Genomic DNA, 117010 nt, shown 5'->3' with positions numbered 1-117010 from the left:
GGCTAACCTCCCTAGATGTGGACGGAAAAGAAAAATTGACAAGAGATTTCAACGCAAGATTGTGCGGATGTTGGATAAAGAACCTCGACTAACATCCAAACAAGTTCAAGCTGCCCTGCAGTCCGAGGGTACAACAGTGTCAACCCGTACTATCTGTCAGCATCTGAATGAAAAGGGACTGTATGGTAGGAGACCCAGGAAGACCCCACTTCTTACCCCGAGACATAAAAAAGCCAGGCTGGAGTTTGCCAAAACTTACCTGAAAAAGCCTAGAACGTTTTGGAAGAATGTTCTCTGGTCAGATGAGACAAAAGTAGAGCTTTTTGGGCAAAGGCATCAACATAGAGTTTACAGGAGAAAAAAAGAGGCATTCAAAGAAAAGAACACGGTCCCTACAGTCAAACATGGCGGAGGTTCCCTGATGTTTTGGGGTTGCTTTGCTGCCTCTGGCACTGAACTGCTTGACCATATGCATGGCATTATGAAGTCTGAAGACTACCAACAAATTTTGCAGCATAATGTAGGGCCCAGTGTGAGAAAGCTGGGTGTCCCTCAGAGGTCATGGGTCTTCCAGCAGGACAATGACCCAAAACACACTTCAAAAAGCACTAGAAAATGGTTTGAGAGAAAGCACTGGAGACTTCTAAGGTGGCCAGCAATGAGTCCAGACCTGAATCCCATAGAACACCTGTGGAGAGATCTAAAAATGGCAGTTTGGAGAAGGCACCCTTCAAATATCAGGGACCTGGAGCAGTTTGCCAAAGAATGGTCTAAAATTTCAGCAGAGCATCGTAAGAAACTCATTGATGGTTACCGGAAGCGGTTTGTCACAGTTATTTTGGCTAAAGGTTGTGCAACCAAGTATTAGGCTGAGGGTGCCAATACTTTTGTCTGGCCCATTTTTAGAGTTTTGTGTGAAATGATCAATGTTTTGCTTTTTGCTTCATTCTCTTTTGTGTTTTTCATTTAAGACAAATTAAGTGAAGATAATAATACCAAATAATGTTTGCAATCATTTTGAGGAAGAAACTGAGTATTATCGGACAGAATTGAAGGGGTGTCAATACTTTTGGCCATGACTGTATATATATCATAGGTCGTGTCCCTGCATTCCATGTGGGCTCCAGCATTGAGCTCACATGTTTTCCGGCACATGACAGCTGATTTCATGTTTCCCTACCAGCTACCGGTATAATCGCCATCCACCCACGGCTGTTAAACATGTCGAATACTGCTGTGAATCTCCAGACAGCGGCATTTAACATGGCCACTGCAGAAGTACGTCCCTAATCCCGACCAACAGCGCCCATGTCGCATGATTGCAGGGCACCGATGGATTGGCATGGGAACCTGTAGTCTGCAGGAGACCCCTGTGGTTTTCATTGCCGAACTGCTATGAGCTCTACCCCATGGCCGGCACTCATAGCAGATGATCAAGTCTGCTACACATAGCAGGGCTCAGTAGCACAGGCGATCGGAGTATTGCAGCTTCGTCTCCTATGGAAGCAAGTAAAAAGTAGAAAATTCTTAAATTTTTTTTTTTAAATATTCAAATAAAGTTTCAAATCACCCCCTTAAAATAAAATAAAATATGAAAAATACACATTTCATATGTAATCATTATCAGAAACGCCCGATCTAGCAAAATAGAACAACTAATCCAATCTGTAAACAGTGTAATGGCAAAAAAATCTAAACTCCAGAATTATGTTTTTTTGGTCACTGCAACACAGCAATAAAAGGTTGGCAGGGCTGGTGTCAGCACCTGGCATACCCGGGCAAGTGCCGGGGCCCTGGCGAGACAGGGGGGCCCATTCAGGGCCGGCATTAGGGGCAGGCAGCTGCCTAGGGCCCCCGCTCCCCCAGGGGCCCTCAGCTAGCGGCACAACACGCAGCCGCTATGGGGCCTCTGTGAGGCAAGGGGGCCCGCCTGTCCCCAGCGCCAACTCCCCCGCCGCCATATTGAACTATACCGGCGTCTGCCGGTAAAGTTCAAAGCAAATAATGGAGGAGAGAGCGTCACCTGATGCTCCCTCTCCCATCATTCCCCACTCTGCCTCTGACACTGCGGGTGCGGATGACTTCATCGCGCACATGCTGTGTATCAGGTAGTGCAGCGGCAGCCGCCGAGACCGGAGCAGCGAGCAGCTTGGGCACGTTGAGTACCTTAGTGGAGATCATTTTATTATTTTTTTTGGTCACACTGCTTGTGAGGGATAAATTGTTAGTTGGTACTTCACCCTCTGTGTGGGAGGGATGTGTATAGTACTTTGTGAGCAACCATTTGTGAATATATACTATATGGGCTGTGCTATATGCTACGTGGGCTGTTATATGCTACATGGCTGTGTTATGTTACGTGGGCTGTGTTCTATACTACGTGGGCTGTTATATACTACGTGCGCTGTGTTATATGCGATCATGAATCGTGGTATGTGTTAAAGGGGGGGCCCACTGAGACTCTTTTGCCCGGGGCCCTCAAAAACATGGAGCCGACCCTGAAGGTGGGGGTTGGGGCTGCAGTGGAATGGGGTCGCTGCCGCAGGAAGCTGGCGGCGGCCACAGCAGTTGAGTGACATTGCTGGCCCAGGGCTTTCAGAAAATGTCAGTGGAGTCCCTGCACTTCCCATTGTTTTCAGTGCGGTGGACCACGGGTAAATGGCTGCCAGAGGTGGTGCATGCGCAAATTGAGATTTCTGCTACCGATATCTCAGGCTGGGCATGTGCCACCTCTGAACACCCCCCTTCTCCCAGCGCTACCGATATCTCAGGCTGGGCATGCGCCACCTCTGAACACCCCCTTCTCTCAGCTCTTGGCCCGCAGCATCGCCCCACTCCTGCTTCCTTACCTAGTAAACTACTGTAAAGATGCACCGTCCACCATTTTTTATTTTATTTTTTTTTCCTCCCCAAAATTTGGAGTGTCTGATAGTCCGCAAAATACGGTAGATGAGATTTCTGAAGTCTTACTGCTTTTGTAATTGCTGTAAAACACAGCTTATTTTCATAAAGATGCTGCATGTGAACATAGCCCAAGTCTTCTGTTCACACAAAGTACCATTCCAGTTGGGAGCTGCTTGGCAGATAAATTTAAGTCTGCTATATGGAGACACATGCCTAAGGCTGGGTTCACATTGCATCGGTGCAGTCCGTTCAATGCATGCATTAAACGGACTGTGCAACGCTGGTGCCTTTTCCAAGATTGCGTTATGCGATCGCAATAGCGCAGATGCTCCACCTACGCTATTGGTGATGGACCCGGAAACGCTACAGACCGCGTCCGAGGGTCCGTCACAGAATGACGGCACATCGCTAACGCATGCCGCTTATGACATGCGTTAGCGTTATGGCAGTCAATGGGTGCGCTAACGCATCCGATACATTGTGTTAGTGCCGCTGTGTAACATGCCATCAGCGCATTGCCATTGACGCAATGTGAACCTAGCCTAACAACTACACAACTTCATTGGTTATTGGGGGTAACACTGATCTCTAGCCCAGCGAAATACCACTCCTAACTCTACTTTATGGACCTGAGGACTTGGTAGCCACTGCAAAGATTTATCGCTGCCTCCTCTTCAGTGTTTTTCTAGTGGAGCCTTGCTATGGTTGGAACTGCAGATTGTCCGCACTCAGGTGATAGAGGGGACGCTGCGCTCTGCTGGCACAGGAAGCTTTCAAGTGCTCACTGTGCTAAACCAGAGCTGTGGTCTGTGAATCAGTGACCGGCTGAAAGGATGGACCCCCACTGATCATAGTCATGGCCTGTCCGGGCGTTGGGAATAAAAAGATCATGGATGCGAGGTTGGACCCATTGATAGGGGGATGAACAGGCAAGCTTGTAGGACCAAAGCAATCATTTTACACACTGCATGAAATACGGTACATTTAGGCCATGTTCACACGATCCTTTTTTTCATGCGGAATTGCCGCGATTTTCCCGCTGCGGGTCCACAGCTGTTTTCCATGCAGGGTACATTACATTGTACCCTATGGAAAACAGGAACTGCTGTTGCCCACAATGCGGGAAAAAAAAAAAAAAAGCCGCGCTGAATAGCTGCGGGAAAAAAGAAGTACCATGTCACTTCTTTTTTCGGAGCCGCAGCGGTTCTGCACCCATTGACCTCCATTGTGAGGTCAAACCCGCAGTAAAACCCGCAGATGAAAAAAATATCTGCGGGTTTTACTGCGGTTTGTGGTGCAGAACCGCTGCAGCAGGAAGTGCGGGGAAGCGGGCGGAAGTGCGTGGGCGGAGTGTGGCTGCCCCCCCGTGCTCCGATCCCGCCCCCCCGTGCTCCAATCCCACCGCCCCGTGCTCCGATGCCCCCCCCCCCCAGTGCTCCGATGCCCCCCCCCCGTGCCCTAATCTCCCCCCCTTATACTTACCCGGCGTCCCGGTGTCCGTCCGGCCGTCTTCTCCCTGGGCGCCGCCATCTTGCAAAATGGCGGGCGCATGCGCAGTGCGCCCGCCGAATCTGCCGGCCGGCAGATTCGTTCCAAAGTGCATTTTGATCACTGAGATTATATCTCAGTGATCAAAATAAAAAAAAATAGTAAATGACACCCTCCCCCCTTTGTCACCCCCATAGGTAGGGACAATAAAAAAAAATTTAAGAATTTTTTTTTTTTTTTTTTTCCCACTAAGGTTAGAATAGGGGTAGGGTTAGGGGTAGGGGTAGGGTTAGGGTATTTTCAGCCATTTTAACCCTAAAAAACTTCCTAGAAAACACACAGACTCTGCATAGAAAACTGCATAAAAAAAAGGATCAAAAAAAGGATCAAAAAACGCATCAAAAAATGCATCAAAAAAAGGACCAAAAAAAGGACCTGCGTTTTCTGCCAAGAGCTGCAGTTTTTTAAAAAACAGTCCTGAAAAAAAAAGGATGGAAATCAGGAACGTGTGAACATACCCTTAGTGTTTTTCCTTTATGTGAAAATCCTGTTAATTGTGGGAGCAGCAAATTCCTATACATCATATGCAGAGATGCCGGGTTATTTGCATTGTAGTACATAGGAATGTCATCACTGCTTACATAACAGGTCCCCTTTAATTCCGCAGGTGCTCAGAGATTCTCGTATTCACCATCTCCGCTTGCTCAACCTCCTAGGCTGCCATGCGGTCTTTTTCATGATCCCCACATGGGTGTTGTTAGACCTGTCGTCCTTTCTAGTGGAGAGTGATCTGGTGAGTGGATCTGCTGCGGATTCTGCTGACTATTATAGAATGATTAGCTAATACATTAAATTGCCAAAAATGCCTCAGGTTTTTTTTTGTTATATATATATATATATATATATATATATATATATATATATATATATATATATATATATATATTTTTTACAGTTTACTGCTTTTTATCTGGCTAAAACATAAGCAATGTGAGCAAGTTAATATATCCATGAATAGGAACACAAACACTCCAAGGCTGCTCCATATTAAAAATGCCTTTATTTCTTCACACAGTGAGTAATAAGAAAGCAGCATAATATCCTTGGAGGCCAGAGATAAAATGGATAAAAAGGTTCACTTATCAAAATATATTTAGACTGAATAAATAATCTGAGTACCGTGTGATTATTAGGTTACATTGTAGATCTTCCAAATGAAGGCTCCTCGGCACACTTCAGTGCACTCCCATTTGCCAGTTACACATGGGATTGGTCAATGCGTTCACGTTCTCCCCCGTAGGCCGGTGTCACACTTGTGAGTGCAATGCGAGAAACTCATCTCTTGCATCAATACCAGGCACTGGGTATTGATGCAATCAATGCAAGTGTGACCCCTGCCATAGACCTATTCAAGCACGGGCAAATTGCTTGGATTAACTTTGAACAGACACGTTTATGCACTTTTGCTTCATTTAGCCTATGAGAATGGTGGAGGTAACCTATATAAAACCTACAAGAGAAAAAATGAGCAAAAACCCTGCTGTAAATAAAAAGCAAAAAGTCCGTTTAAATAAGAGTTTTTAGTAATACTGTTTTTGATCAAAAATAGCATAAAAGCCATCCCACCACGACAAGGTAACTATGATCGGGACGGCCCTACTCTGTCCAATATTACAAATCTTAAAATGTGTCAATGGTGACCTCAGTGTGAATAAGGGCAGACAACAGGACAGAGCCAAACCAGTGGACACCAACCTGGGGGAGCTTTATATACAATCTCCAGCTCAGAAACAGGGAGGCCACACCCCGGCTTGCACAAAATGCAATAATACAAAGAAAAACACAAAAATTGAGCTTCACTTGAGTTGGTACAGATGCAGCAAATAAACGCATGTTCACATTGGCCATAAAACATATAAACCCTACAAGAGAAAAAACCCAGCGCTGTACGGTCAACCCCCACTCCATTCATATGAGGGGTGCGGAACTTGTAATTGAATTTACTGGGACCTACTGCTATAGATTTTGTGTAGTGTCTGCACTAGTGTGGTTTAAAGAGGTTCTCCACTACTTTACCTCTGATAAGCTATTCTTGGGTATTAATGCCTTATCAGTCGGGGTCCGACACCTGGCACCTCCACCGAACAGCTGGACTGTGTCGGCCGCCGGCAGCAATTGTCGGCCTGCTCGATTGCAAAGCTGATCAGTTTTCTGATAATGGCTGGGTACAGCTCATTGGCCTCCTATTCAAATCAGTAGGAGGCGGATCTGCAGTACCCGACCACTATCAGAAAACATAGCAGCTCCGCTATTGAGCATTGGCGGCCGCCGCCACAGAAAAGCTGACAGGCGGGGTGCCAGGTGTCTGCCCCGACCAATCAGACATTGATGACCTATCCTCAGGGATAAAGTGGTGGAAACCTCTTTACAAGCTCTGTACATCAGCACATTCCTACATACACTACTACTACTCTTTTCTCTTTACAGCAAACCTTAAAATCCAGGGAGGAAAAATTGTTACTGGGAATAATTCTGCTGATGTATTTTGGCACTAATTTTCCGTTTCTCCTCTTCAGACCTCTGTTTCCCAATGGTCATGGACTCTCCTCCTCCTTGTGATCAGTGGGACATGTAACTTTGCACAGAACCTCATTGCGTTCAGCATTTTGAACCTCATCAGTCCGCTTAGTTATTCTGTTGCGAATGCCACCAAAAGGATCATGGTCATCACAGTATCTCTGTTTATGCTTCGCAACCCGGTGACCTTAACAAACGTTCTAGGAATGCTGACTGCAATTCTTGGGGTGTTTCTTTATAACAAGGTGAGCAGACTATATGAATGACTTTCACACACTGGCATCAATACTGGTTATACTGTTTTATGGTTGGGAGTAAATGTTCTTGAATTTCTAATTGCTCCATTTCAAAAACAAACTTTAACGTTAAAGGAGTTTTCCAGGAGCTATAAGATTCCTTGCCGACCCTGGTACCATAGCTCACTTAGTTAAAATGAATGAGTCTGAGCTGTAGGATGAAGCACTAGAGCTGGCACAGCACAGGCACTGTTATCAATCAAGGGAGCTGTTGCCCCTTCAGTACGATGATCAGAGGGGCATCTTCTATTGATGGCCTATCCTAAAGATAGGATGAAGCTTCACTCTTAAGACCATGTTTGTCTGACGTTTTCTGATCCTATGCATCATTTACAAATGACCGATCAGTAAAGGTGTACGTTTTTAAAGGGAATGTCGTTTTTTTTTTTTTTGTTATATAAGCAAAGCCGGATGATCTAGGGGGCTGTGATTCTGATTTCATTGTCACTGTTTCAATGCAATCAGAGTTTTATCAGATTGGCACTACAGGACTAGGGGTTTTGTGCCTCCAAGTCCACTGCTGTGTAACCCCTCCACCACCACTGAGTATCAGCTTTTTGTCGACATATAGTATACACAGAAAGTTGCCAATTGGTGGTGTGGGCTGGTTATACAGAGCTCAGCGTTCTGAGCACTGGATGATTTGCAGAAGATACTAGTGATTTTATAAAAATGACTGCATGTAAACTAGTAAGTGGCACATCACTGGAATGAGGACCCTACATCATGCCACTCTCAGATTACATAGCAAGAACCTGGTAACAGATTACCTTTAATAATAATAATAATAATAATAATTTTTATTTATATAGCGCCAACATATTCCGCAGCGCTTTACAAATTATAGAGGGGACTTGTACATACAATAGACATTACAGCATAACAGAAATACAGTTCAAAACAGATACCAAGAGGAGTGAGGGCCCTGCTCGTAAGCTTACAAACTATGAGGAAAAGGGGAGACACGAGAGGTGGATGGTAACAATTGCTATAGTTATTCGGACCAGCCATAGTGTAAGGCTTGGGTATTCATGTAAAGCTGCATGAACCAGTTAATTAATTTTTTTTTTTTTTTTTTTAATATAGGCCACACAGGGATCGTTAGGTTAATGCATTGAGGCGGTAGGCCAGTCTGAACAAATGAGTTTTTAGGGCACGCTTAAAACTGTGGGGATTGGGGATTAATCGTATTATCCTAGGTAGTGCATTCCAAAGAATCGGCGCAGCACGTGTAAAGTCTTGGAGACGGGAGTGGGAGGTTCTGATTATTGAGGATGCTAACCTGAGGTCATCAGCGGAGCGGAGGGCACGGGTAGGGTGGTAGACTGAGACCAGAGAGGAGATGTAGGGTGGTGCTGAGCCATGGAGTGCTTTGTGGATGAGGGTAGTAGTTTTGTACTGGATTCTGGAGTGGATGGGTAGCCAGTGTAATGACTGGCACAAGGTAGAGGCATCGGTGTAACGGTTGGTGAGGAATATGATCCTGGCAGCAGCATTCAGGACAGATTGGAGCGGGGAGAGTTTGGTAAGAGGGAGGCCGATTAGTAGAGAGTTACAATAGTCCAGACGAGAATGAATAAGTGAAACAGTAAGAGTTTTTGCAGAGTCGAAAGTAAGAAAAGGGCGAATTCTAGAAATGTTTTTGAGATGCAGGTAAGAAGAGCGAGCCAGTGATCGGATGTGGGGGGTGAATGAAAGGTCAGAATCAAGGATGACCCCAAGGCAGCGGGCATGTTGCTTTGGAGTAATGGTGGAACCGCAAACGGAGATGGCAATGTCAGGCAAAGGTAGGTTAGTAGAGGGAGAAAACACGAGGAGTTCAGTTTTTGACAGGTTTAGTTTCAGATAGAGGGAGGACATGATGCTAGAGACAGCGGTAAGACAATCACTGGTGTTTTCTAATAAGGCAGGCGTGAGATCAGGAGAAGAAGTGTATAGTTGGGTGTCGTCAGCATAGAGATGGTACTGGAAGCCAAATCTACTGATTGTTTGTCTTTAAGTAATTTGGATAAAATGCACCTATGTTTGGAAGCATTTTTGTCTTAACCTCTTGACGCCGCAGTCCATTTTCGTTTTTGCATTCTTTTTTTTTTTTTTTTTTTTTTTGCTCCCCTGCTTCCCAGAGCCATAACTTTTTTTTAATTTTTCCGTCAATATGGCCATGTGAGGGCTTGTTTTTTGCGGGACAAGTTGTACTTTTGAATGACCGCATTCGTTTTACCATATAGTGTAGTGGAAACCAGGAAAAAACTCCAAGTGCAGTGAAATTGCAAAAAAAAAGTGCAATTCCACAACTCTGGCGTTTTTTTTTAATTTTTTTAATTTAAACCGTGTTCATTCACCGAATGCTAAACAAACCTTCCATTATGATTATGTAGGTCATTACAAGTTCGTATATACTGAACCTGTCTAGGTTGTTTTTTTAAGTAGTGGAAAAAAATCCAGTTTTTTTTTTTTTTTTTTTTTTTTTAAATGAAATTAAAAGTAAATAAATAGTGCAGTATTCTGGGACCCATAGCTTCTCTCTTTTTCTTGATCTCGGGTTGGGTGAGGACTAGTGATGAGCGAGTATACTTGTTGCTCAGGTGGTCTCCGAGTATTTATGACTGCTCGGACATTTAGTTTTCATCGTGGCAGCTGAATGATTTACAGCTATTAGCCAACATATCAGCGACCCACGGTCATGTGATACATGTGCCAATGGGCGGGATTAGTGACAATGAGATTGACAGTGGCATTTAACGGGTTCACAGCTGCAGGTGGATCGCGATTCCATTCTGGCTGTTAGAGGCACATGTCAGTTTTTCAAAATGGCTGACGTGCCAGGAAAGATGGGGGTTCAGTACTGGAGCCCACATCAAAGGGAGAGACACGACATGCACAGTACATGTATGGCACATGTCATGAAGGGGTTAACTGTTGTATTTGTATTAGTTTTACACTTTGGAGTACTATGGTATTGATCGATGTATTCTTATTCCAGGCCAAGTATGATGCTAACCAAGAGGCAAAGAAGCAACTACTTCCTCTTGCAAGTTCAGACATTCAGGGCCTGGACCATCACCGTGAGGTTCCTGAGAAGCTCCAGAACGGAATGCCCTCCTTTACTCCAGGAAGGGACTATCAGTATGGTCGGACCAGTGTACTGACTGATCACTTTCAGTACAGTCGCCAGAGTCACCCCAACACACACAACAGATATGACGTCTGAAGCATCTTTCCAAATTAGCATTCCCCTTCCCCTTCCTGTCTCACACTGCTCATATTCCGAATGATCACTGGCAGGTGCTGGGTATGACGTGTGCTCATTGAAAGCAGAGAAACTCTTGTGTGAGAACCACGCCATGTTCCATAATAACTGTTGGACTGCAGATGTTCCAGGATATGCTGAGTAACTCACACCCCAATCGACTATTAAGTTCTTTCCATGTCTTCAGAAGTAATCTCAAAGCTGCTGCATGCAATCCTTTGACCCATTAAGGAGTGGGATAACAACCTGTTTTTTAGTCTGCATTTTTTTTTAACAGCAAATCAAATGTATAAAGGACTTGATGCCAATTAGTGGCTCACTTTTGGATTTTAGAATTGTACACATTGGAGTGTAAAGTAGTTGTGAGTATACATACCCATTTCTATTACAGCTTAGATCAGAATTCATAGTTTTAATTATTGCCCTACCAGCCCAAACGAGGGCCTTCTCCTCTGGTAATGATGAAGAGTAAAGAGGTCGCTCTAAACCCACAGATATATGTATGAAACATATCTTGTTCCTAGGAGCTTAATACACACATTGGCCCCACACATCAAAGTGTATAAGGGCCCTTGCACCCAACTGATTTTTCTTGTACAAGTGGTCTGTGAAAAAAAAAAATTGGAGACATGTCTTCTTTTGATCCAAAGGGTTGGATCAAAATTGGCAATGGAAGTTTATGGGTCCCTAAAAGAAATTGGAATGTGCTCTGACTTGATATTTTACTGACTGACGGGACAAGGCAGAGATTTTTTTTTCCCCATGTCTATTTTTCACATATGTGGAAAAATCTGTTGTGTGAGCCTACCCTAAGCCAGAAATCTGGCATAAAACACTTTGAAAAATATTTCAATTTTTGTTTTATGACCCTTTTGGCCAGCTCTGCCCGAATGGCTGGGGCATGGTGATGCCTGCAGGTCAGATTCGTACTAGACATGGTACACCTAAGGATGCTTGCACATTGCCTCCAGGTGCCCGTTTGTTGGCCTTGTTGGGGTTTGCGTCCGAATCCCCCCACTCATCAAGACTGGCGTAAACAACGTTGGTTTTGATGAATCGGGGCTATTATTACACCTACAAATTGTTGCACATAAGAATCCAAAAACCCCCATAGAAAAGCACAATGGTTGCTTTCGAATAAGTGATTAACGAATGTAAGTATAGAACGGGCACAACTGTGGTGTGACCTATAGTAATGAATGCAATCTTGGCTTGCAGCAGTAGGTAGCCCATGACGCCAAGTATCTGATTGCTCAGTGTTACTTGTTCAGATGAGCGCCTGCACCTAAGGTCTGTGTATGGGGGGAATCTTGCAGCATGCACCATTTTGACCCAACTTACGGGCCAAAATAGCGTTTGCTATATTAGCTCCTGGACACATTCACGATGCGGACATGGATCATTTTCGATTTGGGAACGTGACTGGCCCGGTTTTTCATACTGCTGTCTGCACCTGACTTTATGGTGGTCTTTGCACATTCTAAAAGCCTTGTCACCACTATCTATGCTAAATGATTGCAATAACTACTGTGTAGTGAAGCAATAGTACAGCAGTTGTGTGACAAGGATCCAACGTCTGGACTGATGGCAGGCCTCCTTCAGATATGACACTGGACCCGTCTTACCTATAATATCACATCTGATTATTCCTTTTGCCTAGCACAGGCCATAGGAATAAGAGGGAGCAGTCTGGTTAGTTACTGTGGTCAAATGCTGTGCTGTTGTAAATACATGAGGAAGATTTCCAATTTTTTTTTATGTTCCTTGTAAGAAATATTGTTTAACCTGTTATTTATTATAACTGGCTGTTACTCTAATGAGTAAAAGGAAACTGATGGTGTGGCTAGTCTGAGACAGCATTATCGTCCCCATACGACCGCGTATTCATGGAAATGTCCTCAATGTAAACTACAAACACTCCATAAATGTAAGATATAAAACCTACATATACTGTGCACCATGCGGTGTATATATAGTCTTTGTTTAACCTGGACCCGTCATCGACAACATCCGTCATTAAACAGCTACTGCAAATCAATCTTGGCTTAGGTCTCCATTGTTACTCTGAAAGCTTTATAATCCGGCATTTGGCTCAAAGCTGGACATGAGTGAAACTTGCTAATGTTCAGTTGTTACAGTGGTCCAGTTTAGGGCTCATGCTGGTCATCTTGATTTCCTGTAAGGCTATATTCACACTTTGCGGATTTTGCTGCGGATCCGCAGCGGATTTGACCGCTGCGGATCCGCAGCAGTTTCCCATGAGTTTACATTTCAATGTAAACCTATGGGAAACAAAAAACGCTGTGCACATGCTGCAGAAAAATCCGCACGGAAACGCTGCGGATTACATTCCGCAGCATGTCACTTCTTTTCTGCGGATTTTCAGCTGCTCCAATAGAAAACTGCAGTTGAAAATCCGCAGAAGAAAACGCAGTAAAAACCGCGATAAATCCGCAGTGAAAACGCGCTGCGGTTTTCACTGCGGATTTTGGAATTCTGCTGCGGAAAAATCCGCAGTGGAATCTGCAAAGTGTGAACATAGCCTAAGAGTAGGGGGTGCTTTTTTTTTTTCCTGTCCCCTCAGTGGTATTTAGGATTTGTTGATGAAAGGTCCATTTTAAACAGAATTGCACCCCTGGCTACGCAATAACATACAAAGTCCTTGGGGAACAAGAATTATTCTCTAGCTACCTTCTATAGCATGTTTTAGACTTTTCATGTTAGCTTTTGTTAGGTTTACATAAGGAGCGCATGCAAATATTATGCACCTTTTAAAGGGAAGCTATTAGAAAATGACTTGTTAAATCAGATATTTACTTTAAAAAAACAAAACCTTTTGGCAATGTTTGCCTGATAACATTGCCTACTGTGGATAGTGGAGCCTATGTCATGGCTGGCCTTGTTCCCTCTCCCTTTCACATACAAAAGATAGGATCTAATGGTTGTTGCTATGTACATGTGTTGTTTCCTGAAACAAAAGGAAATTGGTCTTTAAAAAAAAAAATGCTAGTGTAAAAATTGCAAGATTTATTATTTTGAATGCAGATTTTGGTATGTTAAAGTCAAACTTTTTTTTTTTTTTTTTTTATAGAAAAAATGCTACTAATCTGCATGTTAATAGCATTCTAAACTGACACCTAGAGCCCTTCTTCTGGTAGGAAATTCACTTTTCCACCTAAAAGCACTTGGGTTCCAGTGGTAGAGGTGGCTCAGTCACTGGTCTGTGTATATAGAGCAGTAGCTTTAACCTCTGCCCCAGCACTGATTGTCAGCTCGCCCAGGATTCGGGCCGGCTTTCACTCTGTGCTGGGGGCGCAGTTACAGCCACTGCTATCTATGCACTGAGAGGTAACCGGACCCACACCGGCACCACTGCTATGACTATTACGCCAACGCTGCAAGGAGAATTAAGTATAAAAATTTGATTCAAACATTAGGTAATTTTTTTGATAATGGCTTACCTTTTAAAGAGGTTGTCTGGTCCAAACCGTTAAGACTGCACTTTGTGTGACTGCAGACTTATGACACGAACTGTGTGCTGCAGGGATTTTCCTTTTTCAGACCTGTTACCAAAGAGTATTTATGTGTTATACATACTCCCGGCCAGTGGACCTGTTCAGTAAGTGTGCGTGGCCTTGCTCAATACAAGTGTGTCTAGAGCTAGGCTGCACCCACTGGTTGGGAGTATGGATAACGCATACATACCCTCTTGTCACAGGTCCGAAACCAGCGAATCTCCACAGTGTGCATGCTGGGGGGATTCATAAGTCTGCTGACACACAGAGTGACTGCAGACTTATGGGATCGGACCGGACAACCCCTTATTCCTCTATATTTGTAAGTGAAGATCTGACTAGGGTAATGTAAAGTGGCTTTGCTGCTAATTTACATGTTATAAAGGAAAAATTTAATATTGAGTTTTGTAACAAACATAGGATAGTATTTTAAATGGTATTGTGCCCCCAGCATAGACCTCTAAATTGCCTCTTCTGCATGGCTTATTTAACGACTATCTAAGTGATGTCTATCTGGTGATGTCACCATATTACGATGCCAATTGAGAAGGCTGCAAAAATGGGTAGACCATTTCTGATAGCTGGCTCCAAACCATGGAAGGAGCTTGTATTTTCAAGCAGTTCATGTTCCAGTTTCTTCCCAGTAGGACTCTAGTTATATTTATGGGAGTTATAATAGATTATTAATTGAAAGCTGCCCCAATATAAAGCATTCCACCTGATGACAATGGTTGCTTCTATCATTTGGCAAAATACCGAGCTACTGGATAGCTACTAAGTTAACTACCTCTAATAGAATGGTACAGTCAATCCACAAATGAATAGCTATGGTCTTATATCTTTGGCACATAATATCCTATACTACTGGTGGAAGGCCCTGCTCGTACTTCCAGTGTGAACAAGAATAGAACAGAACAATATGTAAATCATCAGAACCATTAAGGAAATTAGGTACATTTGTTGTCCATGAGGAACCTTCAGAAGCAAGGACATCATCAAAGTACCCATAGAAGCAATCCAGAGTCCCAGTGTCAAGATTGGTTGTGCTGTCCGATCCCAAGTTTTTCCCAAGTCACATAGGGAATAGTGATGAGCGAATATACTCGTTACTCGAGCATGCTCGGGGGTCCTCAGAGTATTATTTAGTGCTCGGAGATTGTTTTTCGTGCCGCAGCTGAATGAGTTACATCTGTTAGCCAGCATAAGTACATGTGGGGGTTGCCTGGTTGCTAGGGAATCCCCACATGTAATCAAGCTGGCTAAGAGATGTAAATCATTCAGCTGAGGTGAGGAAAACTAAATCTCCGAGCACTAAAAAAATACTCAGAGGACTCCCCCCACCCCCCCCAAAAAAAAAAAAAAATCCCCAATTAACAAGGTCTAATGTTCCCCTATAGAATCCAACCTATTAGCACAGGTGTGGTCCCAACGTCTGGGCTGTGAGATCCTCATGCAGAGTGGGATCCTTCAAGGCCCTTCCTGCTGTGAAGGAGCAGATATTACTGCTATGTACTGTACTGAGCGAAAGCATGCAGCAGCTCTGGGATAAAGCAAATGTGCGAGATCTCGCTCTGTGCACTTTCACACGGAGGAGGGCGTCGAAGGATTGTGGGAGTGGGATCCCGCTCTGAAGATCAGGATCTAACAACCCAGAAGTTAGTACCAGGCTTGTGCTAGAAAGTTGGGTCATTTAAGGGAACATTAGATCTTGTAGGATCTGCATGCTGGGATCTCACAACTTTATAGTAAAAACTGAGTCTCTACGTTCAAGTCTGGTCCTATAGTGGGGACATAATAGATAGTATTTAGAAAAATCACCAGTCTGGAGCTGCCCACTTTTTATTATTATTATTATTATTTTTTTTTTTTTATAAAGGGAAGCCCAATCCAGCCAATAGTGGTGGTTTCAGTCAACTTTAATGAATTGGCTCCTAAATTTCCATATGCATTAAACTAAAGAGGTTGTCCACTACTTTTACACTGATCCTTAGGATAGGTCATCCATGTCTGATAGGCGAAGTCCAACACCCAGCACCCCTGTCGACCAGCTATTATCTGTAATATTTGGAAGACACCGCACACTCTAATTGATGCTTATGCAAGATAGTGCAAATTTATTGAACACGGCTAAACATTAGTAACACATGGGAGCAATCTTCAATTTAAGGATAAGCGACCACTGTAGTAACATGACGTTTCGGCTATTATCTGTGGCGCCGGCCAGAAATAGTTACTCAAATCAATAGGAGGCGGATGTGTAGTACCCTGTGGCAGCCACTACAGGTAGACTGCCAGCTCCGCAAGTACCGTATTTTCTGGCGTATAAGACGACCCCCAACTTTTCCAGTTAAAATATAAAATCTTCTCAAAAGTCGGGGGTTGTCTTATATGCCGGGTGTCGTCTTATAGGGTGGGTGCGGAGCAATCTGCGGTCTACGTATATAGTGGGGGGGTGGTCCCGATGACGAGGTGAGAGAGCGCCTCACCAGGAAGGTGTAAGTGAAGCAAACTGTCAGCGTCTGGGATGCCAGGGGTATGCAAAAAAGAGAGAGAGAGCGGTGCTGTGCCTAGAAAAACACTCCTCTTTCACTCATCTGGCTCACCCTTGTATCCTATTATCTCCTTCTCTGCCTCTGCTTCACTTACACCTTCCCGGTGAGGCGCCCCCTCACCTCGTCAATGGGGTCGCTCCCCCCACAATATGCGGCGACCACAGATTACTCCGCACCTGCCCTATAAGATGACACCTGGCGTATAAGACGATACCCGACTTTTGAGTAGATCTTCAGGGGTTAAAAAGTAGTCTTATATGCCAGAAAATACAGTACTTCTGGCCGGCGGCTGCTCCCACCAATAACAGTTGAACGGTTTGGGTGCCGGGTGGTGGACCCTGGCCACTTGGACGTTCACACATTCAAGAACCATTCCCTTCAAAAAAAAATAAAATTATCCTCTTAATCTATTGCAGTTGTCATATTCTACAGCAATGTATACTTCCAGTGGTTTTTACTCAGCTAATTCTTTTCCATCAGGTCTATGACATCACGTGAATAAAAACGGACTAGCTGAATCCCTTCCAAGCTCTTTGCAGAAACAGGAGGGACAATTTTCATTCTGAGTCAAAAGTCACTGCAAAAATCCCTGGCAGGGGGAGGAGGGAGCTGCTAGGTCAGGAGTTAGGCTACGTTCACATTAGCGTTTTGCGCGGTTGCGTCGGGCGCAGCCGCGGCGACGCATGCGTCATGCGCCCCTATATATAACATGGGGGGCGCATGGACATGCGTTGTGCTGCGTTTTGCGACGCATGCATTTTTTTTGCCGCATGCGTGGGGCACAGAAAACGCAGCAAGTTGCATTTTTTTGCGTCCCAATTTCGGCAAAAAAGGACGCATGCGTCGCAAAACGCGTTTTAGCGTGTGTTTTGTTGCGTTTTTGTTTGCGTTGTGCGTTGCGTCTCCGACGCAACATCGCACAACACAAATGTGAACGTAGCCTTAGAGTGGAATGAAAAATATAGGGACTAGAGACTTCCTGTTTCTACATAGAGAAGAGAGAAGAATTATCTAAGTAGAAAGGCAAAATGAGCAATTGTAAGTATGCAGTGCTGTATAATATGATGCTTGCAACATATTAAGTGGATAAAAACTTTGGTGGGAGGAGGAGGAGTGTTTTTGGTCTGCCATGCGCTGTCTCCATCCACACGGGCCACCTAGCATTGCTTCTAGGGCATGTTATCTCTAGTATGGCACATGCCAAGGGGTTGGGTTGGTTTTGCAGATTATTATGAAGTATTACACTGACAGTGTTTTTTTTTTTTCTTCTATGAATTACATTTCTGTACAATCCTTGATATTTGTGTGTGCGTGTGGCCTTAGTATTTGCTCATATCTGCTTATCAATGGTTAATCATACAATATTATTTTTTTCTAAAATTTGCCACAGATGCAGAGATAATTTGGTAGAAGCATACGTGTGAATCTCCAAACGATTCTGTAAATTACTATGGGTTCAAAACCATATTTCAATCTTCACAAATATAGGCAATGAGGAGGAACTTAAAGGTACATTCCTACAAGGCACAAACGTAGACTATACAGTATGAGCATTGTCCATGAGTTGTAGAAATGGGCAATATCCGTATTGAAAATTGATTGTCTTGTATTATATGAGTATTTAAAGTGAGAAATGGACTTGTTTTAACTACTCTCTTTATCACTGACACACTGGTTAGGTGATAACTTTCTGAATGGTGGGTATCCCACAGATGGGACCTACACTGATCATCCAATCAAGGAACTTCTATCCCCATTACAAAATGGCACGGCAGGTTGGTTGGATGCCGGACTGCACTGTCGCTTTGTCCCAAGGGGGAGAAGAGTTCCTGTTCTGTCGAGTGGTCGGACATACATTGATTAACAAGTTATCAGCTATCCTGTGGCTGGGAGATATTTGGTTTTCACTAGACAACCCCTTTATCTACGCCATATAAATATTAACAGCGGAAATGCCCTATGAAAACATGCCCATATTGTCTAAACCAATACTAAAGGTACCTTCACACATAACGATTTAGTTAACGATATCGTTGCAACGTCACGCTTTTTTGTGACGTAGCAACGATCCCGCTATCTTTGTGTGACAGCGACCAACGATCAGGCCCCTGCTGGGAGATCGTTGGTCGTGGGGAATGATCAGGACCTTTTTTTGGTCGCTGATCACCCCGCTGTCATCGCTAGATCGGCATGTGTGACACTGATCTAGCGATGTGTTCACCGGTAAACATCGGGTTACTAAGTGCAGGGCCGTGCTTAGTAACCCCATATTTACCCTGGTTACCATTGTAAAAGTAAAAAAAAACCAAAAAACTACATACTCACATTCTGATGCCTGTCACGTCCCCCGTCGTCAGCTTCCCTGCACTGTGTCAGCGCCGGCCGTAAAGCAGAGCACAGTGGTGACATCACCGCTCTGCTTTACGGCCGGCGCTTACACAGTGCAGGGAAGCTGACGGCGGGGGACGTGACAGACATCAGAATGTGAGTATGTAGTTTTTTTTTTTTACTTTTACAATGGTAACCAGGGTAAACATCGGGCTACTAAGCGCGGCCCTGCACTTAGTAACCCGATGTTTATCCTGGTTACCCGGGGACTTCGGCATCGTTGAAGACAGTTTCAACGATGCCGAAGTCTTTCCCCGGATCGTTGGTCGCTGGAGAGAGCTGTCTGTGTGACAGCTCCCCAGCGACCACACAACGACTTACCAACGATCACGGCCAGGTCATATCGCTGGTTGTGATCGTTGGTAAATCGTTTAGTGTAACGGTACCTTAATAGTATGGACTTTTTCACCCCAGCAGGAGTCAATGCTAAGTGTTAACTAAACATGGGACTTATGCCCTGCAGAAGATATAAATCATTCACGTTTTGGCATAAATTGACAAAGTGGTGAGAAATCTGCAGCTTTTTTTTGCACTGTGGATGTATGTGATCTTGTAAATATGTCATCCACAATGCTTGTATAGTAATCTACTGTTTAAGGCTACGTTCACATTGGCGTTCCGCCAATGTGCGTCGCTGTTGCGCCGGCGACGCAGCGGCGACGCAGCGGCGACGCGCCCCTATGTTTAACATAGGGGACACGTGCGTCGTTTTGGTGGCGTTTTTCGCCACGTGCGTCGTTTCCGACGCTAGCGTCGGACGCAAGGAAACGCTACATGTAGCATTTTCTGTGCGTCCGATTTTCGTCGGAAAACGACGCACGCGTCGCAAAACGCGCGCGTTTTTGCGCGCGTTTGCGTGCGTCGCGCGTTGCGTCGCCGACGCACGGCGGCACAACGCTAATGTGAACGTAGCCTAACTTCTTGCTGTAAGATTTACTGCCTATATGCCCATGTGACCATACCCTAAAAGAAATGGTTCAAAGATAAGACATAAGTAACAGCAGCCAGTGTATGATTTTACAAAGCTTTGAAATCCTGATACATTTTTTATAGCTCTCCATAAATGTGAGAAAACAGTCCTGCTGACAAATAGTATGAGTAAAGCCCCAGAAGACGATTGCAGTCGCTTACTGTAAGCCTTAAAATGTGCATTTGTCTAGCCAATTCTCTAGTGTGAACCTGGCCTAAGGTGACAGACCTATTTCATTCATGTAGTCAGTCCCCCAGTGCAGGTCATTGCAATTGCAGTTCTGGTTGCAGAACTTTCCCCCCATTAGGCCACATGTATTTGTTTTGGACTAATTCAAACATCCAACTTTTATATTTTATATAAGCCAAGAGTTTGGAAAGGTACCAAATATGTAAAAATGATTATAAAAGCGTGCAACATTCTATGCATTCTTTAGGGGAATCTGTCCCAGAAGCCTCCCAAACCACGACCATTAAGCTTTGGATTGGGAAGCCTGAAGTCAGAGAGACTTCAGACTTAGTGTGTGGCGTGCACGCTGTCAGGATTCTCATATTACCGGTCACATGACTGTAAATATGACTTTCATACTTCAGGCCACAGTCAGACTAGACATGGCCGGCTTCTCCCAACACAAGTGAAATGAGTGAAGCTGAGCACATCTATTGAGAACATGTGACTTCCCGCATTCACCAGCGGTATCGGTGAATCTTGACAACTTGTGCACCGCAGGCTGTCGAGATCCAGAAGTCTACAGTCATATAGTGACTTTAGACTTATCAGAAGACTTGAGTACTCCTTTAAGTCACAAATCTTCATGTGTGGCAAAACTACTTATATAGCCAAGATTACTATGGCCTCAGATGCTGTGATCAGAATGCTGCTGTTTTGCACCTTTAAACAGCAGCATTATGCCTCCATGGCAAGCGCAGTACACTGATGAAGTTGGGGTCTGCACCCTCGAAGCCGCCGTGTATGAAATATCTAAACAGCTCTGCAGTTATCTGTATTTGGGATGACCCTGCTTGCCCTATCCACTTCGCTGAAGTATGGTTTCTGGATGTGCCATGTTTTCCATAGACAGTAAATCTATTTGTTTCCTTATAATCTTCATTCTGGTTAGTACATTTAATGGGGTGAGTGATGTAACCATCATTTGAGTACATCCTGAAGACCTGCATGCAATACTCGGAGCGGAGCCCTCACTACAGTACCTCTTCTGCTCCTCCACTCCCTTCCTGGATAAAGTAAAACACTGGCTCTGTATGTGGAATGATCCTATTTATTGGCAGAGTGTGTATATAGAAATGTTACAATTAATGTATATATGTGTGTCCTACAGAAAAGAATGAAGGCTTCTAGTAGAACTTTCATGTGTGGTGTAATGAGACTGAAAATCTCAAACTGTACAAAAAAATGTAGTTTGTCTTAGTGTATTTTGTGTCCTTAATTTTGGGATAAGTTGACATTTTTGTTGGGGTGGGGGAATTTTTATTACTGTTTCATTTGCATTCTGCAAAAGATAATAAAAAAAAACAAACTGATGCATTTAATTTTGGATGCAGGACTTTTTTTTTCCTCCTCTGTCATTGTTTCTGACTTCAGATTGCCTTTATAATGAACTTACTACAATTTAAAAAAAAAATATTTTAGTGTCTCAAAAGCTTCACAGCATGGGCACATCTAGGAGTAAAGCCCATTGCAAATTTTGCGTCATCTGGTGATCCAGCTGGTGAGGTCCCATCTACAGATACCTGCCTGCTCCTGTGTAAAACCTGCCACGCATGCTGGATGAAAAGCTGACACCCATCTATAACCGCCGCCATTAAGGCAAGTGTCAATTACAGCAGTCTAACCCCTTCCTGACCTTGGACGAACCCAGTACTTCATGGTTGGAGAGTACGTGGCTAAGTAGTCATGGCTATATGCAGCACTGCAGTCGCGGTGATCGCATTAAGGTGCCTGCTGAACCTGGGGGAGATGTCATGGGGGAGATTTTGACCCCCCCTCCGCAACTACAATAACAGCCCTTGAAACACTGATGTTAAGCCTATGATCGGTGATCAACAGCACCTATAATAGGCTGGAGCCTATCAATGGCAGTGTCGCAACGGCCAGCTCTGATTAGTGCGATCGGACGATGACTTTGATCTCGTCAATTAGAGTGCACAGAAGTGATCTGACCTCAGAGTGACCGCCCTGCACTTCTTCATTCTAGCTTCGGATGTGTGCAGGGTGGTCATACTGTCATTCTGTGCTGGGCCTTGTGGTGCCACAGACGACTTTTTCAAGCCTGTGCCATCGCTTTTGTTTGTGCTTTTGAAGAAAGAAAACATTCCTGATCTTTATTAATCCACCCCAATTCCCCACAACGGTGAAGTATTCAGTCAATGATGGTTTCGGGAGCCATGTCATCTGCTGGTGTAGGTCCACTGTGTTATCAAGACCAAAGTCAGCGCAGCCGTCTACCAGGAAATTTTAGAGCACTTTATGCCTCCCTCTGCTGACAAGATTTTTGGAGATGGAAATTTCATTCTTCAGCAAGACTTGGCACCTGTCCACACTGCCAAAAGTACCAATATCTGGCTTAAAAACCACATTATTACTGTGCTTGATTGGCCAGCAAACTCACCTGACCTTAAAGGGAACCTGTCACCCCGTATTTTAAAGATGAGATAAAAATGGCATTAACAAGGGCCAGAGCTGAGCTTTACAGTACTGTCTTCTGTGTGTTTATATTCCGCACCTATCTTGCCGAAATACCTTTTGAAAGTCGGCGTTTGGTGCTGTCACTCAGTCAGGTCTGGTCAGATGGGCGTTGATAAGTTGCGGTTCCTCCCCCCTGCTCCTCGGCGTGTATGACTTAAATGCGCTCTGTGAATCACACAGATCGCGCACTTTTTTCGCAGTTGCGCATTAAATGAGCCTCTTGCGCCTGCGCATTATGCTGTGCCCAACTGTGGGCATAGCGTACGTTACATCACTGCGCAGGCGCTTGTCGGCACTCTTACCTGTGTGCCCCGGAAGTGGTTATATGCGCATTTAATGTATAGCTGGATGCCGGTAAAACTTACGATCGCAGGTGGGGCTGAGAAACTGTTACCGGCATCCAGCTATACAGTATGCGCATATGACCACTTCCGGGGCACACAGGTAAAAGTGCCGACACGCGCATGCGCAGTAATGTCCATTATGATATGCCCACAGTTGGGAAAACCATAATACGCAGGCGCCAAATTATACGTTAGTGCGCAGGCGCTAAGCACAACGCTGACGGCGGGAATAACATTCGCAGGGAAACGCAAGAGGTGGGGGAGGAACCGCAACTTATCAACGCCCATCTGACCAGACCTGACTGAGTGACAGCACCAAACGCCGACTTTCAAAAGGTATTTCGGCAACATAGGTGCGGAATATAAACACACAGAAGACAGTACTGTAAAGCTCAGCTCTGGCCCTTGTTAATGCCATTTTTATCTCATCTTTAAAATACGGGGTGACAGGTTCCCTTTAACCCCAGAGAATCTATGGGGTATTGTCAAGAGGAAGATGAGACACCAGATCAACAAAGCAGATGAGCTGAAGGCTGCTATCAAAGAAACCTGGGCTTCCATAACACCTCAGCAGTGCGACAGGTTGATCGCCTCCATGCCACTCCGCATTGATGCAGTAATTGATGCAAAAGGAGCCCCGACCAAGTATGGAGTGCATTTACTGAAGATACATTTCAGTAGGCCAACATTTCAGATTTTAAAATCATGTTTCTCGCTGGTGTTATAAAGTATTCTAATTTACTGAGACAATGACTTTTGGGTTTTCATTGGCTGTTAGCCAAAATCATCAACATTAACAGAAATAAACACTTGAAATACATCATTCTGTAACGACTAATACATGAGTTTCACTCTTTGTTTTGAAGAACTGAAATATGAACTTTTTGTAAGATGCAAATGTATGTGCGTCCTGCACCACTGATCAGTGACAAATCACTGGTCGGCACTTGGGCTTGCTGTTATCCAGGACTTCTTTTTTTTTTTCCCGTCCGCTTCTCGCGAGGATTTTTTTTTTCTTAATCCCCTTTTTCCTAAAGCTGTCGAGCGTTGGTTGGTGACACAAATCACTGATCGGCCTCCGGTTGTGGTTTTTTTTTTATGTGAAAAAAAAACTATTGAATAAAAAAATTTAGATAGTAAAGCAGAAAAAAAGCAGAAACGAAGGCAAAAGAGCCGAAATGCGCGTTGAGGAGGACGCAATCCCAGGAGCCTGGGACCCATAGACTGATTGTGAGTGAACATTCTATACTGGTATCCAATCCTTCCTCCTTCACTATAATCTCTCATTGTCTTCACCACAGCATTATTATTTTGTCACTCTGCGATCAGGTATCACACCTAAATGTTTTTTGTGTTGATTAATGGCGGTTTTGTGATTTTGACGGACACTGGTTATCTCACATCGTATATATTTTTATTGCTGGTTGATTATTTTTTGGAGATTATATTCACTTTATTTATGCTGTTTTATAATTGATTTATCAGTGAGACATAATGGTCTGATATCTTATTGTTCACTCACATTACTGAATATGATCCCTCAATATTTTCCCACAATTTTTATTTAATTATACTTACCTCCTGGATATACGTCCCTGTTTTCTTATGAATACAGTATTTTCATACCATGTAGATTAAGGCACTGTGACCTACAAACTATATCTTCACTGGTTTTCTTTTCCCTAAAAATTGTTGTTCTTACTAAAAATTTTATATTAAATAAAAATTATTTTATACTGGACTTATGGTCGGTTTTGTGGTTCCTCTTCGTTTAAAAAAAATAAGTTAGTTGACAGGACTAGATTATGGACAGTAGAAACATACCATAGTAATCGGTGTCTACTACAGTATTTTTTACTGAATATAGTCAGGGTGTCAGGTGCGAGTGCTCAGTTTTGATTTTATTTTACGGATGTCCATTCAGTACTTTATTTTACCAAACTTTATATACGGTATATTTTTCCTCTTCTAAATAATAATAAAAAAAAGTTTACATCAAATCCACACCTGAATAAAATTTGATACATACACCGCAAAAATGTTGTCCCGCTCGTTCTAAACACAGTATTCGGGGAGTAGGCATACGCTTTCCGTGCCTCAGACACTGACAGTGAGGGATTGGATTCTACCATCCTTTATTTTTCATCCTTAAGTGATATCGACCCGCTACACAGATGCCCCAGGACAGAAAATGAACCAGTGTGCACTGTTACTAACCCCATAAGCACCTCATCCCCCAAACATTATAAGACAGATTTTGTGGCACAATCAGGAATCAAATTTGATACCACCGGCTTCACAGAAATGGACTTTTTCAAAGTCTTTTTCTCTTAAGGGTATGTGCACACATATAATGGTCCTCTGCCGATTTTTCCGCAGCGGATTTGATAAATCCGCAGGGCAAAAACACTGCGTTTTTCCTGCGGATTTACCCCAGTTTTTGTGCGGATTCCACTGCGGTTTTACACCTGCGGTTTTCTGCAATGGAGCAGGTGTAAAACCGCTGTGGATTCCGCACAAAAAAATTGACATGCTGCGGAATGTAAACCGCTGCGTTTCCGCACGTTTTTTCTCACAGCATGAGCACAGCGTTTTCGGTTTCCCATAGGTTTACATTGTACTGTAAGGCTACGTCCACATTAGCGTCATGCGACGCAGCGTCGCCGACGCAACGCACGACGGATCGGAAACGCACGCAAAAACGCACCTTTTTTGACGCATGCGTCGAACGGATGCGTCGTAAAACGCAGCGTTTTTTGTGCGTTTTTGTTGCGTTTTCCCAAAAAACGCAGCGTTTTACGACGAATGCGTTGTCAAACAATGATGTTATCTTTCCACACAATTTAGTGTCTAGACACTAGATAACACCACCAATGAATAGAAGAGGGTGGGTCTAGTGTCCAGACACTAGATAATGCCACCAATGGGTAGATGAGGGTGGGTATTAATGTAATAGTGGTATATATACCCCGGCATAGATTATTTCCAACCATACAGCATCAGGATGGAGCGTACCATGGAGAGTATCTACCTCAATATTGAGCTGGAATTAGCACTTGCTGTTGCTTATGCTATTGCCTGTCATGAACAGAGGAAAAGAGACAAACTACGGAGAAGGAGTCGTCGGCGTTTTTGGCTACACCCTATAGTGGAAGTCCGAGAGAGTCGTGGAGCCTACCATTGTCTGTTTGGCGAATTAAATGAGAACCAGGAGAAATACTTTGAATACACCAGGATGTCACAAAACAGCTTCCGATATCTGCTGCGTCTGGTGGAAGGAACCATTTCCAGGCAGGACACGCAGCTCCGTAAATCGATTTCCCCCGAAGAACGTCTGCTGGTGACTCTACGGTACGTAATGCAATGTGAAGGATTTATATGTTCTTGCCATTTTTTAAAGTAACGTGTTTTGGTTTTGTGGGGTGGGGGATTGTAATTAAGAATGAAAAATTATTTCATAACAATTTAATTAATTACATTTATTTCTTTTTCTTCTTGTCAGTTTCCTTGCTACCGGAGAGACATTGAGATCACTGCATTTCCAGTTTCGGATTGGAGTCTCCACACTGTCTGGTATTATTGCCGACACATGCCGCGCATTGTGGGACAACCTCCATGAGGAATTTTTACCCATCCCTACAACAGAAATATGGCAGGCCAACGCCCAAAAATTCGAACAAGTGTGTTCTTTCCCTAACTGTATTGGAGCCGTGGATGGGAAGCACATTAGGATTACCAAGCCTTCCAGAAGTGGATCTCTGTTTTTTAATTATAAAAAATACTTTTCCCACCGTGCTCATGGCAATTGCAGGTGCGGACTGCAGGTTTCTCACTGTGGACATTGGAGCGTTTGGCCGTGCAAATGATTCACGGACATTTAAGGAGTCTGATATGGGCCGAAGATTGTACGATAACAATTTTAATTTTCCCCAGCCACGACCTCTTCCCAACACCGAAGGCCCGGCCCTGCCATTTGTTGTGGTTGGGGATGAGGCTTTTCAAATGAGTGGCAACCTACTTAAACCGTACTCCAGTCGGGGGTTGGACCGCACCAAAAGTATATTTAATTATAGACTGTCCAGGGCCAGAAGAACTGTGGAGTGCGCCTTTGGAATCCTTGTCTCCAAATGGCGTATCTTAGGATCCGCTATAAATTTGAAAATTGAGACAGTGGATGAGGTGGTGAAGGCGTGTGTGGTTCTCCACAATTTTATTATTGATAAAGAGAGAGTCAACGTGGAACTCGATGAACCCATACCAAATCCATTGCCTGATTATCAAGATCATCCTCTGCGGACAACTGTGGAGATTGCTCATATGAGGGACCAATTTGCTGCATACTTTGTTTCAGATGTTGGCCGTGTTTCATGGCAAGATCAAATGGTTTAATTCATCTTGGTATTATGATGTCATGTAAACACTGTGGAGTCCATGTCATTTTACCATCCTATGTAAGGTTATTGTTATAATGTCCCCTGATTGTCTAATGCGTTGTGTTTTTAAATAAAGTTCTTGTGCCTTTCCGTTTTCACAAAACAAATCTCCCATATGTTTTTCCATAATAATCAAATTGTAAAATCCAATGTTATGTAAAGTAATGTGTGTCCCACAAAATTTATGTGAGCACCAGTACCCAAATGGACTGTGACAAAACAAAAAAATATTTCAGCCGTGTTTTCCATAGTTTTGACATAAACATGATCGGCTCCCACCTTGTCAACCATTTTTAATCCTGCTGACTATTTGCATAATGAACCTGGCTTGACAAGGAGGGAGACGATCATGTTTGCATAACTCTACAGAGTTAACACTATTGGACTCAGGATGCTAGAATTCGTCCAGAGTCAAATAGTGGCGACACTGTGAACATTGCTACCACCTCACCTGACCAATATTCTTAAGGTACCGTAATAAAACTATTATCCAACGATACCGACCAGTGATACGACCGGACCGTGATCGTTGTTTAGTCGTCGCGTGGTTGCTGGAGAGCTGTCACACAGACAGCTCTCCAGCGACCAAAAAAGAGCAAGTCCCCGTGTAATCTGGGTAATGTGAAGCGCATGGCCGCACTCATGATGTTTTCCCTGTTAATGTAATTTAAAAAAATAAAAAAAAACTTACATTCCGGTGTGTGACACGTCCATCGCCGTCATCTTTCCGTACTGTGCCAGCCCTAAAGAACAGCGTTTATTAAGTCAACGGTGTGCTCTGCTTTACGGGCGGGAATCACAGTGTCAGTCACTGTGGAAAGATGACGGCGAGGGACGTTGTTGACACCTTTTTTTTTTTTGGGGGGGGTATTGTTCACTTTTTGAGTGTTAAAAACACTGCGCTAGTAACCCAATATTCCCTTGTGTAAAACAAAGACATCGCTGGATCGGTGTCAAACACGCAGATCCAACAATGACAGCGTGTGATCAGTTACCCCAAAAAATTCCTAATCATTCGCTGACACCAATAATCTCACAGCCGGGGTCTAATCGTTGTACGATTTCAGAAAAGATAACGTTGGTTACACACAAAAACCAACTATATCGTTACTGAAATCGTGGTGTGATGGTACATTTTAAACTTGATATATTGAGCAATGCTGTTTGTGTTTGGAACATCTCATAGTACAATGAGCGACAGCCCTATAAAAAAATGAAAAAAAAAAATTATAAAATATTGTCAGACATTGCACATCAATATTTGTGTATACGGCGCACGGTGTGATTTGGTGCAAACTTTATTTGAGACAATAAAAACTCAGTATTTTTAAAAAAAATAACAATTTATTAGGGACACAAAATAAAAGAAAAGGGAAATGTTAAGGGGTATCTATGTCAGCAATTAAGGGGGATTGATATTCCCCACTTTTGGGGGGTGTTGAGGAGACCGAGGAGGAGGACGAGGGGGAGAAAGCAGCATAGTCTGACACTAGACGGGATGCCGACATCAATCCAGCCAGTTGACGGTGGCGAGACTGCGAAAGCAGGAGGTGAGGGAGGAGGAGGGACGACTAGTGTCCTTGGCTGGCTACTCCGGCTCCGGGTAGACCCAGGCTGTGTACTAGGTGTACTCCTTGTAGACCCAGGCTGGGTACTGGGTGTAATCCGTGTTGACCCAGGCTGGGTACTTGGTGTGCTCCGGGTCGACCCAGGCTGTGTACTGGTGGTTGTTTTGGGAGCAGCCATAGCCAAGGTTGTAGTGCTTGTCGTCGTCTTCTTCTTTTTTTTCCTCCTCTCTCCCTCTGGGTGTGGGTCGGCTTCCCGTCTGTGTGCCCTTGAAGGCCTGGCATGATCAGAACTTTGGGGCTGTGTTCTGTGGTGGCGGTGGCCCTCGGCACGCGGAGCTCTGTGGTGGTGCTCTGCAGCAGGAGTCATGGCAGCCAGCGATGGTACTGCGGGCACTGTAGTCGCTGACTGCATGACCCGAGCCTGCTGCAGAGCAGTGACATATGCGTTGTTGCAGCCCTGCATGACCGAAATCTGGAGTTCCGACGTAAGATGTTCAACCATGCCCTTGTGAATGGCACTAAAAAAATGTTTGGCCGGCCTCGAGAGCTCCGATTCGATGTTTTCAAGACGCCGGTCGATATTGGACATTTTATCGCACAGCGCCTTGAAACCATTCTGAAATACGGTGCTCAAATGTAAAAATTCGGGCATGACCGCCCTGTCCGAGGCCCGCTGACGCTGTCGGGAAGACCCGAAGGAAGGAGCGACAGAGGCCTCGGCCAGGGGAACATCTGATGGACCGGCTGCCGGTTCGCCAGATTGTGGTGGTGCAGACCTGCTCTCCCTGTGGGATGGCTGCGACGGTTCAGATGGCGCTTCACGAAGGACCGCTCCAGAGGGTCGGACAGTCTCGCGGGTGCTGCTGTGTGTTCTGTGAAAACATAAGGAAACCATTAGTATACTAAATATAACATTTCACATGCGTCATTAATTGACTTTACCGGCGGTATCCATTGCCGCCGTTAACCTATTTTTAATATTGACACTGCATATGCCGCATCAATCTTAAAATAAAAAATGCATTTATTGATTCCAAAATAGTCACCCATGGTTGCGGTTTGTAACGCCCGACAGTTACGCTTACCGTTGGAACTGCCATGACGTCACGGTCATGTGACCGAGACGTCATCACAGGTCCTGCGAGCTGAGCAACCATGGGAACATAACCTGCCTTGCAGTAGAAGGTATGCCGTGTCTATTATATTTTAAGTTTTTGTGTGTAAAAAAACTGGGATACACCTGGATGGGCACTATACTACTCCACTATGAAATATTGCCCGGGCATGGCCAATCTACTATCTTTCTGTGTTCTGTATACTTCTGATTTCAGGGAAAGAAATAGTAAGTCAAGCTCACCATTGTTGTAATCCCAGAAGGCTCAGAGCACGGAGCCGCTGTGTCAAGCGTGAGAAGACCAGAAATGAATAAAAAATACGAGGTCACCGAGACATGAAAAGTAAAAACTAAATACTTTATTCACTTCAATCAGAAACAGAGGATGAAACATCAGCACAATACAATAAAAACACTATCTACGCGTTTCAGGTCTGATGTTCCCTGTCACCTGAAACGCGTAGATAGTGTCTATTGTATTGTGCTGATGTTTCATCCTCTGCTTATGATTGAAGTGGATAAAAGTATGTATTTTTTACTTTTCACGCCTCTGCGAGCTTGCATTTTATTCTTCATTTCTATACTTCGTACTTGCCAAAATAAATGGCTGGGCAATAAGCTACGTGGCTGGAATATAGTACGTGAATATGCATGTTGTAAAAACTAGGTGTGTGCGTAGGTACTATACTTACTCTCTGCTTTCAAGGACCGGTCGCAAGAACTGCAATATACGGTTGTATTTGTACACAGAGGTCCTTGAAGCTGCAGCACCACTACGGATCTGTCCCTCCTTTTTCAGGCCCCTCCTGAAACGGTCCTTCATGGAGCGCCATCTGGTCTTCAATTGTTTAACTGTGTATAAAAAAATAAGTTTTAGAGAATATATTGAAAACGATTACGCAACCGTGTGTAATCCCAATAGAAGACATCACAGACGGTTGTGTAATCCTGGCCTGATGGGTCACAGCAGCATTTTGGAAATACTTACGAAATTTAGCTTTGGCCACGGGGGAAGCGCTGTCGAAGCCATCCCACAGCAATTGTGCCACCTCTATCCACAAACGGCGCAATATGCCCTGGTCCGCGTGCCGGGGGTCACGGCTGTCCCACAACGGGCCCCGTTCCTCTATAGCTGCTACCATCATGTCAATATCGAGTTGGTCATCATGGGCCCGTTGTGAAACCTAGAATAAATGTAAAATATTAATGTTTGCAAGATAAACAATGTTGTCCCTATCTCCTCCACCGCCACCTACCACCTCCACCACCACCCCCTCCCACCACCCTCCATACCCGCAAAAACAAAAAAATTTAAGAAAAAAAAAAGGAATAGGTTTGACATAAAAACTTACTCGCCGTGCTGCAACCACAGCTTGGCCCCGTGGTCTCTGCTCCTGCTCCCTCTGTTCCTCCTGGCTCTCCTCCTCACTTGAAGAAGCCTGCAAAATAGTTTACCAAAAAGTTGAGTGACCCATCTACAAATGACAGCGAATAGTAAGCAATAGTTGATCATGTACTCACCGGACTCCTCAGCGGTGGGGTGTTGCTGGAATCGCTGGCCATAATGCAATTCTGAAATAAAGAACAAAATAACATTTATCCTATGCTCCTTGGCACAATACAGCAATTTAAAAAAAAAAAAAAATGTACATTTCAACCACAAAGAACATTGCATACCAACTGAACTAACGCTGTGCAAACAACACTGCCACATTGATTAAAAGAAACAATGGCAGAGACAACCCAATGCCAGAGTAAACAAAAGCCTACAGATAACAAAACAAATATACAACAGACCCAAGTGGTAATCCCAAAAGAGAGTTGTTTTTTTTTAAAAAGGACAGTATGCACGGAGCAACCCAAAAAACACAATAGATTTTTGAAAGGAAAAAATTACCAACCCCCAAAAATTAAGGGCAGAAACGTTAATAACACACCATACTTTACAATAAAACCGACAGGGCCGGAGACAATAAAAGGCCACACAACGCCATACATCACAACCAGAAACATACAACAATGTCTTTACATAACCACAGTGCAGAACATAATACACAACTTGCAATAAAAATTATTACATTTAATAAAAGGGCGCAGAATCATTCTATACTACCATACTTTACAATAAAACCAACATGGACGGAGACAATAAAATTCATATAACGCAAGAATAAAACATCACAACTGAATCCAAAAAACACCACCAAACCAATAAATGGAAAAGAAAAATCTATCCTGGAAAGAACAATAATCAAGGCCGCAGACAATGAAACGCCATCCTATACAACGCCATAAATCGCAACCAGACTAAAAATACAACAATATCTTTAAACAACCACAGTGCAGAATATAATACACAACTTGCAAAAACAATTTTAAAAAACATGTAGAAAATGCACAGAATCATTCTATACTTACATCTCTGGACAGCGGATGAAAAGACAGTCTGTTCTGATGTGTAGCCTGATGTGTAGCCTGCAGCAGAAGTGACAAACAATCCAACATTTTCTTTATATATGGGGGATGTTTTTATCACTGTTTGCACTGTCTAGACACTGTCTAGACACTTTTTTGTTTAATTTTAACGACGCATGCGTCGCACAACGCACGCACGACGCACACACGCGACGCAAGTGCGTTGTCAATAGGTTTCAATGGGAAATTGTAACGCAATGACGATGCACGAGCGACGCAAGTGCGACGCGTGCGTTTTTTTGACGCTACAAAAATGCAACATGTAGCGTCTCCGATACCACCCAGGTGCGGTGAAACGACGCATGCGTCGTGCGTTTTTCCGAAAACGCACGACAACGCAACGCATGCGTCCCCAATGATAAAGATAGGGGCGCATGACGCATGCGTTGTCGTGCGTCGACGACGCTGCGTCGCATGACGCTAATGTGAGCGTAGCCTAAACTCATGGGAAACTGCTGCGAATCCGCATCGTGTGCACATAGCCTAAGGGTTTTGTAAACATCATGTTGGCCGAGACAAATTTGTATGCCCAGCTATTTTTGACCCAAAACACCACTACATTTTCTAACTGGACCCCTATATATGATGAAGAAATGAAGACGCTTTGTGGTCTTGTTCTTCACATGCAAATAGTGAAGAAGCTAGAATGTCTGCAATATTGGAGAGTTGATGTTTTATACAACACTCCAGTGTTCTGCATGGCCATGAACTGTAAACATTTTGAGGCCATCCACAAATTTTCTATTCAACAGGACCTTTTTCAGACAAAATCCTTAACCTCTTAACTAACTTTTCACATTCCACCTACCAACCTTAAAGTGGAACTTTACTTAAGACATAAAACAAAAAATACTGCTTTCTTCAGGAAAGTTCTGACTGGGAATGCCAGACACTAGGGGGTAACACTTCTCCCTAAAGGTACCGTCACACTTAGCGACGCTGCAGCGATACCGACAACGATCCGGATCGCTGCAGCGTCGCTGTTTGGTCGCTGGAGAGCTGTCACACAGACCGCTCTCCAGCGACCAACGATCCCGAGGTCCCCGGTAACCAGGGTAAACATCGGGTAACTAAGCGCAGGGCCGCGCTTAGTAACCCGATGTTTACCCTGGTTACCATCGTAAAAAAACAAACAGTACATACTTACATTCAGCTGTCTGTCCCTTGCCGTCTGTTTGCTGCACTGACTGCTGGCCGCAAAGTGAAAGCAGAGCACAGCCACAGCGGTGAGTCACCGCTGTGTGACTCACCGCTGTGCTGTGCTTTCACTTTCACTTTGCGGCCAGCAGTCAGTGCAGCAAACAGACGGCAAGGGACAGACAGCTGAATGTAAGTATGTACTGTTTGTTTTTTTACGATGGTAACCAGGGTAAACATCGGGTTACTAAGCGCGGCCCTGCGCTTAGTTACCCGATGTTTACCCTGGTTACCAGTGAAGACATCGCTGAATCGGTGTCACACACGCCGATTCAGCGATGTCTGCGGGGAGTCCAGCGACGAAATAAAGTTCTGGACTTTCTTCCCCGACCAGCGACAGCACAGCAGGGGCCTGATCGCTGCTGCCTGTCACACTGGACGATATCGCTAGCGAGGACGCTGCAACGTCACGGATCGCTAGCGATATCGTCTAGTGTGACGGTACCTTAAGGCTACTTTCACACTAGTCCGTCGGTACGGGCCGTCGCAAACTGTCGGCCCGACTGTGTGTTAATGTAGCACAACGTGGGCAGCGGATGCAGTTTTACAACGCATCCGCTGCCCGTTGGAGTTCTGGGGAGGAGGGGGTGGTTTCGGCCACGCATGCGCGATCGAAAATGGCAGACCCGACGCACAAAAAAAAGTTACATTGAACGTTTTTTTATGCGTCGCGGCCACCAAAAACACGACGCATCCGTCGCACGACGGATGCGACGTGTGGCCATACGTCGCTAATACAAGTCTATGGAGAAAAAACGCATCCTGCGGGCAACTTTGCAAGATGCGTTTTTTTCTCCAAAACGACGCATTGCAACGTATGTCACACGACGCTAGTGTGAAAGTAGCCTAACCTGCTGGCAACAAAGGTCCATCTGTAGCAGCCAAGTGGTGAGGAGCAGGAGGTGGAAGCAGGTCTTCTACTTGCATGTGCAATCCTGTCTGTGGAAGCGATGACCAAAATGAGTTGCACAGCTGCTTGGACAGAGCTTCTGCAGGGTGCTTCCATGGTCAGGAAATGCTGATCAGCTGAGAACGCTGCAGTGTAGGTGATCGCTGGAGGGTTATCTCCAGCGATCACCTACAAGCCCTGCTATGTCTGGATGTCAGGCATCCAGATGTAGCAGAGCTGGACTTGTCGTGGGACACTCATTATTAAAGGACTGCGTTGGACCAGGGAGTATACTGTTGGTATTATTTTCTTTTTTCAGAAGATCGATGGCTTTGCTTGGATTACCAGTGTAATAAAGATGGCAAAACTGTGTAGTGTTTTATTTCATTATAATACTTTATTCTGCATGTATTTTATTAACCCTTTACCAACTACAGGATTAGTAATGGATAGGTATCTTATAGACACCTCTCCGTTACTAATCCTGTTTAATGTCGCCTTACAAAGGTGACATTAACCCCTTATTACCCTATATTCCACCTCTACAGGGCAGTAGGTAGAGAGAGGCTAAGTGCCAGAATTGGCGCATCTTACAGATGCCATTTCTGAGGCGGCTGAGTGCTGGTGGTGGGCAATATCCATGGTCCCTTCCTAGGCTATGAATATAAGCCCGCAGCTATAGGGGGACCCCCAAGTCATTTTTTGGGGGGTCCCCCATTTTATTAGCCAGTAAAGGCTAAATATACAGCTGCGGGCTGATATTCATAGCCTGGGAAGATCCATGGGTATTAGCCCCTTCCCAGGCTATAAACATCGGCCATTAATTGCTGGCGCACAGATTGGAAGGAAGCCCACGCCATTTTTTTTTATTTAACAGATATTGCGTTTAAGGCCAGGGTCACACTTGCGAGAAACTTGCACGAGTCTCTCGCATCAATACCCGGCATTGCCACTGGCACTCGGGACCGGAGCGTTCAGCTACATAGAAATACATGCAGCCGCACACTCTGATCCCGAGTGCCAGGTATTGAGGTGCGAATATCATGCAAGTTTCTTGCAAGTGTGACCCCGGCCTAACCCAGATTTCATGTATGTGTCTTTATTTAAGGCCGGGATCACACATGTGAGAAACTCAGAGGAGCCTCGCATCTTAATACTGACTGTTGTGAATTCTGTTGTCGAACTCCCTCCTGTGGTCGTGAATGGTACTTCGGCGAGTTCTGTCTATGGGCTCCCTCTGGTGGCTATGAGTGAAGCTGCTGCTTCTGAGGTTCCTTACACAGGTGACGTGGTTTATCCTTTGGTTGGCTTCTCTATTTAACTCCACTCAGATCGTTACTCCATGCCAGCTGTCAATGTTTTAGCATTGGTTCAGTTCGCTCCTGGATCTGCCTGGTGACCTGTCTTCTCCTGCAGAAGCTAAGTTCCTTATTGTTATTTTTGCTCATTGTTTCTTTGTCCAGCTGGTTATCCTGATTTTGTCTTGCTAGCTGGAAGCTCTGGGATGCAGAGTGGCACCCCGCACCGTGAGTCGGTGCGGAGGACCCTTTTGCACACTCTGCGTGGTCTTTTGTAGGTTTTTGTGCTGACCGCAAAGATTCCTTTCCTATCCTCTGTCTATTTAGTGAGTCTGGCCTCCCTTTGCTGAAACCTATTTCATTTCTGTGTTTGTGACTTTCATCTTTACTCTCAGTCATTATATGTGGGGGGCTGCCTATTCCTTTGGGGAATTTCTCTGAGGCAAGGTAGGCTTTATTTTCTATCTCTAGGGCTAGCTAGCTCTGAGGCTGTGACGAGGCGCCTAGGGAGTGTCAGGAGCGCTCCACGGCTATTTTTAGTGTGTGCGATAGGATTAGGGCTTGCGGTCAGCAGAGCTCCCACATCCCAGAGCTCGTCCTGTATGAGTTTAACTATCAGGTCGGGTGCTCCTAACCACCAGGTCATAACACCCGACACTGCCGCTGTCACTTGGGGAGCAGAGCGTGCGGCTGCATAGAAATACATTTAGCCGCACGCTCTATAGATCTATCTATAGATAGATAATAGATATAGCTAGATCTATTACATCTATCTATAGATCTATCATCTAGCTGTGTGTAAACATTATTCTTCAATGGAGTATGTAAAAGAAGAGGTTGGACAAGGCAATTACATCACAATTCTTTTTTTTTTTGTATAACTTTATTTAGCTTACAAAAACACACAAATCCGCATGAAAAACGCAGTGTTTACTAACCGTGGGAACATATCTCAATATATCTGCAAATAGGAAATCACACTTTCTTCCTTCCCAGAAGCCAACTTTCAATTAGCTTTATTTAAAGTGACAAAAAAAACGCATGCAATGAAAAAAAACGCAGGTGACCTGCCAGTGACCTCAGGTGCAGATTTTACCTGCGTCAAATCCTGAACAAATACTGAGCCATTCCTGACCATGGAAACATACCCTAAGGGCGGGAGAGTTAGTTCCAGCATGTATGGTCCTGAGTTCACAGCCTAGGTACAGGCCCGCTACATCGGCGCTGTAGGAAGGGACCATGGCACTTGTGCCCAATCTACCTGTATTGTATCTACTTAGTGGGGGCCATGCTGGGCTCTAATGTGTTGTCCCACTGAAATGAATGTTAGCAAAGTCTCAAATGGGAGAATATGAAAGTCACCGATACAAACGTAATTATGATTATGAAGTGTGATTTTTTTTTTTTTTTTATTGAAACTTTTTCAAATGTTACAGGAAAAGAACAAATAATTAGGCATTTTAGATTTTTCACTATCATTTATAGGTTAACAACCAATCTTATATATACTATAGTAATAGTGAAACATTTTCAAGTAGATAAAGAGTAACATTTTACAAACACCTCAGACAAAAGGAAAGGGATGAAGTGTGATGTTGATGTCACTTGCTGTGACTGCTGAGATACAGTAAAGGTACCATCACACTCAGTGACGCAGCGATATAGACAACGAGCCGGTCGCTGGAGCGTCGCTGTTTAGGTCGCTGTAGAGACGTCAGACACCGGCAACTCCAGAACGATGCAGGAGCGATCCAGTGACGTAACGGCGACTCACTTATCGTTCTCGCTGGTTGTTAGCTCCATGTAAAACGTTGCTGGCGTCGTTGCTTTTGCTGTCGAACATGACGAATCACGCCGACCTGATGACCAAATAAAGTTCTGGACTTCTAGCTCCGACCAGTCATGTACCGTATGACGAGTCTCTGGCTGCATCATGTGTCACTGCTACATGGCCAAGTAAAGGGGTTCACATTGTTACCCCGGGGGGCTTCGCAGCCCTAACCTGTCTCTGTGGAAACTGCCAGGTTTGGAGTTTTTCCCATGGTCCCCAGCCATGGTACATGAAGGTGTACCTTATTAGTAATGTACCTTCATGAAACCTGTACTGTGCACACACGTGTCACCCTCAGCAAACAGCTGCCTTGACGAGAGGGAAGGTTTTGGCTGTAGAAGAAACGCCACGTGTGAACGCACCATTCCTGCTGCCAGCCACACGACTTTCTCAGCCTGCGCCATAGTAATAATGGATCTTCCTCTTCCCTCCGAGGTAGCTACGCTAGCTGGTGGTGCTGAGGGACGAGGCTGCAGTGTGCTTGCGCATGCGCGTCACCGTCATACTGGCTTTCCGGCGCCCTCGTCACGTCACTAGCCGTAATTCGAGTCGCAGTTGCTGCCATGGTGATGGGTCGTAGGGTGAGTACTAGTTTTACGACACTTCCGGCCGCTTGGAACGAGTGGCGGTGCTGTGTAGTGAGAGGAGTCGTGTCCGGTGCAGACCGCAGTCCTCGCCATGGAGGTCCCGCTGCCCCCTGAAGGTGAGAGGCAGGATTTCGTTCTCCTCTGGGGTTGAGGTGTTTCCCGCCATGTTGGGGAGGCGTGAGTGGAGTTAACCCCGTAGGTCCCAGTGACTGGCAGCTGTGTGCATCTGTGGCTTATTCTAGGGACTGTGTGTAATGGGGAGACCCCTCTTCCCCTGTACTGTGGTGGTCTCGCACACAGAGCAGTGCTGAGAGGGGTTTTCTCACCCCATTCCTGCTACTGCCAGTTTTTCATTGTCTTGCTCTTTTTTTTTTTTTTTTTCTTCTTTGAAGACATAAGTGTATTTTCCGCGATGACTTGGCCCTATGCTTGTTTTCTGCAGGGCGAGTCGCGGTCTTGAAAGTCACCGTTTATTTTTTTTCTGGTGAAAATGTAGGTGATTAGAATTGTATAGAGTGCTGTTCACAGGTTTTCGGTAGCTGTTGGGAAAATGTTGCATAGTTAAGGCCTCTTTCACACATCAGTTTTTTAGAATCAGTCACAATCCGTCAAAGTGTTGAAAAGGCGGATCCTGTGCAGATTGTAAAAAACGAATGAACTGGAGCCGTTTTTTTTACGGATCCGTCGAAGTGGCTGCTGCCGGAATTTAAAAGAACAAAATTCGAGATCGAGAGAAAGATTTTTTTTTTTTTTTTTCCCTGAATAGAAAATTAGAAGTTCTTCCAGGCATGCTCAGTTTCAAAAAACGGAATCCGTCTCTGGCTTCTGTCTTTTGATGGACAGCGACGGATCCTGCGTCCATAGGCTTCCATTATAGCCAATGACGGACAGCACAGGATCTGTCATTGTCTTGATTTTTCGACGTGCAGAAAAAACGTTACTATGTCAGTTGTCTCCGGGCGACGGACACAGAATTTACAATGGATCCGTCAAACGATGGATGAAACGGAAGGCCATCCGTCGCTAATACAAGTCTATGTGGAAAAAAACGGATCTAGCAGCACCATTTGCTGGATCCGTTAATAGAAGTGTTAAGTTTATTTTACCAAGTAGCAAAATGCAAAGTAAATGAACAAAAAACAAATCCAAATGGCATCATGTTTGGTTTGCCTTCACACCAACACCAATTTTTCTAGGTACTCTTCCACACAGTTATTGAAAGCACTCAGCAGGGAGGTTGTGCCAAATTCTGGAGGAACTACAAATAAATTGCTTCTGTTACAGCCAAATATTAATACATTTTGAATCCTCAGTCCAAACTACCTGCTGACATTTTTTGCCATCCCAGTTCCTATGTTCCAAGCATAGTTGTGTCAGCTTGTTTCAATATTGAAGGTATGGATTTTTGGCCTCAATTCTTCCATGAAAACATAGTAACATAGTAACATAGTAACATAGTTAGTAAGGCCGAAAAAAGACATTTGTCCATCCAGTTCAGCCTATATTCCATCATAATAAATCCCCAGATCTACGTCCTTCTACAGAACCTAATTGTATGATACAATATTGTTCTGCTCCAGGAAGACATCCAGGCCTCTCTTGAACCCCTCGACTGAGTTCGCCATCACCACCTCCTCAGGCAAGCAATTCCAGATTCTCACTGCCCTAACAGTAAAGAATCCTCTTCTATGTTGGTGGAAAAACCTTCTCTCCTCCAGACGCAAAGAATGCCCCCTTGTGCCCGTCACCTTCCTTGGTATAAACAGATCCTCAGCGAGATATTTGTATTGTCCCCTTATATACTTATACATGGTTATTAGATCGCCCCTCAGTCGTCTTTTTTCTAGACTAAATAATCCTAATTTCGCTAATCTATCTGGGTATTGTAGTTCTCCCATCCCCTTTATTAATTTTGTTGCCCTCCTTTGTACTCTCTCTAGTTCCATTATATCCTTCCTGAGCACCGGTGCCCAAAACTGGACACAGTACTCCATGTGCGGTCTAACTAGGGATTTGTACAGAGGCAGTATAATGCTCTCATCATGTGTATCCAGACCTCTTTTAATGCACCCCATGATCCTGTTTGCCTTGGCAGCTGCTGCCTGGCACTGGCTGCTCCAGGTAAGTTTATCATTAACTAGGATCCCCAAGTCCTTCTCCCTGTCAGATTTACCCAGTGGTTTCCCATTCAGTGTGTAATGGTGACATTGATTCCTTCTTCCCATGTGTATAACCTTACATTTATCATTGTTAAACCTCATCTGCCACCTTTCAGCCCAAGTTTCCAACTTATCCAGATCCATCTGTAGCAGAATACTATCTTCTCTTGTATTAACTGCTTTACATAGTTTTGTGTCATCTGCAAATATCGATATTTTACTGTGTAAACCTTCTACCAGATCATTAATGAATATGTTGAAGAGAACAGGTCCCAATACTGACCCCTGCGGTACCCCACTGGTCACAGCGACCCAGTTAGAGACTATACCATTTATAACCACCCTCTGGTGGTTATAAACGTCTGGTGAGACTTCTTTGAATAGTAGATGGGTGTATCTGGGTCCCATTGGCTGCTGCCAGTTCTGAGTTCATGTTACTGCTAGACAGTAACATTAACTCAGAAGAGAAGTAATCATGATGTGTCTTGAAAATTTCAAGAAGGAAAACCGTCTCCATATATTCATAGAGTTTCACATGTATGCTGGACCAAATGAGACCACCTGCACACAAAAGGAAAGAAGCCACTCAGACGAATGCACACCTCAAAACAAATAAATGACAATATGCAAAATATAACAACAGGAATTTTATTAACAAACAGCAACTTCAAAAAAACCATAAAACATACTTAAAAACAATAGTATATAAGAAACTTGGTCCACATACACATATTAAATGTAAAATACCAATATATAGGGCGATACGCGTTGGGCTGCGTGTCTCTTGGTCCACATTCACCTGCACCTAGGGGATGGTGAAGTCTTCTCCTCCTCTCACTCCGACCATGTGGGTAATGGTATTATCCTTGCTGCCCTACCAGGGGCTTGTATTTTAGTCGGGCTTTATACCCCGCTGTGTGTTATCTTCTGGCTTTTGGTTTAGAGTGCTTCCCTTCTTATTATATCTGGGTGGCTTGACTCTGTGTTTGCTCCATTAGGGGGTGCTCCCTTTGCTTTAGGGCTTGTTTCCTGATTCTCTAGGATTACATACATCGTAGTGGTTACACTTGGCCCCCTTTTTTGTGCATATGTGCCCATGAGCCAGACGGTGGGGTGTCCCGCTATATATCAGGGTGTGCAGGTTTATACTATATATTGGTATTTTACATTTAATATGTGTATGTGGACCAAGTTTCTTATATACCATGAACAAATGGTTGCTAGGAAGTGTTTTTTTTTCGCCCTCCCCCCCTCGTGATCAGTCCTCCCAGGACTTTAGGGGAAAAGGTAAAACTGGTCGATGGAGCTACCCGAAGGGGGGTAGAGACAGGAATATCCTTGTGCCTCAACGGCAACAGACCCCGGATAAACAGTGACTCTCCAGTGGGGGGCTGACTCTCACAGTTTCTCGCCCAATGGCAGTCCATATCCACGAACCAGTGGATCCTCCACACCATATAATTAGGACTGAAATTGGAATTCGGGAGCCCTAACCCCCCCCTCAAATGCCTAAGAATTACCCTGGAACAATCCCCAGACCTCCAGAACTCCCTTCTTCAAATTCAGGATCTCTTGTGAGACAGTGTTTTCTCATGCACTTCAGCAGGACTTAGGCAGAGGTCATTACTCTCGTCTATTCCTCATAAGGAAATCCTCCGGGAGATGCAGAGTGATCATAAATTTAAAACTCTTGAACCAGGTCATCAAATACCAAAGGTTCAAGATGGAGTCAATCAAGACGGCAATCCCACTTATTGGGCAAAACTGGGTAATGGCGACGATAGACCTGAGGGATGCCTATTATCATGTTCCGATCCATCCGGATCACAGGAGGTTCCTCAGGTTCGCGGTCTCCCACAACCGCAGGATCACTCACTTCCAGTTCAATGTGCTTCCCTTCGGAGTATCCTCAGCCCCGAGGGTATTCTCGAAAATCATGAGAGAAGTGGTCATCTTCATCCGTCTTCAAGGAATTTGCCTTGTCCCATACTTAGACGACCTTCTCATCATTGCTCCTTCAACATCTCAGTTGAACCAAGATGTGTCAAAGACTCTAGGTATTCTCGAGTCCCTAAGGCTGGATCCCGAATCTCCAGAAGTAGGACCTACAACCTTCCACAAGGAAAAAATTCCTGGGGATTCTCTTAGACTCGGAGGTAAGAATGTCCTTCCTTCCCGAAGATCGTCAGTGCGACCTTTGTCAGAGACTCTCCAGATTCAAACAGCAAAGGTCCCCAACCCTGAAAGAGTCCATGTCCATTATAGGGTCCCTAACTTCGTGTATTCAGGCAATATCCTGGGCCCAGGCACATACACGAATCCTCCAGACTCACGTACTCCTATATTCACGGAGGTATCGGAACACTGTCCATGTCCAGAAGAATTCCACTCCCCGGACACGTGAAGTCAGCCCTCTCGTGGTTGCTAAAGGGCCGGAACCTTCGGCAGGGGGTAAGCTGGGACCAGCTTCCCCTGAAAGTGCTTCACACAGATGTCAGCCGAAGAGGTTGGGGCACCGTGGTTGAACAAACATATTTTCAGGGACTATGGCCCTCAGACATAGGATCCAGATCTTCCAACCTGAGGGAATTAAAGGCAGAGGAAGCACTGGTAGCTGCTTCATCTCTAGTCCAAGGCCATCATATCCGTGTTTACTCCAACAATGTAACGACGATGGCTTATCTTCGGCATCAAGGGGGCACGAAGTATGCCAGTCTGAAGCTAGTGGCAGCACGGATATTTCTCTGGGCAGAGAAACACCTGCTTTCAATCTCCGCAATACATCTGAAGGGCTCAGACAACACCCATGTGGATTTCCTCAGCAGGAAGGACGTCCATCCCGGGGAATGGTGCCTGAACCAGGAGGTTTTCCTATCCTTAACCTCGAGATGGGGGATCCCGGAGGTTGACTTATTTGCAAATGCCCAAAACGCAAAATCAAAAACATATTTCTCCCTCAGCCCCCTGCATGGGCTCTGGGGATAGATGCTTTCATTCATCCATGGACCTTCAACCTGGCTTACGCCTTTCCACCAATTCCGATGCTGTCAAAGGCGCTGCAGAAGATCCGGTCAGACAAAGTCACGACAATCCCGATTCCCCCAATGTGGCCAGGTCGGAGCTGGTACAGCGCCTTGTGGGGAATGGCCGAAGAAGGTCCCATACTTCTTCCTCAAAGAACCAACCTCCTTGTTCAAGGTCCCCTACTTTACCCAGGACTCAAAAAGTTGATCAGTAAAAAGAGATATGAATGGCACTGAGAAAAACCGCTCCTAGTACTCACTGATAAAGGATGAATGAGCTCTGAATCACGGACACATTCCAGAAACCTTCACCTTGCTGGAGGTGCTTGCTATGAAGAAGGTGCATACAGGGTCCAATAAAACAAGAAAAAAGCAGCAACACTCCACTTCTTGGTGAAAAAAACAACCTTAGTCCTTTATTGCATAATAAAGATCATGGACAAGGTATTACGGGTAAAACAAGTGCAGGTTATGCAGGCAAATGAAGCAGGACGACGGCCGTTTCACGCAATATGCGCTTCTACGGGTCTGGACCCGTAGAAGCGCATATTGCGTGAAACGGCCGTCGTCCTGCTTCATTTGCCTGCATAACCTGCACTTGTTTTACCCGTAATACCTTGTCCATGATCTTTATTATGCAATAAAGGACTAAGGTTGTTTTTTCACCAAGAAGTGGAGTGTTGCTGCTTTTTTCTTGTTTTATTGGACTCAAAAAGTTGAACCTGGCTGCTTTGCTACTGAGACCGACATCTTAAAGGCCAGGGGCCTCTCAGACAGGGTTATACAAACTCAAAAAGAGTAGGAAACCTGTGACCAATGCCATCTATGGCAAAGTATGGAAGAAGTTCTCTTCCTGGTGTCTTCCCAGTGTCCCTGATCCCTTCCACCCCAACATTGCTCAAATCCTAGACTTTCTCCAGAAGGGTTTAGATCTTGGGCTCACCCCCAGTACGCTAAAGGTTCAGGTATTGGCCCTTAGTTCTTTTTTTTTGACCAGGATCTGGCTGGCCACTGCTGGATCAAAAGATTCATGACTTCAGCAAGCAGATTACATCCTAGTCTCCCTAGTCGGGTTCCCCCCCCCTGGGATCTAAATTTAGTACTCAATAGTCTAACTCAGCCACCCTCTGAGCCCTTGTCTTCTTTACCCCTTAAAATCCTAATGCTTAAAACGGTGTTCCTGGGGGCAATTACCACAGCTAGGCGCATAGAATTGCAGGCCCTGTCTGTTCAAGAGCCTTTCCTATCCATAAACTCTCATAGTATAGTCCTGCGTCTAGATCCCGCCTTTATGCCCAAAGTCGTTTCGGATTTTCATAGGGGTCAGGATGTTATTTTGTCCAAATCCTTCCAACACGAAGGAGGAAAACTTCCACAACCTGGATGTCTGCAGGGTAGTTTTCCACTACCCGGAGCAGTCCAAGGCTTGGAGTGTCGACCAGAATCTTTTTATCCAGTTCTCAGGACAGAATAAAGGAAGGAAAGCAGCTAAGAGCACAATTGCAAACTGGATTAAGCAAGCCATCTGCCTTGCATATTCGGCAAAAGATCTCCGCCGACCTCGCTGAAAGCCCATTCTACCCGGTCGGCCATCACATCATGGGCAGCAAGAGGGAACACCTCATCTGAGCAGATAAGCTGAGCCGCCACCTGGTCTTCTGTACATACTTTCATCAGACACTACAGTCTAAATTTTGACAGGGATCTGACATTTGGGAGACGTGTTCTACAGGCCGTAGTACCTCCCTAAAGAAATTAACGTTGGTATAACTCAAGGTGACTGTCATGGAAGGTGACCAGAGAAAATAGAATTAGACTTACCGATAATTTGATTTCTAGGAACCTTCCACAACATCACAAATTTTTGCTCCCTATCTGATATTCACTGGATGATTCCTGCACTTTGTTGGTATCTATTCACGCTAGTATGGCCAGAAAAAACACTGGAGATAGCAGGAAGGGGAGGGTTATTTAACCTTTGTGTTTCCTGTCCCCCATTAGGGCGGGGAGACATTCTCCAAGGTGACTGTCGTGGAAGGTTCCTAGAAACCAAATTACCAGTAAGTCTAATTCTATTTTGTTTCCATATCAGAGGTGTTGATAGTTTTTTTTTTTTATTATAACTTGATGCAAGTTGAAGACTGGTTAATTTAAAAAGTACGAAGCATGATTCAGATGTGTATGCTACTACGGTATTTATTATGAAGATGCTGTTTAGTACATGTCTTACAAAATATAAAGTCCGTGAATAGATTGTTTACACTTGTATTCTTTCTTTTTGTAATAGATCAGGAACTGCGTAATGTTATTGACAAGCTTGCACAATTTGTGGCTCGAAATGGGCCTGAATTTGAGAAGATGACCATGGAGAAGCAGAAAGAAAACCCCAAATTTTCATTCCTGTTTGGGGGAGAGTTCTACAGCTACTACAAGTGTAAACTTGCTATGGAACAACAACAGTGTATGTCTAAAACCTGCCAAATAGCCTTCATTATGTAAATGATTAGATTTTGTGTATTGCATTTATGTATCGCCTGTCATGTTCAGTGTTCATTGAATGAACTGTAATATTGATGACCTATCTATAAGATAGGTCATTGATATTATATTGGTAAGGGTGAACACCCACGCTGCAGCATACGGCTATATACAGTATGAGAGCTGGAACAGCACTGCTCTGTACTCTTATGTAGTGGTTATCTGTGGCATTGCGGCTAGTTCCTATTCACTCTCCTAGTAGCTTTGCTTCAATACAGTGTACGGAGTTGAAGTGGCTGCAGATAAGCCTGCTAGCAGATGATTGGGGGGGGGCTTATCAGACCTCCACCAATCTGATATTAATGACCTGTCATAAGCCTAGGTAATAGTGATGAGCCAACGTTCTGGGATAAGGTGTCATCAGAGCATGCTCGGGTGCTAACCGAGTATCTTTGGAGTGCTCGAAAAAATAAGTTTGTGTCCCCGCGGCTGCTGCTCATGCCCCGGAGCCTGGAAGAAATCATCGGCATAAAATATTAAAAGTGCATTTCTCAACATCTAGACCTCAGCTATGAGGCATATAGGTAAGACTAGTCTAACCATTATATTATCTATATGCACATAGTAGTGGCTTAAAAGCATCCATAAGGTGGAGGATTCCCTTTTAAATAAAAAAAAAAAAATCTTTATCCTTTCCTAATCTGTGAATGTTTATGCTCCAACCTCCTATTGCGCTCAATATGTCAGGAGTTGGAACTGGCTTTAGCGTGCCTACTGTAGTTTATGCAAATCGCTTCTCCTGACCCGGTCCATCAGCTACCACAGTAATTCTGGACAGCTGAGAGAACCTCCTCTTACCTGACGGCATCCACAGCTCGTCTTTTGATTAGACAGGCACTACGTCACGCACATGACAGGCCATCTAATAATAATAAAAAAAAAGTGTCATGGCTACAGTCCGGGCACTTCTCATGACACTCATCGGACACAGATTACTGTCATGCCTGATAAGCTGGGACATGCAAATCGATTCACACCAACTCTAGAACCTGCAGCACTTTAGTTTAGGAAATTACTCATGGGCTTCAATGTGATATTCTGATATACTGAACACATTTCAATTCAGATTTTTCTTGTTTTTATTTGATAGTGATTTGCAAGCAAGCACAGGACATGGAACCCAATCCTCCCATCACCACCATTCCCCCACCAGCTCTGCCTCTGCCCCCTACTTTAGCACCACCACCACCACCACAGGGTGCTCCTGCTATAGAGGATCTTATTCAACAAAGCCAGTGGAACTTTCAACAACAAGAACAGCAACTTGTCAATATGAGACAGGTATCAGTCAGTGTTATTTTCGATCAAAGGGGTTTGGATGCTCTGTGTTAATAAAACCTTCATGTACAAAAACTTTTATGCCTAAGGGCTCATGCAGACATCCATGGCTCTTGGTCCGGTCTCAGACCGCAAAGCATGGACTATCCCATTGGTTCCTTGACCGGAACATGATTGCTTCACATATTTTAATGAGGCTGTCACTCTTGGGTTGGGAGACCCATGGCATAGTCTGTATATTGCGGTCTGTGATCGGGCCGAGGTCCATGGATGTCTGAATGAACCCTTGGGCAGAGACGATTTTTGTACATTCATGTTCTGAACAAAGTCACAGCCCCTGTTGCGTGGAGTGGCTGAGGGTCTCCTGATCTGAACTCGGTAACCTCTTATACCGATCAAGCTGCTGAGCTTGGGCCAGGAGACCTTCAACCGCTGCGTGCATCACGGTTTGTGCTTGGACTGTGACAAACTGATTTGAGAATCTATACTTGTATGGATATCCCATCAATCTAAAAAAGGAACCATACAATACTTCATGTTCCTGTTGTGCTGTTGGGGAATTAAACAGCTACAACACTTTTTACCAGGTTCTACTGCATATTACAGCTGATAATAGGGAGTGAGGAAGTTCTCTGTGGAAATGCAATAAAAACTCATGTGTTTCTTATCTGTGGATTTTCCTCATTTCATTCAAGTCTTTATGTAAAATTCACAAATAAAATGCATATTTAGTGCAAGAGAAATTGACAGATTGGATTGTAGGTCATTTTCCGTATGTTTTTTTTTTTTAATGTGAATTCCATACATTTCTACAATTATATTACTCTGCATTTTTTTTGTTCTGTTGAGTGAGAATATGCTGCATCAAAAATGGACCCAATACTCCTCGTGTGATTGTAGACTTATGGCCTGTGCACACGTTGCAGATTTGTCACTTTTTTCAGTGCAGATTTGTCACAAAACATAACGCATTTCCTAGTCCCAGAAAATGAATGAGAATCCTGACGTGTCAAGCACACGTTGCTTATTTGTGACTTGCAGATTTAACTCTGTAACATGTCCATTCTTTCAGTGATTTTGCTGCAGATTTCGCCCATACATGAGTGGGGAAAAATCAGCACCAACGATGCGCTAAGGTATGTGAAAACATTGCAGATCTGCAGCGTTTTTTTTCGGGCAAAAACGCTGCACATCCGCAAGTGATTTACAGTACAATGTAAATCCATGGCAAAAAAAATTGCTGTGCTAATGGTGCGGAAAATCTGCACGGAAAACGCAACAGATTCAAAAAGGGACCATGTCAATTCTTTTTGCAGATCTGCTGCGTTTCAGCACCCATTCCATAATAGAAATCTGCAGGGGTAAAAAAGGAGGAAAATCCGCACAAAAATCTGCAACGTGTGCAGAGCGCACACAAAGGCACAGATTCTGACCTGCGTTTTCTGCCAAGAAATGGAGAATCTGCACAGAAAATTCCACAGTCAAATCCGCAACGTGTGCACATAGCTTTATACACTGCGTCTTTCCTGCCTTGAAATGCAGAAATGTCAGCACTAGTGCACATGCCCTAATAGTTTAGTTCTAAACATGACATTAGAAAATAAGAGACTTGCAAAATAGCTAAATTGTCTGTCTGAGGCTATGTGCACACGTTGCGGATTAGGCTTAGGAATTTCTGCTGCAAATTCTGCCTCTCCTGGCAGAAAACGCACCTGCGGATTTGTAGCGTTTTTTTTGTGCGTTATTGCTGCGGTTTTCTTGCGGATTTGCTGCGCTTTTTACCCCTGCGGTTTTCTATAATGGAATGGGTACAAAAACGCTGCAGATTCACAAAAAAGAAGTGACATGCTACTTCTTTTAAACCGCAGCGTTTCTGCAGTGGATTTTACGCAAAGTGCACAGCATTTTTTTTTCTCATTGATTTACATTGTACTGTAAATCCATTGCGGATCTGCAGCGGTTCTGCACCTCAAAATCCGCAGAGAATCCGCAACGTGTGCACATACCCTAAAGGTGCTATTTACTTGACTTTTTCGGCAATGTTCATAGAGTTAATACGATGAAACAAGAAAAGAAATGTATAAAACATCCATTAGGACATCAGGTCCGCGAGAGGGTGCGGAGGTGGAGTGTGGTCCACACTCCACCTCTGCACCCTCTCGCTGACCTGATGTCCTAATGGATGTTTTATACATTTTTCTCCAATAAAGAGCACGATTTCACAGCTTCATATAATAAGGGTGAGTGCCGCACTGTTTTCTTTTCTTGTTTCATCGTATTTACTCTGGATTGCCTATCAGTGCTGAGCACCATATACCCAGAACATTCGTGCCACCTGCGTATTTTTCGGATGTTCTTTAAGGAGTGTATGTCCATATTGATTTGTGCTTCTCTAGTGCCGTCCATTGCTCATTCTGTGTGTTAAATGTTCATAGAGTTGTTGTGTTGCTGAGAAATCATCTTTTATCACTTTATATATGTGCCCTCTTCCAGACTCCGGTGCGGATGATGCCAGGAGATAACTCTGCCTCCAGAGCTTATCTACATATATAATCGCCAGTTGTGACTTCCGGCAGCTGTCCCCGAATCCCATAAGGCACCGCAGCACTGTCACTTGCGCAGGCGCAGTTCGTGGCCGCATGGCAAGTGACATACACGTCTCCGCTATTCCCGCACATGCTCATTAACAGCCACAACTGCGCGCTCTACCCGTGCATGCGCAGTAAAGATGTGGCTGCCACTACGTCTGCGTGGGGAATAGCGGTGACGTCTATGTATACACAGATGTTAATATCAGTGCACTCCCGATGATGGCATCGGGCCTATTTCTAGTTTTACATAAAAGGGGGAGTTACCAGGGTGAGGTGTAATGGTTATCACTATTACAGTATGATGTTTAGTGGTTACCACTGTTACCAGTGTGATGTGTAATGGCTGCTCTCCTGATAACTGACACATCTGCAGGTTCCTCTCAGCTTCAGCAATATTGGTGCAATACAGCAGAGCTGAGAGAGAAGCAAAAGTGTATTTGTAAAAAGGCAAATGTCATTTCTCCTGTTCTGTGTTGGTTACTTGGCTCACACTGGTAACTCCACCTTCATGTAAAATAAGCTCTGGGGCAGAGTTATCTCCTGTCATCATCCGCTCCGGAGTCTGGAAGAGGCCACTTATATAAAGTGATAAAAGATAATTTCTCAGCAGCAACACCGCTGATATGAGACACACAGGGAGGACATTTTTCAGCAGTCTATAACCTGTATGCCCATATTAATAATTGAGATAGGTCAAATGTGGTGACAAATTGCCTTAAATGAAAAGGGCCGCATAGCATCTCTAATAACTTCTAAGGGAAAACAGTGCTAACAGAAGTGATCTATGGCACGAAAATCTTTGTGTAAACTCATCCTCAAGGTTTAACATTTATGATGATGGTATTTGCATGTTTGTTTTTTTCTTCAGGAACAAATAACTGCAGCAGTAGAGCATGCGGTTGAACAGCAAATGCAAAAGCTGAGGGAAGAAACTCAGTTGGATATGAATGAGTTTGACAACTTGCTCCAGCCTATTATTGACACTTGTACTAAAGATGCCATATCAGTGAGTTAATTTATTTCATGTGTACTGTATTGCTCAGGAACTGTTTTTTTTTTTTTTTTTTTAAATTTTCCTATGAGGACAATAATTGACTCTTACAATATGGTTGGCCCCCTGTTTGTCATGGTAAGCTGCAGTTACATTGTTTCCTGTTGTTGACGAGTAACCTCCTTCTTCTGTCTAATTGCTGAGTTCCAGTGATTGGTATTGTGACACTTTAGTGGTTTTTCTCCCAGGATCTAAGTTAACTTTGATCCTTCTGCAGTAGAGTAACAGCTGTAATTTACAGTTGACACACTCAGGCTCAGCTCCTTACCTGCAACTTCTACTGTGCATAGACAATAGACTTCAGAAAGGGGTTAAATTTAGAGTACTTGTTATAGGTTTTCCGTGGTGGGGGCTATTATTATTATTGTTATTATTATTAATTATAGCGCCATTTATTCAATGGCGCTTTACATGTGAGGAGGGGTATACATAATAAAAACAAGTACAGTAATCTTGAACAATACAAGTCACAATGGTACAGGAGGAGAGAGGACCCTGCCCGCGAAGGCTCACAATCTACAAGGGATAGATGAGGATGCAGTAGGCGAGGGTAGAGCTGGTCGTGCAGTGGCTTAGTCGACCGGTGGTTGCTGCAGGTTGTAGGCTTGTCGGAAGAGGTAGGTCTTCAGGTTCTTTTTGAAGGTTTCCATGGTAGGTGAGAGTCTGATATGTTGTGGTAGAGCGTTCCGGAGTAGGGGTGATGCGCAGGAGAAATCTTGTATGCTATTGTGGTAACAGGCGATAAGAGGGAAGTAGAAAAGATCTTGTGAGGATTGGAGGTTGCGTGCAGGTAAGTACCGGGAGATGAGGTCACAGATATACGGAGGACACAGCTTGTGGATGGCTTTGTATGCCATGGTTAGGGTTTTGAACTGGAGTCTTTGGGTAATGGGGAGCCAGTGCAGGGATTGACAGAGGGGAGAGGCAAGGGAATAGCAGAGTTTAGAATAGATTGGAGGGGTGCGAGAGTGTTAGAGGCGAGGTCATAGAACATGAGGTTACAGTAGTCAAGGCAGGAGCTGATGAGGGCATGGACTAGGGTTTTTGCAGATTCTTGGTTGAGGAATGTATGGATCCGTGAAATACTTTTGAGTTGAAGTCGGCAGGAAGTGGAAAGGACTTGGGTATGTGGTTTGAAGGAGAGATCAGTGTCAAGGATAACCCCGAGTCAGCGAGTTTGTGGGACTGGGGAGAGTGGGCAGCCATTTACTTTAATGGATAGGTCCGTTGGAGGGGTTGAGTGAGATGATGGAAAGATGATGAATTCTGTTTTGTCCATATTAAGTTTTAGAAATCTAGCAGAGAAGAAGGATGAAATAGACAGACATTGTGGGATTCTGGTTAGTAGGGAGGTGATATCTGGTCCAGAGATGTATATCTGTGTGTCATCAGCATAGAGGTGATACTGATAGCTGTGAGATTCTATGTGCTGTCCCAGGCTGAAGGTGTAAATGGAGAAGAGCAGGGGCCCTAGGACTGAACTTTGCAGGACTCTGTCAGATATGGGGCGAGGTGAGGAGGTGGTGTGTGAGTGGGAGGCGCTGAATGTCCTGTCTGTTAGGTATGACAAGATTCAAGATAGGGCCAAGTCAGTGATGCCAAGAGATGAGAGGGTCTGTAATAATATGGAATGGTCCACTGTGTCAAAGACAGAGGTCAGGTCCAGGAGGAGAAGGACAGAGTAGTGTCGCTTGACTTTGGTGGTTAATAGGTCATTGGTGACCTTAGTTAGGGCAGTTTCAGAGGAGTGGTGCGGCCGGAAGCCAGATTGTAAGCAGTTGAAGAGGGAGCAAGAAGAGAGGTGGGCGGACAGTTCAAGATGAACATGTTGTTCCAGTAGTTTTGAGCCAAAGGGGAGAAGTGATATAGGGCGATAGCTAGATACAGAGGATGGGTCAAGATAGCGTTTTGAGGATAGGTGTGATTGAGTCATGTTTAAAAATTGAGGGGAAAACGCCAGTTGTTAGTTATAGGCTGAAGAGATGGGTTAGGGTTGGGATGAAGACTGGTGAGGTTTGGGTTGAAGTGGGATGAGATCGAGTCAAGTGTACAGGTGGTGAGATGAGATCTTGAAAGTAGTGAAGAGTCACTCTTCTGTAATGTTGGAGAAGTTGGTTTTGTAGGAGGAAGGGTTCTGGGGGTTGTCGACCAAAACTGTCTCTGATGTTATCAAACTTCTGCTCGAAAAATGAGGCAAAGTCTTCAGCTGAGATGAGTGGGGAGGGGGAGGAGGTGCTGGGGGACGGAGGAGAGAATTGAAAGTGTTGAATAACTGTTTAGGGTTGTGAGATGGAGGATATGAGAGATAAGTAGGCTTGTTTTGCTGCAGCGAGTGTGGCCATGAAAGTAGTGAGGGACTGTTTGAATGCGATGAAGTACTCGTTGGAGTGGGATCTTTTCCATCTTCTCTCAGCAACCCTGGAAGCCCTTCTCAGTTCTTTGGTCAGTTAGGTGTGTCAGGGCTGTCTGTTGATTTTGCGAGCTTTGGTATGTGTGAGAGGGGAGACAGATTCCAGAGCTGCAGCTATTGTGGTGTTATATAAAGCAGCAGCGGCATCTGCATTGTGTAGGGAACTTATGTCTTTAACCCATTATCTACCAATGTCCTTTTTTGGGACGCCTAATCTTTAGCTTCTAGCAACTAAGATTTTATAATTTTTATAATTAGGTCCACTTTTTTGTGTTGTGTTTGTAAAATGAATGTTTTCAAAATAGGAAATCATGTCATTGTCATTTTTAATTGAATATTGGGATGCCCTTTTCTGAAAAATCCGTACTTGAAAAAATTTAGCAAATTGTTTCTGATTCATTAGGACCCAAATCATTAAAAATCTGTCATTAAAAAAAAAAAAAAAAAAAGAAAATTGCTAATTTGGCAAGTAATGGGTTAAGAGGGAGAAGGTATTCAGAGAGTTCGTGTAGATTGAGGTGTTAAAGATTTCTGCGAGAGTGTGCAAGTTTGTGGGGTGGGGATTGTGGACCTGGAGAGGAGAGGGAAGAGAATGTAAGCAGGTTGTGGTCAGAAAGAGGGAGAGGTGAGTTAGAGAGGTAAGATAGGGAGCAGAGGCGGGTGAAGATGAGGTCCAGTGTGTGGCTATCTTTGTGAGTGGCTACAGAAGACCATTAATTGAGGGCGAAGGAGGAAGTGAGAGAATCTTAGTGGCAGCTGAGAGGGAAGTGTCAATGGGGATGTTGAAGTCGCCCATGATGATAGTGGGGATGTCCGCAGAAAGGAAATGAAGTAGCCAGGTGGTGAAATGGTCAAAGACGGTGGTGGCTGGCCCTGGGTGGCGGTAAATGACAGCCAGTTGGAGGTTAAAGGGGGAGTAGATGCGCACAGAGTTCACCTCAAAGGAAGAGAAGGTAACAGAGGGTGGCAGTGGGATTGGAGTGAAGGAGCAGTTACCTGACAGGAGAAAACCAACTCCTCCATCATACTTGCTGATGGGCGGGGTGTGAGAGAAAGGTGGAAGCCACCATACGAAAATGCAGCAGGAGAGGCTGTGTCAGAAGGGTAAGCCAGGTTTCTGTGCTGGCGAAGAAGGAAAGTTTGAGTAATGAAAAGATCATGGATGTAGGAAAGTTTGTTGCAGACAGATCGAGCGTTCCATAGAGCTCCTGTTGGAGCTGGGACTGGGGAAGCGGGGGCTGGGTGAATGGGTATAAGGTTAGAGAGGTTGTGGAAATTTGTGATAGGACATGGATGGGAGGTAGAAATGACTGTGGGAATGTGGTGAGGAGGACCAGGATTTTGAGCAATATCATCGGCAGTGAGGAGGAGCAAAGAAATTGTTAGCAGGTGGGAGCAGGAGAGAGCATGAGGAGACTGTCTGTGTTTGGAGACAGAGGATTCTATTAACACCTATTCAGTTAATCATTCATATGCAACTTGTTGATGCCCCTGTTTTAAACTTGATATGTCTGAGAAATGATTATACTAATGGTTACAAAACAAAAATTAGTTTCAAACAGTCCTTAGTCTCCCTCCCACTCTTTAGCAGCTAGATGAAGGCAGATAAGTATCATGCTTTGGGGTATAATGTTAGAATAGCCTTATTCTTGTAAACAGGACAGTTACGACTGGAGAGGACAGCACTGACTCATGAGTCGGGTGTAAGTATAAGGGAGTCTTAAAACTTAGTTACGCAAACTTACAAAACCAGTAAGTCACTTAGCTAATTTCATAATGTGCAGATGCAAACAAAATCAACTTTAATTGCTGAATAAGGCTACGTTCACATTAGCGTTTTGCGGGGTTGCGTCGGGCGCAGCCGCGGCGACGCATGCGTCATGCGCCCCTATATTTAACATGGGGGGTGCATGGACATGCGTTGTGCTGCGTTTTGCGACGCATGCGTTTTTTTTTGCCGCAAGCGTAGGGCGCAGAGGACACAGCAAGTTGCATTTTTTTTGCGTCCAAAATTCGTTTTAGCGTGCGTTTTGTTGTTTTTGTTTGCGTTGTGCACAACGCAAATGTGAACGTACCCTAAGCTTTTTTAATTTTTCAAAACTGTCCACACAACCATGCCTTTAGATAGGGCCCAATTAATTCTTGTAGCTATGCTAACCCCTTAGCGACCAGGGGTATTTCAGTTTTTGAATTTCTATTTTTTTTCCTCCCCATTTTCCCAGAGCCATAACGTTGTTATTTTTCAGTCAATATGGCCATATGATGGCTTGTTTTTCGCTGGACAAGTTGTACTTTTGAACGACACCATTGCTTTTAACATATCGTGTGGTGAAGTTGCAAAAAAGTGTAATTCCAGTTTTGTTTTTTGTTTTTTACCATGCTAAAACTGACCTGCCATTTTGATTCCCCAGGTCATTACGAGTTCAGACACCAAACATGTATAGGGTCTTTTTTATCTGAGTGGTGAAAAAAATTCTAAAGTTTGTTAAAAATCAAACAAAAACAAATTCCAAGACTTGTAGCGTCTCCAGTTTTCGTGATTTGGGGCTAGGTGTGGGCTTATTATTTGCGTGCCGAGCAGCCATTTTTATTGATACCATTTTGGTGTAGATACGATCTTTTGAACGCTTGTTATTGTAAAGTGATTCTTTTGTTTTGAATTTTCTTCTCGTTATGTCGTTTAGAGATCAGATTATTGATAGATTGGGCGATTCTGAATGCAGTGATGCCAAATATGTGTATATTTGTTTTTTATTTTTTTTTCTCATTGTTTAATTTTAAATGGGGCCAAAGGGGAGTGATTTGAACTTTTAATATATATATATATATATATATATATATATATATATATATATATATATATATATATATATATATTTTTTTTTTTTTTAAACTTTTTTGTTTTTTACTTTTTGCATGCTTCAGTAGTCTCTATGGGAGACTAGAAGCTGCAATACTTTGATCGCCAGAAATGCTCATTTGCTATGAGCGCCAACCACAGGGCAGCTAACACAGCAATCTGGCAATGACCACCATAGAGGTCTGCTGCATACATCTGATTGCAAGTCACCGATGGTTCAGCATGACAATCATGTGACTGGGTCACCGATGGGCGGGATTAGCGATGCGCTTCCGATAAGCGCAAGTTAAATGCCGCTGTCAGAGATTGACAGCGGCATTTAACTAGTTAACAGCCGTAAGTGGATCACGATTCCACCTGCGCCTGTTGCGGGCACATGTCCGCTGTATAGATCATCTGTCATGTGCCTGGAAAGGTGCAAGATCAGCGCCAAGAGGAGTCCGACGTGGGCGTACTATTACGCCCAACGGCAGAAAGGGGTTAATTGCCTTAACCCCTTAGTGACCGGACCAAATTCTTCAAATCTGACCAGTGTCACTTTAAGTGCTAATAACTCTACAACGCTTATGCATGTAGAGGAGCTGCGGAGACAACATCACATGTTTTTCAACGCAGGCAGTGAATAGCCAGGCCTTTCCCCGGGAAGGAACAACCACGGGAAGGGCAGCATCCAATAAAGGAAAACATCCAATAAAGGAAAACCACCTATGCCAAGCATGGTATCCTGCACAGACAGCTGTTTCGGGGTTTTTGCCACTCATCAGTGTGGAGTAGGAAACTGGCTATCAGGAGCAGTGCCTAGTAGAAAGTCTATAAAGGCACGGATGATTGACCTCGTGGAGACCAAAACATCCAACACCGCGGAGACACCATCACGTGTTTCTCAACGCAGTGATCCAGAACACTGCCCCCAAATATGCAAATGCATGTAGAGGAGCTGCGGAGACACCATCACGTGTCTACAACGCTTTAACAGATCTAATTGTTTTTTCGTGACATATTGTACTGTGTTAACCCCTTAATCCCATATGACGTACTATCCCGTCAAGGTGAACTGGGGCTTAATTCCCAGTGATGGGATAGTACGTCATATGCGATCGGCCGCGCTCACGGGGGGAGCGCGGCCAATCGCGGCCGGGTGTCAGCTGACTATCGCAGCTGACATCCGGCACTATGTGCCAGGAGTGGTCACGGACCGCTCCCGGCACATTAACCCCCGGCACACCACGATCAAACATGATCGCAGTGTTCCGGGGGCATAGGGAAGCATCGCGCAGGGAGGGGGCTCCCTGCGTGCTTCCCTGAGACGATCGGTACAAGACGATGTGCCCACCTTGTACCGAGCGTTTCCTCCCTGTAGGCCCCGGATCCAAAATGGCTGTGGGGCTACTTCCGGGTCCAGAGCAGGCGCTGGTAAGCAAGGAGCAGGGCACGCCAGATCGCTGATCTGACACAGTGCTCTGCAAAGTGTCAGATCAGCGGTCTGTCACTATACAGTAATGTCAACCCCCCCAACCCCCACCCCCACCCAAAAATCGGAATAAAAAGTGATCAAAAAAATGCCACGTGCCCGAAAATGTTACCAATAAAAACGTCAACTCGTCCTACAAAAAACAAGACCTCACATGACTCTGTGGACCCAAATATGGAAAAATTATAGCTCTCAAAATGTGGTAACGCAAAAAATATTTTTTGCAATAAAAAGTGTCTTTCAGTGTGTAATGTCTGCCAATCATAAAGATCCGCTAAAAATAGTAAATCAAACCCCTAGGGCTAGGGTTAGGGCTAGGGTTAAGGCTACAGTTAGGGTTGGGGCTAAAGTTAGGGTTAGGGTTGGGGCTACATTTACGGTTGGGATTAGGGATAGGGGTGTGTCAGGGTTAGAGGTGTGGTTAGGGTTACCGTTGGAATTAGGGTTAGGGGTGTGTTTGGATTAGGGTTTCAGTTATAATTGGGGGGTTTCCACTGTTTAGGCACATCAGGGGCTCTCCAAACGCGACATGGCGTCCGATCTCAATTCCAGCCAATTCTGCGTTGAAAAAGTAAAACAGTGCTCCTTCCCTTCCGAGCTCTCCCGTGTTCCCAAACAGGGGTTTACCCCAACATATGGGGTATCAGCGTACTCGGGACAAATTGGACAACAACTTTTGGGGTCCAATTTCTCCTGTTACCCTTGGGAAAATACAAAACTGGGGGCTAAAAAATATTTTTTTTTAACCAATCAAATTTTTATTGTAGAAAGGATTTATAATAACAACATAGAGAAAATCGGGGAAGGGGGGAATTAGGGGGAGGATACCACCATTAACGGTTTACAAAAGCATGGTAACAACAATAATACCAGAGACATACATGAGTACATTATTATAAAGCAGTATTAAACATAGGAGTACACTCCTAACTAGAAGGCCTAGGAAGAAGAGCGCTATGCAGTGACACAAGGGAGAAGGTGATCCAAGGATCCCACCAGGTGAGAACCCTATTCTTTTTGGGAAGAGAGCCGGCTGTGATCAGTTCGTAGCTTAAGTGCAAATTGACTCTCGCAATTAGTTCATCTTTGGAGGGAACTGCAGGGGATTTCCAATATTTTGTGATACAGAGTCTCGCTGCAATAAGGATGTTAGAGATTATGGGTTGGAGGGGCTTAGGGAGGGTCAAAAGCGATATCCCCAGAACAGCTAATGGACCAGTTAAGTCAAAAGGGAGTTGGGTAATCTCTATCAAAATGGACTCGACCTGACGCCAGAACGATTGAAGACGCGGGCATTCCCACCAGACGTGAGCTAGAGAACCATTGGAACTACAACCCTTCCAGCATTGGGGGGAGGAAGAGAGATGAAATTTGGCCAGTTTGATAGGAGTGAGATACCATTGGAGGTGTATTTTTTTGATTTGTTCTAGGTGACCGATACAAGAAGAAAATTTGGATGGGTGTATCATAGCAAAATACCAGTCGTCTGGGGATGCCCTAAATGAAAGAGCAGTTTCCCAAGAGGACATAAAGGGGAGTTTGTCCGCTATATCGTGAGATAGAAGAGCTTTGTAAATAATTGAGATACCATGGGGAATCGGGGTATTTGGCCTGAAAAATCTTTGAATTGGAGTCTCCTCTCCCGGGATGGAGGTGAGGGTCCCGAATAGACTGCAGCTTTTCAGAAGGCTGCACAATTGAAAATATTGGAAAAGACACCTACCAGATAGAGAGTAGCGGGCAGCTAGATCCGGGAATGGGATCAAGCCATTAGAATCGTATAAATCACGTATCCAGAGAATCCCACACTCCCTCCAGGCAGAGAGAGAGACAAGCCATCAACAGCAGATTCAAGGGCATGGAGGGATAGATAATGGCCTAGAATTGAGAGGTGGATAGGACATAATTCCAACCAAATTTTAATAGCGGAATGCATTGATTTAAGGAAGGAGCTACGTGGAATAGAACGGAGCAAACCAAGCTCCAACAGTGTTTTAAGGGACCGACCCGGAGCAAAGTTTGATTCAATGCTGAACCACCTAAGCGAAGAGCCGCCTTCCCACAAAATTTTGAGGGGTTCTAGGAGTGCGGCTTTATGATATGATTGAATTTTAGGGGCTCCGAGACCCCCTTGCGAATATGGGAGTGACATTAGTGAACGTTTGATTCTATGGGGTTTACTATTCCAAATGAAACGATCAATCAGTGATTGGAATGCTGATATATATTTAGGTGGGACACTGAGGGGAAGACACCTAAAAAGATAAATAAGCTTAGGGAAAATCAGCATTTTACAGGTTTGAATTCTAGCCATCCAGGACAGGCGAGAGTTAGAGAGTTGGTCTATATCTTTTTTGACTTCGGAAAGGGTTGTGCCACAATTAACACGGACAATGTTGTTGGTGTGCGTTATTTGAATACCTAAATAGGTAAATCCGAGGGGAGTCCAAATAAAGGGGAATTTAGATTGGATATGCCGTTGGAGAGGGTGTGGGAGGAACAAAGGGAAGATTGTGGATTTGGATAAGTTTAGTTTATAATATGAGGCCTCAGCGAATTGGGTAAGAATATTGGAAATCGCGTTAAGGGAGCTAAGGGGAGCAGAGCAGGTCAGGACCACGTCATCTGCATATAGACCGATTTTATGTTCATGGTCTCCCACTCCTATTCCCCGTACCTCAGAACACTGTCTCACAACAGCGGCAAGAGGTTCCATGATGAGAGCGAAGACGATGGGGGAGAGAGGGCAGCCTTGACGAGTGCCATTGGAGATATGAAAGATTCTAGATTTAAAACCAGCCGAGCGGACCGAGGCACAAGGATTAGAATAAAGGGCCATAATGGCTCTAATAATTTGGCCAGATAGGCCGAATTTTTGAAGGGTAAGTTCAATATACCCCCAGTGCACTCTGTCGAACGCTTTCTCTGCGTTGAGGGATAGGAACACGCAGGGAAGGCTCCCCCTCTCCAAAACATCCAGCAGGTCAATCAAACGTCTCGTACCATCTCTAGTTTGTCTTCCTGGAACAAACCCAACCTGGTCTGGGTGGACCAGGGAGGGAAGGATCGACAACAGCCTATTTGCCCAGATCTTGGCGTAGATTTTAACATCGCAATTTAAAAGAGCTATAGGGCGGAAATTCCCTGGGGAGGTCATAGGCTTCTCTGGTTTAGGGAGGGCTGCAATAGAGGCTTCCAGGCCTTCACTCTTGATAACACCTGTAGAAAGCCAATGATTAAAAAGGCGTAGGAGGTAGGGGGACAGGGCAGGAAGGAATTGAGCGTAATAGGAAAAGGGAAAACCATCCGGACCCGGGGCCGAACGTTTTTTTGCTTCCCTAATAATTTGAGCTATTTCAGAAGACACAATCGGGGCATTAAGAAAGGATAACTGTTCTGAAGAGACTGAGGGAAGATCCGCTTTGTCCAGAAAGGCGGCTATGGAGGTCTGGGAAGATTGAGGGGTATTGGCATCTGAATTAAGATTATACAGGGAAGAGTAGTATGATGCGAATTCCTCTGCTATATGGATAGGGTTGTAAATACGGGAGCCATCTGGTCTCTGTATGTAGGGAATCTTAGACTGAACCTCTTTCTTTTTGACACGCTTGGCCAGCAATGCACCCGCTCGATCACCCATTGAATAGAATTTAGCTCTGGATTTCCTGAGTGCATGCTCAGTTTTACAGAGGAGCAACTGACGAAGGTGAAGACGGACCGCAGAAAGATCTGTGAGCAATTGCAGAGATGGAAGTAGTTTGTGTTGGGCCTCTAGGTGGGCTATCCTGTTCAAGGCCGCATGGAGATTCATGTTATATTTCCGTTTAGCAAGAGCAGCCATTTTGATAAAGTGGCCACGGATCACCGCTTTATGAGCAAACCAGAGAGAGTCATCGCATATTTCCGCAGAGTTATTTAAGGAGAAAAACTCCTTTAGGGAGGCCTCTATTAATTGTGAGTTCGATTGATCGTTTAGGAGAAGCTCATTAAGCCGCCATTGTGAGGGTGGTCTGATTGCCATGGAGTCACTCAGGGAGATCGAGACAGGTGTGTGGTTGGACCAAGTGATATTGCCTATTTCCGCAGAAATACAATGGGGGAGGGCTACGTCATCCACCAGTATGTAATCACTTCTGCTATAAGAACTATGCCTGGGAGACCAGAATGTATAGTCACGCTCGTTGCAGTGGAAGTATCTCCAGACATCATGTAGGTTGGAAGTGGTCCCTGGAAAGGGAGGAGGTCGAGCAGTCCAGATTTTTGGATACAGGAATGTTAGTCACCTGCAATCAGCTTATAACCGTGCTGGAAACTATTCAGTGTCCAAAAAAATGCAGTTAGAAATTTAATTTGACCAAAATTGGGGGCATAGACTGAAGCAATAGTATAGAGGGAATTGTTAATTAAACATAGTACTATAAGGAATCTGCCCGTTGGGTCAGCCACAGATTTAATCAATTGGAAAGAGTTCGCTTTGTTGAAAAAGATGGCAACTCCAGCTTTTTTTAGATTGACCGTTAGGAAAGAATAGGTGTGGGAATAGGCCTGAATGCATTCTAAAATTGTCACACTCTAGCAGGTAGGTTTCTTGAATGCATATGATGTCATAGTGAGTTTTAGATAATTGGCGCCAAACCAGTGACCTCTTCCCAGGAGAATTGAGGCCGTTGACATTAATAGAATGGAGTGAGATACTCATTATCAATATCAAAAGGGCTGCAAATTAGATCATGTACTCTGGCGAGATGCGAAATCTTATGACAACAAAGCGGACCGACAAGATTTACCAGAAAATAAAATGGTGGGGGGAGGGTGGGGAGAAAGGAGAAAAGGGAAGGGAGGGATAACAGGGTAAACATCAGAACATGGAAGTCCATTCAGGCGAAACCCGAATCCAAAGGTGAAAAACAGCAAACAATTCACCTGTGGGGCAATGCGCTGAGGAAGTCCCAGCAGAGGGCTACTCTCAGCAGTAAAAAAAAATCTTAAAAGGGAACGGGAAGCAAAAAAAAGAAAAACAAGAAAATGGGGAGAAAAAAGAAAAACAAAAGTTATGCGGGAAAAGGAAAAAAGAGAAAAAAGGAATTCCAGCCAGGAACCAATATGATTGTAGAATCAGGCGACATTCCAGTCCGGGATGATCCGGCGTCTTCCAAGTCTAGCGCCTCCGGGCCCAGGAGAAGCCGAGGAAGTAGGAGGAGGGTTGGGGAGATTCAGTCCCCATTGGGCTAGGGTTTTCGCAGCTTGCGCGGGGTTTGAACACGTGGTGACTGAGCCATCTTTGCGGATGCAGAGTTTGGTGGGAAAGCCCCAACGATATAAGATACCATTTTCTCTCAAAGCTGTGGTATAGGGCAAAAAGGCTTTACGCTGAGCCAGAGTTCCAGGGGACAGGTCTGGGAAGACAGAGATGCTGGCAAAGCGTTCCGGAAGTACTGGTTTGCCCCTTAGTGCCTGTAAAAATTCCTCCTTCATGGTAAAGAAATGTATACGGGCCAGCACGTCTCTGGGAACAGTGGGTCCTAGTCCTGAAGGCTTGGGGATCCGGTGGATACGATCAATGATAATGCCCTCTTTAGTTGCGTTAGGGAGGACTGCAAGTATAAAATCTTGTAAGAAGGATCTGAGATCTTCTGAGCTCACTGCTTCTTCAATGCCTCTGAGCTTAACATTGTTTCTTCTGGATCTGTCTTCCAAATCCAGAGTTTTAGAGTACAACTTAGTGGCGAGAGAGGATAATTCTTCATGAGCGTCCCATAGCTCATTGTGTGAGGTCACAAGCTCTGTCATTTTCTGCTCGAGATGCTCTGTGCGGCCTCCCAGCTCCTCCACCTCCCCTCTAAGGTCTGCCAGCATGGCGCGCATATCTTCCTGTAAGGAAGTGCGGAGGTCTCCCAGTATGTCCCTCATCAGGGACGCTGTGATCGGAGCGTCGGCGGGATCTGCTGCAGCCGCGCTCGAGGAGGATGACTGTGAGCCCCGCCGCGCTGAGCGGGAAGATCTAGGAGACAGCGGCGCCATCTTGGATTTCTGGCGCGGCTGGGGAGAGGCGGCAAAGAAATCCACAATGCGCCTGGAGGGGTCCCGGGAGTCAGCCTTCGTTTTCCCCATGTACTCCCCTCCGGGTGAGGGACCGGAGCGGGCAGCAGCAGGACCGGAAGGCCCGTGAGTCGCTATGTGCCGCTTAGTTCTCTCTGGCAGCGGAGCTCCCGCACTATGCGACCTGCTCCATTAGTGGTCAGGCCACGCCCCCGCTAAAAAATAATTTTCGTGGGGAAAAAAAAGGATTTTTTATTTTCACGGCTCTGCGTTATAAACTGTAGTGAAACACTTGGGGGTTCAAAGCTCTCACAACACATCTAGATGAGTTCTTTAGGGGGTCTACTTTCCAAAATGGTGTCACTTGTGGGGGGTTTCTACTGTTTAGGTACATTAGGGGCTCTGCAAACGCAATGTGACACCTGCAGACCATTCCATCTAAGTCTACATTCCAAATGGCGCCCCTTCCCTTCCGAGCTCTCCCATGCGCCCAAACGGTGGTTCACCCCCACATATGGGGTATCAGTGTACTCAGGACAAATTGGACAACAACTTTTGGGGTCCAATTTTTCCTTTTACTCTTGGGAAAATACAAAACTAGGGGCTAAAAAATTATTTTTGTGGGAAAAATTTTTATTTTTTAATTTTACGGCTCTGCATTATAAACGTCTGTGAAGCCCTAGGTGGGTCAAAGTGCTCACCACACATCTAGATGAGTTCCTTAGGGGTCTACTTTCCAAAATGGTATCACTTGTGGGGGGTTTCAATGTTTAGGCACATCAGTGGCTCTCCAAACGCAACATGGCGTCCCATCTCAATTCCTGTCAATTTTGCATTGAAAAGTCAAACGGCGCTCCTTCCCTTCCGAGCTCTCCCATGCGCCCAAACAGTGGTTTACCCCCACATATGGGGTATCACCGTACTCAGGAGAAATTGTACAACAACTTTTGGGGTTCATTTTCTCCTGTTACCCTTGGTAAAATAAAACAAAGTGGAGCTGAAGTAAATTTTTTGTGAAAAAAAGTTAAACGTTCATTTTTATTTAAACATTCCAAAAACTGCTGTGAAACACCTGAAGGGTTAATAAACTTCTTGAATGTGGTTTTGAGCACCTTGAGGGGTGCAGTTTTTAGAATGGTGTCACACTTGGGTATTTTCTATCATATAGACCCCTCAAAATGACTTCAAATGAGGTGTTACTTAAAAAAATTGTGTTGTAAAAATGAGAAATTGCTGGTCAACTTTTAACCCCTATAACTCCCTAATAAAAAAACTTTGGTTCCAAAATTGTGCTGATGTAAAGTAGACATGTGGGAAATGTTACTTAAGTATTTTGTGTGACATATCTCTGTGATTTAATTGCATAAAAATTCAAAGTTGGAAAATTGCGAAATTTTCAAACTTTTTGCCAAATTTCCATTTTTTTCACAAATAAACGCAGGTAATAGCAAAGAAATTTTACCACTAGCATGAAGTACAATATGTCACGAGAAAACAATGTCAGAATCACCAGGATCCGTTGAAGCATTCCAGAGTTATATCCTCATAAAGGGACAGTGATCAGAATTGTAAAAATTGGCCTGGTCATTAACATGCAAACCACCCTTGGGGGTAAAGGGGTTAAATCAGAGAGATATGTCCCTAAAAATAGTTAATAAATAACTTTTCCCACATGTCTACTTTACATCAGCACAATTTTGGAAACAAATTTTTTTTTGTTAGGGAGTTATAAGGGTTAAAAGTTGACCAGCAATTTCTCATTTTTACAACACCGTTTTTTTTTTTTAGGGACCACATCACATTTGAAGTCATTTATAGGGGTCTATATGATAGAAAATGACACCATTCTAAAAACTGCACCCCTCAAGGTGCTCAAAACCACATTCAAGAAGTTTATTAAAGGGAACCTGTCACTAATTTTTTCCTTCCACATTGTTTCAGTTCCTGTGAAGCACGTAAAGGGTTAAAGGGAACCTGTCACCCCCCCCAAATCGATAATGCGGTAAGCTCACCGTCATCAGGGGCTTGTCTACAGCAGAGCAAAGTACTGCAGTGCGCAGGCGCCGGAAAGGTCAGAGAGGCCCGGCGCCTGGGCAGTGCAGTACTTTGCTCTGCCCTCAACAGGGCAGACAAAGTACGCCGGAGTCGTGGCGTGAAGACCAGAAGAGGACGTCATGGAATGAAGATAGGAGGTGCCGGAGCGGACCGGAGACACCCATCGGAGCAGGACCGCCCCTGGGTGAGTATAATCTAACCTCTTTTTCTCCTCTTTCAGGTTACATCGGGGGCTTATTTACAGCATTACAGAATGCTGTAGACAAGCCCCTGATGACGGTGAGCTTACCTCACTATTGATTTTGGGGGGTGACAGGTTCCCTTTAACCCTTTACGTGCTTCACAGGAACTGAAACAATGTGGAAGGAAAAAATGAACATTTAACTTTTTTTGCAAACATTTTACTTCAGAACCAGTTTTTTTGTTTATTTTCACAAGTGTAAAAACAGAAATTTAACAATAAATTTTGTTGTGCAATTTGTCCTGAGCACATCGATACCCCATATGTTGGGGTAAACCAGTGTTTGGGCGCACGGCAGCGTTTGGAAGAGAAGGAGCGCCGTTTCTTTTTCAATGTAGAATTGGCTGGAATTGAGATTGGATGCTATGTCACGTTTAGAGAGCCCCTGATGTGCCTAAACAGTGGAAACCCCCCACAAGTGACAACATTTTGGAAATTAGACCCCTTAAGCAACTTATCTAGATGTGTGGTGAGCACTTTGAACCACCAGGCGCTTCACGGAAGTTTATAAAGTAGAGCCGTGAAAATAAAAAAATCACATTTTTTTTCTACAAAAATTACCTTTTTGCCTCAAAAATTTTTATTTTCACAAGGGTAACAGGAGAAATTAGACCACAAAAGTTGTTGTGCAATTTCTCCTGAGTACATCGATACCCCATATGTTGGGGGTAAACCACTATTTGGGCGCACCGCGGAGCTTGGAAGAGAAGGAGTGCCGTTTGTCTTTTTCAATGTAGAATTGGCTGGAATTGAGATCGGACGCCATGTCGCGTTTGGAGAGCCCCTGATGTGCCTATACAGTAGAAACCCCCCACAAGTGACCCCATTTTGGAAACTAGACCCCTTAAGGAACTTATCTAGATGTGTGATGAGCACTTTAAACCCCCAAGTGCTTCACAGAAATTTATAAAGTAGAGCCCTGAAAATAAAAAATCCTTTTTTGTTTCTTCAAAAATGATTTTTAGCCTGCAATTTTTTATTTTCTCAAGGGTAACAGGAGACATTGGACCCCCAAAATCTGTTGACCAGTTTGTCCTGAGTATGCTGATATCCCATATGTGGGGGGGGGGGGGGGGGCACTGTTTGGGCACCCATCGGGGCTCGGAAGGGAAGGAGCGCCGCTTGGAATACAGACTTTGATGGAATGGTCTGCGGACGTCATGTTGAATTTGCGGAGCTCCTGATGTACCTAAACAGTAGAAACCCCCCAACAAGTGACCCCATTTTGGAAACTAGACCCCCCAAGGAACTTATCTAGATGTGTGGTGAGCACTATGAATCCCCAACTGCTTCACAGAGGTTTATAATGTAGAGACATGAATATAAAAAAAAAAATCATATTTTTTCAAAAATGATCTTTGCACCCCCAAATTTTTACTTTCACAAGGGTAACAGGAGAAATTGGACCACTAAATTTATTGTGCAATTTATGCTGAGTAGGCTGATACCCCATATGTGGGGGGGACCACTGTTTGGGCATGGCAGAGCTCGGAAGGGAAGGAGCGCCGTTTTGGAATGCAGACTTTGATAGATTGGTCTGCGGGCGTTATGTTGCGTTTGCAGAGCCCCTGATGTGCCTAAACAGTAGAAACTCCCCACAAGTGACCCCATTTTGGAAACTAGACCCCCCATGGAACTTATCTAGATGCGTGGTGAGAGCTTTGAATGCCCAAGTGCTTCACAGAAGTTTATAATGCAGAGTCGTGAAAATAAAAAATATTTTTTTTTCCACAAAAAAGATTTTTAGCCCCCAAGTTTCTATTTTCACAAGGGTAACAGGAGAAATTGGACCCCAAAAGTTGTTTTCCAATTGATCCCAATAACGCTGATGCCACATATGTGGGGGTAAACCACTGTTTGGGCGCATGGCAGAGTTCAGAAGGGAGGGAAGCACCATTTGACTTTTTGAGCGCAAAATTGACTGTCGTGTTTGGAGACCCCCTGATGTTCCTAAACAGTGGAAACCCCCCAATTCTAACTCCAACCCTAACCCTAATCCCAACCCGATCCATAACCCTAATCACAACCCTAATGATAATAACAACCCTAACCCCAAAACAACCCTAATCTCAACCCTAACCATAACCCTAATCAAAACCCTAAATCCAGCACACCCCTAATCTTAATCTCAACCCCAACCTCAAACCTAACCCTAATCCCAATACACCTCTAACCCTAATCCTAATCCCAACCCTAGTCCCAAACCTAAACCTAATCCCAAACGTAACCCTAATGCCAACCCTAATACCAATCCTAATCCAAACTCTAACCCTAATCCCAACTCTAACTGTAACTTTAGCCGCAACCCTAGCCCTAACTTTAGACCAACCCTAGCCCAACCCTAACTTTAGCCCTAACCGTAACTTTAACCCTAGCCCTAAGGCTACTTTCACACTTGCGTCGTGTTGCATCCGTCGCAATCCGTCGTTTTGGACAAAAAACGGATCCTGCAAATGTGCCCGCATGATGCGTTTTTTGCCCATAGACTTGTATTGCCGACGGATCGCGATGGATGACCACACTTTGCGTCCATCGTGCACTGGATCCGTTGTGTTTTGGCGGACCGTTGTCACAAAAAAAGTTCAATGCAACGTTTTTTTGTACGTCGCGTCCGCCATTTCCGACCGCGCATGTGTGGCCATAACTCTGCCCCCTCCTCCCCAGGACATAGACTGGGCAGCGGATGCGTTGAAAAACTGCATCCGCTGCCCACGTTGTGCACAATTTTCACAACGTGCGTCGGTACGTCCGGCTGACGCATTGCGACGGCCCCGTACCGACGCAAGTGTGAAAGAAGCCTAACCCTAACCCTAAGTTTAGCCCCAACCCGAACCCTAAATTTGCCCCAGCTCATCTAGCTGCCGGCCGGCAGATCTTGGCGGGCGCACTGCGTATGCGCCCGCCATTTTCTTACCGGATGAAGAAGCCAGCGGGCAGGAGGGGACGCAGGAGGACCCAGGGACATCGGTAAGTATAACGGGGTCCCCGAATCCCCCTATTTCTCTGTCCTCTGATGTGCGATCATAGTTTTTTATTTTATTTTTCTTTTCGGCCGCCGGTAAACAGTTAATTACCGGCGATCGCAAAACAGGGGTCGGTAAAAACCGACCCCAATCATGTTCTTTGGGGTCTCTCCTACCCCTGCCAGCCGAGACCCCAAAGATCTTCCCGATGCCGGCAGGCGGGCGCATGCGCCATTTTTTGGCCGGAACAAGATGTCGGCGCCCATCGGGAGCCACGAGGAGCACCGGGGGGGACTTGAGTATCGGGGGGGGGGCTATCGGGGACCCCATTTCTCGTTCTTCTGATGTGCGATCACATCGGAGGACAGAGAAATTAAATGGAAAATTTGCGGTTTTTTTTTTTTTTTTTTTTTTTTTTTGCGACCTCCAGTAAATGGTTAATTACCGGCGATCGCAACCTGGGGGTCGGTAAAAAAAACCCCCGAATCATCATATTCTCTGGGGTCTCGGCTACCCCCAGCAACCGAGACCCTTGAGAAAATCCAACTCTGGGGGGCGCTATTCACTTTTTCCACAGCGCCGTTATTTAACGGCGCTGTGGTTTAAGTACCCTTAACTGCCGCGGTTAAAAGGCGTATCGGCGGTCGTTAAGGGGTTAAAATTGTAGCAGTAATTCTTCATTTTTTTTTTTTTTTCATGAAAATTTACAAAACTTACTTTTTTTTAAGGACCTATTCAGTTTTGAAGTGACTTTAGTGGACCTACAGTTGTGCTCAAAAGTTTACATTACCCGGCCGAATTTTTGCTTTCTCTGCCTATTTTCAGAGAATATGAAGGATATCAAAACTTTTTCTCCACTCATGGTTACTGGTTGGGTGAAGCCATTTTTTGTGAAACTGTGTTTTCTGTTTTTAAATCATAATGAAAACTCAAAACCTCCAAATGACCCTGATCAAAAGTTTACATACCCCATTTCTTAATACTGTGTATTTCCCCATCTAACATTAATAACAGCTTGAAATCTTTTCTGGTAGTTGTGGATGAGGTTCTTTGTTTTCTCAGATGGTAAAGCTGCCCACTCTTCTTAGCAAAAAGCCTCCAGTTCCTGTAAATTCCTGAGCTGTCTAGCATGAACTGCGCGCTTGAGATCTCCCCAGAGTAGCTTAATGATATTGAGGTCAGGAGACTGAGATAGCCACTACAGAACTTTCATTTTGTTCTGCTGTAGCCAATGACTGGTCGACTTAGCCTTGTGTTTTGGATCATTGTCATGTTGGAACGTCCAAGTACATCCCATGCGCAGCTTTCGGGCTGATGATTGCAAATTTGCCTCCAGTATTTGCTGATAACTTGACGCATTCATCTTTCCTTCAACTTCGACCAAGTTTCCTGTGACTTTGTAGCTAAACATCAGCGATCCACCTCCGTGCTTTACCATAGGAATGGTGTTCCTTTCATCATAGGCCTTGTTGACCTCTCTCCAAATGTAATGTTTATGGTTGTGGCCAAAAAGTCAATTTTGGTCTCATCACTCCAAATTACCTTTTTCCAGAAGTTTTGAGGCTTGTCTCTGTGCTGTTTTGCGTATTGTAGGCAAGATACTTTGAGGCATTTGCACAGTAATGGCTTTCTTCTGGCGACTCGACCATACAGCCCATTTTTCTTCAAGTGCCTCCTCATTGTGCATCTTGAAACAGCCACAACGCTAGTTTTCAGAGTGTCCTGTGATTGAGCTGATGTTTTCTAAGCTTTTATGCATACACTCTAATTACCGTATTTTTCGGACTACAAGACGCACTTTTTTCCCCAAAAATGTTAGGGGAAAATGGGGGTGCGTCTTGTAGTCGCAATATACTCACAAATCATGCGGCAGCGGCGGCGGTCCCGATGCAGCCTCCCTTCCCATGCTGGTGCGGCTGTGGCTGTGCTGCAGGCAGGGGCTGTGCTGTGGGGCTGTGGCAGCAGCTCTCTGGGCTCAGTGGGGGCTCCGACAGCATTTCGAAAAAGCCCGGTGGCCCCCCGCTCATCCGTTAATGGCATGGCCATGTTGCGGTGGCCTCCGAGAACATGGGCGCAGGGAAAATGGCCGCCGGGCCGGCGCACGCTCAGATTCAAATCTCGTCAACGAGATCTCGTCTCCCGAGATCTCGGGGCGAGATCTCGGCAGCAAGATCTGAATCTGAGCGTGCGCCAGCCGGCGGCCATTTTCCCGGCGCCCATGTTCTCGGAGGCCACCGCAACATGGCCATGCATTAACAGATGAACGGGGGGCCACCGGGCTTTTTCGAAATGCCGTCGGAGCCCCCACTGAGCCCAGAGAGCTGCTGCCACAGCCAAACAGCCCAGCCCCGGAGCCCAGCCCCTGCCCCGGAGCAGAGCACAGCCCCTGCTCCGGAGCCCAGCCCCTGCCCCGGAGCAGAGCCCAGCCCCTGCCCCGGAGCCCAGCCACTGCTCCGGAGCCCAGCCACTGCTCCGGAGCCCAGCCACTGCCCCGGAGCAGAGCACAGCCCCTGCCCCGGAGCCCAGCCACTGCCCCGGAGCGGAGCCCAGCCCCTGCCCCGGAGCGGAGCCCAGCCCCTGCCCCGGAGCCCAGCCCCTGCCCCGGAGCGGAGCCCAGCCCCTGCCCCGGAGCGGAGCACAGCCCCTGTTCTGGAGCAGAGCACAGCCCCTGCCCCGGAGCACAGCCACTACCCCGAAGCACAGAGCCTCCACCCCTGCCCAAGCACAGAGCACCAGCCTGGGATGGGATTTCCTGGAGGCCAACGCACCAGCCTGGACCACCAAAAGACCCCTGTGACCACTTCTCCACCTGTGCCGATCCCTTCACTGGTAAGCTGAATTCGGACTGTAAGACGTACCGCCATTTGAAACATTTTTTTTTTCCCCTTATTTTTATTCTGAAAATTTGGGGTGCGTCTTATGGTCCGGTGCGTCTTATAGTCCGAAAAATACGGTACAAGCAAACCGGTCACAGGTGAGGATGTTACCTATAGTAGAAATTCAAACCCATTTGTGTCAACTTCTGTGCATGTTATCAGGCCAAAATCACCAGGGTATGTGAACTTTTGATCATCGTCATTTGGATGTCTTGAGTTGTCATTATGAATGAAAAAAAAAAAGAAAAAAAGAAAAGAAAACACAGTAGTTTGACAATAATTGGCTTAACCAACCACTAACCATGAGTGGAGAAAAAGTTTTGATGTTATCATTCGTAGTCTTTGAAGAAAGGGCAAAAATTCTACCGGGGTATGTAAACTTTTGAGCCCAACTGTATATGTCGTAAAATCCCCATTTTTAAAAACTGCACCCCTCAACGCATTCAAAACCGCTGTCAGGTAGTGGCTTTACAGGAAGGAAAAATGTTGTTAACTTCTCAGCAAGCCACTATAGCTGGAAGACTCTGGGGCCCTTAATTGCCATGGCAAATGTCAGGACCACACAATCAAGATCTCGGGGTGCCAATGGGGTTAAAGAGCGAGCCCCCACACTGCTAACCATTTAGATGCCATAATCACTATTGACATTAGCATCTAAGGGTTTCAAAAAACCATGGTTGGTGTCAAAACCAATCAAGGCTGATACAGCAAGGTGTCAGCTATAGTGTAGAGTCGACAGCTGCTGCATTTTCACCAGTCGAAGGATGCTATTGTGTGATATGTCTGTAAAAAGATGTACTGATAGTCACTAAGGGGTTACATTTTACATTTTTCAAAATATATTATTTCTAGGTGTTATGCCAATAAATATTAGTCTCTACCTAGAGAATTTCTTCTCATAATAAAAGATAGAGTATAAAAAGGCTACCACTCTAACGGTCATGGCAAGAAACAGTAAAATATTTTAACCCCTTTCTGACATCGTGCGTAATAGTACATCAATGGCAGCCTCAAACAGCCGCAGGTGGATTGATCCACCCGCTGCTGTGTTAACTAGTTAAATGCTGCTGTGAAACTCCGACAGCGGCATTTAACACGCCCTTCCGGCACCTGATCGCGGGTCACTGATGGGTTAGCATGACAACCCAAGGTCTCCAGCAGACCTCTATGGTTGTTACTGCCAGATTGCTATGAGCACCGCCTGGTGGTTGACACTCATAGCAAGTCAGCAATTCTTCTACATACAGGCAATCTGATCATTGCCTGTATGTAGCAGAGCCGATCGGATTATAGCAGCTTCTAGTCTCCGATGGAGACTATTGAAACATGCCAAAAGTAAAAAAAAATGTTTTTTAAAAATGACAAAAATAAGTTCTAATCGCCCCCCCTTTTGCCCCATTCAAAATAAAACAATAAAAAAAAAATCAAACATACACATATTTGGTATCACCAAGTTCAGAATCGCCCGATTTATCAATAAAAAAGGATTAACCTGATAGCTAAACGGCGTAATGAGAAAAAGTCAGAACGCAAGAATTACCGTATTTTTCTGATTATAAGACGCACCCCAAATTTTCATGAGAAAAATAGGAAAAAAAACACTTTTTTTAAATAAAATGGTGGTACTTCTTATAATCCATGCGTCGCATTGCTTACCAGGGGGTGGTGGCTGCGGTGAAGCGGGGGTCCCAGGGTCGCTGTTGGAGGAGACAAGAGTGCAGCGTTGTTGCAGGCTGGGATGAGTGGGTGTTCCAAAGCGCAGCACGCCGCTGCGCTGTGTCCACTGTGCTGCGCTGTGTCCTCGGTGCTGCGTAGTGTCCCCGGTGCCGAGGAGGGCTCTGCCGACATTTTGTGAAAGGCCAGAGCCCGCTGCAAGTTATTCCATGGTTTCCTGTGCAGCGGTGGACTCTGGGAAAATGGCCGTCGGGAGATCGAGATCTCGGCGCCGCGCAGGAAACCATGGAAGAACTTACGGGGCGCTCTGGCCTTTCACAAAATGTCGGCAGAGCCCCCCGCAGCACTGCCAAAGGGACACCCGCAGGGCATGCCAATAAAGTATATCCGTAAAAAGTGTGTCTTATAATCCGAAAAATACAGCACTTTTTTTTTTGTCACCGCAACATTGCATTAAAATGCAATAACGGGCGATCAAAAGATCGTATCTACACCGAAATGGTATCATTAAAAACTCAGCTCAGCACGCAAAAAATAAGCCCTCACCCGACCCCAGATCCCGTAAAATGGAGCCATTAGGGGTAACAGAAAATGTTGCAATTTTATTCTACATTTTTTTTAAGCAAACTTTGGAATTTTTTTTAGCCACTTAAATAAAAAAGAACCTAGACATGTTTGGTGTCTATGACCTGGAGAAACAGTTTTAGCATTTAGTGAACATGGTAAAAAGAAAAACAAAAAACTGGACTGTACTTTTTTTTGCAATTTCACAGCACTTGGAATCGTGTCGTTCAAAAGTGCAACTTGTCCCCCAGGAAACAAGCACTCACATGGACATTTTGACCCAAAAATAAAAAAGTTATGGCTCTGGGAAGAAAGGGAGCAAAAAATGAAAATGCAAAACCAAAAATCTCTGGTTGTTAAGGGGTTAACAAGTACAATGCAAATAATGGATACATTTTGGGGTGTCATGAGTGAGCTGTAAGGCTACTTTCACACTAGCGTCGGAATCTCCCCATCGCAATGCGTCGGGGAGAGATTCCGACGCTAGCGTTTAACGCATTGCACAATGGAGGCAGCGGATGCATTTCTCCGGTGCATCCGCTGCCCCATTGTAAGGTGCGGGGAGGTGGGGGCGGAGTTCCGGCCGCGCATGCGCGGTCGGAAAAAGCTGTCCGTCAGGAGCAAAAAACGTTACATGTAGCGTTTTTTGCTCTCGACGGTCCGCAAAAGCACGACACATCCGTCGCTCGACGGATGCGACGTGTGGCAATCCGTCGCAAATGCGTCGTCAATACAAGTGTATGGGGAAAAAACGCATCCTGCAAGCACTTTTGCAGGATGCGTTTTTTTCTGCAAAACGACGCATTGTGACGGATTGCAGAAAACGCTAGTGTGAAAGTAGCCTAAGTCAGAAAGGAGACAGACTGCAGCGGTAAAGCTGGAAATGCAATGTCCACTCACTGCACTTGAGAATCATCCCATACAATTTCAACTATGTATTTCTCTAAAACTGAAAGACTGATTTTAACAAGAAAGGTAAGGATTTAATCAGTGTTAAAGCACCATTTTCATACATTTTATTAGTTTGGGATGTGAAATCCTGATGACAAGTTCTCTTTAACCCCTTAATTACTGAGCCAATTTTGACCTTAAAGGGACTCTGTCACCCCCTCCAGCCGTTAGAAACTAAAAGAGCCACCTTGTGCAGCAGTAATGCTGCATTCTGACAAGGTGGCTCTTTTAGTTATTGGTGGAGTCAAAGCAGAAATAAAGCGTTTTATAATTTCGCAAAAATACCTGTCTTTAGACAGGGAGGCAGGTCTTAACCCCCCTGCTGCAAACGCCACACTTCCGTCACTCAAAGCTTCTTCGGCGCCGGGTGCCATCCCCTCCACGCAGTGAGGCCCGTCTGACCTCAGATGGAGTCTCGCAGACTGCACCTGTGCGGACGCCCTGCCTGTGAATCCCAGCCCCGTAGTATGAATAAAGCATAACACACTGTGGGGCTGGGATTCACAAGGTGGGTGGCCGCACAGGCGCAGTCTGCAAGACTGCATCTGAGGTCAGACGGGCAGCGCTCATTTTGCCTGCCCCTGGCAGAACTAAACAGCGCAGGCGCCGGATTTGATTTTAAAACAGCGCGGAGGGGGTGGCACCCGGCGCCGAAGAAGCTTTGAGTGACGGAAGTGTGGCGTTTGCAGCAGGGGGGTTAAAGCTGGTGTTAGAAAGTATTCTGATTTACTGTGATAATGGCTTTTGGGTTTTAATTGGCTGTAAGCCATAATCATCAACATTAACAGAAATAAACACTTAAAATAGATCACTCTGTTTGTAATGACTGTCTAATAAATGAGTTTTACTTTTTGTATTGAAGAACTGAAATAAAAAAAACTTTTTGATCTAATTTTGTGAGATACACCTGTAGGTTTTGGGGGAAGAAATTAGAAAAAAAAATTGACGCAAAAATGTGGTCAATTCTGTACCAATATTCCCTATCCTGGTATGCATGGCTCCATCATCCCTATCCTGGTGTGCATGGCCCCCTCATCCCTACCCTGGTATGCATTGCCCCAATCAGAAAAACACTAATAAAAACTATAAACCACTATACTTACTTTCCTGTGCGCCCTTGCAGTGTCTTGTTCCGATGCCAGCAGCTGATTTATGCTTGTAAGCAGCGCATGGCGCTGCTTTGAAGCCGAGGACAGCTGACAGAATACTCACTGCTCTCCACGACGGGACTATGTGCGTGGAGAGGAGTGAATATTCTTTGTTCTTTAACCCCTTTACCCCCAAGGGTGGTTTGCACGTTAATGACCGGGCCAATTTTTAAAATTCTGACCACTGTCCTTTTATGAGGTTATAACTCTGGAACGCTTCAACGGATCCCGGTGATTCTGACATTGTTTTCTCGTGACATATTGTACTTCATGATAGTGGTAAAAATTCTTTGATAGTACCTGCGTTTATTTGTGAAAAAAACGGAAATTTGACAAATTATGAAAATTTCGCAATTTTCCAAATTTGAATTTCCCACATGTCTACTTTACATCAGCACAATTTTGGAACCAAAATTTTTTTTTGTTAGGGAGTTATAAAGGTTAAAAGTTGACCAGCAATTTCTCGTTTTTACAACACCATTTTTTTTTTTTAGTGACCACATCTCATTTGAAGTCATTTTGAGGGGTCTATATGATAGAAAATACCCAAGTGTGACACCATTCTAAAAACTGCACCCCTCAAGGTGCTCAAAACCATATTCAAGAAGTTTATTAACCCTTCTGGTGCTTCACAGGAATTTTTGGAATGTTTAAAAATGAACATTTAACTTTTTTCACAACAAATTTACTTCAGCTCCAATTTGTTTTATTTTCCCAAGGGTAAGAGTAGAAAAAGTTGTTGTACAATTGGTCCTGAGTACGCTGATACCCCATATGTGGGGGTAAACCACTGTTTGGGCGCGTGGGAGAGCTCGGAAGGGAAGGAGCGCCGTTTGACTTTCCAATGCAAAATTGACAGGAATTGAGATGGGACGCCATGCTGCGTTTGGAGAGCCACTGATGTGCCTAAACATTGAAACTCCCCACAAGTGACACCATTTTGGAAAGTAGACCCCCTAAGGAACTTATCTAGATGTTTTGAGCGCTTTGACCCACCAAGGGCTTCACAGAAGTTTATAATGCAGAGCCGTAAAAATAAAACAAAAATTTTTTCCCACAAAAATTATTTTTTTAGCCCCCAGTTTTGCATTTTCCCGAGGGTAACAGGAGAAATTGGACCCCAAAATTTGTTGGCCAATTTGTCCTGAGTGCGATGATACACCATATGTGGGGGTAAACCACTGTTTGGGCGCATGGGAGGGATCGGAAGGGAAGGAGCGCCATTTGAAATGCAGACTTAGATGGAATGGTCTGCAGGTGTCACATTGCGTTTGCAGAGCCCCTAATGTACCTAAACAGTAGAAACCCCCCACAAGTGACACCATTTTGGAAAGTAGACCCCCCTAAGGAACTTATCTGGATGTGTGGTGAGCGCTTTGACCCACCAAGGGCTTCACAGAAGTTTATAATGCAGAGCCGTAAAAATAAAACAAAAATTTTTTCCCACAAAAATTATTTTTTTTAGCCCCCAGTTTTGTATTTTCCCGGGGGTAAGAGGAGAAATTCGACCCCAAAAGTTGTTGTCCTATTTGTCCTGAGTACACTGATACTGCATATGTTGGGGTAAACCCCTGTTTGGGCGCACGGGAGAGCTCGGAAGGGAAGAAGCACTGTTTTACTTTTTCAACGCAGAATTGGCTGGAATTGAGATCGGACACCATGTCGCGTTTGGAGAGCCCCTGATGTGCCTAAACAGTGGAAACCCCCCAATTATAACTGAAACCCTAATCCAAACACACCCCTAACCCTAATCCCAACAGTAACCCTCACCACACCTCCAACCCAGACACACCCCTAACCCTAATCCCAACCCTATTCCCAACTGTAAATGTAATCTAAACCCTAACCGTAACTTTAGCCCCAACCCTAACCCTAACTTTAGCCCTAGCCCTAGCCCTAGCCCTAACCCTAGCCCTAATGGGAAAATGGAAATACATTTTTTTTAATTTTTCCCTTACTAAGGGGGTGATGAAGGGGGGGTTGATTTACTTTTATAGCGGGTTTTTTAGCGGATTTTTATGATTGGCAGCCGTCACACACTGAAAGACGCTTTTTATTGCAAAAAATATTTTTTGCGTTACCACATTTTGAGAGCTATAATTTTTCCACATTTTGGTCCACAGTCATGTGAGGTCTTGTTTTTTGCGGGACAAGTTGACGTTTTTATTGGTAACATTTTCGGGCACGTGACATTTTTTGATCGCTTTTTATTCCGATTTTTGTGAGGCAGAATGACCAAAAATCAGCTATTCATGAATTTCTTTTGGGGGAGGCGTTTATACCGTTCCGCGTTTGGTAAAATTGATAAAGCAGTTTTATTCTTCGGGTCAGTACGATTACAGCGATACCTCATTTATATCATTTTTTTTTATGTTTTGGCGCTTTTATACGATAAAAACTATTTTATAGAAAAAATAATAATTTTTGCATCGCTTTATTCTCAGGAATATAACTTTTTTATTTTTTTGCTGATGATGCTGCATCGCGGCTCGTTTTTTGCGGGAGAAGATGACGCTTTCAGCGGTACCATGGTTATTTATATCTGTCTTTTTGATCGCGTGTTATTCCACTTTTTGTTCGGTGGTATGATAATAAAGCGTTGTTTTTTGCCTCGTTTTTTTTTTTTTTTTCCTTACGGTGTTTACTGAAGGGGTTAACTAGTGGGCCAGTTTTATAGGTCGGGCCGTTACGGACGCGGCGATACTAAATATGTGTACTTTTATTGTCTTGTTTTTTTTATTTAGATAAAGAAATGTATTTATGGGAATAATAATTTTTTTTTTTTTTTACACATTTGGAATTTTTTTTTTTTACTTTGTCCCATGGGGGGACATCACAGATCGGTGATCTGACAGTTTGCACAGCACTCTTTCAAATCACCGATCTGACTTACAGCACTGCAGGCTTCACAGTGCCTGCTCTGAGCAGGCTCTGTGAAGCCACCTCCCTCGGTACGGAGACCCTCGCAGCAACGCGATCACATCGCGTTGCTGCGGGGGGCTCAGGGAAGCCCGCAGGGAGCAGCCTCCCTGCGCGATGCTTCCGTGTACCGCCGGCACATCGCGATCATGTTTGATCGCGGTGTGCCGGGGTTAATGTGCCGGGACCGGTCCGTGACCGCTCCTGGCACATAGTGCCGGATGTCAGCTGCGATAGGCAGCTGACACCCGGCCGCGATCGGCCGATCTCCTCCCGTGAGCGCGGCCAATCGCGTATGACGTATTATCCCGTCGGTGGTCATAGGGGCCCACCCCACCTCGACGGGATAGTACGTCTAATGTCAGAAAGGGGTTAATGGGAGTGGAGAACTGTGAATATTCATTTCCTTAAGTAGCAGGCAGACGCAAACGCCCGGAAGCTGCAGGAAGCCGGCTGCTGCGGCTAACAGCATGTCCGCTATTAAAGAGAAATGAATATTCACTGCTCTCCACCCATTGGCGTGGAATGCAGTGAATATTCATTTCTCTTTAGCAGCGGGCACAGGAGTTAGCCTACTGTGACCCGCTGCTCCGCCACTGCCACTTCACCACCACGGCCAGAGCAGGTACTTCCAGACTATAATATGCAACACCCATTTTCCTCCATGCTTTTGGAGGAAGAAAGGTGCGTCTTTTAGTCCGAAAAATACGATAATAGTAATGAAAACAACATTTTGTGTAGCAAGACGTCATAAAAACAGTTAAACTAAGATGAGTGGTCAAAAATGTTTGTGATTAATCAAGTCATGGAATATTCAGATGACATGACTTTTTTTGAAGAACATTTGTGCGGTCAACATTCTGGAGTATACAGACGTGGGCATGTGGATAAGAATTTGTCTGATTTAGTAGTTTGGTATGTGATTGATCAAGTCCTGGAATGAATTGTGAAATGGGGAAAAATGTGATTTAACCCCTTAATGACAGCCAATACGTCTTTTAACTGACCTGACATATAAGAGAATAGCCTCCCCATACAGGTAACAATCCAGCATCTGTCGGTTGTGCACTATTGCTGACAACTTGCTGCATCAGCCACTATCAGTGTTTGCACCATCCAAATCTGTTTAACCCCTTAGATGCTGCTGTAAATAGTGATTACTTCATTATAAATGGTTAACAGAGTGTGGGGGCTTCCTCTTTATCCAAACTGGTGCCCTCAGATCATGATTTTGTGGTCCTGATGTTTGCCATGGCAATTCATGACCAAATAGCGGCCTTAGAGTCTGACAGCTGTAGTAATCTGTTCAGAAGTTAGAGGCATTTAGGTGGTAATAATACACATTTTCATTTCTGTCATACCACTTTGCATTAATTCCTGTAAATCACCTGAAGGGTTAAAAAACTACCTGACAGCAGTTTTCGATATGTCAGGGGGTGCTGTTTTTAAAATGGTATCACGTTTGGGGGTTTCCCAATGAGACCCCTAATGTCACTTCAAACATAGATAAGTCCACAAAAAATAAATTTAGTAAATTTCCTTGAAAAAATGAAAAATTGCCGCTACATTTTTAAACCTCCTAAAATGCTAAGAAAATAAAATAACATGTTGCAAATGGTGCCGATGTAAAGCCGTCATGTGGGAAATGTTATTTATTAATGGTTTGCTGTGGTATGATCAACTGGATTAAAGGGATAATCATTCAAATTTTGAAAATTGCTAATTTTTTAACTTTTTTCTCACATTTTTTATATTTTTTTATAAATAAACACAACATATTGACTTAAATTTACCATTATCATAAAGTATAATGTGTCACGAAAAAACATTCTCAAAATCACTGGGATTTGTTGAAGCGTTGCAGAGTTATTACCGCATAAAGTGAGACTGGTCAGATTTCAAAAATTTGGCTCCGTCACTAAGGGGTTAATGATGAAAATTTATTCTCAAAATGGGGAGATACAAAAGCCTGGATGGGTTGGGCACATGGAGCAATAGTAGCGGGAATCGCTCCTTCTACTGTACTTTCTACAAACCTGGTGTCTTTTTGGGGATGCTTTTGGGTGGGAGTGGCAGGGATATGGCAAAGAAAATGACGCTATGCAAGTCTCTGGACATCCTCGGTCTCAAAGGCTTCGTCCTGTGCCATCGAGTTAAGTATGACACTCAACAATTTTCACCTGGAACTGGAGGTACGTGAGTGATCCTTGGGATTTTTTGTACAGGACAACACTGTTATAGGTAGCAATTTGGATTAGTTAGTAATTTGCTTCCTTTTTATACCAGGCCCTGAGCTTCACAGATATTGTTGAAGCACCTGGTAGAAATAGTCTGAAGCTTTTGCACTCCCAGTAAGTAGAGGTACAGTTGTGGCCAAAAGTATTGACACCCCTGCAATTCTGTCAGATAATACTCAGTTTCTTCCTGAAAATGATTGCAAACACAAATTCTTTATTATTATATTCATTTAATTTGTCTTAAATGAAAAAAACGCAAGAATTGTCCTAAAGCCAAATTGGATATAATACCACACCAAACATACAAAAGGGGGTGGACAAAAGTATTGGCACTGTTTGAAAAATCATGTGATTCTTCTCTAATTTGTGTGATTAACAGCACCTGTAACTTACCTGTGGCACCTAACAGGTGTTGGCAATAACTAAATCCCACTTGCAGCCAGTTGACATGGATTAAAGTTGACTCAACCTGTGTCCTTGTGTGTATCACATTGAGCATAGAGAAAAGAAAGAAGACCAAAGAACTGTCTGAGGACTTGAGAAACCAAATTGTGAGGAAGCATGAGCAATCTCAAGGCTAAAAGTCCATCTCCAAAGACCTGAATGTTCCGGTGTCTACCGTGCGCAGTATCATCAAGAAGTTTAAAGCCCATGGCACTGTGGCTAACCTCCCTAGATGTGGACGGAAAAGAAAAATTTACAAGAGATTTCAACGCAAGATTGTGCGGATGTTGGATAAAGAACCTCGACTAACATCCAAACAAGTTCAAGCTGCCCTGCAGTCCGAGGGTACATCAGTGTCAACCCGTACTATCCGTCGGCGTCTGAATGAAAAGGGACTGTATGGTAGACGACCCAGGAAGACCCCACTTCTTACCCCGAGACATAAAAAAGCCAGGCTGGAGTTTGCCAAAACTTACCTGAAAAAGCTTAAAACGTTTTGGAAGAATGTTCTCTGGTCAGATGAGACACAAGTGGAGCTTTTTGGGCAAAGGCATCAACATAGAGTTTACAGGAGAAAAAAAGAGGCATTCAAAGAAAAGAACATTGTCCCTACAGTCAAACATGGCGGAGCGTTCCCTGATGTTTTGGGGTTGCTTTGCTGCCTCTGGCATTGGACTGCTTGACCGTGTGCATGGCATTATGAAGTCTGAAGACTACCAACCAATTTTGCAGCATATTGTAGGGCCCAGTGTGAGAAAGCTGGGTCTCCCTCAGAGTTCATGGGTCTTCCAGCAGGACAATGACCCAAAACACACTTCAAAAAGCACTAGAAAATGATTTGAGAGAAAGCACTGGAGACTTCTACGGTGGCCAGCAATGAGTCCAGACCTGAATCCCATAGAACACCTGTGGAGAGATCTAAAAATGGCAGTTTGGAGAAGGCAGCCTTCAAATATCAGGGACCTGGAGTAGTTTGCCAAAGAAGAATGGTCTAAAATTCCAGCAGAGCATTGTAAGACACTCATTGATGGTTACCGGAAGCGGTTGGTCGCAGTTATTTTGGCTAAAGGTTGTGCAACCAAGTATTAGGCTGAGGGTGCCAATACTTTTGTCTGGCCCATTTTTAGAGTTTTGTGTGAAATGATCAATGTTTTGCTTTTTGCTTCATTCTCTTTTGTGTTTTTTCATTTAAGACAAATTAAATGAAGATAATAATACCAAATAATTTGTGATTGCAATCATTTTCAGGAAGAAACTGAGTATTATCGGACAGAATTGCAGGGGTGTCAATACTTTTGGCCACAACTGTAGGTGCTCAGAAGGAAAAGCAAGGTCTGACAGGTCAACGCCACCCATGAATTTATTGTAATATGTGATGCACATTGGTTTGTTTGTCCCTGGTGGAGCCCCTGTCTCTGACCGTCAGTCGTGTCTGCATGCAGTGTTGTCAGGATGTAGACGTCTTTCCTGTCATTCCACTTCAGTTCAAGAAGTTGAACTTGCAAGTGAGAGTGACACCCCCGTTCTCTAAACGTCTGGACACCAACTGTGACAGAACTCCCACTCAGTTTTCCTGACTGCCTACAGGCCCTTGTATTTGCAGCGTGGAGGGATTGGTATATGGTGATAATTGTATAATAACGGTCTGTGTATGCGTGGTACCCTTGATGAAGAAAGGTTGTTGTTAGCTCCCAGACAATTTTACCTGGGATGTCAATTGTCTGGAGGCAGTTTGGGACTAAGTTGGTGGTCCTTACCTTCATATATTAGGAAGGTGGATGTGTACCCTGATGTGGTCTTGCACATTTGGTATTTCTCCTTCGCCAGATTGGGGGACACAGAACCATGGGTGTTATGCTGCTGTCACTAGGAGGCTGACACTAAGTTGGGACAAAAAAAGTTAGCTCCTCCCCTGCAGTATACACCCTCGTGCTGGCTTCCAGAGACCCAGTTCAAGCTTAGTGTTCGTAGGAGGCACACTGGGTCTGCTATTCAGACCATAACTTTTACCTTTTGGATTTCTTACTAATTAACCTTTCTACCCGGACGAAGGGGCGACGGAACCTTTCAAGGCTCCGATCTCCCCGAACCAACAACAGGCGAGCACGGGAGTGTTACCTCTTCATATCCTCTCCTGCGACGTGGGATGCTGCTGCCTGAGCTGATTCTAGGGGCGACGGGCCCCTTCACCGATTCCCCCCCCCCCCCCCCTCCCTTAACAGACGAGCACTGGAGTGTCACCTCCACGTATCCTCTTTGGCAGCCAGGCCTATTGCCGGACATTTTGCCCTACCCACCGGGCCTTACCCTTGGATGTTCAGAGGCACTCTACATTGTGGCGTCCGTGCAGCCCCCACTGCATCACCACTGAAAAGAGCTGATGATGGAAGGAGGCGGACGGTTCCTCTCCACCCCACTTTCAAGGGGATGGTGGATGGAGGTTCCCCCAACCCTGCACCGTCCTATCCACCCTGGGCACAGCTCTCCTGCGGCATCTGCAAGCCCCTTCATATCGGGGTAAGTGCCAACCGGGAGGGGTCGTTTTCCGGCAGGCTTAGGAGGACTCCATGGTGGCAGGGTCCCCACAGGGCCCCGCGGCTCTTTCTGGGCGGTCCGCAGGTACGCGCCGGCCGCAGCCAGAAATTTAGTCCCCGGCTTTGGCCTTTGTATAGGCCGCATCCCGATAGTCCCCGCCCACCGCTTGCATCATTCCAGAGGCTCCGCCCACAGACCTGGCGCTTCTCGCTCTATGTGAGACTACCTCCAAATCTCAGCAGCCATCTTCCCTGCACAGCACCACTGTTCTGGCTGCCTTTATTCTGCACGTGTCATGCCCTGGAACCCTGGAAGACTGTTTCCCCCACCCCCACTCAGCGCGCCGCCTCATCTGATTGCGGGACACAGGACCTGGGTAAGGAGACTGCATGAGGTGCTTCTCTGCAGTTTTACCGCTCATAGATTCCTCTAGTAGCATTTTTACTTATATTGGGGTACATTATGTTGCAGTCAAGGGCTAAAAAGGCTACAAAGGTTCATACCACCTTTTTCACTGCGTGTACTACTTGCCAGGCTCCTCTCCCTCGGCCTCAAAGCTCCCCTCTCTGCTCAGCCTGTGATGCCCAATGTGCCCAGGAGCCCTCCGCCGCTACTGACACCAGTGTATCGGGCCGCTTCGCTGGCCAAAGCGATTGAATCCCTTCATAACCCCTCTGGGGTGCGGGGCACTCGTTTACCTGGGTTAAGAGACCCCTCCCTACAGGGGAATCATCGGCCAGCAGGGGCTGCTCTCACCTGAACGAGGTACGGTCATCCAAAAAACGGATCCGCACTACCTCTCCTGAGCATTCACCACGCCATTCAGCCTCTGGTAGCTCCACTTCTCGCTCACCCTCTCCAGGGGTTCGCAGCGATCATGACTCGGAGTATGAGTCTGAGGCGTCCTTCGACCCGGATTCTCCGGAGTTTCAATTGACTGTGGATTCCCTCATTGAAGCTGTCAATCATGCGCTAAAGGTGGATGATGACCCTAATTCGGCTCCGGATCATGCAGTATCTTTTACAAGAACCAAGTGATCCCATAGGGTGTTCGCCTCTCATCCGGATTTCTTAGATATAGTTTAGCGACACAGGGAGCGACCGGATAAGCGCTTTACGGGTAAAAAGGCCTTTGGATTGAAGTATCCCTTTTCCGCTGATCTTGTCAAAGATTGGACAGAACCTCCAACAGTAGATTCTCCGGTATCGCGTTTGGTTACCCAAACGCTTTTATCTGTACCTGATGGGGCGTCAATTAAAAATCCCACAGAACGGCAGATAGATTTCCTGGCTCGCTCTGTATATGAAGCCTCAGGTTCCTCTTTATCCCCTTCCTTTACGGCGGCATGGGTCGCAAAAGCAATCTTTTTCTAGGCAGGTGCCCTTGCAAAATCTATTCAGGACCAGGCTCTTCCGTCTAAGGCGGCGAATCTCGCCAAACAAATCGCTATGTCTGGAGACTATGTGATGTATGCGTCTTTAGACACAGCAGACTGTGCGGCAGTTGCTGCCTCAAACACAGTCACCATAAGGAGAGCATTATGGCTTAGAGAGTGGCGCGTGGATTCCTCCTCTAAAAAGTCTCTGATTTCTCTGCCTTTTCAGAGCGGACGTCTGTTTGGAGAAAAATTAGACCAGCTTATTTCTGATGCTACTGGAGGGAAAAGCAAATTCCTCCCACAGCACAGGCCTAAAACCGCTTTTCAGCGTCAGCAACATTTTTGCTTTTGGCCCTTTCGCAATAGCCCATTCTGGTCCTCCTCCATGGCTTCGTCCAGATCAGAATGATCTCCACGTACAGAGAGAGATCCTCGCCCCTCATACAGGCCGAATCAGTCCTGGCGAGGTAAGCCTAGGCAACCCAGAACCAGGGGGGATCCAGGTCCTCCAGATTTCCTTCACAATGACTCGGAGTTTTCCGGTCGACAACACCAAAGTAGGCGAACGCCTGCTTCTCTTTCAACATGTCTGGCTTTCCGTCATCCACGATGAATGGGTCAGAGACCTGGTGTCTTCTGGTTACAAAATATATTTCTCCGCCTCCCCTCCGGCACGGTTTTTTCCCTCTCCCAAGTTCAGGAGCTCAGTCTCGCGCACTTCACCGCGCCATCGAATCTCTCGAGTCATTTTTCCGGTTCCAGAAAACGAGAGATTCAGAGGTTTTTACTCAAACCTCTTCGTCGTTCCAAAAAAGGACGGGACGGTGCGCCCTATTTTGGATCTAAAGCTCCTAAACAAGTATGTAAAGGTCCGGCACTTCAGGATGGAATCCCTCCGGTCGGTCATCTCATTGGAGAGAGGAGAGTTTCCAGCATCAATAGACATCAAAGATGCTTATCTCCATATCCCAGTCTTCCCGCCACATCAAAGGTTCCTGCGTTTTGCCATCCTGGAGGACCATTTTCAATTCACGGCCTTACCCTTTGACCTTGCCACCGCACCCAGGGTATTCACAAAGTTCCGTCCTGTGACGCCTGCGAAGCAAGTGTCCACATTACCTTGGATACCCTTTCACGTCTCGGCTGGCTGATCAACTTGGACAAGTCCTACCCCGTTCCAGCCCAACGGATCTCCTTCCTAGGCATGATCCTGGACACGTCCAAGGGGCTGGTCCTGCTTCCTCGGTCCAAGTCCCAAGCGCTTCAGCAGGGAACCCAGACGCTTTGTCGTCCCTTTCCTCATTCCATTCGGTTTGCCATGAGGATCCTGGGAAAAATGGTGGCCGCAATGGAAGCGGTTCCCTTCGCTCAACTGCATCTCTGCCCCTTACAACAGGCTCTGCTGGACAACTGGGACAGGAGTCCCTTATTCATCGATCGGCCATGTCCTCTGCCCCCGCGGGTCAGGCAAGCGCTCAAATGGTGAACTTTAGAATCATCCCTCAGCCAGGGGAGGTCCTTTCTCCCAACCCACTGGCTGGTGGTGACTACCGACACCAGCCTCCTCGGTTTGGGAGCGGTATTTCACCACCACACTGCCCAAAGGCGTTGGACCATTCGGGAGTCGAGACTTCTGATAAACATCTTGGAGATTCGAGCGATCAGATATGCCCCGAGACGTTTCCACTTCCTCCTCGCGGGTCACCCAATTTGGATTCAATCAGACAGCATCACAGCTGTGGTGTACATAAACCATCGCAGGGACCCGCAGCAGAGCGGCGATGCGGGAGGTCTCCCACATTCTCCGTTGAGCCAAGAACAACCGCTCCACCATTTCCGCAGTGCATGCTCCGGGCGTCGAAAACTGGGCGGCGGACTTTCTCAGCCGTCAGGGTCTCGCTTCGGGAGAGTGGGAACTCCATCCGGAGGTCTTCCAGCAGATTTGCCTTCGCTGGGGGACTCCGGACGTGGATCTGATGGCGTCCAGACTGAGCGCAAAAGTTCCCAACTTCATAGCACATTCTCGGGATCCACAGGCCATTGGAGTGGACGCGCTGATATCCCCATGGCACCGGTTCCACTTCCCGTACGTGTTTCCTCCGCTTCCTTTACTACCGAAGGTAATCCGAAAAATCAAGATGGAAGGGGTTCCTTTGATTCTAGTCGCCCCGGAATGGCCTCGTTGCGCGTTGTACGCGGAGCTCGTTTATCTCGTAGTCGATGTTCCCTGGCGGTTACCAGACCTCCCAGATCTGCTTCGCCAAGGGCCGATCTACCACCAGAGCTCAGGGGCCCTACGTTTAACGGCTTGGCTGTTGAAACCTGGATCCTAACTCAAGCTGGTTTCTCCCAGCAAGTCATTGCCACCCTGATAAGCGCTCTCGCAAGATGTCTTCCGCTCGCATCTATCACTGCACCTGGAAAGCCTTCTCATGGTGCAGGCTCCGTGGACGTCCTCCTCTCATTTTTTCAATTCCCTCCATTCTGGAATTTCTCCAGTCCGGCTTGGATTCCGGTCTGGCGCTCAGTTCTCTCAAGGGTCAGATCTTGGCATTATCCGTGTTGTTCCAACACAAGATTGCTACTGACTTGCAAGTCAGGACTTTTGTTCAGGGGGTTTCCCACGTCATACCCCCCTATAGCATGCCCTTAGAGACTTGGGATCTCAATTTGGTCCTGGGTGTCCTCCAGGAGCCCCCTTTTGAACCTCTGCAGGATATCTCGCTGATTGTTCTCTCCTGGAAGGTCGCCTTCCTTCTGGCAATAACCTCTATCAGGCGAGTCTCAGAGTTGGCGGCACTGTCCTGCCGGGCGCCCTTCCTTTCCTTCCACCAGGACAAGGTAGTCCTACGTCCACCTCCGGCCTTTCTTCCCAAGGTGGTTTCATCTTTCCACCTTAATGAAGATATCATTCTTCCCTCCTGCCCGCAGTCAGGACATAGCGTTGAAAAGGCCCTTCACACCCTGGACGTGGTGAGGGCCCTCAGGAGGTACATTTCTAGGACTGCCCCCTTCCGCAAATCGGACGCCTCTTTGTGCTCCCAGAGGGTCATAGAAAGGGTTTAGCCGCTTCTAAAGCCACGATAGCCAGATGGATCCGATCAGCTATTCAAGAATCTTATCGGGTCAGGGGCAGACCTATCCCGGCGGGGATTAGCATACACTCAACTCGGTCAGTGGGTGCTTCCTGGGCCATTCGGCACCAGGCGTCGGCAGAGCAGATTTGCAAGGCCGCAACATGGTCCAGCCTGCATACTTTCACAAAGCACTACAACGTTCACACTCAATCTTCTGCGGAAGCGGCCCTTGGCAGATGTATTCTGCAGGCGGCTGTTGCGCATTTATAGTCAGTTGGTACACGGAGTTATTTGGTTGTATTGTTCCCCACCCAGGGACTGCTTTGGGACGTCCCATGGTTCTGTGTCCCCCAATGTGGCGAAGGAGAAATAGGGATTTTTGTGTACTCCCCTTTAAAATCCTTTTCTCCGAGCCACTCATTGGGTACACAGCACCCACCCTGTTAGCCTTATGGCTCGTTTTCTTTTTTGGTTCTTGACTTACTCTATGTTTGTACTCTAATATTACGTAAGATGTTAATGATCCACTGCTTTTACACTGAACTGGGTCTCTGGAAGCCAGCACGAGGGTGTATACTGCAGGGGAGGAGCTAACTTTTTTTTGTCTCAACTTCGTGTCAGCCTCCTAGTGACAGCAGCATAACACCCATGGTTCTGTGTCCCCCAATGAGTGGCTCGGAGAAAAGGATTTTATGGTGAGTACACAAAAATCCCTATTTTGTTGCCCTATTTGGCTCTCTGAGGGGAGGAATTAGCAAAATGACAGACAGCTCTTGCAACTCATCAAGGACTCGTTGACTGACACATTTTGCTCTTGGGTATATGAATTTAGAAATAAATGTTGTAGGAGGGAAATTATGGGTCTCAATTTGTTTAGGTGATCGGAAGGCCCCAACATTTTTATTTTTTTTAATTTCAGGGAGATTTGTGGGAATCCAGGAATGGGAATGAAAGGCAGTTGGTTCTTGGGAAATGTGTTGTCTGCATATAAATTGGTTTGGTGGGCAATCAATTGTGGGACTTCTGGGGTAATGTAAATTTGGAAAAAATCAAAGGCGGTAAAATAGGTGACATCTAATTTTATTCCAGTGGCTGCTAAAAAAGGGGGAATCTGAGGAGAAAATGAACTGACGTGATACCACAGCAATGTGGGGGGACTGTGGTACTTGGTCCTGCCTCTGAAGCTTCAGCAGTGATGGCCGACTCCACTATCATCGGGCTGTGGGATCACGTAGAGGAAGAGTCTTTGTCACTCACCGAAAATTACTCTGCTTCAGATGCCGATTCAGTTTCACTGCCAGAGCAAAGCAGACTGTATGCTTGTTCCGCACTGAATGTTCTGTGGGCCATTGCTTTACTTTATACGCCTCCCTAACAAAAAAAAAAGTAAACCTAATGTAACACTACTAGCCTTAAACCTAATCTAACACTAGTATTTTTATTTGTTGTTGTTTTTTTTTTTTTGCGTAAGCAAAACTGAAAAGAATTAAAAGAATTTAAAAAAAAAAGGTAATCTGACAAGAGGGGGATGACATAGAATGGGGGGGGGGTAAACAATTCTGTTTAGGGGATTTACAGACGACCCTGAGGTAGACATTTTTGTGACTTTTTCTTCACTGTCATGGCAGCACTGTAGTGTATCTCTCTTCTCTCCCAGAATAGCTACAATAAGAGGGGCACAGCCCAAGTGCTGCCATATTTACTAATATTGGGGGCTTTTGATCACTGTGATGGGGTCTCTCAGAGTAATCAAAAGCCATCAGCCAATAAGAAAAATCCCAGCGGTTGCTGGGTGCAGCGAGGCAGATCTTGGCTGGCGCACTCTGCATGCGCCTGCCATTTTCTTTCGGCAGAAGGAGGGTGATCACAAATCCGATACCTAATGTGCCGTGGTGGTCTTGGGGACTCAATTTCTCTCTTCTCTGATATGTTAGATCATATCAAAGAAGAGAAAAATTTAATTTTAAATCTGATTTGTATATAAAATTCAGTGAATATCTTTGATCATGTGACAAGGGACCATGAAAACTGGCCATGATCATGTTCTCCAGGGTCTCTGCTACACCCCGTAGAGGGGCATGACCAGCCTGATGAAGTCGCTGACCACCTTATCCCAAACCAATCGTCAGTTGGCTAACAGGTCTTTGACAGGCCTCTCACGTGGGAAAGACCTTCTAATGAACTGGAGAAAGTCGGGGAGAAGCTGCCCAGGGACTGCGGTAGACTAGTTAGGTCTCTTCCTAGCTGACCTTCTCTGACCAGCTTTTTCAAAATATGTTTACTCTGAAATGCTGCAACATTTCTGAATAAAACATACCTGGCTGCACTCATGCTGTGAGGCTCTGATTCATTCTGCTTCTGAGTCTAATGATGAGTTTCTTTGAATATGGATTGGCTGGTGCAGCTCACTCCTGTTGTATGCATGATCAACAGTTGTCGTACATGTGACTTTTTGTAATGAACTGGTGTATGATGCCTGCCAATTATGGTATGGTCCCAACAGGCATGCGCAGAGCAAATCTTAACAGCACTGCTTGTTTCCCAATGTGGAAGTGAGCAGTACTGGAGGACCCCTTTAAGTATGCTTAGGGTTTTTGTTATTTTTTTTAACTGCGTGAGCAAAATTTAAATGGACATAAATTTGCCTGATGTAATGAAAAGGAAATTGGATAATAAGTCACGGAAATTTCTATTCTTTAGGCTGGCAAAAATTGGATGTTCAGCAACGCAAAATCCCCTCAGCACTGTGAGCTCATGGCTGGTCACCTTCGCAATCGTATCACGGCTGAATGTGCACATTTTGAATTGCGCTTGCACCTCATATATCTGACTAATGACGTGCTACATCATTGGTAAGTAATGTTGATGACAGAAAAGCAGATCGCAGTTGTCAAAGTCTATGTATATGTATATACAGTTAAGTCCATATATATTTGGACAGAAACATTTTTCTAATTTTGGTTATAGACATTACCACAATGAATTTTAAGCAAAACAATTGCAGTTGAAGTTCAGACTTTCAGCTTTCATTTGAGGGTATCCACATTAAAATTGGATGAAGGGTTTAAGAGTTTCAGCTCCTTAACATGTGCCACCCTGTTTTTAAAGGGACCAAAAGTAATTGGACAGATTAAATAATTTCAAATAAAATGTTCATTTTTAGTACTTGCTTGAAAACCCATTGTTGGCAATGACTGCCTGAAGTCTTGAACTCATGGACATCACCAGACGCTGTGTTTCCTCCTTTTTGATGCTCTGCCAGGCCTTCACTGCAGTGGTTTTCAGTTGCTGTTTGTTTGTGGGCCTTTCTGTCTGAAGTTTAGTCTTTAACAAGTGAAATGCATGCACAATTGGGTTGAGATCAGGTGACTGACTTGGTCATTCAAGAATATTCCACTTCTTTGCTTTAATAAACTCCTGGGTTGCTTTGACTTTATGTTTTGGGTCATTGTCCATCTGTAGTATGAAACGACGACCGATCAGTTTTGCTGCATTTGGCTGGATCTGAGCACACAGTATGTCCTGAATACCTCAGAATTCATTCGGCTGCTTCTGTCCTGTGTCACATCATCAATAAATACTAGTGACCCAGTGCCACTGGCAGCCATGCATGCACAAGCCATCACACTGCCTCCGCCATGTTTTACAGATGATGTGGTATGCTTTGGATCATGAGCTGTACCACGCCTTCGCCATACTTTTCCCTTTCCATCATTCTGGTAGAGGTTGATCTTGGTTTCATCTGTCCAAAGAATGTTCTTCCAGAACTGTGCTGGATTTTTTAGATTTTTTTTTTTTAGCAAAGTCCAGTCTAGCCTTTTTATTCTTGATGCTTATGAGTGGCTTGCACCGTGCAGTGAACCCTCTGGATTTACTTTCATGCAGTCTTCTCTTTATGGTAGATTTGGATATTGATACACCTACCTCCTGGAGAGTGTTGCTCACTTGGTTGGCTGTTGTGAAGGGGTTTCTCTTCACTATGGAGATCATTCTGCGATCATCCACCACTGTTGTCTTCCGTGGGTGCCCAGGTCTTTTTGCATTGATGAGTTCACCAGTGCTTGCTTTCTTTCTCAGGATGTATAAAACTGTACATTTTGCCACTTCTAATATTGTAGCAATTTCTCGGATGAGTTTTTTCTGTTTTTGCAACTTAAGGATGGCTTGTTTCACCTGCATGGAGAGCTCCTTTGACCGCATGTTTACTTTACAGCAAAACCTTCCAAATGCAAGCACCAATCCTCCAATCAACTCCAGGCCTCTTATCTGCTTAATTGAGAATGAAATAATGAAGGGATTGCCCACACCTGTCCATGAAATAGCCTTGTAGTCAATTGTCCAATTACTTTTGGTCCCTTTAAAACCAGGGTGGCACATGTTAAGGAGCTGAAACTCCTAAACCCTTCATCCAGTTTTAATGTGGATACCCTCAAATGAAAGCTGAAAGTCTGAACTTCAACTGCATCTGAATTGTTTTCATTAAAATTCATTGTGGTAATGTCTATAACCAAAATTAGAAAAATGTTGTCTCTGTCCAAATATATATAGACCTAACTGTATGTAGAGACAAAAAATTGGAATCCTCACTCCAAAAATTATATAAAGAATAAAGTGGGCTTTATTAGGTCCACGCGGCATTGCGACGTTTCGGCTCTCAATGAATATGTATATATTTTTATTTCAATAATCAGTCCTTGATTGTTCTTGGGTTGTCTGGTTGTCCTGCTCGGCGGCACCAGTTACAGTAGATGTTGGCAACATATGCTAAAAGTTTACTTTAAGCAGTTCAATACAATTTACCAGTTTCTGACCACACACTTTTCTTTTTTTTTTTAAATTGATTTATTTTTTCATCACCATAAAGTCATATGAAGATATGAAATCATGTTGACCAATTTTTCTTTAGGTATATTTGGGAAAAGCATTCTAAATTTTGCATAAGCTTGTAACAGATGTGGATTTGTCCTAAGAATATTTTTTGTTTGTCCCTTAGTCAGAGGAAGCAAGCACGGGATCTTCTAGCTGCCCTTCAAAAAGTAGTTGTCCCAATTTACTGTACCAGTTTTTTGGCCGTGGAAGAGGACAAGCAGCAGAAGATTGCACGTGTAAGTACTGTAGGAAGCTTTTCTGAGATATGACAAACTTATTTCCATGATAGGCAGGCGTCACAGGGGTATTGGAGGAAATAAAAAGTCTAAGTGCAGGTGTATGATAATATCTGCTGTGAATGGTTTTGATTATTGCACTCACCCTTTGGATGTCTTGTATATTCACTCAAAAGAACCATGTGATGGATCCAATCTTGGTAATCCTCCGGTCTGCAGCACAATGACCAGCCTTGATGCAAGGTTTGCTGGTGAATGCAGTATTGGTCAGTCCAATAACGCACAGATATAGCACAGCACAGATATTTGAAAGATACAATGTGCCTGGTAATACCATACAAGTAATGCTATACAAATAAATCTGTACTATAAAAGAAATAGTGCACCTTCCATGGACCAGGATAGACTAATGAGAGTGAACACAAGTGGCCCAAATCAAGAAGGGCTAAAAAATCTCATACTACCTGGACCTGGAGAGAGTCCTGCCTAAGTACAGAATAGTACTATAGGTGAGAGGAACAAAAAGGAGGCAGAGGAGGCATGCGTGTCGCCAGAAAGACTGGCTTCTTCAGGGGCAAAAGGGACTCTGTCAGCACAGAATGACTATACAAACCAAGTACAAGTGCTCTGTGATCCTTGCTGGGCCAATCGTTTAAATACATGTTCCCACCTGCTCATTTTCCCTGCATCTCTGCCTTTTCTGGCTCTATGAAGCTAGAGCTGTCAATCTAATAAGGCAGGGGGTGGAGAATCTCATATATTGGTAATGTTAAATAGAAAATATGAACACTGTTTAAGAAATGCACAAAACATAAGATATATATATATATATATATATATATATATATATATATATATATATATATATATATATATATATATATATATATATATATATATATATTTTTTTTTGTCCTGCGTCCTGAACTACTAGAGGTGATCATGCAGATAAGACAGTTGTGCCTGTGCAAACACCAGACTCAAAGTTAACTATATCAGAACGCCGGCACCCAGGAATAACTGTTGCCATCAGTGAAACCTCTTAGGAGGTTTGCAACATATGGTGTTTGCCGATGGGTTGTCATGGCATCTGGCAGCCTACTGCCGTTGGTACACTTATGCAGCCCAACGGAGACTGGTAATTATGCCATAGACTACAATTCTGCAGTATTTTGCTTTTGAAGCAATCATATAATTGCGCGCGTGTGTGTGTTTTGCCATATATGCTCTCATTTTTGGGTTGATTAAACTTTTAAAGCTTTTTTTGTGAGACAAGCTATAGTTTTTTATTTATAATTTACGGTTCATACAATTTTCTGATCTTTTTCAATTTTTCCTGTTTTTTAGTAAGTTATATAGTAAGATGAATGGTGTAAGTCAAAACTACAACTCTGCCCATGAAAAAAAAAACCTCATACAGCTATGTTGATGAAAAAAATTGAAAAAGTTATGTCTCTTAGAAGGTGACAGTGAGAAAAAAATGTAAAAATCTTAAAAAATGCCTGCATCTCCAACTGTTAATAATTCTAAAAATTACTGGAAATACGGGAAAAAAAATATGCATTATTCAGGCGGTAAGCAATAGTGCATCAAGCAAAAATGGACTTAAAAATGTTCCTTTTCCTTCTGTAGTTACTTCAGTTGTGGGAGAAGAATGGCTACTTTGATGAGGCTACTATCCAGCAGCTGCAGAGTCCTGCCCTTGGATTGGGACAGCACCAGGTAATGTCTATCATCATAGTCTGTGGTTTGAGAAATCAGAAACTTATTGAATAAACCTGAATCGTGTTTTCCTTTAGGCTGCTTTACTGAGCGAATGCTCCAGTGCAGTGCAGCCAGTCCTTGTGGCGTTCCAGCAGCAAATTCAGAACTTAAAGACACAACATGAGGAATTTGTAGCTGGTTTAAAACAGCAACAGCAACAACAGCAACAACAACAACAACAGCAGCAGCAGCAGCAGCAGCAGCAAATTCAGATACCAGTATTGGAGCCTATTCCCGAACCACCAGCTCCTGCCCCAGCACCTGCTCCAGCTCAGGTACCCCCACCAGGTAATAGTTGTTACTTATCTGCCACTCAGCATGTATAAGTGCTTCTCACTAAATTAGAATATCATCAAAAAGTTAAATTATTTCAGTTCTTCAATACAAAAAGTGTAACTCGTATATTATATAGAGTCATTACCAACAGAGTGATCTATTTCAAGTGTTTTTCTGTTAATGTTTATGACTATGGCTTACAACCAATGAAATCCCAAAAGCCATTATCTCTATGTTCAGTAAATGCATTCAATACTTGGTCGGGGCTCTTTTGCATCAATTACTGCATCAATGCGACGTGGCATGGAAGCGAACAGCCTGTGGCACTGCTGAGGTGTTATGGAAGGTTGCTTTGATGGCAGCCTTCAACTCGTCTGCATTGTTGGGTATGGTGTCTCATCTTCCATAGATTCTCTACGGGGTTAAAGTCAGGTGAGTTTGCTGGCCAATCAAGCACAGCCATACTGTTGTTTTTAACCCTCCGTCAGGGGCAATATGTTTCATAACGAGGTTAGGGGCATTGCGCCTGTCCGGCACAGGCCAGAAAATTGGCTATATTTTTCCTTTTTTAAAAATTTCAATGCTCTAAAAGTGATCAGTTACCTTAATAGGAATGTAATAAATGAGAATACACATAATCAGGTGTAAAAAAAAAAAAAAAATCTTTAATAACCAGAAAAGTAATATGTTTCTATGTCTTGAGCATCCTCCTCACTCTCTCCATCTTGATCTGTATCAGACACATCTAGACATTCTTCCACATCATCTTCTGAATCAATGTCACTTTCTTCCCCTAAATCTTCTAGCTGTAAGGGGTCTGTCTCATCATCAAGCAGTATATTTTGCATTTGCTCAACATGCAACAGTCAAATATTCTCCTCGCCATTTCATAAGAAAAGCAGACGCAAGAGAGAGAATGTGTTAGGGCGCAATGTGCCTGAGAAGCACACTCTTATTTCTAACAAAACCTTCTATGACAAATCCACAAATTTAGCACTAGCTATTCATAAAACAAGCTAGAAAAACAATTGGGATGAATAAAAACAGCAAATTCTAATCGTCAAAGGTGTGACGCATTCAGGGGCAATGAGCCTGAGAAGCCAAAACACTGATATCTGATCTCCTGCAGCTCTGCAGCACAAGAGGCTTCTCAGGTTTCACACAGCCTTTAGGCTATGTGCACACGTTCAGGATTTCTCGCAGAAAATTCCTGAGAAAAACCTGAAATTTTCTGCAAGAAATCTGCATGCGTTTTTGCCGCGTTTTGGTGCGTTTTTGATGCGTTTTTTTCCAGACATTTCCCAATGCATTTTGTAGTGGGAAATCCGCAAAAAAACCGCAAAATTAATGAACATGCTGCGTTTTTACCGCATGTGCACAAAACATGCGGAATTCATTCTAAATGATGGGATGCTTATTGTATGCGTTTTTTGCGGTTTTATAGCGTTATCGCGAAAAAACGCAAAAAAAAACAGCAACGTGTGCACACAGCCTTAAAGTTATAAAGGTACTGGGAGGATGGTGTTTCCCAGACAAACCACTGAAAATAGAGAAATAAAACTAAGTGAGCTGCGCCTGTCAGATCAGTTGCCCCTGACGGAGGGTTAAACCAGATATTGGTACTTTTGGCAGTGTGGACAGGTGCCAAGTCCTGCTGAAAAATGAAATTTCCATCTCCAAAAAGCTTGTCGGCCGAGGGAAGCATGAAGTGCTCTAAAATTTCCCGGTATAGACGGCTGCGCTGACTTTGGTGTTGACAAAACATAGAGGACCTACACCAGCAGATGACATGGCTCCCCAAACCATCACTGATTGTGGAAACTTCACACTAGACCTCAAGCAGCTTGGATTGTGGCCTCTCCACTCTTCCTCCAGACTCTGGGACCTTGATTTCCAAATGAAATGCAAAATTTACTTTCATCTGAAAACAACACCTTGGACCACTGAGCAACAGTCCAGTTCTTTTTCTCCTTGGCCCATGTAAGACGCTTATGGCGTCGTCTATAGGTAATGAGTGGCTTGACACAAGGAATGAGACACTTGTAGCCCATGTCCTGGATACGTCTGTGTGTGGTGGCTCTTGAAGCAATGACTCCAGCAGCAGTCCACTCTTTGTGAATCTCCCCAAAATTTTTGAATGGCCTTTTCTTAAGAATCCTTTCAAGGCTGCGGTTATCCCAGTTGCTTGTGCAATCTGTCAAGTCAGCAGTCTTCCCCATGATTGTAGAGCCTACTGAAACAGACTAAGGGACCTTTTTTAAACACTTAGAAAGCCTTTGCACGTGTTTTTGTTAATTATTCTAATTTACTGTGATAATGACTATTTGGTTTTTATTGGCTATAAGCCATAATCATCAGCATTACCAGAAATAAACACTTGAAATGGATCACTCTGTGTGTAATTACTCTGTATAATATAGGAGTTTCACTTTTTGCATTGAAGAACTGAAATAAACTTTTTGATATTCTAATTTAGTGAGAAACACTTATATGTTCATTTAAACTTATATGTTGCCGTTATTTCAAACACTGTTTTATCGTGTTCATATTGTCTTTTACCTCATAGAGGATGTGAAACCTACACTTCCAATCCCACCGGCTGTGGAATTTGAGCCACCACCTCCTCCTCCTCCTCCTCCTCCTCCTCCTGGGAGCGTGCCAGATCCTGGAAATACAGGAAACAGAGGTCCAGCACCCCACGAAAGCATGCCGCCTAATAAACCTCCCTGGTTCGACCAGCCACAACCTATGGCACCATGGGGCCAGCAACAGGTATTAGATGTCTATAAAATAAGATTTGCAAAAAATTATGGAACTAATAGTGTTAAACATAAATTCCATCTTAACACATTGTAGGGCAACCTCCGCAGACTGCATATAAGTAGAATTATACTCCTTCTAATGCGCAATATAGGAAGTGATTTTTATTTATTTTAGAATTTTTTAATATTACATGTGATGACTATTTTAATGTAAGTTATTCGTATTGTGAGAGCCACAGAATGAATGAATGTGTTTTACTTTTTTATATTGGTTACCAACACATTTAAGGTGTGTATGTGTGGGATTTTGAGCACATTTCAGCTTTATGTAAAATGACTATCTTTAAATTCTTGTCATTTTAACTTTATCTATAGCCCTGTGATCAGCCCCCTTTTCCTCATCATCAGGGCCCCCCTCATTGCCCTCCATGGAATAATAGCCACGAAGGTATGTGGAGTGACAGAGACCCTAACTGGAACAATGAACCTGAACCAGCATGGAACAATCAGCGAGAACCTCCATGGAATAACCAATTTGATGCTCCTTGGAGTAACCAACATGAGCAACCACCGTGGGGTGGTGGGGCTCAAAGAGACCCACATTTTCGCATGCAGCATCCTCCACATTTTCGGGGGCCATTTCCGCCTCATCAACAGCACCCTCCACAGTTCAATCAGCCACCCCATCCTCATAATTTCAACAGATTTCCACCACGTTTTATGCAGGATGATTTTCCTCCACGCCATCCTTTTGAGAGACCACCCTTCCCTCATCGTTTTGATTATCCTCAAGGAGACTTTCCTGCAGGTAGTACTGTTTGTAGTTCATCCTATTAGTTTCCTCTTCTCTATTGAATATTAGACTTAACAAAATTAGATGCTTTGTAAATTGTTTCCTAATGATGGGAAAATAGGGACGTTAAACAGTTTTCACTGATTATCGTGCACGTATTTATGATATTGCCACTATTTTAAATCAACTTTGTAGTTTTGCAGAAAATATTGCAAAAATTCTACCTGGTTTAATTGAGAAATCTTTATTACAGGAGATCTATCACGAGAGTTGACAATACAAACTGTATCCATTATTAAATATATCATGGACCTGATGATGCTGATGTATTTTATTTACTATTAAATTCAAAGCAAGATTGGCTTTATAATCCTTTCTATAAAGTTTACCCAATCTTTGCCCACCTATCCTATTTTTTACTTCCTCAGCATCGTCAATATTTTATAGCCAGTCTGATATTTTCACAGTAAATACATGTCTTATCCAGTCTAAGAATTTAGTATATGAAGTTTGTATTTATATTGTAAAACTGGCTGACAGATCAGCTTTCTACTACTCCATAAAATAAATGGCACATTGCACACAATTCAAGATCCTGATTTGGAATCAACTTGCATGTTAGAATTGCTTATATATTGACAATATGCTATAATATTGTAAGTTTATATTTAACCCTTTCCGACCTGAGATGTATAAGTACGTCTAAGGTCGCCTCCCCGTTTGCTGCGGGCTCCGGTGATGAGTCTACAACTTTTTCTGGCACATGTCGGCTGATTTCATTAGCTGACATGTGCCTCTAACAGCTGCAAGTGGAATCATGATCCACCCACAGCTCTTAAGATGTTAAATGCCGCTGTCAATTTCTGATTGCGCCGGAAGCCCGCCACAAGCCCCCACCCATCGGCGCTCGTGTCATATGATCGGGAGTCGCTGATGGGTTGGCATGACAACCCGGGGTCTGCGAGACCCCTGTGGTTGTCATTGCCGGAGAGCTATGAGTGCTGCCCATCGGTCGGTGCTCATAACAAGTGATCATGTTAGCTACACACAGCAGGGCTGAAGCCTTGCTGTGTGTAGCACAGTCGATCGGACTATCGCAGCTTCTAGTCTCCCATGAAGACTATTAAAACAAGTGAAAAAAAAATGTTTTAAAAAAATATAAAAGTTTAAATCCCCCTATCCCCCAATCGCCCGATTCAAAATAAGTGTTATCGCCATGTTAAGAATCGCCCGATCTATCAATATATAAAAAGAATTAATACAATCTGTAAATGGCATAACGAGAAAAAAAATCAAAACACCAGAATTACCTTTTCTTGTGTTTTTTTTTTTTTTGGTTAGGGCTACATTGCATTAAAATGCAATAACGGGCAATCAAAAGATTGTATCTACACCAAAATATTCCAGATGGAAACATCTGCTCGGCATGCAAAAAATAAGTCCTTGCCCAGTCCCAGGTCCCGAAAAAAGGGGATGCTATGGGTCTCAGAAAATGGAGACCCTTTTTTTGGGAAACTTTGGATTTTTTTTTTCACCACTTAACTAAAACCAAACCTAGACATGTTTGTCGTCTATGAACTCGAAATGACCTGGAGAATCATAGTGGCAGGTCAGTTTTAGCATTTAGTGAACATGGTATATATAAAAAAAACAATTGTGGGATTACAGTTTATTTCTGCAATTTTACCGCACTTTGAATTTTTTTTCCCATTTTTCAGTCCCCTATATGGCAAAATCAATGGTGTCGTTCAAAAGTACAACTCGTTCCGCAAAAAACAAGCCCTCATGGCAATATTGACAGAAAAATAAAAAAAACTTATGTCTCTTATTACTATTGCTTTAAATTCTTCTAAGTTTTCCATAATTAGTAAAAAAAAAAAAAAAAGTCTTACAATAAAATAACTTGTATTTACATGACAAGATTTATTAAGAGTTAAATGTTGAGGCAATGAAGAGGTTCTTTACTTGTATCTTTCCCCACGACTATGCATGGAAATGAATGACAGTTTTCATTTTATTTCAATATAATCAATCACTTAACTTGATCTCAACTACTTTAGAAATGGGACCTCCACACCATCACCAAGGCCACAGGATGCCACACCCAGGCATGAACGAACATCCTCCATGGGGAGGTCCCCAACACCAAGATTTTGGCCCTCCTCCACATGGGTTTAATGGGCAGCCACCTCACATACGTAGACAAGGACCTCCACATGTTAATCATGATGACCCAAGTCTTGTTCCAAATGTTCCTTATTTTGATCTGCCTGCAGGCCTTATGGCTCCATTGGTTAAGGTAATTAACTCCTGTCTGTACAGCAGATTGTTAATCTGACATCATACAATATATATATACATCGTATATATGAAGCATTTTTTTTTTAGTAAAATCTTCTTGATCTTTCTACCCTTTTTTATATTGCTTCTTTGCAGTTGGAAGATCATGAGTACAAACCTCTTGACCCCAAGGATATCCGTCTCCCTCCTCCAATGCCTCCAAGTGAAAGACTTTTGGCTGCTGTTGAGGCTTTTTACAGCCCTCCATCACATGATAGACCTCGGAACAGGTTAGTTTTACTTCTATGGTATACCTAATACCTTGGTGATGTTTTAGTCATAAGGAGGTCTCACATATTCAACGTACCCAGGATGTTTGGGGTTTTTTTTGCACTCAAGGTAATCAATAATGCAAATGAATGTATGGGTGCATGTCTGTTGGTCACAGATAAGCATGTTTAACATAAAATATAATTAGTCAAATGTCGTATTTCCACAATATATGCAGAAGGGGGTAATTTTCTCCACAGCCTTTCAAGCATTTATAAGTAGCTCCTACAAAGATGCATGGCCGTGTGTAGGAATGAGCCAATCCATAACATAAGTGGTCTGGTGCTGAAAATGCAGGCAAAACCATTAAGGCACAATAATTGGTTGCAATAGTCACAAGCAAATTGAATGCATATCATGACTGCGGGGAAGTACACACAGACCAGCAGAGACCACTGGACCATCCAAGAAAAGAAGCAGCGGGTTTAAAATTTATTGTATTTTTATTTGAAGCTGTTAGAGAACTTTTCAAAAATCTTGGACATCCCCTTTTAATCCATGAAGCCAGGAATTGACCTGTTTCTTTGGTCAAAGGTAGCTTTATAGAACCTTTTCTCCCGTTGCTAATATGCGGGATGCAACTAATGGCTATGGTATGCAGCACATTGTATGCATTCCTGTCTACTGCAGCTGTCCAGTGTGAGACCCTGTCCCAGAATCCGGATTCCAATCGAAAATTAGAGGGTGGGAATCATTAATGTAAACGCCTATGGTAGGCATCTGCAGTATACGCCAAGTTCCTAAACCTCTCCCCAACCGATTTCTCATCTTATCGTTCTCCAGTGAAGGATGGGAGCAGAATGGGCTTTATGAGTTCTTCAGAGCAAAAATGAGAGCTCGTCGAAGGAAAGGCCAAGATAAAAGGAGCAGGTATGTACAAACTTTTTTGGTTATTTATATTTTCAAAAAATTAATACAGATACCCAGAATGTGTAGGAACCTAGCCAGTTCACACTAACAGTGATGCTTATAAAAACACTAATATCATAAGTCCATAAGTAGAATCACAACTTCTAATAGTGCGTGGAGACAGCTGTCACACAGCATGACATTGAAGTGCATGTCCTGTGGACAGAGCTGCCTGGAAAAGGAAGCGCTACTCTGTTCACTTTCATCAGCTGAATCGATGGCAGGAGCAGTTAACCGCTTAACGTCCAATGATGGACACTGTCAGCCATTGGACACGTCCCCCATTTAGTGCTTACTCCGGCGAGGAGTCTGCACCTTTTCCGGCACGTAACAGCTGATCTGACCAGCTGACAATGTGCCCGGTACAGCCGTGGGCGGAATTGCGATTCACCCATTGCTGTTAACATGTTACATGCTGCTGTCAAACGCTGACAGTGGCATTTAACATGCACGCGCAGGAAGCGCGTCATTACCTCCTCCCATCGGCGGCGTGTCACATGACTACGGGTCGCCGATGGGTTGGCATGACAACACAGGTCAGCAGGAGACCCCTATGGTTGTCATTGCTGGATCGCTATGAGCGCTGCCTGGTGGTCGGCACTCATAGGAAGTGAGCATATCTGCTACCTAGAGCAGGACTGCAGCCTTGCGCTATGTAGCAGAGGTGATGGAGACTGTTGTGGCAAGTATAAAAAAATTTTTTAAAAAATATTCAAAAATATATATATATATTTACAAATCCCCCCCATTTCCCCACATTCAAAATAAAACAATAAAAAAAAAAAACCCTCAAAATACACATATTTGGTATTGCCGTGTTCAGAATCGCCCAATCTATCAACATAAAAAAAGAATTAATCCAATCAGTAAACGGTGTAGCAAGAAAAAAAAAAATCTAAACTCCAGAATTACTTTTTTCGTAAACACCAAAATGGTATCAATAAAAACATCAGCTCGGCACGCAAAAAATAAGCCCCCACCCGACCCCAGATCTCGAAAAATAGAAATGCTACAGGTCTCGAAAAGTGGAATTTTTTTTTTATTTATTTTTTTTTACAAAATTTGGATTTTTTTTCACCACTTACATAAAAAATAATCTAGACATGTTTGGTGTCTACGAACTTATAATGACCGGGAGAATCATAATGGCAGGTCAGTTTTAGTATATAGTGAACCTAGTGAAAAAACAAGTGTGGGATTGCACTTTTTGCAATTTCACCGCACTTGGAATTTTTTCCAGTTTTTTATTACACAACATGGTAAAACCAATGGTTTCTTTCAAAAGTACAACTCGTCCTGCAAAAAACAAGCCCTCACATGGCCATTTTTACCAAAATATAAAAAGTTATGGCTCTGGGAAGAAGGGGAGCAAAAAATTAAAATGCAAAACCAAAAGTACCCCTTGTCGTTAAGGGGTTAATGACTCGGGGTTTTTTTTTTTTTAAAAACATACTGAATTTTTCTGTATTGACCAGAAAATATTGAAAAAAAATGTCAGTAATTAACTTCTTTTATGCTTTTGGTATAAGAAATTGAAGGGGTAACTGTAACTAATTGGTCAAGTCAGTTAGTAGTAGTAGTAGTAATAATAATAATAATAAAAAATACGATTATATAATCTGCAGTGGCAAATCCAGCAGCATCCTTGTTTAATAAAGCAGATGTCTAGGCGAGAGGATAGAATGACATTTATCAAACATTATTATGGTACTATGGATACTACTGGTATTTCAATGGAGATTCATAATTGTAACAGGGATTACATAAGTTAGCGGCTATATACTATTCCTATATTGTAACCCAGAATGCATCAGAAGTGATGAGGAGCAACAGGTAAGTAAGGTAATACTGTTGGTTCTCAGGAGAATGGCTACCAGGAGAATCGCATGCTGTGGGCATCTGATCTCCACTTCTTTTTCTCCTTCTCCATTCCCCTCAGAGATTGGTGACCGCAGTTCTGCTGTTTTTGATTAACTCTGGAGGGTAGAAGGGGCATTGTTTCAAAGTATAGAGAAGGTCACCGTAGCCACCACTTGGAGGTTACACTGCTCCTTAATCTCCAGCTAGTAGTGAGGATGGTAAACACCTGTAAGATGCTGGCAGCGGTAGTGTGTTCAATTTGCTGTCCAGTATGAAGGCTAAAGGCACTGACTCTTTGCAAGTACCTGTTATTAGAGAAGTAAGAGACTTCAAGGCTCTGCAGGCTCTGAGAGGACGAGTCGTGCTGTCTGCGCAGCAGGGTCCACACTATCAAGCTTTAGTGATAAGAGCCCAAATGCCAAGCTGTCAAAGTAGTCATTAGTGGCTTTAGCAGGAGGCGGGAAACTCGGTGCCTTCTAGCTTACAATACATTCAATCATTCTTTCCATGCTATCATCTAAGTGGGACCATGCCCCCATGTTAAATCTACAGGGGAGCCATTCTGTACATTGCAGACTCTTGTAAATCTGAGTGTTTAAAGTGGTTGTTCACCTTTCCAATTGAAAGCTTCACATGAGAACTGCTTTCTATTGATTTTTTTGCCCAATTTGCATGCATTCATGTAAGAAAAAGAATTGTTCATAAAGGTGGCCAACCCCTTTAATGCCGACTTACTCCCTAAGATAATGGCACTGCACCCCTGCATACTCCGTGTCTCTGCTGATTCCACTGTACTACTACTACTAAGGATACTCTAAGCACTAACGATAATCATACATCTGTTATTAGTACATTGGAATAAAAACTGACATGGAGCAGGCAAAGGGAAAAGAGAAGAGAGAAAAGCAGCAGGAGGAGGCCACTATGAAGAGCGCGAATGTAGTGATCTGGCTAGCACTTCTTGAACGTTTTTTGCCTAATCCATAAACATACGGTGAAGATGATCTGAGACAACTATACCCATATGTCTGCAGACTATAAGATGTGGGCACTTTGTTTTAGAAAAAAATATTTTTTTTATAGTCAAAAATGTTATGTATAAACATGGATTTGACCCTACAGAACTAACTTTTAAATAGGTCCAGTCATTGCACTGGTTACCCATCCACTCCAGAGTTCAATATAACCGTATCACTCTCACCCACAAAGCGCTCCACGGTTCAGCAGCACCCTGTATCTCCTTCCTTATCTGTCTACCACCCTTCCCGTGCCCTGCGTTCTGCTAATGACCTAAGATTAACCTCAATAATCTGAACCTCCCACTCCTGTCTCCAAGACTTCTCCCATGCTGCACCAATTCTTTGGCATGCACTACACAGGACAACTTGATTAATTCCCAACACCCACAGTTTTAAGCATGCCCTAAAAACGCATTTCTTCAGACTGGCCTACCGCCTCATCGAAGTATCCCTGTTTTGCCCATATAACATTCTCTTCATAACCAGTACCCTTGTATCATATGCTATCACACCCTTCATACATATAATAGTTTTCTGTGTCTGTACTTTTACACATACTGGTTGGTTACCAGTTCATGTCTCCTTACATGAACATCCCATTTATTACATTGATGGCTGGACCGTACAATGAAAGCAATTTGTTACCATCCGCCTTTCGTGTCTCCCCTGTTTCCTCGTAGATCGTAAGCTTTAGAGCAGGGCCCTTATTCCTCTTGGTATCTGTTGATTTATGTGATCGTTATTCTGTAATATCTTTTAATGTCTATACAAGCCCCTCTAAAATGTAAAGTGCTGCGGAATATGTTAGCGCTATAGAAATAAAATTATTACTTATGGCTCTCCATAAAATAGTTACTCTTCTTCTGTTTAGGCCATCAAGATCCAACAGTCGATCAGAAAGTCGTGGTCGATCTTCTTCACGATCCAATTCTCAATCTTCAAAGTCCTCTCGCTCATACTCTAGGTCTCGTTCCAGATCTCGATCAAGATCCCGATCTTATTCCCGATCCAGATCAAGGTTAGGCATGTAACTCCCATCCGGCTATTGGAATTTTGGTTCACAGTGCCCATGTTTTGTATTTTCTAGTGCTTTATCATTTATATTTATTGTAATGTGTTTATATAATTGTAAAAATTGATCTGTACACATTTTTTTTTAAAGGAGCCGAAGTCAGTCTAGGTCATCCCAAAGTCGCTCAAGGTCTCGCTCTAGGTCAAAATCATTTTCACCTGGAAGAAATCGGAGATCTCGGTCTCGCAGTGCAACCCCGCCGTAAGTAAAAAAAAAAAAACAAAACAAAAAAACAAAACAAAAACGTATAGCATACTGCTAAAGTACTATGAGGCTTGTGACCTTACATTGCCTTTTTTTTGGGAATGCAAAGAGGGATGAGTGTGTGGTTCACTTCATAGGAGATGCATCGATAAAATATGATGTTGCATCAATAGGTGATACTTGCTCGTGATGAAGGTGTTGCCATAGGTGACCCTGCTGTTTTGTTGCATGGTGTAACCTATGACCATAAGAAGGGGTCCCTTTTTTTTTTTTTGTGGCAAGTAGATGGTCCTGGGATTTCATCTGAGGATCCGGTATGTATATTAGTCATATGTATCTATATCAAGGCAGGAGTTTCAGGTACATTACATTGTTTGATTAATGGTCTATACAGCCTGCCTATAGTTTTTTTAGTCTTGTACAATAAAGTGGAGTTTGCACTAATTGGGTGAATATGTATACACGAGATTGGTTGCTTATATTTGATTGGTAGTCAACTACCGTGCATATATAGTTCTGTAGGGATTGTGGATTCTTTGATAATGTAAGGAACCAACCATTGCACAGACCTTGATGGGTCTTTGATGCATGAGATTACCCTACTATGTTGTAGTGTTATTTGTCCTCAGCACCTTGCACTTTGTCATTTTTATGTGTGTATTTTGTCCTATTTTTAAGGATATACATTAAAACTTAAATTTTAACCCAAAACTCTGACACTTACTATTGGTTGGATTCTACCACTGGCTACATCTGATACGCTTAGATTCATGTCTGCTCCATGCAATGCTGTGGTGGGCGTCCAGAGGTCAGGGCAAGAACTGTCTGCCTGATCGTGGATGGTGTCAGGTGTAGGCAATCAAAAATTATAAGTTAAACCGCACCTCATATAGCCAGGGTCCTACAGGACCCTATTTAAGACGCACGTCACAACCAGGGACTTCATCCCAGAAAAAAGTCCATACCAAGTAGTAGAAAAGACAGCGCCTCAAACGTTGGTGAAAAAAAAAAATCACATTTTATTCCGCCTCCTGTGGCAACGTTTCGATGCTTGAGAAAGATCTTTTGGATCGAAACGTTGCCACAGGAGGCGGAATAAAATGTGATTTTTTTTTTTTTTTTTTTTCGCCAACGTTTGAAGCGCTGTCTTTTCTACTACTTGGTGTCAGGTATAGGGTCTTGCCATCTAGACCAGAAAGACTACAGTGTGACCCTTTCAGCACTGTGTGCACTGTCTATAGTGGGGTGACAAGGCCATTTTGCTGTTTCTTAACTTAAAGGAGGAAAAAAAAAGTGAGTAAACAGTCTGGGCCTCAGACCTGTGTTGGTCTGTGACACTAAGCAAAACACTTGTTTAGTCCATTGTGTAAGTAGATGTAATCTGCAGGGGAGGAGCTGACTCTTGTAATTCTTAGTACAAGCCTCCTTGTTGCAGCAGCTTTCGATCATGGCTCCTGTGTCTCCAATTACCATGTTTTGCCAACCATAAAATTCATGAGACCAATAAGGTCTAGGGTTTAGAGGAGGAAAGCAGAAAAGATTGCACTGTTTGTGTGTGTATGTGGAGGGGAGAATCTGCTGCTGACTACACTGTTATGAGGGTAATTCCCCCCCCAATTCTGTACTAATCAATGTTGTGGAGTCTGTAAGCCAAACCTCTGATCTGACTCCTCAATTTTCCTGACTTCAAACTCCACAGCACTGGTCACTACTGAGCATGTGCATACAGTTCAGTACAGATTCATTACATCATATACTGCATTGAACTACTGTACCCAATTTATTATATATTTTCGGAGTCTGTCTGTTTATTCTGACTCCACAAATATGGACACAGACTCCAAACTACACGGCCCTTGTACTAATGTCCCCCATCCTTGTCTCATCCTGGTGTGTGTGTGTGTGTGTGTGTGTATCACAGCGTCCTCTTCTGATACCGGCAACTGACTTGTGTGTAAGCAGCGCAGCACATGACGTAACTGCCATGTTCTCCCACATGCTTACGTCAGCTGCCAGTATAGTTACTGCTCCCCACGCTCGGGCTTATGGGTGTGGGGAGCAGTGAATATTCACTCTCCTTAATAAGTGGACACGTGATTGTTTGGCGGCTGCAGCTAACTTGTGTGCCCGCTAATAAAGAAAATGAGTATTTACTGTTTCCCATGCCCATAGCTCCATCCACCTCTCAGTGCTGGATTCAGTTTAGAGAGGTGGGTCAGACTATGGGCGTGAGGAGCAGACAATATTCATTTTCTTTAATGGTAGGCACATGTATTAGCCACAGCGCCGGCTCGTGCCTCCCGTGACACGCTCCCCCCTCCCCAGCCACAGCCAAGTATATCTGGACTATAAGATGCGACCCCCCACTTCCAAAAAATTTTTGGAAAAATGTGCTTGCTATATTCTGCAAAATACAGTGAGTGAGCACGAAACTGTGGTTTAGGTTAATGATCCCATATGAAACTTTATTTCCCAATAATGTAATACACGGAGTTGTTAGAGAAAATGTAAATGTTTTTACTGTTCTTATTTCGTGTGTATTGTATTGCATGGTTGTTAAGTAACAAACTCAACAGTTACTCACCTTACCCTGATCCAGCAATGCCTCTCCGCTGTTTCGTCAGTCTTTGTGGACAGGCTGCAGTGGTTTTGTGGAGTGTAATCACCATGTCATCAGCTTATGCATCAACATATGCGTCACCTTTGAGACCAGTAATTGACTGCAGCAGCCATATGGAACAGAATTTTGTGGCATGATTATTATTGCCAGGTTTATATAGATGACTGCATACTGCCACAAGTGAGTGATAAAATGTTCATGTTTTTCTAGTTCTTCGTCAGGCTTGGGTTCAGGGCCAGGAGGAAGTGTGCCCAATGTGCGCCTAGGGGAAGAAAACAAGGGACATCAGATGCTGGTGAAAATGGGTGAGACATGTACTACTTGATTGTGGAAGATTTTCATGGGTAGAAGTTATGTACAATGCTGTAACCAATTATATTGTTTACTGTGTTGCTCCTATGCATCTTATAGCATATCTTACATATTTGCCACAGATCTTCGCTAAATAGCTAAACACTTTTGTAAACTTGCTTACCCCATCAGGAAGATATAATATGTCCTCTTAAACTTTGGCCAACATTTTAGTGAGCTGAGTGCACAGGCAGCTCAGAAATTAAAGGGATTCTGTCACTAGGCATTTATTACACTATCTGAGAGCAGCATGATGTAGAGGCAGAGAGACTGATTCAAGTGAGGTCACTTACTGGTCTTCATGCTGTCTTGTTTTTAATAAAAATCACTGTTTTATCTGTTGCAGACCTAGCAGTTTTCTGAATGTGGACCTGTGTATATCCCTGCACCCGCCACTGGCAGCTTTCTGCCCAGTAGAGACAGAAAGCTGTGGGGTTTTACAGAGCTCATGAATATGCTTGACAACCTGGCAGCAGGTTTTCTAGTCTGCTACTAATTATGATCTCATGGTTGAAACAGTGATTTTATAAAAACTACACTAAGGAGCCCAGAAAGTGATACATCGCTGCAATCAAGGTCTCTGGCTGCTCTCAGTTGACCACTGAGCTGCCCATCAGTTTTATCTGGATAAGTTCTTTAATTGATGAGATATTCCCATGGAAGACCATTATGGTAAATCCACATCTTCAATAATATGTTTGACATTCTGGAAAGGAGCAGGGTCAAGAGCGTAACCCCTATGCCTGTCACCCTTGATTGTAGTATATAGAAACACCTGAGCATTTCACAACTCCCATTAACTGCAATGGCAATAGTCATTTACATGTGCGGTCACCTCATTTTTAGACCTGATCCATGGAGTTTCCACTCACCCTTTTTAATAGATTTATGCCATTTATTTTCCATATGGGGATACTCTTCTAAGTGTTATTGTGACCCTTGGGAGTGGTATCCTATGGCAGTATGGCATTCTGACCAGAATTGGCTGTGTATCTATGATCTGGACATCCACTATGCAGATATCATCGCCTAGCCCAGTTCATACTTAAAGGGGTTTTCCCTCTAACAAAAGTTTATTTTCATCAATAGATCTTGGAATAATAATTTCCACAATTAGAGGTGTTAAAAAAATGTTCCTGTGCTGAGATAATCTTATAACTATGCCCCTGCCGTGTACTGTGTAATGGCTGTGTCTGACTGTGCAGGAAAATGGCCTGATCATACCACATCTCCTGGGCAGGGGAGGACGCAAAAGAGTATCTGGGCCCTCTGTCCAGAACAGCGCAATGCAGGGAACAACTAAGATCCTGCGCAGAACCCTCAAAGCCCCAGGCCTCTGGTAGAGGACATGAGAATGAGAAAGGACAATAAAGACCACCCCCATTGGGGATGAGAAGGGAGTGTGTGTGTGTGTATATTACCGTATATACTCGAGTATAAGCCGACCCAAGTATAAGCCGACCCCCCTAATTTTGCCACAAAAAACTGGGAAAACTTATTGACTCGAGTATAAGCCTAGGGTGGAAAATGCAGCAGCTACCGGTGAATTTCAAAAATAAACATAGATGCTCCATACCGTTCATTATGGCCCCATAGCTGTGCCATATAGTGCTCTGCACCGTTCATTATTGCCCCATAGATGCACCATAGAAAGGTGTGCCATATAATGCCCTGCACCGTTCATTATTGCCCCATAGCTGTGCCATATAGTGCTCTGCACCGTTCATTATTGCCCCATAGCTGTGCCATATAATGCTGTGCCATATAGTGCTCTGCACTGTTCATTCTTGCCCCCATAACTGTGCCATATAGTGCTTTGCACCGTTCATTCTTGCCCCATAGCTGTGCCATATAGTGCTCTGCACCGTTCATTCTTGCCCCATAACTGTGCCATATAGTGCTCTGCACCGTTCATTCTTGCCCCATAGCTGTGCCATATAGTGCTCTGCACCGTTCATTCTTGCCCCATAGCTGTGCCATATAGTGCTCTGCACCGTTCATTCTTGCCCCATAGCTGTGCCATATAGTGCTCTGCACCGTTCATTCTTGCCCCATAGCTGTGCCATATAGTGCTCTGCACCGTTCATTCTTGCCCCATAGCTGTGCCATATAGTGCTCTGCACCGTTCATTTTTGCCCCATAGATGCTCCGTATAAAGCTGTGCCATTGCTGCTGCTGCAAGAATAAAAAAAAAAAAAAAATGCCATACTCGCCTCTCTTGCTTGCAGCTCCCGGCGTCTCTCCGCACTGACTGATTAGGCAGAGGGCGGCGCGCACACTATATGCGTCATCTCGCCCTCTGACCTGAACAGTCACTGCAAGAGGACGCGAAGACAGAGCGGCGCCCGGCGGGTGGAACGCGGACAGGTGAATATAAAATACTCACCTAGTCCCGCCGCTCCTGACTCTGTCCCTGCCTGTTACATTGTCTCCGGGTGCCGCAGCTCTTCCTGTCAGCGGTCACTGGCACCGCTCAGAGGAATGAATATGTGGCTCCACCCCTATGGGAGTGGAGTCCATATTAATTTCTCTAATGAGCGGTCCCACGTGACCGCTGAACAGGGGAAGAGCTGCGGCACCCGGAGACAGTGTGACAGGCAGGGGCAGCGTCAGGAGCGCCGGGACTAGGTGAGTATGCCTCAGCGCCCTCTCCCCCTCACCCGCCGCCCCTGCCGCCCACCGTGACTCGAGTATAAGCCGAGAGGGGCACTTTCAGCCCAAAAATTTGGGCTGAAAATCTCGGCTTATACTCGAGTATATACGGTACATTACATAGATGTAGGAAAAGCCAGCAATTCAGCAGCCACCTACTTTAAAATCACAGCAGGAGCAGACAAGATAGAATAAATGGATTACATACAGTAAATATAAATAGAATAGATAGTTTGTCAAATACAATTTGTACACGGTTTGTGTGCAGCCTACTGTACATGTATTTAATTAATAAAAGATTATATTTGTGAAAAAAATGGCATGGGCTCCCGCGTAATTTTCTTAACCAGCAGAGGGAAAGCTGACGGCTGGAGGCAGAGGTTCATAGCCTGGGAAGGGGGTATTACCCATGGCGCTTCCCAGGCTATTAGTATCAGCTCACAGCTGTGTAATTAGCCTTTTACTGGCTATTAAAATGGGGGGACCCTTAAAAAAAAAAAAAAAAAAAAAGACATAAGGTCCCCCTATAATTAATAGTCAGCAAAGGATATGCAGGCAGATATGGGCTGATATTAATAGCCTAGGAAAGGGCCATGGATACTGCCCCCCCCCCCCCGGCTAAAAACATCAGCTCTCAGCCGCCCCCGAAAAGGTACATCTCTTAGCCTCGCTCTTCCCACTTGCCCTGTGGCGATGGCAAGTGGGGTGGTGGTGGGGGGTGTTTGTGACACACACACACACACACACACACACACACACACACACACACACACACACACACACGCGCCTTTAATTGAAAGAATGGCAGACTCCTTTAATAAATCTTAATTAACCCCTTTCCCGACATGCGCCGTACTAGTCACATGATCGGGTGTCGGTGATGCATCAGAATGGTAACCATAGAGGTCCAGGTTGGGCACCAGGTTGGGATGGGATTTCCCTTGAGGCCACAGCATTACAGCAATGGATGTACGGGGTATTTGGGCTTTCGGAAAATGTCTGCGGAGCCCCCGCACCAGTTTGGGATGAGTCATATATTGCCAGACCACCGAACACCCCCTGTGACCACGCTCCACCAGTGCTGCAGGACTGACCCCCGTTTAACACAATAATTTTTTTCTCCCCTATTTTCCTTCTGAAAATTTGGGGTGCGTCTTATAGTCCGAAAAATATGGTATCTATGCATTCTATGTGTATATTTCTATTCCTGTCTTTACTGTACGTGGCACATGAATTGCCGGCTTTTCAAAGACACTGATGCTTAAAAATCGGACAGCTCTCACATGGTCCAAGTGCTGTGTGATTGTTTTTTTTTTCTCTCGCACCCATAGATTTGCATGCGTGAGTCTTGGTGACAATCGCAGCATGCATACGCCTGAGAGAAAAAAATACGATGATGTGAGCTGCCCCATAGATTAACACTGGTCTGAGTGCTATGCGATGTTTTCTCGCATAGCACTCTCCTGTATTCTATGGTAGTGTGACCTAACTTGTTTTCCCTGGACATTCACTTTATCGCCTAGCTATAGAATAGATGATAACTTATTAATTAGAGGGTCTCTGATTGCTTGGACCATCCCAACAGCACACTCTTATCCATGTTACAAGAAAGTGGCAGTTCGTATTCTCTCACCGCTCCATTCCTTAGGGGGCTGCTAAGTGTTGTGCTTGATTTTTTTTTTTTAAAGCAACACCGTAGAGAATGAATAGTGGTCAGACATCCGGTTCAGTCAAACATGGATAAAAGTTCCTCAATTTGCTTATTGTTGGTGGTCCCAGCAATTAGACCCTCACCACTCAGTGGGTTATTGCCTATCCTTTCGATGGCTGATTACTTGTTTTCAGCCCATACAAGGGTTTGTTGTTGGTAGTTAGTATGTGAGAGCCACAAATAAACACATTAAAAATGGTTTATCTTTTTTTGTCTGTTCTGCATTAAGGATGGAGTGGAGCTGGGGGTTTAGGTGCCAATGAGCAGGGAATTCAAGACCCAATTAAAGGAGGCGATGTACGAGACAAATGGGACCAGTATAAAGGTGTTGGTGTTTCTCTTGATGACCCTTACGAAAATTATCGTAGAAATAAAAGCTATTCCTTCATTGCTCGCATGAAAGCCAGAGATGAAGGTAAGTAATGGAAAGCTGAAGGATTTTTTACTGCCATGCTCTGTTAAAAAAAAATATGTATTTGAAAGTTGGTGAAAGCAGCTAGTGAGTCAGAATACACAACACAAACATTACCATTCTGGGGAAATGCTTTTTACAATTATTGTTTGCAATCTTTCCTTCTTGTTGAATTATCTGTTGATGTTTTTCTTATTCCTTTAATTTGCATAAGAGTAATTTCAAATAATTTGTATATGTGGTGCATGTTTTATGTGTGACACTTTTATACTATGCCAATGATCTTTCTCCTCTTCCCTGTTTTACAGTAAAGCGTGAAGGCCAAGATCCTCCAGCACAGGAGTAATGTAGCAGACAGTGACAACTTCCTAGATTCAGCGGGAACAGTTGTAGTAACCTGGACTCTTACAAAATTAGACTGGGAGCAAAACTATTATTTCCATCTGAAATAAAATCCAGGATGGTATTAGTGCAGCGCAGAGCTCAGATTATAGTTACCATTCCCTTTGCTTGGGTACATTATTCTACTATTTAAATCAGAGTTTCCTACTAGTAATCAAAAAAATGCGAAAGTGGATTGGTGGCTAATAGCTGTGTTTCCACCATGCAAATCCTGATTTCATGTACGAAATAGTAGGTTGAGCAAAGAGATTTGCAGGACGTTGGTCTAGTGGCCATGGCAGTAGTTTGTTGCGGTCAGACCAGAGCCCTACGAACCTCTTCCTACTTGCTGGTATCCCCAGCACCTCTTGTGATTGATAGACCCAGTGGAACAGGGGGCGGCTATGGTTGCTGGCAGGTAGGAAGGTCACAGTTTTCTGCTCTGTCACCATGACCTACCAACGCAGCCATTTGACTAGGCTCCTGCAAATAGTTCTGCTCATCTTTAATAGGTTTGCATCATGCAATGTCTGTAGCTAGTTTCACTGAATGCAAACCAGCAGTGTCTTCACCTTGTGTAACTTCATAAATTAAATTTGTCACTCCAACTCAAATGTAAGCAGCACAATCCACCACATTTACCTCTGGGGCTTTTTCAGATAAAGAAGTAATAGTTACATTTTACTGCTGTGTTGCCTTTTAGGATGTTAAGAGGGTCTTACATCTTCTATACGCATTAGACTCTCCGACGAACCCGCAAATAAAGAGTAATTTTACCAACAGTGTTCGAGGGCCCCAAACAATTGATTGTCATGGAAGCTAAGAATCCAGCTTGTCTGTTTTCGGACTTCTGGTCTTTTGTTTTTTCCCCTGACATAAGTCGCTGCCAGACATATTTGGCAGCGGCTTTCTCCTAAAAAAACATGTGAACCCTTGGCTGAGCAAATAGTGGATTGGAGTGATGGCTGCTGGACGAATCATCGTTTGATTGCCAGTCATCTGATGGGGGGCTTGAAGGTGTTTCTTATTTTGACTTTGCAATGTTTTATTTGTATGTGAACATCTCTTTTACAATTTATTTTGTAAAATAAACTATTGAAGTGGATACTATTTTTGTTGGAGAAATTTTTTTTTTTTTTTTAAACCAGTTGTTTTTTATTAATCGTCATCATATACAATATGTAAAGAGAACAAACGAATTAACCATAAGGATTGGGGAAGGGGAGATAGGGGAAGGTATGCAGATTTACCAGTATGTCACATATATGATACAAAATGTGCTAATATAGGCATCAACCACAAAATATAGAATTTACAGTTGGTCAAAACACAATGAGCATCAGAGCGGCACATCAACTGTGTTATAAATTGAGGAAATCCAAGGGTCCCACCAGTTCATAGTCTTTGTTTTCTGGTTCAGGTCATGTGCTAACATAATCTCATATGCGCAGTGAACGTTTAAACGTGATATAGTCTCTAGTAGAGTTGGTAGAACCGGAGTCCTCCAATGAGCTGCTATAGTTTGACGGGCCGCTACGAGGGTATTTGTTATAATAGGTCTTAAACTAAGGGGGAAGGACTCCAAATCTAAACCTAGTAAGGCCAGAGAAGGCGTTAAGATCATAGGAAGTCCTGTTAGAGAAG

The 117010-nt window shown here is 44.2% G+C and overlaps 2 protein-coding genes and 1 long non-coding RNA gene across 5 annotated transcripts in view; 2 read left to right on the top strand and 1 right to left on the bottom strand.

The window, feature by feature from the left end:
- SLC35E1 (solute carrier family 35 member E1) overlaps positions 1-12553 on the top strand; it is a 36176-nt gene extending 23623 nt beyond the window's left edge. Inside the window, exons 4-6 of the mRNA XM_069767743.1 lie at positions 5060-5185; positions 6969-7214; positions 10249-12553. Coding sequence (XP_069623844.1) covers positions 5060-5185; positions 6969-7214; positions 10249-10476 — 600 coding nt within the window. The 3' untranslated portion in view covers positions 10477-12553. The remainder of the gene's footprint in view (positions 1-5059; positions 5186-6968; positions 7215-10248) is intronic.
- Positions 12554-29779: 17226 nt separating this feature from the next.
- LOC138657930 (uncharacterized) lies at positions 29780-31229 on the bottom strand. Its single transcript, XR_011317258.1, has 3 exons — positions 31094-31229; positions 30798-30957; positions 29780-29863 (listed from the first exon to the last, which is right to left on the bottom strand). It is a non-coding gene; the product is annotated as an uncharacterized lncRNA (long non-coding RNA).
- A 7166-nt stretch (positions 31230-38395) lies between these two features.
- On the top strand, positions 38396-116471 carry CHERP (calcium homeostasis endoplasmic reticulum protein). 3 transcript variants are annotated; one of them, XM_069767742.1, is made up of 19 exons: positions 38417-38498; positions 45566-45624; positions 45852-46025; positions 47193-47383; positions 50840-50977; positions 91566-91717; positions 93859-93970; positions 95603-95692; positions 95770-96022; positions 98577-98782; positions 99148-99580; positions 101626-101864; positions 102002-102135; positions 102959-103045; positions 106835-106981; positions 107126-107236; positions 110070-110164; positions 114803-114988; positions 115294-116471. In XM_069767742.1, exons 3-19 carry the CDS (start codon positions 45923-45925, stop codon positions 115329-115331), a joined length of 2715 nt encoding a protein of 904 aa, XP_069623843.1. In that variant the 5' UTR covers positions 38417-38498; positions 45566-45624; positions 45852-45922; the 3' UTR covers positions 115332-116471. The 3 variants fall into 3 exon arrangements, with proteins under 3 accessions (XP_069623842.1, XP_069623841.1, XP_069623843.1); XM_069767741.1 differs by lacking the exon at positions 45566-45624 and having other exon boundaries at positions 38396-38498; positions 99181-99580; XM_069767740.1 differs by lacking the exon at positions 45566-45624 and having other exon boundaries at positions 38396-38498.
- The last annotated feature ends 539 nt before the right edge of the window (positions 116472-117010 follow it).

The sequence above is a fragment of the Ranitomeya imitator genome, chromosome 1 (genome assembly GCF_032444005.1).
Source record: "Ranitomeya imitator isolate aRanImi1 chromosome 1, aRanImi1.pri, whole genome shotgun sequence".
Lineage (NCBI taxonomy): Eukaryota > Metazoa > Chordata > Amphibia > Anura > Dendrobatidae > Ranitomeya > Ranitomeya imitator.
This window is presented reverse-complemented; position numbering and strand designations above follow the sequence as displayed.

Bases quoted from the DNA above. Each gene is read 5' to 3' on its own strand.
- CHERP (XM_069767740.1), top strand. From the start codon at position 38,474: ATGGAGGTCCCGCTGCCCCCTGAAG. The intron at 47,384-50,839 runs GTATCAGTCAGT...TTTTTTCTTCAG, and splicing joins AACTTGTCAATATGAGACAG to GAACAAATAACTGCAGCAGT. The intron at 102,136-102,958 runs GTTAGTTTTACT...ATCGTTCTCCAG, and splicing joins CATGATAGACCTCGGAACAG to TGAAGGATGGGAGCAGAATG.